The 121896-nt window shown below is 40.5% G+C and overlaps 16 protein-coding genes across 20 annotated transcripts in view; 6 read left to right on the forward strand and 10 right to left on the reverse strand.

Moving 5' to 3' along the window:
• The window catches only part of LOC102711577 (UPF0481 protein At3g47200-like), a 5059-nt gene extending 3659 nt beyond the window's left edge, over positions 1-1400 (forward strand). Inside the window, exon 3 of the mRNA XM_040528863.1 lies at positions 1277-1400. The gene's annotated coding sequence lies outside the window, so the exon portion shown is untranslated. The remainder of the gene's footprint in view (positions 1-1276) is intronic.
• Positions 1-5770, reverse strand: part of LOC102709216 (heparan-alpha-glucosaminide N-acetyltransferase-like) — a 5837-nt gene extending 67 nt beyond the window's left edge. Inside the window, exons 1-13 of one of the 2 annotated variants that reach the window (XM_040528861.1) lie at positions 5451-5770; positions 3650-3787; positions 3142-3223; positions 2906-2982; positions 2686-2801; positions 2459-2573; positions 2218-2334; positions 1554-1645; positions 1338-1404; positions 1132-1210; positions 970-1046; positions 606-749; positions 1-448 (exon numbers count right to left, since the gene is read on the reverse strand). The exon at positions 1-448 is cut by the window's left edge and continues 67 nt beyond it. In XM_040528861.1, coding sequence (XP_040384795.1) covers positions 422-448; positions 606-749; positions 970-1046; positions 1132-1210; positions 1338-1404; positions 1554-1645; positions 2218-2334; positions 2459-2573; positions 2686-2801; positions 2906-2982; positions 3142-3223; positions 3650-3787; positions 5451-5744 — 1425 coding nt within the window. In that variant the 5' untranslated portion in view covers positions 5745-5770 and the 3' untranslated portion in view covers positions 1-421. Of the gene's footprint in view, positions 449-605; positions 750-954; positions 1047-1131; positions 1211-1337; positions 1405-1553; positions 1646-2217; positions 2335-2458; positions 2574-2685; positions 2802-2905; positions 2983-3141; positions 3224-3649; positions 3788-5450 lie in introns of both variants that reach the window. The other variant, XM_040528860.1, reaches the window with a different exon arrangement.
• Positions 5771-10777: 5007 nt separating this feature from the next.
• On the reverse strand, positions 10778-23771 carry LOC102711844 (transportin MOS14). Of its 2 annotated transcripts, XM_015842200.2 has the most exons (21): positions 23034-23769; positions 22851-22934; positions 22688-22747; positions 21883-22011; positions 21480-21541; positions 21286-21342; positions 20549-20669; positions 20228-20359; positions 19181-19261; positions 18310-18423; positions 17767-17846; positions 17551-17686; positions 16771-16920; positions 15551-15636; positions 14375-14562; positions 14203-14295; positions 13629-13816; positions 13410-13521; positions 12656-12813; positions 12202-12318; positions 10778-11750 (listed from the first exon to the last, which is right to left on the reverse strand). In XM_015842200.2, the coding sequence occupies exons 1-21, from the start codon at positions 23685-23687 to the stop codon at positions 11520-11522; spliced, it is 3033 nt and encodes a 1010-aa protein (XP_015697686.2). In that variant the 5' UTR covers positions 23688-23769; the 3' UTR covers positions 10778-11519. The 2 variants fall into 2 exon arrangements, with proteins under 2 accessions (XP_015697686.2, XP_040384749.1); XM_040528815.1 differs by lacking the exons at positions 10778-11750; positions 12656-12813 and having other exon boundaries at positions 12251-12318; positions 23034-23771.
• A 7260-nt stretch (positions 23772-31031) lies between these two features.
• On the forward strand, positions 31032-34384 carry LOC102712124 (uncharacterized protein At3g49140). The gene is made up of 11 exons (XM_015842681.2): positions 31032-31409; positions 31507-31663; positions 31754-31856; positions 32369-32436; positions 32543-32698; positions 32809-32940; positions 33039-33156; positions 33270-33364; positions 33530-33682; positions 33772-33867; positions 34045-34384. The coding sequence occupies exons 1-11, from the start codon at positions 31189-31191 to the stop codon at positions 34144-34146; spliced, it is 1401 nt and encodes a 466-aa protein (XP_015698167.2). The 5' UTR covers positions 31032-31188; the 3' UTR covers positions 34147-34384.
• A 288-nt stretch (positions 34385-34672) lies between these two features.
• Positions 34673-36563, reverse strand: LOC102712403 (protein AUXIN RESPONSE 4). The gene is made up of 2 exons (XM_006663445.3): positions 35433-36563; positions 34673-34865 (listed from the first exon to the last, which is right to left on the reverse strand). Exons 1-2 carry the CDS (start codon positions 36561-36563, stop codon positions 34752-34754), a joined length of 1245 nt encoding a protein of 414 aa, XP_006663508.3. The 3' UTR covers positions 34673-34751.
• A 10496-nt stretch (positions 36564-47059) lies between these two features.
• On the reverse strand, positions 47060-51858 carry LOC102712675 (uncharacterized protein At1g10890). Its single transcript, XM_015842606.2, has 4 exons — positions 51536-51858; positions 49708-49929; positions 47688-47907; positions 47060-47457 (listed from the first exon to the last, which is right to left on the reverse strand). The coding sequence occupies exons 1-4, from the start codon at positions 51682-51684 to the stop codon at positions 47191-47193; spliced, it is 858 nt and encodes a 285-aa protein (XP_015698092.2). The 5' UTR covers positions 51685-51858; the 3' UTR covers positions 47060-47190.
• A 6156-nt stretch (positions 51859-58014) lies between these two features.
• LOC102708935 (protein starmaker) lies at positions 58015-63932 on the forward strand. 2 transcript variants are annotated; one of them, XM_015842650.2, is made up of 10 exons: positions 58015-58248; positions 59040-59145; positions 60241-60518; positions 61892-61997; positions 62116-62335; positions 62426-62466; positions 62546-62619; positions 62697-62821; positions 63126-63368; positions 63523-63932. In XM_015842650.2, exons 1-10 carry the CDS (start codon positions 58160-58162, stop codon positions 63543-63545), a joined length of 1305 nt encoding a protein of 434 aa, XP_015698136.1. In that variant the 5' UTR covers positions 58015-58159; the 3' UTR covers positions 63546-63932. The 2 variants fall into 2 exon arrangements, with proteins under 2 accessions (XP_015698136.1, XP_015698135.1); XM_015842649.2 differs by having other exon boundaries at positions 58018-58248; positions 62116-62466; positions 63523-63930.
• A 978-nt stretch (positions 63933-64910) lies between these two features.
• LOC102708657 (dr1-associated corepressor-like) lies at positions 64911-69152 on the forward strand. The gene is made up of 6 exons (XM_006662930.3): positions 64911-65031; positions 66170-66242; positions 66771-66864; positions 68070-68186; positions 68270-68327; positions 68396-69152. The coding sequence occupies exons 1-6, from the start codon at positions 64999-65001 to the stop codon at positions 68792-68794; spliced, it is 774 nt and encodes a 257-aa protein (XP_006662993.1). The 5' UTR covers positions 64911-64998; the 3' UTR covers positions 68795-69152.
• A 228-nt stretch (positions 69153-69380) lies between these two features.
• LOC102708382 (glutamyl-tRNA(Gln) amidotransferase subunit B, chloroplastic/mitochondrial) lies at positions 69381-74021 on the reverse strand. Its single transcript, XM_006662929.3, has 9 exons — positions 73780-74021; positions 72984-73635; positions 72358-72567; positions 71562-71702; positions 71266-71469; positions 70766-70963; positions 70459-70527; positions 69729-69845; positions 69381-69634 (listed from the first exon to the last, which is right to left on the reverse strand). The coding sequence occupies exons 2-9, from the start codon at positions 73608-73610 to the stop codon at positions 69554-69556; spliced, it is 1647 nt and encodes a 548-aa protein (XP_006662992.1). The 5' UTR covers positions 73611-73635; positions 73780-74021; the 3' UTR covers positions 69381-69553.
• Positions 74022-76070: 2049 nt separating this feature from the next.
• Positions 76071-81480, reverse strand: LOC102712947 (centromere/kinetochore protein zw10 homolog). 2 transcript variants are annotated; one of them, XR_001551508.2, is made up of 14 exons: positions 80832-81480; positions 80583-80726; positions 80123-80296; positions 79629-79787; positions 79285-79515; positions 79078-79188; positions 78812-78904; positions 77711-77806; positions 77405-77533; positions 77197-77274; positions 76736-76878; positions 76522-76663; positions 76343-76425; positions 76071-76163 (listed from the first exon to the last, which is right to left on the reverse strand). XR_001551508.2 is itself a non-coding variant. In XM_015842669.2 (14 exons), the coding sequence occupies exons 1-14, from the start codon at positions 81366-81368 to the stop codon at positions 76080-76082; spliced, it is 2220 nt and encodes a 739-aa protein (XP_015698155.1). In that variant the 5' UTR covers positions 81369-81480; the 3' UTR covers positions 76071-76079. The 2 variants fall into 2 exon arrangements, 1 of the variants encoding a protein (XP_015698155.1); XM_015842669.2 differs by having other exon boundaries at positions 76736-76894.
• Positions 81481-84230: 2750 nt separating this feature from the next.
• On the reverse strand, positions 84231-91023 carry LOC102713224 (ultraviolet-B receptor UVR8). Its single transcript, XM_015842201.2, has 15 exons — positions 90640-91023; positions 90451-90527; positions 89903-89981; positions 88879-88938; positions 88141-88242; positions 87968-88061; positions 87229-87271; positions 87109-87154; positions 86985-87025; positions 86786-86888; positions 85676-85730; positions 85483-85549; positions 85352-85388; positions 84821-84900; positions 84231-84450 (listed from the first exon to the last, which is right to left on the reverse strand). The coding sequence occupies exons 1-15, from the start codon at positions 90893-90895 to the stop codon at positions 84325-84327; spliced, it is 1266 nt and encodes a 421-aa protein (XP_015697687.2). The 5' UTR covers positions 90896-91023; the 3' UTR covers positions 84231-84324.
• Positions 91024-93751: 2728 nt separating this feature from the next.
• Positions 93752-98801, forward strand: LOC102708101 (ABC transporter E family member 2). The gene is made up of 12 exons (XM_006662928.3): positions 93752-93983; positions 94336-94421; positions 94514-94611; positions 94724-94841; positions 94986-95075; positions 95588-95892; positions 95980-96175; positions 96254-96436; positions 96609-96878; positions 97767-98012; positions 98194-98328; positions 98429-98801. The coding sequence occupies exons 1-11, from the start codon at positions 93881-93883 to the stop codon at positions 98311-98313; spliced, it is 1815 nt and encodes a 604-aa protein (XP_006662991.1). The 5' UTR covers positions 93752-93880; the 3' UTR covers positions 98314-98328; positions 98429-98801.
• Positions 98802-100289: 1488 nt separating this feature from the next.
• On the forward strand, positions 100290-104214 carry LOC102713501 (transmembrane protein 87B). The gene is made up of 5 exons (XM_015842202.2): positions 100290-100641; positions 101283-102219; positions 102577-102672; positions 103222-103358; positions 103762-104214. The coding sequence occupies exons 1-5, from the start codon at positions 100433-100435 to the stop codon at positions 103928-103930; spliced, it is 1548 nt and encodes a 515-aa protein (XP_015697688.2). The 5' UTR covers positions 100290-100432; the 3' UTR covers positions 103931-104214.
• Positions 104215-107347: 3133 nt separating this feature from the next.
• Positions 107348-109553, reverse strand: LOC107305272 (armadillo repeat-containing protein 7). The gene is made up of 7 exons (XM_015842403.2): positions 109124-109553; positions 108979-109015; positions 108675-108748; positions 108497-108590; positions 108296-108378; positions 107948-108141; positions 107348-107818 (listed from the first exon to the last, which is right to left on the reverse strand). Exons 1-6 carry the CDS (start codon positions 109193-109195, stop codon positions 107971-107973), a joined length of 531 nt encoding a protein of 176 aa, XP_015697889.1. The 5' UTR covers positions 109196-109553; the 3' UTR covers positions 107348-107818; positions 107948-107970.
• Positions 109554-110067: 514 nt separating this feature from the next.
• LOC102707816 (patatin-like phospholipase domain-containing protein 4) lies at positions 110068-113627 on the reverse strand. The gene is made up of 7 exons (XM_006662927.3): positions 112881-113627; positions 112318-112461; positions 111878-111950; positions 111643-111748; positions 111452-111548; positions 110613-110708; positions 110068-110528 (listed from the first exon to the last, which is right to left on the reverse strand). Exons 1-7 carry the CDS (start codon positions 113397-113399, stop codon positions 110382-110384), a joined length of 1182 nt encoding a protein of 393 aa, XP_006662990.3. The 5' UTR covers positions 113400-113627; the 3' UTR covers positions 110068-110381.
• A 5898-nt stretch (positions 113628-119525) lies between these two features.
• Positions 119526-121478, reverse strand: LOC102713778 (probable glycosyltransferase 6). Its single transcript, XM_006663450.3, has one exon. It carries the CDS (start codon positions 121288-121290, stop codon positions 119833-119835), a length of 1458 nt encoding a protein of 485 aa, XP_006663513.2. The 5' UTR covers positions 121291-121478; the 3' UTR covers positions 119526-119832.
• Between the last annotated feature and the right edge of the window lie 418 nt (positions 121479-121896).

Raw genomic sequence — 121896 nt, forward strand, 5'->3', positions numbered from 1 at the left:
AATATGTCACTGACACAGGGCATTGAGGAGTGGAATATATTCAGCCAAGTTAGACTAAAATAATATGCTTTAATATTATTTTCTGCCTTAACTAAAGACACTTCTGAAGCATTAATCAAGAAACCAAGTAACACTAGTCATCTAAAATTCAGCTCAAGAGTTTTTTTCCCCTCCAATTAATCTGAAGGGACTGAATCAGATCTCCCTAGTTCATTACAATTCATTCTAGTAGTATCTGCATCATCTAGCTGAATTTATTAATCATTCGATTGATGATTTATTGGGCATTGCCTTGCTTATGCCAGTCCCTTGACCAGTTTTTTTCCGGAAATAAATCAGTACTTAAATACTTCAATTGATAATCTTGCGTGCTTGCAGATCTCCTGTCATGAGCTTTAGCAAGATATAATTCATTCATCAGCTAGCCTCCTATTCCAATGAGTTTCAACTGTTCAGAAATTAACACAGCACAAATTATGAACAGTCAATATTTCTGAGATTAAATCCCCACAAACTAAAAATCGTTCATCCTCGAAAGTAATTAATAATAAAGCGATTTAATCAACATAATTAGTAATTAAACAGTTGGTTTGCTGATCACTTACAAGGTTATTTCTGGGCTCCTTCCAGTAGAAGCCCTGAACAAGTACTGGCACAATGTTGCAAGCTACAAGAACAAAGATCATCAGAGCATGCTTGCCCATCCACTCCATGGGAAAAGCCAGCCTCTTGTACCCTTTCACATCCACCTTACCAAACAATTTAATGTTAATTAGCACTCATTCTTACCAAAGTGAAATAAATTAGGATGGCACATCATCTGGAATTTTCACTGAAGAAACAGAGCTCTAAATTCTGTTTCAAGCATAGGATTTTCTATTAGCTATTCTTTATTATATTTTAGCAAATATCTGTTCAAGAACTTATTCCAAAAAAAAAGTAATTGTTACTAACCAGCAGGTAGATTACCACAAAGAATAAACCAGCAGTGCCTGTGGTGACACAGGTGTAGCTCAGGCTGTACAATGATTTGTTCATGTGCAGACCTGCACAGATATATAAATGTTGATTAGTACAAACACTTCTTCATTTGATCACATATATAGCCTTGATTAAAGATTAATTAATTACCGAAAAGATGAAGAGAGACGCCAAGAGTGAGCAAGCATAACGATGGGATCGACCATCTCACTATCCTCTCCTCGTGCTTCTGTATGTATATCGATCGAAGTTCAGATCATGATTAAGTCCATAATTAATTGTTGTTGCCCAAAAGTGCAGTAAAAGTTTACCCCGATGGCTCAAAAATGGAGGAAATTGCAGTCAGAAATGATTACCTTGAAGTGGATAATTACATGCCCGATCTGGAGACCAATTAAGCATGTTACTATCGCCATCAACGAGCTGCACGTTTTATGTATCAGTTTGTAAACAGATCAAAATAATTATTTACGATGCACATATGAAGTGCTTTAATTTTTTATGGTCAAACATTAGTTAGAGAAGGATAATAAAGTGTAGAGAAAATCTAAACATTAGTTATGTTTCTTCACCTGAGAACGCCTTCAGGGTCAAATGGAGCTTCACACCATGAGGGAGCGTCAGGTGGAAGAGGTCCATTGCGTGGAGAGTCCATGCTGCATTGCTGCAAGTGTGAAAAAAAAAGATAGCCTGAAATTGTACTCCCGTTATCTACTATACTCTTATATACTATCTCCGTTTTATAATATAAAATGTTTGACATTTTGATTACGATATTTGATCATTCATTTTATACAAAAATTTAGTACAATTATAAAAAATAACAAGTTATGCTTAAAGTTCTTTTGATAATAAAGTAAGTCACAAGTAAAATAAATGATATTTCCATAATTTTAAATAAAACAAATGGTCAAACATTGAAGCGAAAAGATCAACCATCTTATATTATAAAACGGAGAGAGTATATAAGAAGACAACAGTGTTGAGAGTGAATATACAATTCATTAATTAGGTTGTATATTCTTTTACCAACTACTTCTTCGTGTAATCATCGTCAGTTTCCTCAATGGACAAATAACTTTTAAAACAAAACATCTCAAGAAAATGAAGAAAAATCGTGGAATGTACTTGTTGTGATCTTCAAACAATATACATGATTGTCTTTAGGTATTTTTGTTGAACCTTTGAGTGATTCTGCTTCTGGCTTATACCTATTATACATATCAACATTTATACCTTTGTTTTCAGATAAACCGGACGCGTATAGAGATGTTGGATTCCAAGAACAGACCGATCAATCATGCCAACAGCATTGCAACCTGGCCCTGTATCTCCTCTCACTCCACATTTCACCTACAACCAAACAAAAGCAATATTTTTCAAAAAATGCAAACCAGAGTCCATTTCTCCATTTCTTTTTCAAATAACAACAAACAGAAGCAACCAAAAACATGATAATTTTGAAACAAAATCTTACTTGAAGAAAACGCTTCACAGTTGAGCCAGGAGATGTGACCTCATACCCCCAATCTGGCACGTACAAACCATACAAAATCACCAGGTACATGACCACCAGAACCAAACCCACAAGCCTTTTGACAAGATGTGATGCAATGCCAATGAGAGTTGTTGCTCAAGATTAAGATCAGTTAACTAACTACAGATGATAAATTAATTAGCAAGTTGTGTGTAAAGTGTGCTCACATCTGACGATGGTATCTTCTGATTAACATATAGTCACAGCCAATGTCACCACCACCACTACTAACCCTTAGCCCGATTTCGCAAAGCGCCACCACTAAGTAGGCTATTGCAATCCTCTGCGTCAAGTGGTATAAAAATTAACATCTATAAATCTATCGTATCATATATATTTCTCTAAATTAAGGATAAATGGGAAGCATGTGGAGCTTTGTGATTGTACCTGTAGTACGCCCATTAACCTTATTTTGTGGATATCGACACCATAGTTAAGATCATGAAGAGGGTGGAAGAAGCCACCTAACATGATTATTCAAGAAATTTAGTAAGTTTTTGTGCTTTGTGTTGTGGATCATTTGTACATATATGAAGGTGCTGTATTCAAATTAAGCTGGGTGAACCAAATCCTAACAAATACCTGGAACAATATACTCTTCCAAACACCCCATAAGAATTTACCTTGCAAAATAAGGCCCACAATGAAGAGTTTCAGAGCACGAAGCACAGCCTTTTTGGTTGCCATCACTTTGTTTGGCACTTTCTGTACAAACAATGAATTAGGTATAAAGTTAGTTCACATTTAGTTTGCATGAGGCGCATTACTATGTTTGTTGCTAAACGCTTGACTATAGCCTCCCAGGGCTATTGTCTCGTACTCTCTAAATTTTTTTATTTGACGTTATTGACTTTTGGATCTACGTTTAATCATTTATCTTATTTAAAAAATTTATATAATTATTAAGTATTTTATTATGATTTGATTTATTACAAAAGACACTTTAAGCGTGACTTATAATTTACGAATTTGCCACAAAAAAAATTGAATAAGATGAACGGTTAATTAGACATATATCTAAAAGTCAACGGCGTCAAATATAAACAATTAGATGGAGTAGTTTTTTGCCCTGCTATATTAATATGAAACATCACACAATTTAGTTTTGCTCATTTCAAAAGCTACTTTTACCTTATAGGCAAAGGCTAAAGAAACTCCGACGATGAAGAGGAAGAAAGGGAATACAAAATCTGCCAATGTCACACCATCCCATGGAGAGTGGCTGATCGCTGGGACAATGCCACCAACATCATCCACAAGGATCATCAGCTGCAGTATTGGAATTTAGTGAGCATGGTCTATACTAACATAGCAATAACTCTAAGTTAATTTACAGTCCTTCGGATGAACCAATAGATATAAGAAACTATCATAAACTTATTTTTGTTTGGAGAGATCAGAAAACAGCAAAAATTATACGTGAAGAGATCAGAAAGCTAGCTAGCACCTCTAATTAGTACTCCTATGACTGAAAATATAACTACTTATAGAATAATATCAAGTCAAATATTTTAAATTTTGACTATTAATAACAAAAAATCAGACATATAAGAATGATACTATGAGATTTATCAATAAACAAACTACCATAATAAACAACCTGTTTATTTTATAAATATTATTGGTCAATGTATCATCTCGAAGACCGTGTTAAGATCTAAATACAGTTATATTTTGGAACGGAATGAGTATCTCCCAAGATCTTAAAAGGTAGTATATATTATATGTCCTAACTCTAATATATATATATATATATATATATATATATATATATATATTATAAAACAGTGGAAGTATTAATATATAGTTATATCTACGACCTACCTAGTACTCATAATTTGAACAAAAAACATACTACCGTAGAATTTCATAGACGGACATGCGGAGAAAAAAGCCATCGCTAATGGTAGGAAAATTCAAGTATCCTATGAGTGTACAATTCCGTAAGTGTACGTGCGTCAGTGAATGTTATTTTGGTTTCTCATGTGTAGCCCGCTGACGTCGCCGTCGGTCAACGGCTATATATTTGTTCGCTGACGTGATCGTCGCCGTGAATTTACCGACAAGGACGACGCGGCCCAAAGGAAAAAAAAAAAGGCAGCTGCGTCGCATGCATATGTGTGGCGCGAATCGATCCGACGAGAGGGAGCCCGTCCATCCTGGCCGTCCATTTCGGCTGGAGCTCGCGAAGCCACATCACCACCGTTGCTGAAAATCCTTGTGGCTAAAGAGAAGCAATTGGGTTGATTTTTCTGACATTTTTGCACTTCGAAACGGCTAAATGACATGTTTTTTAAATATTTTTTTATAGAAGTTCATTATCACATTTCTAGATTATATTTTAAATTTTATTAGATTCAGACCCATCTTTTATACCATTAAATATCTACCAACAAATTAGAAAATATTTCATCTTCATTTTTAAAAGATCATAATATCTATTGTTTTATCCTCTTGGTGACTATTCGTCGTGTGATGGAGAAGCAACGACAACGCCTCGTGGATGACATATGCTCTCTCTCCCCATCACAAGATACATGGATACGGAATAGCATATATATTCTCTACTTATACGATCGAGTGATTAATTAGCTGCTCAATGATGTCACTGTGCTAATTTTTTTTAGTAAAAAGTTGCAACAATTATAAAAAATAATTTCCATGAATAAATCCAGAGATGTGATATGTCTATATATATATATTTTTGGGAACATGTGGAATAGATGATAATGGTTCCCGGCATCTGAAGTATTAGTAGTTTTGTTTATAATTATTAATTCGGTGTGCATGCCTTAATTTACTTGATTTTCCTTTTACACGGTTTATTTAATTACTTTCACGTGGAATAATAAACGTGAAAGGTGATGCTAGAAGAAGAATGGTATACGATCCATGATATATGTTCAGTGGAGATGATTGGAATTAAGCTCACCGCGACGGTGATTCCCCTGAAGACGTCGAGCGACACGAGGCGCCGCCGCGTCGTCGTCGTCGGCGAAGGCGGCGGTGCGGCGGCGGCGGCGCTCGCCGCATCGCTGCCGTGGGTGCCTCCTGCCTCGACGTCGACGGCAGGATGGTGGTGGCTGGCGCAGCCGTCGCCGTCGCCTCCTCCCTCCTCCTTGGTGTCTGGACGACGACGCCGTCGACGCTGCTCTTCGCCGACGTCGTCGCCGCCATGGGCGACGACGCTGTCGGCGCTGCTCTTCGCCGGCGCCGCCATCTCCATCGACGAACAGTACTAGCTTGCCGCCGATTTGGCGATGAGCAGCGGCTGCTAATTCCAGCGGCATATTTATATACGGATCGACAACGAGGAGACACGATCGAGAGAGTGAGAGCTGCTAGCTATAGGCAGGGTTCAAAATTTCGGTTTCGCCCATTTTACGGGAGACACCGACAAATTTTAGAAATTATGAAGAATTTCAGTCTGAAATTATTTAAAGTTTGAATAAATAAATTTTGAACAATTTTGACTTTTTTTGCTAAATTCACAAAAAAATTAAAAATTCGGAAATTTTCGGTCGAAATAGTTTTCTCTTGAACCTGGCTATATTGGCGTTGCAGCTCATCAATTGCAGTGTTGCAACACATATACAATTATTTTGTGCGTCTGCGTCACCTCACAAGCACGTTTTACAGTCAATTCTGCTAATTAATTTATTAGTTAATTTGTTGTTCAGAACGCAGAGATGCCTCTAAGACTTGCCTAATTCAGAAGTGGATTAGATTAATTAATTTAGTGTTGTCTCAGTGAGAAAATATGCATTCCATTGGATTTGTTCGCATTTAACGAAGTGCCATCGAGTTAATTTGGATATCTTATTTATGTTATCCTTTTTCGAAAATATTTGTTTATATATGAGACCTCAAATTATTCTACCTGAGTAGTGAGTAGGAAGTGCTCCTCGTCCTGGTGAGCCAATTGACATAGGGTGGTTTTGCCATTTTACATTAGCAGCATATCACAAAAATATATAACACTAATAAATAGAGAGAAGTAATTGAAATAGACTTGACTTGGGGTGTTTTCAGAAGAGAGGTTAGAGTAGGAAGTATGGAAAGAGTGGAGCCAAACACGCCCTTAGAAGCCTTACAACACCTCCGTCCTAGAATGTAACCATTTTTAATTTGTTTGGTATCAATTAAAGTTGATAATAAAAGACTATAGCGTCACTTAATAAATAAGAAATGGCTATGGGTGAGAATATATGTGGGAATAAAATAAGAAGAATTTTAGAAAAAAAAAAGTATTTGACACTCTGATAGAGAATATTATGAGAGATTAAACCAACCTGGTAAAGAGTGGCAAAATGTTAAAAGCACTAAAATTTTAAATAAGAAGTGATTGATTGAACAAGTAGTACTGTGAATAGTGCTAGAAATATTTATACTTTATTATAAGATTTAAATCCAAGAAATACTTATATTTTAAAACGACGGAGGTAAGATTGATTTGTATTAATAGAGTTGGATGCCATGGCAGCTCAGCTCGGTTCATTATAGCTTATTAGGTTAATGAGCTAGCTCGGTTTGGCTCGTTAACTAAATGAGCTAGTAGCCCAGCTCATCTCGGCTTATTAGCCAGTTGAGCTAGCTCGTTAGGCTCACGAGCATCGCATTTAAATGGATCTTTTCCGCTGCAAATCTACAATGACCATAAAAATATAAACACAATCTAAATTCAAATCAAATATAAAAATATAATCTAAATTTATTTTCATGTCTCCATAATTTCATGATCAAAATCGCATATATTTTAAGTATCAAAGTATAAATGAGCTAAAACAGTGGCTTGGCTCGATAAGAAATTAAAACGAGTCAGCTGGCAACGAGTATTTTTGTCCAGACCTTGGCATCAATATCTTTTAGGCGTGAGCGTGACTAGTGTCTAGATCAATATCGATGTAGACCCTGTTTGTTTCCCTGTTTGATTTTAATTGTGGAAAGTTAGGGGTTACATTAAACCTTGTGCTAGTTTGGTCCCATTTCCTATGAGCATATGCCCACATAAGCACATGTTTGAAATTAATTGTGGGCAGAAATTAAACCTAATTTTGCTTTAAAAACGCCTTAGCCCTATCCATTCCATTTGATGAGCTCTAGTCTTAGAAATTTGAGTGTCTGAAATGATTACAGAAACTTTTTTACAATTTAAAGGAGGAAAATCGTATATTTTTATGGTTCAGGCTAATATAAATGGTAGTTCAGCTCGTTGAGACTCATAAATTAATTAGCCGTGTACTAACAACAAAGGTACAATGGGTATCAAACATGAAAAAACTAAAGAAAAAAACATATTTTTTGGAAGATGAGTACTCTAGATCCTTCCTCACGTACAGTTAATGGGTTTGGGCGTCATGCACACCTCTTGTACGAGTAATGGGTTTGAAAGTCATGCATAGAACGCTAACAGCATAATTCGCACCTCCAGGCAAGAAACTTTAGTCCTTGAAAGATGTCGAGAAGTCTTAAAGATTTTCTAGTTAAATTTATACTAAAATATCGGTCCCTCTCATTAGCTTCTCAGTGACTTTGAAAACCGCCGCACGTACATAATGTTCCACATATCAAGAGCTACGTACATAATTCATCTATTTCTCATCAAAATTGCCTTCTTAAGAATAATAGGCTTAGTCCATTCATCAGTCTTGACTAGCCCGGGATATCTCATTACTATTGATTTGTAATGGCCATAGTATTGGTTTTGGAACCGACACCAATACTTTGGCACTGGTGATGCCAATAATGCTGTGTTTGAAATGGATTTTCACCTTGAACTAGCTCAAACGAGATACTTAATTGTTTAACTTTATATTTAAAACTGGTATAGATAAACCCAACCCAAATTTGAAGAGTTCACCACCAAAAGGTCTTAGTAGTGTCGATTCTAGCATGAACATATATGTAGGTATGTGAAATATCAATGTCGATTATTGTTGGATATAGCCACAAATGCGCTGATGTGGATATTGTTGCCAAATATTGCCATGAACCAACACTGATAAAAAACGACACTGCATTATTGTCGGCACAAATATTTATCATCAATGTCGGCTTTCGTCCATCTTGAATGTGTGTGACCATCACATCAAGATGTTATAATTACTTTAGACCATTCTCAATTTTGGCATAACTAGATGCATCTAACCTATAACTATTAAAAAGAAAGAACAAGAGTAACATGACAACAAATATCACGTTACAACGACCTACAACCACAAGCAATTTTTATCCTTGCAAACTGCAACTACAAGCAGTCTTTATCCTCATACTCCTCTGAAACAACACTAAATTAGACTGGGAAAAGCTTAAGGAAAAAAAATAACACCTCTCCAAAAAGAAAAGATACATGTACACGCCAGTAAAGACCAGACTATATGTTTCCGTCTTGAGATTTGCTTCAGTCCAACAAAAAGTATCTCGAGGTACTGGTACCTCGCGGTATCAAATCGTTTTTTATCGTTGTTGGATCTAATAGTTTATATCCTACTCAGTTAGATTCAAATGGTAGAAAATAATTTGATACCCTTGAGGTATTTTTTGTTGAACCGGAGCAAATCTCTTCCGTCTTAAGGAGAAATTTTTCGAAGATAATACCTTCAAAAATGAAACTTCATTGCCAGGTATGATCAACTAGGACATACGTAGGATTTAAGCACCACATTCAACGTGTTATGAGTTAAATACCATGCATGAATTACATTATTGTATACTTACGCCCCATCATTTTGCCAGCTGCTTATAATTATAAACAAGAATTTAAAACTTAAAACTTAATTTTGGAGTACATTTTAGGAATTTTTTCAACGTAGTTTATTTCACAGAATTTACTATTAGATCGGTAACAACACGTATAAAAGGTTTTACCTGTAATTTTTTAATTGTTAATAAGTTGTATAAACAAAATGACGAGGCTCTTAATGTCTTAGCATGTGCACATACTTACTCCTATATTCATTGCACCAACAATTAATTTCATATAAGCTTGTTCCCCATCTACTTGTAATTCGTACTCCCTCCATCCCAAAATAAGGCAAACTTTTGATCAACTGTGTTCAGCGTTTGACCATCCGTCTTATTTAAAAAATTTAAGAAGTTAAAAAAAATAATCACACATAAAGTACTATTCATGATTTATCATCTAATAAAAACAAAAATATTAATCATAATTATTTTGAATAAGACGAAGCATCAAACATCGTAGCTAAAAAGTGAAAGATTAATTTATTTTGGGACGGTGGGAGTAGTTAACAACTCCCTGCTTGCGGTCGGCAACCCATGGCGACCATCAACAATGCTGCAACGCATGCATAATGCTGGTGACGAAAGCTACTTAGCATATCGCCACTAAAACCCTACATCACACCACCACATGATCTAACTGCACACATCTGCACAAATCAACAACTTAATTCCTGCCCTCGTACCATGTGTACTATACTATGTACTTTTCAAATCGACAGAAAAAAAAAACCCAAAGAAGAAAAAGCTCAACTCTTAATCACCTCTAATTAGCTGGTAACTCAATAAACTAGGCCGAATTGTTAGGTACACATGAGCATCCTGCAGCTTATCTCCCACCGTCACCATCATTTTTCATAGCAAATTGCGAGGACAGGATGAGATATATTTAACTATCGAACCACCGTATGCCTACACAGAAAGTGGGCATGGGGGGGAAATCAATCGGTGGGGTTTTTTTATCTCTCGTGCTTGGACGCTTGGCGCGTGCAATCTGCACCTTGCTCGGTTTGAGGTAAACGACATGCAGATGTGCTAATAACGAGTTGGTTTAATTGCAATGGAGGGTTGCAAGTGATTTGGCGGTGATGGTGATAAGGACACGTACAAAGATATTTATTAGCTAACTCTCTTAATCGCCACATAACAAATTTGATAAGATGAAGAAAAGAGATCGAAGGAGAGAAAAGTTATTGTCATGCATGACAAACAACTGGTTTAAAATTAACTCTTAGCATTTATTAAAAAAAAGTTTGTTGCATCAGAAGGATGGATGAAAAGGACAGTAACATAACAAAAAATATTTTAATACTATTATATTATAAGATGTTTTAATACTACTTACATTCATCCATAAATCAATTAATATGCTGACACATGTCATAATGGAAACAGAGACCATAACATTAGCGTATTGCCATGTTTAATTCTTGATGAAAAGCGTAGGAACAGCCTACCATTTTCTTTCCCTAAGAAACGAATTATATAAGAGAAGGGAAGACAATGTGGGCGAAAAAGAGCTCGTTCAACATGAACATGCCGAATATCTCAGCCGAATCCCCACATAAATATCTGAAATGAAACTTTTCAATCCCCATCTAGTTTTAAAGGGAAGACCGGTATGAGCTAACAATTATATTTACATTTCTCAAAAATTTCCCCCCTCATAATTTGACTTGACATGATGGTTGCTTCGATCGAATGCCCACCAATATTACTCATGTAATGAACACAAAATTTGAGACAATGCATATGAATGTTTTGTACAGCGCTAAAAGAAATCACCTCTGACCTCTTCGTTCCCAGCTTCCAAAAAAATAGAGGATGTTGGAGTATGCCCTGCTAAACCATGCATTTCCAAGAGATTAGCAAGCATGCTCCAACTTGAGGAACGGTCATTGGCCTCAAGGAACCTGTGATCCACTCGATCTCAGAGCAGCCTCTAGTCAGCAGAATGACCATTACACCAGTGCCTTGTCCCTTTCGGTGCATTACTATGCATTATGCAAATCAAAATCAGACTCCCAACCAGGTCTTTGCGCAAAAGGCACCATGAAACCACCTAATCCGGCTAGAGGATGAGCGATGGGATATATGGAGATCAAACCATGGGATCAACATTATGTGACATACCGGACGACAGTTCCACGCAGTCACACTTTGGATCGTCATGTAAGCCCTCCAGGGATCAGAGACAACTTCGAAGTCAAAACTACTGACAGAGGCAGTTCCATCGGGGTATGGCAGTTCCATCAACATGTTATGAAGGACATGGCATGGGAACATTCCGATGACTTTCGGCGAAGTCTCTGACTATACGCTTAAGGGTTCTTCCGCCTTTCCCTTGCATGTAAGCATGGCTGCTTCTGACATTATCGCCACTCCTACTGTGAAGATAGTCTGAGGCTGCATCCTGAAGTACACTGAGCCATAAAGGAATTATCATCTCAGCTTCCCCTTGCCTTAGGTACTCTGAGGGCATAGATTTCACCTGAACAAGATTGGAAACATGTTAGCCCATATCAAGCAGAAACACCTCGACGCTAAGCTTCCAGCATATAAATACATTAGTCACTTATCAAGTGCATATAACACACAAAAACACCAGAGGTAGCTGAAAGTCAACAAATAGCTACTTGTGACTAGTCTGACATGACAAGTTGACAACTATTACTGGCTAGCATGTAAATGTGAACGGATGATTTCTAGTGACTAAAAATTAAGATGTCAAATGAAGAGATATCATTTGTGATTTTCAAATGATACATTTCTAGACCATTACAAATCCACTCATTCATGAGAACACAAATCATGCATAAGGAAAGGAACACAATACGTCAATCTTGATGCTTCTACATTTGAGGAACAAAGAATAATACACATGGAATAGGCATTCTTGCCACTATTGAAGCAAAAGGGTTGTTACTCTGGGAATTCAGTACCGCTGATTGCAGCCATCCACAAATGGAATCCCAAGAAAGAATGCCCTTCCATGTTGTTCTCTCACAGAGGCTGCACAATGCTGCCATTTGCTGCAATATTGTTGCAGATTTATGCACCTGTTTAGAAAGAAAGGAATAAATATCTTGCATAGTCTCAATGGGCATGTGATTTGCCCTCTGAATCGATCTTATTTTTATAAAGAGAATATCCCATGTAGAAAAAAAAACAAATCATAAATATGATTAGTGGTACTAAACTGGAAAACTCTGGATAAGCCACACAAGTAAATATGAACACATAATATTGTCAGCATTATGGTCAGGGTGCAAACATAAGCCAGAAATGAAAAGGTACAGACAAAGATAGGCTTTGAGGCACCAACTGCTGACGAGATATTTCTTATTAGATGTGAGAAGCAGTGGGAGGTTAGTGTACTCTTAAAATTGTACCCACCCTTGATAAGGCTGATACACCAAGTAGAGCATAAAGTACATTTGACATAAGACCTTCGCCACAGCGTGCCAAAATTTGAACTAGCACTACACCAGGTGATAAATCAGAGAGACACTCTCGAGATTCTAGCGCAGCAGCGAGACTAACATCAAGAAAACCTGGAAGTGTCATGGAAATGATTAGATGAGAGCACAAAGTACAACACAATATTAAGCGCAATAGCTGGAGCTGAATGCTGAACCATGATACGGTAACAGATTGCAAGGGTTTATAAACTACAAATAGATCTTTTAACTACAAAGAGATTATAAGTGTGCAAAAAAGAATAGCACTTTTTACCACCAGCTCGCATAACAGTGATATACTAGTTTGAACAGACAGAATAATGTAATAAACCTTTCTTATCCAGAAAGCAGCTGAAAAGGCATCCATGACTCTTTGCAGGCAAAAAACACTACCATGACATGATTGCTTATTAGTAGATAACATCCAAGCACTTCTTTTTTTTTTTGCATAAAGCTTCATCTTCTCAGGGGAGTAAATCTCTTAGAATGAAAAAACAACAGCCCAATAGGACAGTTTTTTTTTTGCTGAAATCAAAGATCAGTAGTTCATTATGCATCCCTTGTTTTTTCCACCAAATGCTACTGGTAAATTTACTACATACCTTGCCAAAAACAAATGTTCCGAGTAATAAAGGTATTTAATTGATATAGAGAAAATATACTACATAAAGGTGGACAAATAGTCTCACATGACATATATGACATGGCAGCAAGTGCTGCTCCTCGGTGCATTGCTGTCGAGCATATAGCAGCCTTCTGAAATGACAATTCAAGCAGGGAGCCAGATACGACAATAGCTTCCTGATTATTCATGCAATCAACACAGAAAATTACTGTCAGACTATCCATATCATGCAACAGCAATGAACTAAAACAACTTTAACATATAAGATATGATAAATAAGAACCTTTGGACAGCAACGAATAAATGTAGATGTGAAGTTAGCATAGGCTTCAACAAGATCAGGTTCTTGATCACATGTGTAAGAAGAATTCAACGAAGATATTGAAGCCGCAGAGCTAAATGTTTCAAAAGTTCTGACACATAAAGCACCATATTCTTCCTTGTGACCAAATTCTTCAATCACACTGGCAGCTGAAAATGACAATGATGTCATGGCAGCACGGAGTCCACAGATATATTGGATAATATACCAGAGTAGTAAATTAGTACTTTAAAGTTCAAACCTATCTTGTGGAATTGCTTTCTAAACGTAATGCTACAAAATACTTCAAAAATGATATTCTAAGATCATGGAATGGTGACTAAAAAAATATAGCAACTACATAGCTAAAAAAGGTAAATAGTAGCTTTTGATTTTTACCTAATGCTCTAACCAACCACATCCTACATAGGTGGTAAACTGTAAGTTAAATCTTATGTGTAAATAAACCACTGCTACCATGTTGGTAAAAGGACTAGCAAGTTATTCATTATAGAGTTGAATAGCAGAAAGCAAAATGCATGTGCACATGCGTTACCTGTTCTTAAGAAGCAGTCATGCCTTTGAAACAGCAAGAAATTCGTTGATAAGCATTCCAGAACTTTAGGTAACAAAATTTGGAAGTGTTCTCCTGTAAAATGCAAATGCTTGATCAGAACAACGATCTACATGCTATTAGTCTTGAAATTTGCATTCAGATATCAACTTACCACAAGAATGTATTGCTAAGGAAAGCGAACGACATGCAGCTGCAGATAAACTAACATTCTCCATATGAGATGATCGGGAAAGTCTTTCAAGGAGTGGCCAGAATATACCAAGAAGAACCAAAACTGTGTCATCATCAATTAGACCAGATGTAATTGATGTTGCCAACTGGCCAAATAAAGCACCCATCCTGGAAAAGAAAACTCCATTTTCATTTGCTTATGTTGTAGATCAGAATATGTTTCTAATTTTCTTCCAAAGCATGTGAAATTCTCCAAAGAAAAAATAACACTATCCTAAACAGGGTTAAAAAAGACAAGTGGTTCCTACTTTTTTAAATAAGTAGTATAAAGCAAGCACGACAATAATATCCTCACAAAATTCTTTAATCTGCTCAAATCAATATATTATTTTCTACAGTTTCCTGTCAATGGTCTAAGTGGGAGAGTGTAACAAGTGCCCGCCTTTCCAAGATCTAAAATCAAGCAGAAATGAAAAGAAACACTAACTCCCTAAATTAATGGCACAGTCATCTGTTTATCAAAGATCAGCACATCAAACAACCAATCAGAGATGATCGTCCACTTTCATTCTTCTGTTAATCTCTAAAAAAGTTGATTACTTGATTTCATGTACAGTCAATTTTTCTTCCTAGCAGTTGAGTCTAGTTAGCCTTTATTCATCTCTATTGGCTAGAATGTAGTTAGCATGGCAATGCTGTTGCGCTTTCATTAATCACTAGATAATCCAAAAATAAATAAGATTGGATACTTGTACGTTAATTGAATATATTTTACTGACATGCTCTTTTGATGATCGCTGAAAGCAATCAAAACAATACTCACTTTCTATGTACTCCAAGTTGTAGTTAAGTTGCACTATCATTTATTGTCCACGTATCAACATGTGGATTCTGCACAGTTTAACACTTTGAATAGTCTGTACTATGTCAATGCAACGCAAAATTGCACCAATATTAATCAAATTTTATTTTACTTAAAGTCAAAAGATTAATAATCTACAAATGCTAGTTCTTGTACCATCATTAATAAGATCATGCTTGAATTAGTCCAGCAAACTGCTAACAGTGTCACCACAGAGTGTGGCCGCTACAAAAAATATTGCTTGCAGAATGGGGCCACAAAAATGTAAGAATACAAGAAATAAACACTAAGTACCTGTAAAGACCATGAACTGCAAGGTTCAATGCTTCTGTGTAAGCAGCTGGATTTTGTTGCAGAGATTGATCTCTGTCTATGTCAATCTGTAAAGGATGTGGAAAAAAAAAGACAATATTTTAGTTTTAGATGATTTCATGGTCCAAAAGTTCAGGAATGAGAAGGATTTGTTAGAGTTCAATGCAGAGTTCTGTAGGAGCAATAAACTAAAAATACTGAACCAGTTTTCAATGGCAATATATATGTTTCAGAAACAGCAGGAGAACAAGCATAGGAGTACACAACTAAAAAGAAAATTCACAATTGTTGCACAGAACAGGAGAAGGGAACTGAGTTTAGTGCAAGCTGTGTTTCTCAATTTTCTCTTTAGAATTACACATCCATGTATATTGAACAGTAGTGGATAGAAGGCCTCATAGAAAATAAGAGCTGAAATATTTGTGCTGCATAACTGGTAGGATATTTTGAGAATGTTTAAGATGAAACTTCTGTTTGCCATACAAGTCCTCAACATCCCATGATCCCATGATGTATTCATGTCTCAACTCTCAACTAAGTAGACATGTCGACAAATTAAAATGCAACAAAGCAATCTTACAAGCATTTAAGTGGACATTAAAGCATCTCAGAACATAAATGAGATAGTTATGAAGTAGTTCAAATGCAACCATAATGTCTTATTGTCTTGTACTGGAGTCAATAATAGGAAAAAAAATCCTAAAAATAATTTGTTCGCATGCATGTTGGATGCTGGAACATGTGTGACAGTAAAATACACACAAACAAAGTAATCATTATGTGCACTGTACCAAAAACACCTGTCCTCATATAGTGCACACATGATTGTGTTTAAGTGTTTTTGCACAAAGCTATGCAGGTTCATATGTTCAAACATGTGCATCTATGAATGTTTTGAGAAGCTTTTCAAGCGTACAAACCACAAATAGGTTCATGTGATACATCAGTGCCACTAGTGTATTACTCAATACAAACGAGAATAGCATTGCAGAAAGCAACAGATATCTGGAAGAGCCATTGAACTTTTGCCAACACAGTTGACAGTTAAAGGTTTGTCCAAGGACTTGTAATGAACGCAGTTAATACTTAATACAAAGGTTTATAATGATTCGTTAGATAATATCATGGTGACAAAGATAATAATCAAAAATAACAAAATATCAGGAAACATTTCAAGGCTGAACTCGGGAGAGAGTGCATACAAGCTTCTCGACTGCTGAGTAGCTGGAACAAAGTAACCTTGCCAGTGAATTTTTCCTTAACTCTTTGTCAAGAACCGAACATAGAGCATGTGTAATTGCACCAATGATCTCCTCCTCGTCCTCTATTCGCAGGTTCCCGGCATCCATACCCTATGAGACAACACTTTTTTAATGCTACATTGCATATAGTTGCTTGCCAATAAGAACCAATATTTAAGCTAAATGTAAAGGTAGAGATTGATGTGGTAGGTTATATTCATATAATTTAAATCATGTAATGCCAGCATGAAGCTGTCAGCACATATGATTATCAGCCAAAGAAATGATCAATACAAATCTTTTGCCATATACAGAGCATACAACGAAAAACAACTCTGTAGATAGAAAACCTTTCTACTATTTCTCCAGTCATATTTCCATTGCATCAAGAATGTATGCCCGAAAACCAAACTATCCTGAGTGAGATTCTTCCAGCAGCCTTCGGTCAATAGTTGATAGGACAGTGAATACATTTTTCCCTTGAAGGGCATGAATAAGGCATTCAATATATCAGAAGTAGCACTTTTCAACTTAATTCAGACTAAAAGCAAACATGCCATTCAAGTCGATTCAAAATCATTTTCAGCATTCTTTCCAAAACCTGGAGTGTTACATCTGGAACATACTCAAAATTACATTGGATTAATTTATCATTTTTTAGAGAAGTCATGGTACTAGCATCGACCTCAAACCAAAAATATCAGGAAAATAAAGTTACTAAAGTAGAAAATCGTAAGTTACCTTGCTGATCCAGAAAAGAATTTCGAGATTCTGCGGCTCATTCATCAACGAAGAACCATCCTCACAAAGTTTACGCAAAGCTAATGAGCAAGCATTTGATGATACGGATTTTGAAATCCCTGAAGCACAGAATAGGCTGACCGTAAAGGTAAAATATATTAAGTATGCTAAATAAATACAATGTTTCAATTCAATACATATTTAGAAAACACTTACAGTAATGGTTTGATATTACTTTGAGAAGATGCCAACAACTTTGAGTAAGAACCAATGACATCACCAAACGATTTGTAAACCTAGAATGATTAGGATAACCACAATAAAAGTTTAGCTTCACAGGTTGTAAAACGAAAAATATTTATCTCTACTACTTAATAGATTGTACGTGGTGGTGGTGGTGGTGGTGAGATATGTATATGTTCTACAACTTATTACCCTCACACCTCCCAAAAAAATGGCAATGACACATGTGACCCAGTGAATAAAAGCTCTCAGAAGTAGATGATGCAGAAGGTACGAGAATTATTTGTATCTTTATAGCATATTGCACATCACGTCATTTCTTTTGGCTTTATCACATGAGTAACAATAAACTATTCCATGAGAAAGAACGACAATAGCTATTTCAACATTTATGTCCTTTTGCGTGTTTCTTTGTCTAAATAATACTCTTTGTATTCTGCCAATATTTTTGTGTGGGCACTTGCCTAGTTTACTCATAGAACAGCAATTATAGGAAGCATATTGAGAGGACTTTACCAAGGATAGGCATCCATTCAGTTCACTATGTGCTCTGCTGGACAGAATGTTCACAAAATGCATTATGATTGAAAAATCAAAGTGGCTTCCATCTTGTAAAATTGTGTCAGCAACCTGTAAGTCAGTAATTTGTGAGGGGTAGATCAACATATTGCTTCCATGCATATGCTTATGTGCAACCATACAAAGACAAAAGCGTGTATGCGTTCAACTAACAAAGAAACAGAAAAAAAGAAAGAAATTACCTGCAAAGCAAAAAAGATGAAACACAGGGAAGTGTAAAATAACAATTTGCCCTAGGTGGAATGTATACGCATAATACCCATGTTTTATCACCAAGATTAGTCAAAAGCTAACTGTCCAAGAGAATTGTGATAGTAAAATAGGCCATTTCCATTTAATGCAATTGTACTACCTATACATTGCATCAAGTAGCAGAAAAATTTTGTGGTCAAAGCCAGCATCGTGAACTAGGGCTTTTTGAGCCTCTGAGGGAGCTCTAGCACAAGCCTATTAAGCCCATCAATAAGATTATGCTTGCCATTATGCACGCTTAACTTTCATTTTGCACCGGGTTGTGGTTGAACTATGGTCTGACAACTTACTGAAGAATAATAAACACCTTCAAACAGGTGATAACATTTTGGGCTCCTGGGTGATATTAAGTGACAAATTTTTTCAGATCTCAACCTTGATAAATATAGTGAAAGAACTGAAGAAGGTACTGGTGTGCAAACATATTAAGATCAAAATAATGGAGACAACAATGAAACTGCATCTTCATCGTATTATTGTAGTAAGCTACTGAATACTTTACTCGATACTCTTAAAAAATTATCAGCAAGTCTACCAGCGGATATAAAGCACTTACCATGCTAAGAGCATACATTCGAACTTCTACCTCTTTCCAAGGAATTGATTGGCTAGTCAAACCCCATACACCAGAAAAAAGCTGAATACAGAAAATATAGCTCAAAGTTAATCAACATGATGATCACATTAGGGAGCATAAGAAAATAACCTAAAATACGTCCGGTTCCAAAATGTAAGCATTTCAGGGATTTGAATCTTGTACCGAAATATGAGGGTCATCTTTTCGCTTTTTGAAGGAAAAGTCAAACGGTGTATTTGCAAACGGAAAATAATTTGCAACTAAAATTTTTATATATATGTTCATAGCGATCTAAAAGTCAAGGCTGAAAAATAAACTATGATGAAAAAACCTCAGAATCAACTTCAAATTTAAGGTTGAAAATTCAAGTTTTGTCTTATAAGCATAAGCAAAAGACAAAAGATGCGGGTCTTATTCTAAGTTTCTGACACTATTCATAGTACTACTAGTCTCATCAATCACTTCACATTCAAAATTCTTCCTATTTTATCCCCACCTACCCTCCCACTCCTAACCATTCCTCATTTATTGAGGGGCATCATAATTTTTTCTCTCAACCTTAATCTCTGATAAACAGCCTAGAAATACTTACATTTTGGGACAAAGATAGTAATTGTCACAAAAGGCTTAAAATTATCCCACATATCAGAGACATTAGAAGTAATACATAGAAGTTTAGTATATTAATTTCATGATCATTAGCTAGGACAGTATAAGTAATTAAGTATAATGGAAACCATAAGGGTATTTGTTTGTTGCAGAAAATACCGAGAAGGGAGAACCATACAGTGTGTTTCTGTTTTTTTCTATTTCAATAAACATAAATATATATGCAACAGTATCACAGTAACAGTATGTATTTAGAAATATGGTGTACAACATATCCACATTGGAGTATCAGACTATTGTGTACCTAGGTCAAAAATACAGTTACTGGATGTCTAAGGATACCACCACTTCAGCAATTATACTTCTTTTCTCCCTGGATATGGAAGATGAGAAACCTTTTGGCGAAAAAGCACATACCTTATTGATATATGCAGGAGCACCTAAAAGCAAACAAATATCAACAAGAAGCTCCTCCAAGTTCAGTCTGAACTGTGCTAGTCCATCAGGTATGCATAATTCCCCATCAGTGCCATGTTCATCGGTGTCAATCTATGGTTTATCAGGGAAAACAGGGAATTAAAAATGATGGATTTACAATTTTTTGTTTAAATTGGTAGGGGAAATGGAAAATATCTGAAACAAAATAAATTGTGAGCAAATGCTCAATTTTGTAAGGTAGGAGTTTCAGTTGATTGTTAGAAAATAAGTAAATGAGTTCACAGGAAAAAGAAACAAAACCTGAGCACGGAAAAGAAGTGCATCAAGCAGTGAAGAAAACACGGGGGAAAATAACTCTTGCGCAGCATTCCTTTTGTCTGTTTCTGCATCACTCTCAAGAATAAAATGTGATAAACTGCACCTGCAAAGTTTCAATGCATAGGTATAAATATTTAATTGACTACAGCACGAAGTTAAAATAGTGGGATATTGACTCAACTTTGTAACTAGAAAATGAAATATTGAAATGAAAAACTGCACACTTGTATTATCTAATAGTTGCATAATTGTTGATCCTTATATTCCAAAATATATATACAAGACCTGTGGTGTTTAACTCTCAATGAAATTACATCAAGGGGACAATGACAAGGAGAAAAACAGTCAGACATGGCTAGAAGGACCATGCGTGTATCTCAGGTTACAGTTATCTCATTTTTTTTTATGAATTGGGTTTTGAGGTATGATAGTCAGAAGTCCATTGAGAGACTTTGTTAGAAGATTCCAGTTGAACCTAAAAAACCATGAGGTCCTCCTAGACTTTCTAAACCCCCACAAGGCCACAAGCTTATAGAAGACATTATCAACACACACAACCATCCTTAATTTCCACGAAGACAAGATGCAGAAACACATGGCAGCACAAACAGAAAGAGAAGAAGGGAATAATATGTTTCCAAAGAACTAATACTTGTCAAAAAATCGGAAGAGCTTCTGATGTATTAATATAAAAGAAAACAAAAGAAAGACATTATTACCAAAATTGCAAGGTTGAATCCGCGATCTCCCAATCCTCACTAGAAAAGGCTACACATCTGTATTGAGGACAAAATCTTTCAAGATCAGAAAAGGTAGTAAAGTAATTGAACTTCAGAATAGCCCATTTGAAGCATTGAAACATGCAACTTAAAACTAAAAGAAAAGTACCACATAAACAATTCAATAGATTGACCTCAAAAGTGCATCGGCAAGAGCAAGTGCTTGAACACTCCCTTCTGCAACCAAAGCAGGTGCCTAAGAAAGTTGAACAGTTATCAGTTTATATTCGGCAGGCTCATACTTATGAGAAATAATGCATTCTGATTATGCACAAAGGTGTGTACCATTTCACAACGGATTTTTTTTCTCAGGCTCGTAGCCCTTATTAGAATGCTGATTTTAGGAAGTATATGACAGCTTTTTTGGATATTCCACTAGTGTTTCACCACTTTCACTATAGCAGAGGTCTAATACTCACTCCAACTTAATAGCAACACAACGAATGGAGGGTTACTTTTTGAGTAATAGAAATGCAACATAGGTAGACTACATATCATGACACTGCAGCGCAACCGCACGGTTAAGACAAAACTTACTGCCTGACCAACTTCACATATCAAACAAACAAGACCAGCAATAATCTTCTCGCTTCTGTTCGAAAGAGCTGGCAGAAGAAGAGCTTCTCTAATGTACGGCATTTTAATTAGAAATGCCTGAGGTAGATCCTACAACCAGAAAGTGCCACACATCGAGATTAGTAGGATTGTATTCGGTTAATCAACAAAGTCAAAGGGGAACAACAGTCATTCAGGAACTTTACGTTTCACAATAACATGCATGTTTCAACAAGATTACATACAAACTACTTAGCACCAGCAATCTGCTTGATTAACAGACAACAAAGACAAGAAAATTCAAAACCATAACCCTATGTTACTTCAAATCATGCAAGTTGAGATTCTCAGCTCACTAACTACGTAGAATCAGCATAAAACGTTAGGACAAAATACATGTGGAAAAATATAACCAATTATCAGTACCAAAAATCATAGTTTGCCCTCCAAAATAAAATACCAGATTCTGTCCAAAAAAACAAATAAATGAGGAGCAGGACCAGCATTGCGACTGTTCTAGTCATAATATTCACATCGTTTAGATATTTGGTGCCAAATATACTACATGAACTAGCAGACGCATTGAACAGTGAACACCATGCTGAAATGAACTCTGCATTAGTTTAATCAAATATAAAGCAAAATATCTTGACACAAACAGAAGAGAGCTAAGTGGCTGACAAGTCAAAACTGTCCAACTCAATCACGAAGACGTGCAACCCCCAGACAGAAAGTAACTGTCTCAATTGGTTGCAGAAATTGGAACTTTCAGAAGGACAGAACTTACTTGGTACTGACTGACAAGCTCGGTCATAACCTCTACGGCCACATCAAACGAGAAGGACACCTTCACAACAAAATAACATGTGAGGACGTGAATGCACAACCTGTCCTACAAAGTACACCTTTATGAGCTTATAAAGAACCGAGTGTTACTGCATTGTTTCCACCTGCAGCGAGTTGAACGCGAAGGTGAGAAGCGGGTGAGCAGCGAGCGCAGCCGCCGGCATCTCCGAGAAGCATCCCACGCGGACCTGCAATGTTTGTCTTGCCTCTCTTAGCCATTGATCGAGCAGAGAGACGAACGCGAGTGAGCCGTGAGGACCGAGCAAGCGACGGAGGCGCTTACGTACCCAGCTCAGTAGGCACCGGAGGATCCTGCGGTTGCGGTCGTGGTCGTTGGCGGTGGTGGCCGCGGTCTCGGACTGGGCGAGGAGGAAGTCGATCACGGCGGGCGCGTGCGCCATCAGCTCGCGCGTGAACCGACACCGCGCCGCGGCGTCCACCCCGGTGTCCCCGCTCTGGTCCTGCACCACCTCCTCGGGGAGCACGGTGAGCAGCTCCATCACGGCCGGGTCCGGGAGGAGCCGCATCCGCGCGAAGAGGCCGTCCACCCCGCCCTCGGCTCGGAGCGCCAGCGCCGCGAGCGCCAGGGATATCTGCGTGAGCAGCCGCGGCGGGCCGAGGCAGAACCGCCCCGTGGCGAGGAGGAGCGCGTCGAGGAGCTGCGGCAGCGGCGGCGGCGGGCCGGCACCGACGACGGGGCACTGGATCTTCCTCCGCAGCATCTGCGCGGCGAAGAAGAGCAGGTCGGCGGGCGGGTCCGGCGACGCCGACGACGACGCCAGCAGCGAGGTCGCCACCCCCCACGCCTGCGGCGACCGCTGCAGCCCCAGGAGCCACTGGTTGGCCGCGAGGCGCGCCGACGGGTCGTGCGCCCCGTAGTTGAGCGCGTGCACCGCCGCGGCCAGCCGCGCCCGCAGCTCCGACGCCTCCGCGTCGTCCATATCGCGGCGGCGGCTGCGGCGAGGTGCGGTGGTGTGGAGCGCGAGGATTCGGTCGAGGGGACGGAGGGGATTGGGCCGAGTGGCAGCGCACGGAGTTGGGTGGGGGTGGGGGATGCGATTTTTTTTTTTATTTATGTTTCGATCGTTTTTTACTCCTTCTGGGGAGGGGGGGTCATTTTCGGGGGTGGGGGGCTGCTCGATTACGACGAGTAGGCGATAATGCATTAGTGCGGAGGAACAAGTTGTCTAGTTCATTTGAATTCCCTCGCAGCTACTTCGATTTTTGTCCCTAAAATACAATAATAAATATAACAGTTAATATTGGTGCAAACTAAGGCTCGGTTTAGGTGACTAATCTATTAATTCATCCATTTTAGTCTCCTTTAGTCTCTAAAACCTAAACAGAAAGGATTAAAATTATATTAGTTTATTAGTCTTTGGAGAGATATTTATTAGGACTAAAACTTCCAGTCACACATACCCCCTTCCTAAAATTTCTATATATGATATACTTTTAGTCTCCTTTAGTCACTCTAACCAAACAGTAAATATTAAAGATCTTAGTCCAGCGACTAATTTTTAGTACTAGGACTAAAGAACTAAACACCACCTAAGTCCTTCCGGGGTTTGGAACCACGAAGTTGGGTGACGTTGTGTGTACATGGCTGGCTTGACTCGGTCTTCATCCTACATGGCAGTGATGTGGCACTGAAAATAAAATATAAAAAATTAAAAAATTGTGCATCCTAATTGTGATACCCTCCACCAAATCAAATTCCCAATATCCGACGAATTTACGTGGAGAGAGAAGAGAGGGGATGATGTGGAGGAAATGGGGCTCACTATCTCACTATTTTTTAAATTTTATTATTTGGCTTTCATACCGGCTCATATATTTGTTTTATTTTTTAATTATTTAATTTTTCATCATGTACCACGTCAAGATGAGTACTAAGTCAAACTAGCCACATAGGCATCACGTTAGTGGTAACTACAGTTCAAGCCGCCTTATGACTTATTTTGCACTATTTTTTTTTATGGTTGAGTATCCTGTTGTATCTGATTTTCCGTTTGAAGGACAAAAATCGGATTCATTGATAAAATAAGAGACCTCAGATAAACTTATATTTATAATGTGGACTAGTTCATGGCGCAGAAAATCCACCAAAATCATAGCCCATAAATGCAGCGGCCCATCAAAGACAATGCACATAAAAGCTATGAACCACAAGGAAACAGCCCACGGACCGAACTTACATTACAACCCATCATTGACATGCACACTCAAGAGACGGCTCGTTCGAAATTGACAGCCCAACAAACTCACATGATAACCGACCAAAATAAAGCCCACGAAATACAGGCCTACGTATGAAGCACATAAAGGACGGCCGACCAAGAACTCAGCCCACGAAAAAGCTAGACCGAAAAGAAGAGGCCCAACGAGTTCATAGCACAAAAAAAAAACTACCAAAATGATGGCCCATATATGCAGCGGCCCATCACCATCAAAGTTGTCGCCTATTAAAGAAAAAGCCCACGGCCATCTTTGTCCAATTTTATCATTGGGTCGTATTAATCTACCAAAAAAGTTGGACCAATTTTATTTCTAGGCTGAATTCCCCCGGGAAATGAGATGAGCCAAATTATTTGATGGGTCAAATACAATGAAGGAAAAGTGGTGGGCCAAATTATCTGATGGGTCGAATTCAAGTGAGGAAAGAGGTGGGCTAAAATTAGGCCAATTTCATTTCTGGTTAGAATTCCCTCTTGAAAATGAGATGGGCCAAATTATTTGTTCGGTCAAATTCAATCAGGGAAAAAGGGTGGGCCAAATTAACTGATGGGTCGAATTCAAAGCGATGAAAGAGGCGGGCTAAATTGGCCAAATTATCTGATGGGTCGAATTCAAGTGAGGAAAGAAGTGGGCTAAAATTGGGCCAATTTTATTTCTGGGCAGAATTTTCCCTCGGAAAAGAGATGGGCCAAATTATCTGATGGATTGAATTCAATAGAGGAAAAGTGGTGGGCCATGATTGGGCCAATTTCATTTCTAGGCCAAATTTCCCTTGGAAATTCTACTGTTGGGCCGTATTTATCCACAGAAAAAATGGGGCAATTTCATTTTTGGGCAGACTCCCCCCTTCTGAAATGAGATGGTCAAATTCAATAAAAGAAATGTGGTGGGCCAGAATTGGGCCAAATTATCTGATGGATCAAATTCAATCAAGGAAAAGAGGTGGGCCAAATTGATTTATAGTCTTAATTCCTCAACCAAAAATAGGTGGGCCAATTTATTTTGTAAGTGGAATAAGTCCACATTATGTCCCTCAACATGATGCCGAGTCTGTATTTCATCCCTCAAGTCAAATACCAGATATCTGTACCCCTTATGTTATGAAAACCATCTGGTATAAGTCCCAAGGCTGTATGGACCCAATTTGACCCTTGTTTTACTTACGTGGCGCATGGTGGGACCCACATCTCAGGTGTCGTTGGGTCCTTGACGTCGGCTTTGGTTTTGCTTCCGTCGTCGTCTCCTCCTCATCGTCGTCAGCTTCCGACTCAGATTTCGCTAGGGCCATACGGTGGAGAGGGTTGGGCCTGAGGTGCCACGTGGCGGCATCGGATCACCTCCATCCCTCGTGGCGCTATCGCATGGCCTCCTCATCCACGACGACCGTCGCATGAGGATGTCGTCCGTCAACGACTTGCCGTGGAACACCGGTCGCCTCGCACTCTCCCGCCAATTCCCAGTGCCCCCGTCATCAATGCCCTCTGCTCGGCAGTCAATGGTCATCGTCGGCGTGGACACCGTTGTGGAAAGGCCAGTGGAGGTGACCACCGCGACATGGAGCCGTCCAGGAAGGTTGAGCGAGGGCGTATCCGCGTGGAGACAACCGAAGACATCGCGACCAAGTAGGCGAGCGTGGCGCATACGCGGCGGCGAAGGCAATACTCACCTGCCGGCAGGAGGCGCTGGCCCGATCGCCGACGGGGCTGTCCGACGATGCTAGGAGCGCGGCGCTGGTGTATGATGTGCGCAAGCTGGTCCCCAAGTGGTGAACAGGCGGGAGTAAGAGCAGACGAGGGGCACGCGCTTGCTCACCGGCATGATCTCGCACGAGCAGCGGCGCGCCACGTCGGTGCATCTCTTCGGATCAGCGGCACCGTCGTTTTCTTCATCATCAAGGACGCTGTTCGCATCAGTGGCTTCGTCATTTTCATCAGCAGCGGTGCCCTTGCATGTAGAAGCAAGATTTATTCGAGTAGACGTGATCAGCAAAAAAAGAAACAATGCACGCCGATGACCACCTCACTACATACAGGACATAGGTACAGATGAAACACAATGGATGCATGAAGCCTTAGGCATGTTAGCTAGCTAGCTTCCTTTACCATCATATCGTCCTCTGCTCGATTGATTATTACATCTTATGCTGGATCGTTCTAGTTCATCGGTCCAGTGAACTGATGACCACCCTGTAGTCACACCAAGAACCAAAAGGTTAAATCAGAGGCAGCCATGGGCGAGTTGTACCTTGTTGCTGACTATTCAGTTATGATGATGAACAAGCAGCAAGAAGATTGTAGAGAGAGAGGAAATGTGCACACTAGTAGTAGACGGTGGGGTTTCTCGGCCCGATGATGGCAACGGCCTTCGGCACAATGGCGTCGATCGTCTTGGGTTTCCGGCGAAGCCTCCTCCGTCTTGGGGTTTCCTACCCTCTTGGGCTTGCGGCAGCCGAGGGGACGGCTAGGTGGGCGGCGGCCGGTCTTGGGACGATGGGTGGTGGGGGCGGCAACCCGTCTTGTGGCGGCGACCGAGGTGATGACCGGGTAGGCAGCGGTGGCCGGGTTTGGAAGGAGCAAGCACGGGGAGAGAGAAATGGTTGGCATGCTTCTATCTGTTCTAACTTCTAACATCGTTTAATACCTCTCCCAATGGCATTGACAAGTGGGTCCCACCATGCGCCACGTAAGCAAAACAGGGGTCAACTTAGGTCCATACAGCCTTGGGACTTATACTGGATGTTTTTTGTAACATAAGGGGTACAGATATCTGGTATTCGACTTGAGGGATGAAATACAGAATCGGCATCATGTTGAGGGACGTAATTTGGACTTATTCCTTTGTAAGTCAAAATAGTTCAAGGAGTGAGATAAGCCGATTTCGGTCGTGGGCTTGATTCGTCCATGTAATGTGGAGGACCTAATTGATGAAGGCTGAATTATTTCGCGGAAAGTAAGTGGGCTAAATTTATTTATGGGCAAAATATAGTCTGGTTTCATTCAGAAAACGAACTGGGCCAGTATCACTTTTGAATTCTTCATCCGAGATTGAGTGGGCTAAATTTATTTATGGGCGGAATTCATTCTCCGGGAAAATGTGGGATCAATTCACACCAATAGACAGAAATCACGACCACTTGTGGGCTAAATTTGTCTGATTGATTGCTTCAGATTTTAAACTTAAATTTGCAAATTGATGGGCGAGTTGGTGACCTGTAGTGTAATAAGAACATTAAATATAGTATTCTGGAATTATTTATTTACCGTAATTGATTGGCAGTTTTTGTTATGTTTTTGCTGGAATACACTTAGGGCTTGTTTGGCACAGTTCCACTCCAATATTTTTAACTCTGCTCCAAATTTTTCCTGCCAAACACGTCCAACTACAGAAACTCCGAATCCAAAAAAATCCTGGAGTTGGAGGCCAACTCCATGTTTTTCCTAAAGAGGGGAACGATTTACCCAGATTCAGGCTCTCGACGTGCGAGATAATATCTTACTTCTGCTTGGCGATTGTATTGCGCATATGAATCTCTATTGTCGTACCCCTTATATAGTGGGGAAAGAGCTACGGATATGATAGAGTCCTAATCTAGTAAGACTAAGATTTATCCCAATTCGGTTATGGTTTAGTTCCGAAGTACACGACATATAATCCGGTACATATCAGACTCCTATCCGCCACCATACTGATATATTCTCCTTCCTATTCGGTACCCTGTTGACCGTACGTATTCGTGTAGTCTCCAGATACCCCTGATATAGGTTTCCCACAAGAGGAAAGAAGTGGCGCTAAAATTGGGCCAATTTTATTTTTGGGCAGAATTCCCCCTCGACAAAGAGATGGGCCAAATTATCTGATGGATCGAATTCAATAGAGGAAAAGTGGTGGGCCATAATTGGGCCAATTTCATTTTTAGGCCAAATTTCCCTTGGAAATTTTTCTGTTGGTTCGTATTTATCAACAGGAAAATAGGCCAATTTCATTTCTTGGAAATGAGATGGGCCAAATTATTTGATGTGTTAAATTCAATCAAGGAAAAGTGGTGGCCAGAATTGGGCCAAATTATCTGATGGGTCAAATTCAATCGAGGAAAAGAGGTGGGCCAATTTCATTTATGGTAGTGGGCCAAATTGATTTATAGTCTGAATTCCTCAACCGAAAATAGGTGGGCCAATTTATTTTGTAAGTCGAAATAGCTCAAGGAGTGAGATAGGCCGATTTTGATCGTGGGCTTGATTCGTCCATGTAATGAGGACTTAATCGATGAAGTGCTGAATTATTTATTTCGCGGAAAGTAAGTGGGCTAAATATAGTCTGATTTCATTAAAAAAAAAAGTAAACTGGGCCGATATCACTTATGGGCTTAATTCTTCGTCCGAGATTAAGTGGGCTAAATTTATTTATGGGCGGACTTCATTCTCCGGGAAATGTGGGTTCAATTCATACCAACAGATGGAAATCACGACCACCTATGGGCTAAATTTTTTTTTGTCTGGATTGTTGCTTCAGATTTCAAGGTAAATATTGATTTCAAAATGTGGATTGTTGTTTAACTAACTATTGATTTCTTTCTTGTTTTTCGAGGGATAGTTCTTGTGTTTCGTACAACGTGTGAAGTACCGGACGGACTTCACTTTTTAAGTAATACATAAACACTCCCTCTATTTTATACTATAAATTATTGATGGTCTAATCTAAGTCAAACACCCAACAAGTTTATAGGAAAATATAACATTATTTCCAAAACAGAATTAATCTATTATAAAAAAATATTTTTAACGATGGATTTAATGAAGCTAATTTGATGGTATGAATATGAGTGATTCTTTTATAAACTTATAGTCCAACTTAAAGAAATTTAACTTAACATATGATAAAAATCAAAGTAACTTATAACATAAATTGAAGGGAGTGCCTCTTATTCACGTGTTTTATGAAACCACACCTGATATGTTTGAGGTTATATTAAATCTCATACGACAGTGAGATTGTTACTCATTCGTCTCAAAATATAACTGTTTCTGATATTTAATTTAAATTTATACCATGGTATCATGGTATAATCATTTCTATATTGATTACATACGATTTCATCATTCCAATAATTCTAAGTCCAATCATATGCTTAGAAAGAAAATCTAATCAATTTAAAATTTTAAAATTGACCACTGAAGTGACTAAAAAAAAATCTTTTGATATTTCCTTAGTATATGCTAAACAACCTAAAAAATGTTTATATTTTAAAACGGAGCTGTATATTGAGTTTATCCATACAATGAAGCAGACAGAACATATATGCTTGGATCCGATGACTTTAGGGAGTGAGATCTTACTCATCCAATTAAACACAATACATATATTTAAATGGCATAAACGATATAAGTAGCTAAACTAAAAAAATCTTCTTTAACGAGGTAAAATCATAAAATTTCTATCTAAAATCTTTTTTATTAAAAAACTTCAGAAAACATACCAACATAAATAAGGGTGGAAACGAGCCAAGCTGAGCCACCGGCTCGGCTCGTGAAAAAGCTTGGTCAAAAATAGGCTTGGCTCGGCTCGGCTTGATAAAGAAAATGAGCAAAAAAGACAGTTTGGTTTGGCTTGTTTCAAAACTCGAGATGGCTTGATCAGAGATGCTGGCGGCGCGAGGGCGTCAAGATCGAGCGACAATGGGGAGGAAGGCGGCGCCGCGTCGGCTGACAACTTCTCTCACCGCCCAATTGTGCTCATTGTCTCGGTCTTGGTGTGAGAACGGCGTGGCTGTTGTGCGAGCGCATAATAGGTTAGGTTTTTCTATTTCTCATGGGCCATACAATCTGTTAATAGGACAGGTCAGTTTTTCCACAGCTCAACAAGCATACCGAGCGGCTTGCGAGGCAGGTTGTCTCGTTTAGTTTTCGAGCCAAGCTCGAGCTTTCTTTCCACCCAGCGTACATCAGGAAAAAACTAAGAATAATATATACGAAAGAAAACCACAACTGCCGGCCCAGCCCGGCCCAATAAGCCGCTCTGCTCTCTCATCATCATGGCAGTATTCGCGTCAGCTTCGGTTCGGGATAGGGAGTGAGAGGCGCGGCTGGGAAACTATCTTCTCCACGAAAAACTATCTCCTCCTCCCCCTCCACTTCCCCCTCTGCTCCGCCGCTCGCCGTCGCCGACAGCCAGCCAGCCAGGCCACCCCTCCCCCTTCCATGGTACACCATGCTGCTGGCGGCGGCCACTGCCACAGCAGCGCCGGTGTCTTCGTCTTCGTCGTCGTCGTCGTCTAGTTTCTTCCTTGCAGCGACAAGACCCGCCGCCCGCTTCTCTGCCCTGTCGCGGCCGCGACCGTGTCGTCACTCCCACTCATTGTGGGGCAATGTCCGCGCTCGCCGGAGCATCCAGGGCAGCTGCAGCAGCCGCCGCCGTAGCCACCATTGCTGGTACCGCCATTGCCGCCGGTGTGCGTAGAGTTAGAGCTTGAGCGAGGGAGTTTGTTGACGGCGATGGGGCGATTGGGCTGATGCTGACGCAACGCAGGGCCGGTGGCGCGACGCCGGACAACATGGACGAGCTGCCGCCGGGGAGAGGGCGCTACCACCCGTTCGAGGAGATCGCCGACGACGACACGCTGCAGCTCGACGACGGCGAGCCCGCCCGCCTCACCGACGCCGAGTCCGCCCGAACAATCGTCGAGGTAATAAAAAAAATTTCCATCCATCTCTCCAGCTCTGCTAGATGCTTTCACCAGGAAAAATTTAACGGCGAACGCGCGAGCGAAATGCAGGTGAACAGCAAGGCGACGGTGATGATCTCGACGCTCATCGACGAAGGCGTGCACGAGAGGATCATCCTGCCGGAGTTCCCCTACCTCACCGACGAGAACGGAGGTACAGCAGCAAGTCACCAACTAGCTAGCTCAGCTTCCTTGCCCTCGTCTTTCTGCTTATGCTTATAAACTAAAATTTAAACTTTAGATCCATATAGTGATCAAATGTTTAAAATTTTTAATTTCATAAATTAAATCCGGTCACTGTCGTTGGATGATAATTTAAAGGCATGCACGCAATTCAAAAATCTCATACACGTCCTCCCATCATAGCCTCTCATACACTGCGCGCGTGTTTGACAAAAGAATAAAAAATCAAATGTTTAATCAATAGCAAAAGTGTTAAACTTTTAATCTTAAATTTAGAGTTGATTTTAAGGGTTTTTTTTACCGAAGTTTATTTTTCAGTTTTGGCTTTTAAATATACATTTTATTCACAAATTATTCTTTATTTGTAAATATCCCGAAAAAGCCAAATAATGCCTCTTCTGTGGTCGCTTGTTGGGGACACTGTTGTTTTCTTCTTCAATTCTTGAAGCTGCATGCTCTGTGTGTGTGTGGCAATCTGCTCAGATATTTACTTCGAGGTCGACAACGACGACACCCTCTTGGAGAGCATCATGGGAGACGACAAGATCGCGGTGACAATTTACGCCGTTTCATTTTCTTTTTCCGGTTTCGTTCCTGTTTCTGAATTTTGTCTTCACTGTATACTGAATTTTTGCTTTGGATGGTTCATGGTTGCAGCATGTTATCATAGGGCTGGACAACACCCAGGTCTTCGCTGACTTGGATCTGGCAGCGGCGTCTGCGACCGAGTTTGCTCAAGAAGGTGACGATGACGACGACGACGACGACGACTCGGATGATGAGGAGAGTGACTTTGATGATGACTTTGATGGGGTGAGGGAGATCCTTTTCTCAAGCAATTCCAGGGTTCTTGATTAGATTTGTCAATGGCAATTGGTGATTGCATTTGCCCTGACGCTGCTGCATCTCTGGAAACGTTGCAGGAAGGAGTGTTTGCGGTTGATGATGACGATGGTGATGATGATGATGATGAAGATGAAGATCTGCCTAGATGGACAAATCTTGAAACCTTGAACTCCTGCCATCCATTGTACTTTGCAAGGATGATTGTGGAGGTATGTATCTGACTGAAATTTTAGTATCTGTCAATTTAGCAGCCATGATTTGGTGAAGTATCATAGGATTCATCATTGTTCTTTACCTGTATGCGCAGACCGCAACCAAGTCGAATATAGATTGGTTGGACAGGCCACCAGCAAGCCTTGTTGTTGAGGGTCAACTGAGGCCAGCATTTGCTGAAGAGAGCACCATGGTTTCCAGGCATTTATCAAGTAGGAGTAGCAGTTGCTATAAACCCAGAAATGAACCATATATTCGTCAGACACCTGAATCCCCTTTATTGCCGAAACATAGAGATTCTTACAGGTTTCTGAAATTCATGTAGATGGTGAACCACAAAAGGATAATAAGGAGAGTGGTGCTACATTTTTCAAGGTTGAGGTTCTTAGCATTGAGCTGATCACTGCTTATGGAACTGAGGTACAATTCTTTCATTTTGATATGTCTTCCTACTTCTCACCAGTCTATAAGCGATCATCAAGGTAGTATGAAATAGTTTTTGTATAAATCTTGGCCATTATTGAATGTTGTGTTTTTCAATGTTTTATTGAATGTTGTGTTTTTCGATGTTTGAATTCCTTGTAGCCAAAGGTAAAGATAGGAGAATACCGGAAAGCTAGGCCAGATATCATTGCGCACTCTGCACCGAACATAATATCACGCTTGAGAGCCGGTGGAGACAAGATAACCCAGGCTCTGAAATCACTCTGCTGGAGGTGCAAGGCCATTCAAATAGAGGTACAGATTTCTTCAGATTGTTGAACATTATGGACAAGTACAATGCCTGATACTGTTGGATCATCACTGTATTTGTGATCTTTCCACAGGAAGCAGCTGTCATTGGAGTAGATTGCCTTGGGTTTGACTTGAGAGTGTGCTCAGGAACACAGGTGCAGACATTGAGATTTGCATTCCCTGCAAAGGTCAGTATCCACTTTCAATATGAACAAATTACATGATACCAGTACCCTTTTTGCAAGGAGGAAAAACCAGCATTTAAACTTTGACTAATAAAATTGTCTGTATTCTGAGCAGAACCACTTCTACAGATTTTATCTGAATTTTCATTCTTTTGTGATTCTGAATGTTCTGCACTGCAGGCCACATCAGAGTTTGGTGCAGAAAAGCAAATGCACGAACTTCTGTTTCCTAGGATACAGCAAGAGGGACAATCACCACAAACTAGACAAAAAGAGTCTTGATTTGATTTGATAATTTATTCAATTTCATTCAGTAGGAATTAATCTAGCTAAATAAATATATGCCCTTCTCATTTATCCATGGGTCGAATTTTAGATTCCAGTTTTGTGGCACTGTAGGTTGATTTTATTTATCAATCTACCAAACTGTTTCAAAATTCTTTAGAATACCTGTTAAGGAAAGCACAGTACAAGCCTCCAAATATCAGGATGGTGATTGATACAAATAAGCCGTGCCAGCAGTTCAGTACAAATTTAACAATTCAGAGAACAGCAAAGCAATGCAACTTTAGATGGTTTGTGTAAACCAAATCGTACATAAAATCTTCTGGAGCAAGACCAAAACAATCTCAAGTTACACTAGTCAAGTAGTCAGCATCACCTGAAACCGAAGGCTCTATGGGTTCATTTGTTCAGCAATTCCTGAAGGAGTGGTACATGAAGGGGAAAATAAACCCGAAAGGATGTAAGCGCAAACAGGTACATATTTCCTTCTAACAACAGGAGCTATGAAGAGCAGGGTCAGGCAAAACATATGCCCAAAAGGCATTTCAGTAGCCAGAACCTTAATGCTGAACCATAGCCATGAATCTTGTACAGCTAGTTGATCACTCTTGAGCTGTTGCTTCTTCGGAAGATTGGTCAATATACTGTGACCGCATTGGAGGTAATGATGTCACAAACTCTGCTATCAGCTTCGAGAGTTCATCATACGCATCCTCCTGAAATTCCAAAATAATGAGAATGATATTATCACTATAATCTCATTATCTCAACTTGCAATTTAGTTACACAAGAACTTCACATACACCATCGTCTGAACATACATGGAGATCTAAAATAGTGCTAATGATGACTTCCTATGTACAAGTACATAAAGACCTGGCTTTAGTTAATAAGGATCCCTTCTAGCTGGGAATCAAAATATGGGAATAATAAGAACTGCCAATTAAGTGAGAAGGATGATTGAGAGAACTCGTGTTTGGAATGAGAGACAGTGAGTGTTAAGTACTGGCTCCATTCTAGAAATGATTTGCATCTTTAGCAATCGACATCTGAAACTTATGGCACTAATTCTTAAGAAAACATGATTTATCATGGCAAGCTGTATCAGGCCGGTGACGTTGGTATGATTAAGCCACTAGTTCACTTAAAGTAGAGCTTGAAGGTCAACCTGCCCAAATCTCTCTACATTTCGGTACCTCTACATCAACTAAGCTATATATTCAGCACAATGCTAAACCCTCTCCACATTTTGGAATGATCAGAAAAAAAATCACCAAACTGACCTGAGGCCATCGACCACCCGAATGATAGACGAATTTGGCATCCGGCAATGCCGCAACCACCATCTTCCCCTCATCGATCCACCTATCAGTCCAAGAACCCGACCACAGCACCATCATCGGCAATTTCCTCACTGCCTCTGAAGATCCCCTCCACTCCTTCAGATCAAAGCTCTGATTCAGAGCCTTCCACGACTCAAACACCGCATCTCTCTTCCCGTCGATTCGCATCGCCGCCCGGTGCGCCTCGGCCTCTTCTGCGCCCATCTCCCGAGCGCAGCACAGCCGCAACAGTCCCTTGAACAATGCCGGCACCCGAACCACCAGGCTGCCCAGCACCGGGACGCCGAGAACCGCCGCGGGGAATGCCGGCAGAACGGCCGTGGTGTCGATCAGGGTGACGCTCTGCACCGCACCCGGGTGAGCCGACACGAAGGCGGCCCCGGCGACGAGGGCGGAGTCGTGGAGCACGAGGTGCACCGGCGCGGCGGCGAGTCCGAGCGCGTCCACGGCGCGGGCGACGGACGCGGCCGCCTCGGCGGGCGCGTAGAGGGCGTGGGACGGGTCGGGGGCCGCAGGCTCCTGGAACGGCACCTCGCCGGTCTGGACGAGGTGCTCGAAGGCGTGGAAGACGCCGCGGTTCATGATCTCACGGAAAGGGTTCGCGCGGGGAGGGGCCGCGGGCGCCGGCGACATGCCCTGCCCGGGGAGGTCGACGGCGGCGGCGAGGAGGCCGCGGGAGGAGAGCGACGGTAGGAGCCGGCGGAAGGAGAAAGATCCGGCAGCGAGGCCGGGTAGGATAAGAACGGCGGGGTGTCCCGCGGCGGCGGCGGGGCGCGAGGTGACGGCGAAGAGGTCGGGCCCGGGATGGAGCTTAAGCACGCTGCCCTCCGAGGTGTGGGAGCGGAGGAGCGGCGGGAGCGGCGGTGGGGAGGAAGGGAGGAGGTGCGGGAGGAGGAGCGCGAGGAGGGAGACGGCGGCGGTGAGGTAGAACCAGAAGGGGAGCGCGGAGGCGAGGGAGGGCGCGGGTCGGGGCGGCGGCGGTGGTGGCCGGGATGGGGGTGGGCTTGGGGGCGGCTCTTGGTCGGGCGCCGCCGCGCCGGCGGAGGCGGCGGGCGCGGGCTGCGGCGGCATCGGTGGCTGGCTCGGAGTGGGGGAGGGCAGTGAGGAGAAAGAAAGAAAAAAAGGGTGGTCGGTTGCTTTGGAAAAGCGGAGCCGTTTCCCCCTCCCGAGTGAGCGAGTGATGAGTGGGTGTGGCGCTTGGCCCCACTCCCGATCGAGTTGGTGTGGGCCCACATGCAGCGAAAAGGTGCGTCCTGCGGGAAAACTGTCAATAAAGTATTTTTCTTAATTTTAACTTTTGAAAAGAACATCCTACATCCGTTTATAGTCTGTTTAAATTTATTCATTAATGAATGTATATAATTTATATATATGTCTAGATTTATTATCATCCATATAAATCTACTCAATGCTAAAAAAACTTACATTCTGTTTCTATGTGTCTCGATTTATTATCATCTATATAAATCTAAATCTAGACGAAAGACTAATTATGATAAAACTATGTCGTTAGATGTAGCTAATACATCTCGGCTTGGGTTGGTGTACAAAAATAGCCGAACCGAAATATCAGAAACCGAAATGATCGAGACTAAAATTTTCGGTTAGAAAATCGGTTAGCATTTTTGTTGACTGAAATTAATTTGGTCATCTTAACCAAACTAACCGAAATTAGGAAAGAAAGTCATATAGCTATAGTAATCTTAGTAATATGAGCAGAAGTTGAAAGTAAGAGCAAATATATCAACTGCTACCTTGGTAAATTATTATACTATGGCTGCGTTCGTTTCTCTCCTCTTTCTAAAATTCTCTCGTTTTTTACGCGCACGTTTCTTGAACGGCTAAATGATGCATTTTTATGATTCTATAAGAAAGTTGCTTTAAAATATCATATTAATCTATTTTATATTTTTATAATTAATAATTAATTAATCATGTATTAATCTATTACTATGTTTTTCGCGTCAGCTAACTTTCCGTAAGCTGAACGCGGCCTATATATTGTTTGTTGTTAGTATGTGATATTTGATTTATAAAAACATGTCATATATAGGGCTGGATAACGAGCCAGCTCGGCTCGGTCCAGCTCGTTAAGATAACGAGCTGGCTTCGCTCCGCTCGTTATCGCAACGAGCTAAAAACCCAGCTCGGCTTGGCTCGTTATAAAGCTCGAGCTGGCTCGTTAGACTCGTGAGCCATGTATAAAAAGTTAACCTAAATAATTTTTCAATATGTTATACAAACAAATTTTTATTTCAAACATGTAAATCATATGAAATTGTATTTAAAAATTAAAGTTTGAACCAACAAATCACATGGTGAACCTATGAAGTATTGAACACATGCAATCCAGGGTGAAATCAATGAACGCCGATGAATCTTGTGTCTTTGGTCTAGCTTGTTAGGCTCGCAAGCAGCTCACGAGTCAGCTCGAGCTGGCTCGTTATCTCTAACGAGCTAAAATGCTAGCTCTGCTCGTTAGAAAAATGAAACGAGCCGGGTCGAGCCGAGCCGAGTTTGTCACGAGTCGAGCGAGCTAACGAGCCATGAGCTTTCTGTCCACCCCTAGTCATATAAGAGGGAAAATGCCACCAAAATATTGTTGTAATTTGCCTGATTTTATTATCTAGTCAAATTGTCACATATTTCGGTCATGACTGATCGACCAAAGAATCGTTCAGCCTTAAATTTTTCTTAACATAATTTGGTCATTAGTTATAGTTATAGATAACTGAATTCTCTTAAAAAAACAAAATACCAAACCGAATTAACCGAATAGGCCAAAAGCCTACCACTATCTCCGCTACTTAAAAATCACATGGGTCCATCCTTTTGTCATCTCTTCTTAATACACACGACAACATATGACCTACCTATTGCTGCTTCCACGTTGTGTATAATGTTGGTACAGGGACGTCCCCTTTACCCATTCGTCCAAACTATTCGACTCTCAGGCATGTTGTGATAATTCGACTCCTAGACATGTTGTGATAATTCAACTCCTGGGCATGTTGTGATAATTCGACTCCCAGGTATGTTGCAAGTGAAGATGCTTCGCTTCTCGGACGGAGGCAGGACTCGCATGTGCATGCAAGCTTGAGAGGGTCCCTGAGCCGAGTTAGCAGAACTCCAAGGGAGGAGGAGTCGAAAAAGGATGTGGGAGGCTTACCACGCAAGCCATAACAAAGCTTGTCGGGGAAGACTTTTGGGTATATTCTCTCTAGATACCGTGAGATCAGTACTCAAGTGCACTCAAGCAACAGGCTGGCAGGGTGGTCCCCCAAGCCTGTGGATTTTACGACCATACCCTCAGGCCCTATGTGTAACTAACCGCGGGCAATCTGGTAATTATACATAGGGATCCGGGACTATAAAAGCCCTCACCCCCATCCTGTAGAAAGGGAGATTAATTAAGACAAATAGTACCCGAGGCACTCGGTTATATTCTACACTTAAGTTCTTTTCATATGTGCAAATAGTGTTCAACCTAATTACATATACATTCGTGTTCGTGACGTAAAGTCACAACATATAACTACAATACAATCCAACCTCCAATCTTTATGGATGTGCATGTCTTGGGCGTATCTATCCTCCTAGTTTATCGGAGACATAACTTTAGGGGTTTGGTCTGTTATAATGTATAAGTTATGTCATTAGTAAGTATTAAAAATACAGTATCGTACGATATTTTTCTCTTATCCCCGTATAAATCTCGATATAAACTAAACATATTCTCTTCTTTACACATAGATCTTGATGCTATCTTGTAGTCTAGATAGTTAAAATATGATTATATTACAGTCATCTTTATACTATAGTTATACAATAAATAGTGAAATATAATTTAAATATTTCATATATTTGTTAAATAATATACTTTTTATATTTTTATTTTAAATTGGTGTTTGCATGTTTTTCAAACTTCTAAATGAATAGTATGTTTCGTACAACAATTTTCTATACAAAATTCGTTTATACCCTATCTATTTCAACTATGTCTGTCAGTCCAGATACAACATTATGTGTTTCATCTTATAACATCATACTTAACTCTTCTCTCCTCGTTCTCTCCCACTGACCCTTTCCTCTTTTCTCTCTCGAGAGAGTTTCTTATTCTATTGAGTTCATACTCTCTTGTTGTACTGTATCTTCTCCATCTTTAGGCCCGAGCAATTACGCGCACAAGTTTTTTGGATGAGCAAGCTTCTAAAACTGTGTTCATCACAAGTAATTGCGCAGATACACGAGCGATAAGTTTTTATATAAAGTGTTTACATAGAAAGTTAGTATATAAGAATATGTGTCCACCCCAACACAACAACTAATCAATCTATCTGTAGGGTAGGCTCCGGTTTAATCAATTCAAACTATAGTCCATATACATAGTATTATTTTGTTTTTATTTTTCTTATTTTGAACTCTCGTAGTATTTTTATTATCTTTATAGTTCGAAAATAGATGATCATTTTAGTAAAAATATCTTTAAAAAACTATTATTTTAGAACTTAGAATTTTTTTAACAACATGAAAATTGTTTTGCTTTTCATTAAAGCTAAAAGTCTTGGAAATATCAAGGATATCGGTTTTACAGATAAGCCTACAGTACCAAAATAACAACAAAAAATCAGACACAACAACTAAACAAGTTGTATTAGACTAGAAAGACACTAGCGGCAAAGAATCAAAGCTATGACAGAAAGCAACAAGGCAAGAAAACGTCATACATCCTCAAAAAACTAATACAGGATAAAATCAGACTATTACAGATCTTGCATTGTGAAAAGCTTTTGCCACAACTTGTAGACTTTGAAACCAACTATCCAGAATAAATGTTTCCTCACTTTTCAACAGTACTCTACACTGCAGAAGACAACAAAACATACGATGTATAATGTGAATAGGAGACTTGAGAAGAATATCTCTAAAAATCATATCATACATCACTTACCATAATTGACAACAATTAGCAGCTAGAATAAAAAAGCAAACTCTTAAAAAATTAGAATGGTAAGACCAAAAAATACAATCAACAAAGTTAGCAAAATAAGTTGGAACTCTATTCCATTTTAAAGCATCTTTATACAAGCTCCAGTTAAATATCGCAACAGGGCAAGAGAAAAAGATGTGGATTGCATCTTCACACTCTCCACATAATTAAGAGCTCTTTGAACCATCCCAACCTATTTTTTTCAACTGACTAGCTGATTGAATTTTGTTTTTACATACTAGACAAAAAAAATGTTTGAGTTTGAGAGGTATGGGCGACCTCCATATAAGTTGCAACTATTTATCTTCAATTCCTCCAAAAGTCAGCATTATGTCCATAGGCCGCGTTCGGTGCCCCCTCTCAGTTAATTTATCTCTCTCGTTTTTCGCGCGCACGCTTCCCAAACTGCTCAACGGTTTATTTTTTGCAAAACAATTCTGTAGGAAAGTTGTTTTAAAAAATCATATTAATCTATTTTATATTTTTAAATAATTAATGATTAATTAATCATGTACTAATCTATTACTACGTTTTTCGCGCCGGGGTAAGTGTCACGCCCGGAGTTTATCCTAAGCCTAAATTCGTAAATAATAATTGGCTTAATTAACTCAGAAAAAAATCCTCTAAAAATAATTAATTAATTTAATCAAAGTTCGTAAATCGATTAACTGGATTTAAACTCAAATTGCAGAGTATAAAATTTGCCCAAAAAGTTAATCCAAAATTCAGCAAAAGTGGGGTTTTCCTTTTTTTTCATCCTTTTTCCCTTCCTTCTCAAATTGGGCCGAAGTCCAATTTTCCTCCCCTCTCTCTTTTTCTTCTTTTTCTTTTTTTTCTTTTTCATCTCCTCCTCCTCGGGCCGGCCCAGCCGAGCCGGCCCAGCTAGCCGAGTCGGCCGCACCTCCTCCCCGCGCGCGCACGCCACCCCTCTCCCTGGGCCGCGCCTCGGCCCAGCTCCGCCCGCGCTCGCGCGCCAAGTCCGCTCCGCCTCCCTCCCGGCCAAACCGAGCTCACGTCGCCGCGTGGCTGAGACGGACTCCACTGGCCACTCGCAACCGCCGCCGACGAATCCGCCGCCGGGGCTGACTCGGTCCCCAACTACCTCCCCGCCCTAACCGCGCCACCTCCCCCTATAAATCTCGCGCCGCGCCATGCCGCCGCCACCCTTTTCCCCCATCCGTGCGCCACCGCTTCCTCGCCGTCGTCGACCGATCTCGCTGCCGAACGCCCATCGTCGCCGTCCAGCCGCCTCCGTCTCGACCTCGCCAACTCCCCGCCGGCCTTTGCCGCCGCAGGTGGGCACCCCAGCACCCTCGCCGCCCTTTCATCCTCTTCGTCGCCGTGCCCAAGCTCCGTCGTCACCGCCATCCAATCTAGTCGTCCGTGCCTCGTCTGCCTCGCCGTCGGCCGTCATCACCCATTCCCGCCCGTAGCCAACCTCGCCGCTGCTTCACCGCCGCCGGTGAGCACCTCTCCTTCCCTCTTTTCCCTCCCGGTTGCCGCCGCCGTCCGTGTGCCGTCGCAGCGTGCGTGCGCCGCCGGTTGCCGCCGCCACACCGGCCGAGCGCCACCTTCCTCCCCACGCGGTCGCCGTGCCGTCGCCGCCGGCACCCGTCGCTACCTCCCGCCGTCGCGCCGTCGCCGCCGCACCATGCACCGTCGTCATGCGCCGCCACTGTCGCCGGTCGCCAGTCGACGCCGCCGGCCGAGCAGCTCCCTCCCGCTCCCCTGCTCTCTCTCTCTCTTACCGACGGGCCCCACCCGTTGGCCTTCCACCCCTCTTCCCCTCTCTCTGTCACGCGGGCCCCGCGCGTCAGCTGGTCGCCGCCCTCCCTTCCTCCCTCTCCTCCCCAGGCCCGTGTGTCGGCCTCTCACTCTCCCCTCCTCCCACCGACAGGTGGCCCCCACTTGTCGGCGCCACCTCACCCCTCCTTTGACGTCAGCACCAACTTAATTGCGCAATAATTGATTTAGGACTTTTCTGTTTAGCTAAAAACCCAGAAAACTTCTAAATATCATAACTAATTCATCTAGTCTCCGTTTAGGTTCATTCAAATTTCATTAAATTCATAAAATTGTTAAGAATCCACTAAAAATACTTTCTTTTACTGTTTCAATAGAGTTTGTGCCTGTTTTATTTATTTTTGTGCTTTGTCGCTTAGAATCGGACCCCGCTGAAGCGCCGGTTTATTTCGAGATCGTCGCCGAAGTTCCCTAGGGACCAGACCAAGGCAAGTGGCACTCATCTTTGATCATATTGAACCTATTATTGCAAATTCCCCGCTTTACTTATTCAAATATGCATTGTTTTAATTAAAGTATTTACTATATATTTATTTTTTGGGTAATCCTTATTATTATGCCGTTGTTTATCTAACTTTATTCATGCTGGACCAGGGGTAACATGATTAGAGTTAGGCCTAGGTTAATGTTTAGCCATGCTTAGAACAAGTAACTCATGGGATCACACTTAATCTTTACTAGTTCCGAATAGCTGTTAGTTGTAATTCATTACCTGGTTCGGTTAATGTCAACTAAAATATTGATAATGGTGGGCTGTGGGTGCATGTTTTTGAGAGCCGCACCCATGGCAATTAAGGACCGGTTCACGGGAAACCCTGGAAGTAATTCAGTGCTAACCACATGCCGAATGGGGTAAGGTGGGATTTGAAGCATGACTTCGAACTATTTGACATACCAAGGCAAGGGTAAGCGTGATGGAGTATGGACGGGCAATCGTGGTGTAACGAAAGCCTCTGCTGTTTTCGGATCTACCAAGGCACAAGAGGGGACTATCCGACTTGGTGTAAAGGAGGGGGTGAAACCTGAAGTGCGGTGCGATTAAATAGGGAGAGTTCTGTGACGTGTCCTATCACGGTCTCCTTTACGGTATACCATGGTGGTATGTCGACGCACGTTCAAGTGCTGTGGAGTCGTGTCTCATGGGTACAGTAGTACACCTCTGATTAGAGTATAATCTATTCGAATAGCCGTGCCCACGGTTACGGGCGGACTCCCAGCTTTACTGTGATTAGTCGAACATTTAATGACCTGGGTAAACTGGCTTTCACTTGGGACTACTGCAACGTGGTGTGACGTTGAGTAGTGGTTGGGCCTGTCGCAACATGGTGTAACGTTGGACAGTGTTGTGGTATTTTATGACTGTTATTTACTTATTCTTTAATTTATGTAATTACCTTTATTCAATTTAATCCATGTTATTTATTTAACTGCTGCTTTATTGCAACTAACCCTAGCCTGTCCTTGATGATCCCTATGCATCATTTACTGCTCTCTTTTCCGTGCTGCTTGTTGAGTACGGTGGTTTGTACTCAGCCTTACTCAATTTCCTCCTCCAGAGTTAGAAGTTGAGTCCGATGGAGATGACTCGCAGGAGTAAGCTGGTCTGCCGCCGAAGCGCTGCCTATGGACTGGAGCCGTATCCGCTGGAGCTAGTTTACCTATCTTTCTGCTGCATTTTCGTTAGAATAAGTGTTACTTTCAGTTGTTTCTAAATACGATGGTTATGTAATCAACATTGTCTTTTTTTTACCCTGCCGGTCTTGGACAGAGATTTTAATACACAATTAAGTTCAAAAATTCATGTGAGGAATTTTTGGGCGTGACAGTAAGTTAACTTACCGGCGCTCAAACGAACACCGCCATAGAATTAGTAGAAAAAATTCATTTATTCCCTATTTTCTAAACTAACTCGTCAGCTCCATCACCTCTAATTCTTTTAAAGAGAGGGGCAACAATATCACAAAGCTCTATCCAATTTTGCAACACTATTGGACAAAATGATCTCCTAAATGTTAAACAATCAATACCTTTCTCTCTCACCTCTTAAACTAAGGGGTTGTTTAGATGGGGCTAAACTTTTTAGCCCCATATCACATCGGATGTTTGGACACTAATTTGAAGTATTAAATATAGACTAATAAAAAAACTAATTTCATAAATGAGCGCTAATCCGCGAGAAGAATTTTTTAAGCCTAATTAATCCATAATTAGAACATGTTTACTGTAGCATCACATAGTCCAATCATGGATTAATTAGGCTCATTAGATTTGTCTCGTGAATTAGCCCAAGATTATGGATGGGTTTAATTAATAGTCTATGTTTACTATTTATAATAAGTGTCTAAACATTCGATGGGACTTTAGCCCCTTGTTCTAAACACCCCCTAAAATATCTTGTTGTTGGCAGATCTCAAAAAGATAGGGAAAAGAAATTTTTAAATGAACATCTCCAATCCAAACATCTTTCCAGAACCAAATATGGTTAACAATAGACAAATTCCAACAGGAACCTCTACTAACCCACTCTTCAATTTTTTGTATCCCTTGCCAAAAAAAGGACCGGGAGGTTGGGCAGCTCTAACAGAAACCTGAATTTCTCATATATTTATTTCTCAGGACTATCATACATTTAGCTAGAAGAGATATATTCATAGCTCTAGAATCCGTAAAACCTAAACCTCCAAACTCTTTAGGGAAAGCAATGTTTGCCCATCTAACCATATGGTTTTTTTTTTATCTGCAACAACTTCCTAGTAAAATCTACTTTTAACGGAGTCAATAATAGCATGAATGGATTTTGGTATCTTTTTTTATCTACAACATCTTCCCAGAAATACAGACCCATTGCATAAGAGGGAATAGCATATAGACAAGAATTAATGAGAATAGATCTCCCACTATAATAGAAATATTTAATTTCTTCTTAATTTTCTGAGTGTTAAAAGAAAAGTCAGCCACTTTTAATTTGAAACGACTCATCGGCAGTCCTACTTTTAATTTGAAAGGACTCATCGGCAGTCCTAGATATTTAAGAGGAAAAACTCCCACAGGGCAATTTAACGTATTTGTAACTCTCTCCTCATCCTCACTAGATAAACCCACAGAAAATACCTCACTTTTATGATAGTTGATTTTCATACCAGACATCTCTTCATATAGCAGTACAAAAGAAACTGTCGTAATAATCTCTGAATCTATACATGGAATAAAAATAATGATATCATTCGCATATTTAAGATGTGTGAGCTCGCCAGGGAAAAGATGAGAACTAAACCAGACATAACCTTGTTATGTTTTGCTAATTCAAACATTCTATTTAAAGCATCACCTACTAAATTAAAGAGTAGAGGGAAAAGAGGGTCACCCTGTCGAAGCCCCATTGAAGTTTTAAAGAACTCACCTCTAGAGCTATTGATGTTGACACAGATTCTCCCACCTGTAATACAAGATTTTATCCATTTAGTCCAGATAGGATGGAAATTTTTCCTATGAAGAACTTCAAATAAAAACTCCCAACTAACTCTATCATATGCTTTTTCAAAATGATAATCCCAGGGAGGTTGTTAGTATGCGTATCATGTGACACCTCATGTAAAATAAGACCTCCTTCTAAAATAAATCTAGCAGGGATAAAAGCAGTTTGGGTAGCAGAGATAATAGAACTTAGAAATAACCAGAGTAAATATGAAGATACACGATTGTTGCAGGTATTAGGAGTAGTGTTAACACATAAATATGGAGGTCAATTTACATGAGTACTAATTTATCTAAAATTGATCAAACTAAACACTTCTAAAGAGAGAGAGAGAGAGAGCATAGAACTGTTGGTTATGTCTATTCTCGCTGCTTTAGTTGCACCATTTTCTTTTTATTGAAACCCATTTGAATGTGAAAATAACTCATTCAGCAGATTACGAGGTTTTGAACGACAGATCATCGACTTATATACTACTTAAATGAGACGATAAATTGCCATACCGATTAATTACAACTTGCCGGCTGCCACAGGCATGTGTAACAACAGATATAAATCTTATCTTTTTGCTTATCTTTTTGCTTATAAACTAAAATTTAAATTTTTAACCTAAAATTTAGAGTTGATTTTGGGGGTTTCACTGAAGTTTATTTTTCAGTTTTAACTTTTAGATTGCTAAGAAAATACATATAAAAGTTTTATTCATAATTTATTTTTTTGTTTTACAAATATATCATCAAACAATCATTCAATACTCCCAGCAATCCTGCATTCTAACAATGCGGCTAGAATTTAATTTTTATATCATAATATAAACATTCATTCACTAATGTAATGGTTTCAGAGCCAATAAGGTATTTGCAAAATAGAATATAACCAATTCAAAATTTAAAAATTGATGACTTAAGTGACTAAAATAGAATATTTCGACACAATCTATTTGTGAATAATCTAGATACTGTGTGACAACATACTAACTTTTTTATCAAATGAATTAAACAAGCGACCTCTACATATATAGATGTACAGCCGACAAATGAAAATGATCGGAAACAATACTATTATTTAATTATTTTTTATGAATCAGTCAAAATTTTCCATATTTATGAATTTAAATACCAAGGTGTAACCTCGATACCACGTTGATAGTTTTTTAAAACTAAATTTCAAAAAGGGAAATGATCAGAAAATATATTGTCATTATGTTTGTTTTCGGAAACGGTACTGTACGGTTAGGAAATTTTCAAACCGTTCATGTCCCTTTAGCCAAGCAGCAAACATAATAAGCAACACCAAAGATTTGAGAACTTCCTTCTTACCACAATGAAATCTGTTTGCACGATTTACCAGCAAGAGATGTTTCAGACAGAGATAGGCTGATACAAAATACACATCGACTAAGACACTAAATTTCTCCAGGCAAACCGATTCTACTTCATTCCAAGCGCAAACGACAGCTTTGGGCGCGATTTGTTCTTGCCCAGCAGCTTCATCTGGTTCTGCTTCTGCTGCTCTTCCTCCATCTGCTTCCGCTTCATGGCTTCCTCCCTCTCTTTCTGGAGCCTCTCTAGCTCCTGGTACCGTTCTAGCTCTTTCTGCTGCTGCTTCATTGCTTCCTTCATCTGAGCTTCCTCAGCTTTCTTCCGCTCTTCCTCGAGCTTTTTCTCTAGTTCTTCTCGCTCTTTCCTTTCGCGTTCCTGTGTCAACAAGAAAAGAATAGGCAGACATTCAATTTACAGCTTTCTGCAGCAGTATTGTGAAAACAACCGAACAATTGAGTAACAGGAAAAGGTACTATGGTATCCTCCTCCATCCACGATCCAGTATTGATCTCGGCAAAAATTCCATATGGCCTTTTAGTTTCATCAATGGAGTAATAATGTTCTAACGCAAAAGAGCAGAAGATGAGCACGGACAGGACATTTACCGCTTTGTGCTTAGCTTCAACCAGGGCTGCTTCCTTTTCTTTCTCAATTTGGACTAATACCTCCTCATGTATCCTCTTTCGCCCTACCTCAATCCGTCTTTGTATTTCCTGTTTGATTTCCTCAGAATTCAAACTCTCCTCAACTTGTTTCCTAATAGCTTGCTCAACTCTTTTTGCAGTTTCCTCCTCTAATAGTCTTAGCTCAACTTCTTTTTGACGCCTGCAATTGATATAAGTTAATGAAGTCTACTTTGGGAAACAAAGAATACCCTATGCCTGGAACCTTCTTCAAATCTTAATGGCCAACAAAAGCAGCCAAAAGAAAACCGTAGATTTACACTTAACTCTATCTATGATCAACTCTGCCTTCATCGGCATAGTTCTGAATACAAGCTAATGCATTTCAGGCATACCTCTAGTACGATTCCAGATCCAAAAAATGAACTATCAAAACTGGTCAAGAGTAGATAAAGGATCACCAATTGCATCATCAAATATAACAAGCGGAACTACAGCAGTAGCTTCCTTCAGAAAAGCCTGTAGAGAAGAATGTCAAGTAACTTGTGGCAAGTTTAGAACTAATCATGTAAACACTTCAGTATTCCAACTATATCATATTTTCACACGCTGAAAATCTAGTCAACAAACTTTAGAGCAATTATGCAGTAATGTCATTACAACTTGTTAATGGAATTATAAACGATATTAAACACATTTTTATGACAGGTTAGATCACATGCCACATGTGATGACTTAATTCAAATGAAGAGGATTTACAGCCAAACATTGGGCCATATAGAGAGCATGAACCAAAGTGAACTTTAAAAACCAACCTAATGAATTAAACAAAAGGATTCAGATTTGCCAACCAACAGAGTGATCAATAGTGAAAAATACTACTGTTTTCACATAAAACAAAAAATGAACCAAAGGTGAGCGCCTAAGCACACAAAGTCATCAATAGAACTGGTAAGAGTTACCATCCTTTGTTCCTTTTTGTTTTCTATGCAATCCTTCGCTGCTTAATTCCTTGACCCAAAGAAATTCCAGAAAGAACAAGAAACAGCATACTTCATAATAATAGAGAATTAGGACTCTCCAGAATCAGTGACTCGGTTCATTGATCTATATGTTGAATGGCAGCCTTTAGCAAACAATCATAGTAGCAGCAAAAAGCAATATAATGTCATAACAGCTGGCAAATGAGGATAACTGCCTTGTTTGGAAGCCAACAATTATATGTCATAATAGCTTAAACGATTTGATGGGAAAGAATGAAGAACATTGTATGCCATCCACACAGAATTAACACAGAAAATCCTCTTAGTGCCGTTGCACTTTGCCCATCATAGTGACTTCTTCAGAGAATCAGAGCTAGAATTCTACACCTTAAGACAACAATTATATGCAACAAAAACAAGAGGGCATAACACCTTGGGAGTTCATGCAGTTGTTTCATTAAAGAAAAGTTGCCAAAATTAAATAATCAAGAATGTCATGTTAAAAATATCATTATCCTTCATAAAATAACTAAAATTTCTTAGGCTGTGTTCGGTAAGGAGGGAGATGAGGGTAAGTTATCTAGCGCGGAGAACGTAGTAATAGATTAGTACATGATTAATTAATTATTAATTATTGAAAAAATATAAATAGATTAATATGATTTTTTAAAACAACTTTCCTATAGAAAATTTTCACAAAAAATACACCGTTTAGCAGTTTGGGAAGCATGCACACAAAAAAAGAGGGAAATCTGGGCAAGCAGTCTTGTTGCCGAACGCGGCCTTAGTGTGTGCAGAAAAAATATATTTAGAGCACAGATAATCAAAAGAGCTGACCTCAAGATATATTCTGGTAGAACAGCAGTAGAGGAATATAATTGACAGGACTTTAAAAATGTTGATTAATGAATACACACTGTCAGCGTAAAATGAGGTATGGGAAAACAAATAAATACTAAACAGTTTGGTTGGCAGATGGTATAATGTAGATTCTGCATAGCAAAGCAGATACTCCCCACCTTTTCTTTTCTTCTTCTAGCCTTTGCTTATCAACGGGATTCTTATTCTCTGCTGGCCCACGCCCAACATGAGGACTTTGAGATTTGGTAACTGGAGAGCTAGTGACACTCCGACTCCTCTTTCTTCTGTAGTGTCTTTGGGATGGAGACCGACTTTTGTATCTCCTGGGAGATGGAGAACGACTAATGCGACGTCTTGGGGAAGATGAAGGGCTCTTCCTTCTACAATACAAAGATTACTGATGTGAGGACAAAATAGGTGTACAGTAACTTGAAAAGTGCATCACTGCAAGTTACAGGAGCCCTAAACATTGAGCGAAAGCAGTTACCTCAAACATTGTTAGAATAACCTTTGGAGCATTCCACATGTACACAGCATAGAGTAAAAATCTTTGTAGGTTCCATGCTTTTTATCGAAGGAATAATTGTTAGTCCATACTCCATACAGACAAGCAATGCAGAATAAGGAGGTACTATGTCTATATGGTAAGGATTATCTGTTCATCGACTATGTATACTCCTCACACATGTTATCTCTGACTCTTGGTCCAGATACAAAATGGTTATATAAAATTTAAGTGGTCTCTACATAAGAATGAGAACATAAACAATACCACCAGGGCCTAGTTTGACTAAGGGAATTTGAATTACATCATTGGGGTTTAATTATATTGAAGATTAAAAATGTCAGGTATTGGAAAATAAAACTCATTTTGCCTGGATGAAAGAAGCAACTTAGCAGGAGCATCTTCAGATATAAACCCAGCCTGCCATGTCCTACATTTCTAAAGTCCACACCATGTTAGCTTCTGTAGCTCAAATATCCTAAATACTTTCCACAGCACGGTGTGGCATGGTATTCCTATGCTGTTATCTCAATAACTTGTGAGCTTCATCTCTGATGGCTTGATCATCCATATCACTGGAGATGCCTATGAATTGTGATTAGGGAAAAAGAGTGGGGCAGTGAGATGAATCAATAGATTCTCAAGACACCACTCTATTGGCAAAAGAAAGAGCTCAGTAAATCCTTTACTTAATCTCCCTTTTTTTGTGGAATACCACTGGTATCTGGTGGCAGATGCAACTAGCCACATCGACTTAGTGATACTACTGCTGACTGGTAGCAAATTTAAGCAATTTTCAAATAATCGCTGCCAAACATGGCGCAGTAATAGGAGTCAGTGAAGAGTGAACTATGTAGGGCATGCACAGGTGCACCCAGGGCGTGCATCACTGCTTTGACGTCCTGACTTTGATCAATCCTATTGGATGGCTAAGGTCTACTACGAATGAGACTATGACGTACTTAAAAAATTGGATGGAAGTTCTGAATAGATTGAATTCATCGGAAATCTAATCCAGAGTTTTCTAAACAGTGACTAACTGACTACACATCATACAAAGTACCCAATCGGCTCCTATATCCCATATCAACTTTCACGACTATGTTACAAAGGAAATTAACCAAATTTCTCCATTATACATTTATACTAACTGATGCTTTGGCAATGTACAAGTGCTGAGTTTATTGCATGAAGCGTGCTAGTAGCAGAACAAGCTAACAATTTCTAATAATCAGGTAAACCAGACATCCATAGATCCAACAACCACGAGGAGGAGAATCAAAGCTCCAATTTCATTGATCAAGTTTGTATTACAGTACACCGTATGTAACATTTACCCAACAAAATAAAGAATAATCATCAAATTAGCATCGCTTTTTCTCGGTCCTTCCTACAAAGGAAGGATGGATACGAAGGGGAGGGGGAAAAAAAGAGGAAACGCCGCGCCAGATTCGCGGTGGCGTGTGGCAGGGGGTGATCACCTATAGGAGGAGCGATACGGGGACCTGCTGCTGCGGCTGGGGCTGCGGTCCCTGCGGGGCCTACGCCCGCGGTGGTACCGCGGAGACGGCGAGCGCCGGCGCCGGCGCGGCGGCGGCGGGGAGCGCGACCGCGACAGGTCGCGCGGCATCCGACCGGAAGGAAGGCTACGCCTACAGCCCCGCCCCTCCCGCGACGCCCTCTACGGAACCCCCAGATCCCGCGGATCTGACCGAGGACACCGGAGGATCGGCGGCGGATTGGACGCCGACGAGAGGTTTCGGGGCGGGAGGGAGGAGGCGGCAATGGCGACGGAGGCCGGGAGAAAAAGGTGGGAGGGAGAGGTCGCGAAGGGGATGAGGAAAACCTAGGCCGTGGGGCCCACCAGCAGCGGGGACGACTGGTTGTGACTTGTGATGCAGAAGCAACTGCAGGCCGGATTTGCCGTCGGATTGGTAATCGACGATTCAGAATATCGAAGGCGAACTATATCCTCCATTCCTCCAAGGATGATGGGTGTCAGCCAGGCTGCAAGGGGGCGGGTCGGCCCTAAAAGGGACGAGATCCACTGCAGTAGTGATGGGAATTTGGTATATCTTGTTACCGTTGGATCAAAATGGATGGATGATATTTAGTGCTATAGTACTTGATACAGTAATAAACAGTGTTTCAAAGTTTTGATACTGTTCATGGCATTAAATTAGGGTGTGTTTGGTTGGCTGGACTTGCCTGGATGAGAGATGGCCGCCCAGTTTTTTGTTATGTTTGGTTTACGGGCGAAGCTGGATAGGGTAGCCCAGAAGAGAAATATTCCATGAAGATGTTGGATGGGTGTATCCGGCCAAATTGGCTGGATGAGCTCATCCACCTTCACTAACGGTGTTTATTAGTGATTGTTTAGTGATATTAGTGTGTTTTGTTATTAATTAGTCATTAACAAGTTTAAATTAGTGTTAATTAGTGATGATAGATATATTTTATTGTTAATTTGTACTAATTAGGATAATATTTATGCTGATTAATTAATATTATTATTTATTAGTAATTAAATATGGTCATCCCATCTATCCTCGTCCATCCAACCAAACAAAACATTGGATCGTCTCATCCATCCAACCAAACATAAATACGGATTACCATATCCCTAAAAATATGGTGGTCATATTCTATCCCAACTTAACCACCAACCAAACGCACCCTTACTGTACCACTCACATGAACAGTGTCACTCTGCAGTAATGCAGAGGAACCAGACCCGCCCTAAAATGTGGCACCAAAAGGTTCTCGTGCCGGCTGGCCCATTAACTTTTAGGACAGAGTGAGGTCGAATTCGTTTACACTAAGGTAGTAAGGTGCATCCGTTTACACTTAGGGTTCGTGCTCAGCGAACAGTGGCGGCAGTGGCCAGTTCGGGAAGGTTGCATTTACTTTTGGATCAATCTGATACCCATATATTTGTGATGCTCAATTGATTTTTGTGGATGATATCCTGGAAGGCTGCAATTTTGGTGTTGTTGATTTGCATTGCACAACAGAAATTTATGTAACTTATTTAGTGTCATGCTTGCTTGTGGAAGGTTACATAAGTAGTGATGTGATGCTTCATATATGAAAGTGTGCGTTTTTAACGTATTTACTTGAAATGCATTTTTTATATAAAATCAATGAGCTACAATTTCAATTAAATGATAAAATGATCGATGCATATGTTTTTTAACTTATTTAGTTGGATAAAAATATTGCTGCATTTGACGGTGGCATGTTTCCCTTGCCTATAAACTAAATGGGCCACCCGGGCTTGTTTCCATGGACTATAAACTAAATGGCCCAGCTACATACCAAAAGGATCGGATTCAGTCCCACTCAACAAGGGAAGGGTCATGATTCTAAAGCAAATAGGGCCTGAGGGTATAGGTGCCAGGTTGGCCTGTCCCGCCCTGCCCCGTTTGCAGGGTGAGATGGGTGTAGAACGTAGGATATCTCCAACAAAATGATAAAACAACTTTGTAAGCTAAAATCTAGCAATTATATTAAAACAATTGTGAGCATGTAGCAACCCTGAACCAACTATGCATCCGATTTGGCATCGGATTAGGAATCGGTGATTCATATCGTTGAACGTGAATTGTATCCCTCAAATGATTCTTTATACCATATCCTAACAATTATTTTAAAAAAGTGACCTCCAAAATACTACTCATATGACTTAATATGCCATTTGAATAACTAAAATTGCCCCCTTAATGATCAAATCTGGTACTTTTTCCTTCCACAAAGTTAGATGGCTATCTGTATATCCTATAAGAATGAGCTCCCACTTTCTGGAGAAATATAAAGTGGGTATGGAGAGTTTGTTGAGATATTAGAGTTTCTAGAATTTCAGTAGTGGTAAAAGTCATTAGAATTTAAATAGTGATAATGAAGAGTTTGTTGGAGTATACATCTAAATGCGCGTATCAATTTAGAGATGGAATCTTTTTCACACAAATAACTAGATTGAGATTTGAATAAACAAAATTTAGCCATGTTCTTATAGAGCCAGCAAAATGGGATTTGTCATAGAAAAACATAACAAATGTGTATGCTCATAAAGTACAGATAGTTACTTACACACACTTATATCACTACGAGGAGCACCTTCAAAGACAAGGGGACTGTTTGGGGAGCGTTTTGCACCTGCGGCTTCTAACAGAAATTAGAAACTCTCACAAACAACACTCAGCTTCTGAGAGTTTAGAGTTGTAGAATTTAAAAAAATAAATTAGAAGTCAGAAGGTGGGAAATTCAGCTTTTCCAAATCCCAAAAGGCTGACTTCTCACCAACTACTTCTCAGAATCTTAAGTTCCACCAAACAAACCTTAGACCGATCAAAATTTGAGATTGTGAAATCATCACGTGCACCTAGCTATCAATAAGTACATCATCTATTACTCAAAGAATAATTAGTTAGAAAATCAACCTCGTGATGGATAAGTTCGACCACAAAGAAGCTAACTAGTTGAGCTAAGCTACTCTTGCGGTTTACTCCCTCCATCCCAAAACAAATCAATTTTTCAGTCTTAGATACAATGTTTGCCTCTTCGTCTTATTTAAAAAAATATAATTAACTTTTTTATTTTTATTAAATGATAAAACATGAATAATATTTTATGTGTGACTATTTTTTAAAAAAAATCGAAAAATTTTCAAATAAGATGGATCGTCAAACACTCAACACGAAAATCAAAAGATTGTCTTTTTCTAGGACAGAAGGAGTAGGGGATTTTCAAAGGCTATTTGGAGAAAGTAAACTGTTTTGTATGATTTTTTTAAAAAAAATGTGTTGGAAAAATCTTCGAGTTCTTAAGTCAATTTTTGGCCTAGAAAAAAATCGCACATGACTTTCAATGCATTACTCCCTTCAGTTTGATAATTCATAATGTTTTGAACAATGACACTATTTTTAAAATATATATTTGACTATGATTATCTACAAACATATATTTAAATAAATATGTACTTTTATTATAATATTTTTAAGACTCATTTATATGTAATGTTCTAGTGTTTTTAAACTAAATATTTTAAAAGCCATTAATAATTAAAGTTTGAAAATTTTGGCTGCAGTGTTATCCAAAACGACAAAATTTATCGAATTAAAGAGAGTATAGCTTAAAAGAACAAATACTCCCTCCGTCCCAAATATGTTTATTTTTTAGTCTTTTATATAATAATGTTTGACTCTTCATCTTATATAAAAAAATATGATTAATAATTTTATTACGATAAAATATTATTAGTACTTTATACATGAGTAATTTTTTAAATTTTTTATTTTTAAAATAAAACAGATAGTTAAATATTGGACAGATAAACTAACGAAAAAGTAATTTTGGGATGAACGAGTATGACTAAAAGCATGAAAGCAGGAGGCCTCGTAGGGCGTAGGGATATGTAACGCAGAGAGTGCTGCTATGCGTACGATCAAGTTGTATGACTTTCTTACGACTAAAAGCATGTAACCATCGATCAATCAAAGAGTTGCAGCCGTTGATCAATTTAGTCGTACGCAAGTCGTACAACTTGGTCCTATGCATAGTAATTTCTAGTGCTAGATGTGCCACTCCCGGAGAAGCATTACACGTGACTTTTTATCTTGCCCATGACATGGTCTTGACCGCAAGGCCGCTCGACCGACAATAGTGCCATGAGGTCACCATACCTCAATTCATCATAGGTATGACACATGGCACACCACATAAAAATGTGTCTTAACAATTTGTTGATCAATTTTGTGATAATATTTGACAATAGTTTTAATAAAACCAGTACTACATGAAAATAAGAGTGACGTAACACAGTTGTAACATTCGGCCGAAATAATAACCGATGGACAACAAAGATTTAGCGTGATTAAAAGGTGTCGCTCCTATTTGTTTGGCTACGCACCAAATTAGGTGTTTATTAGCTGATTGAAAGTTGTTTATAAAAATAGAGTCAAATATAGTTTTTTAATCAATATATATCGATACACAGAATTCAGGGTTCATACAAAAGTTTGAAGATCATTGTTTGTGTTTTCATGGAAAAAGAACGGTATATTTGCAAAAAGAATTTGTGAATAATTTTTTTTATATGTATTCTTAACTATCTAAAAGCCAATGCTTAATGTCGACGACTTGGATCGGCAATAAAACTATGTGGTAGTTATCAAGCTTGGGACTCAATGGTTAGGATAAAGAAGAAGACGATTTACCCAGATTTAGCATCTCGATATACGAGATAATACCCTACTCCTGCTTGGCGATTGTATTTGATTGTGTCCAGATCAACTAGAGAATAGCTGATCTGAATATGTCGTGTGTCTCGCTATCCCCCATGAGAGATGCCTCTGTCCCCCTTATATAGTGGGGATAGCACTTATAGATAGAGTCATAATCTGATGATGCTAAGATCTATCCTAATCCCGGTACATGCAACATGCAATTCGACAGTTACCAAACTCCGGTTGATACCATACAAATATAATTGCTTTACTATTCGGTAAACACTCTGCTATACGTACATGCATAGTCTATAGATACCCCTGGTAGAGGTATTCCACACTGAAAAACAAACTTCGTTGATAAAACCAAAAATCAACTTCAAATTTAATGTTAAATATTTAAATTTTAGCTCATACGAATCAACGTAAACAAAAAAAAGATGGGACAATTAAGTCATATATGATTTCTTAATTAATATAGTAATATTTTGTATTATCATCATATACTTTTGTAGTCTGTAACAAAATTCTCTTAAATACGAACTAAGAGTTGATCCTAAGTAGGTGCTATGCGTGGTAATAACTTTTCTTTTTTCCTCCTCGCTCCTCCGTACCATCATATTTGCTTGCATGTTGATCCTCCATATTATTATATATATTTGCTCATGTGTCGATAGAGATATTCGGATAATTAATGTTTTAACGTCTCCTAAGGCCAGTCTTAATACTCAGTTTTACTACACAGTTTTCACAACTATCTCGATGAAATGATGCATGAAACAGATACTTACAGTGTAACGTTTCATTGTACCATTTTTAAAGCTAAATAAAATATTTAATTACTGCTGACAGTTTGATGGTATGAAACGGCTCAAGCCCCTCAACGTAAGTTTTACTACGCTATCGAGGATTTGGTAATAGTGCACAAACAATTTATGGCCATGAAACAAATTCCTTCTATCTTCTAATAGTTTCATACAAATATTCTCTTTCATATTGACATATCATCTAATTAATGTGCATGATATCTCCACGAAACTTCTACTGAGATAGTCTATAGCCTAAGTGGCTGTTTGGATCTAGAGACTTTTTTTTAGTCCCTTGTCACATCGGGTATTTGTACGTTAATTAGGGGTATTAAATATAGACTGATAATAAAACTAAATGCATAAATAAAGACTATTTCATTAGACAATTTTTTAAAGCTTAATTAAGTCACGATTAGCAAATGTTTACTGTAGCATCACATTCGCTAATATGGACTAATTAGACTCAATAGATTCGTCTCACGAAATAGTCCAGAGTATAGGATGGATTTTATTAATAGTCTATATTTAATACTTCTAATTAGTATCTAAATATAGACTTAAAAAAGTGGAAAGGAAATAAGCATCCCAAACCCGTTCAAACCCAGCCGAACTCAAGTCTACTCTCTCCTTAAAAAAATCAATTCTTCAGTTTTCGTGTTCAACGTTTAACCATTCGTTTTATTTAAAAATTTTTCAGAAAATTAGAAAAAAATTAGTCACACATAAAGTACTATTTATAATTTATCATCTAATAAAAACAAAACTACCAATCACAAAAAAGTTTAAATGAGACGAAAGTCAAAAAATTATAAGTATACTTTGGACGGAAGGAGTACGGTCAACCCGCTCCGGCCCGACCAATCATTAACCAGAGCCGCGTGTAGTTTTCGTCTGGGTAGCCTGGTTGCCGAGACAGGAAACTACTACTACGGCAGTAGCTCAGCACTTTTTCGTTGCGGAAAGCAAATCTCGAGGCGCGGCGCGGCGCGGCGCAGCACAGCACAGCACAGGGAGGGAGCGCGAGCGACGGAACAGCACAGCACAACCCGGTAGCCGCCGCCGCCGCCGCCGCATGGAGGCGGACGCCGCCGGCGAGGGCAGGGAGGCGGAGATCGAGAGGGCCTTCCGCGCCCGCCTCCCCGACTTCAGGAAGCAGGCCGAGTGAGCGCTTACTCCCTCCCTCCCTCTCTCGGGCTGGTCGGGTTTTGGGTTGGGTTCTACGCGGACGCTTCTAGGGTTTCCCGTGTGGTTTGGCCGCCTCGCCGCGGGAGGTTCCGGCGGGGCCTAGGGTTTGAGGTGTCTGGTTTGGTTGCTTGCGGCTGTCCGCTTTTGGGGGTTTCGAACCGGGAGGGTTTATGGCTGGATGGGTTCAATTTCCGATTTCCGGAAAAAATTCTGCTGCTGCAGTGGTCGGTAGGGGTAGGGTTTGTGAGTAGAAGCAAGGGTTGCTGTCGATTCCATGGCCTCCATCCATTGCGGCCTTGCAGTAGCCCCTAGGGTTTAGCGGGGGAACGAAACAAACAATTCTGGAGTTGGTGTGTACTGCTTATTTCAGCAGTATTTGCTGACAATGTACGGTTGGTTATCTCGCACTGCGGGATTCCGAAGAACCATGTGCAAGAGCAGTCTTGTACTACTGTTCAACTATTTAAGGATAATAATGGCTGGGCAGCAGCTTTCTTGTGTTTCTCACTCTCTCTAGCTATCTGACCATTATGAAAAGGGGTAAAAAGGCTGAGTGGGTGATATTAGAATAAGTGGTGGTAAATATATATGGATTTTTGCAGATCAAGCTTGATTGCTGCCTCCCTGTTTTTCTGCGGTCAGGAGAGGCTGACACTTTCTTCTCGTTATCAAAAATTTCAACCTGTTCTGCTCACTAGATCTCTTATTTATTACTGTAGTCAACAACCAGGAACATGATGGCTTATATATTTTTTTCTTCCTTTCAGCTCCTTGACCCTCGAAGGTGTAAGGAGAGCACTGGAGAAGGACATGGGCTTGGAGAAACATTCTCTTGATGCCCATAAAAAGTTAATAAAGCAATGTGTAGACAAGGTACGGTGGACATTAATGTGGAAACTGAGTAAACATAACATATTTTGCCAATACTAATATAAATAAACACTTGCTGCACAAATACGTAGTTGCAGAAACAAATTCTCCTACTTGAGTGCATTAATTTGTACTAGTGAATTTGTGACTAGCACTGTTTCAGTTTTCAATTTTCATATATATTAGCTTGGGAGTGGACATGGCAGCATACATTAGGATGATGCGTTTGTGCTGAGTGGAAGATCCTATTGTCACCAGCTGAACAGTTACTATATGACACACTATTGCAGAAACAGATATTGAGGATGTTAACCATTTCATCTGATTACTACTGGTTCTCTTGTTACGGCAGTACATACCTAGACGAGACAGTTGACTTTTTTTTGAAGATCATGTTGTAATTAGGAGCCTGCATGCATATCTCAAGATTTGGTAGTTTATCATGATTGTTTGCATATCTTTAGGATTTCTTGTTTAGAGATAGTTTCTTAGTGGTCAAGCTATCCTCCATTTATTAAGGAGGATATGGTATTGCGATGTATTTTATGTTCGGGCATGGGAGTAACAGAGAAGGTAATCTGAAACCATACATGCATCTAGCCTTCTTTATGACTCCAATGATAGCTGTTCTCGGCTTCTTGTAAATCAAGTATTTTCCTAATCAGTATTTCTGAGGTTGAAATATATTAAGCTCACTTATGTTGAGACAATCTTTTTCTTTTAGGAATATACATTCAAATCATCATTAGTAAGCAGGAGATGCATGGGTCTTTATAGAACTTAGACAGAGACTATAGTGAATGATGAATCTGTCTCTATATTTGTTACAAATATGTTATGAAAACCATATTTCAAGTGTTCAAGCTTTTGTTTCGTGTTTACAGTCAAACTGTTGTTGCGGGTTGAACCTTTCTTCACCCAGTTTATGTAATTGGGAAATAGGATTCTTTATTTAGACTTCTGAAGTTCAGAAAACTTGTTCCGTTATATTTATACCTTCCCAGTTGAAACATGTTAGCTCGTATTTTGGATTTTTCAAACTTTATTGAACCCTGGTCTCAGTAATACTCAATTTTTCCTTTGGTGCTCACAAAACAGGTCTTTTCTGGTTCTGATGATGACAATGGAGACAATAATGCACCGGTGAAGGCTGAAGCTAAAGATGATCATTCTTCTAAAGAAGAATCAGAAGATGCCCAGCCTACACCTGACTTAAACAAAATTTCCTCCAATTCTGATGAACTAGTGGCAAAATCCAGTGAGACAGAAAGAGATCAGGAGGGAGACAAAGATCATGGTTCTGGCAGTGATATTAGTGAAGCTATGATAAAAAATGCTATTGTCAAAAGGGCTTCATATTTTAGAGAGAACTCAGAGTATGTGCCCTCAATTTGCCATTCTTAAATTATGCTTATCATTGAAACTTAACAATTAATTAAGCAATCCAAATTATCATCTCAGATTTTATTGATCGGCGAATCCTCATACATGTAGTCTGTAAAGAGTCTTCCTCTTGAATGTAATCATGCCTTTTTTTTCTAGAATTATCTAAGTCTACTAGATGACAGAGGCAGATACCTCAAAACAGTACATTGTACCTTTCTGACACTGAAACAAAAATGGTTAAAATTTCATCTTGGAGGTTGGGACAGTAATATATGTCAACCAAAAGAAACAAGGTCAACCTTTTGTAACCTGAGTGAGTATTATAATAACAGAAATCATTTAGGCCGTGTTCGTCTTGTGAGGGTAAGTTAACTTATCCCTGGCACGGAAAACGTAGTAATAGATTAGTACATAATTAATTAATTATTAATTATTAAAAAATATAAAATAAATTAATATGATTTTTTAAAACAACTTTTCTATAGAAATTTTTTGCAAAAAATACACTGTTTAGCAGTTCGGGAAGCGTGCGCGCGGAAAACGAGGAGGTAAGTTATCTAACCTGGGCAAACGAACGGGGCTTTAGTTCCACATCTTGTGGTGAGAAGGGATCAAAGCAGAGATAAACTGTGATCTGAGCAGTGAGCAGAGAGATTTCATTGCATGGTAGATTATGGCATGTTCACCTATGCAACACCGAGTGACAAATTTGTGGGGGGCATATGCGTTTTATGCTTTTATGCTGGTAAAATAAATTAGGCCATGAAGCCATTCTTATATGGACCATCTAAAAATGAATGGGGACTTGTCTGCGGTGATCCGAATATTCATTTGGAACATATCAATTAAAGCTGTTAAGTCTTACAAAGCATACTTGCCTCTATGCTCTCAAAACATATAGTTTCTTGTTAAGAGTGGTGAAGAGCCAATATTATATAGGACAGGATCATACACCAAGCAGTTATTTAGAGTCATGGAGCAATTGGGGTAAACGGAAATCTAGGATTTGATTATACTGTATGCTTTTATCTTGAGATGAATTATTAGGTGCTGATGATTAATATATGGCACGTATCAAAGAGTCTACCATACAGAATCTGACTGTTTTGCTTTAATATTTGGAGATTTGGCAAGATATTTTTTAAGGATATACCATCATATTTTCCCCTAAGGATGTGGTTACTTGCTAAGTATGTCCAATCATGTTAATTTTGTATTTTACTTGATTCTGGTTTGAATTTTGTATGTAGTCTGGATTATACAGATGCTGCTACCGAAATCTTGTGTGTTGTCGGATTTACTTGCTCACAGTGCATTTGACCATTCAGCTTTAGCATGTATTCACAAAATGAAAACAATGCAGAACTCTTACTTTACTAGGAGTTCGTCGAACTTTAGAAGAAGACCTCAAGCTTCAGAAGAAAGCTTTGGATGCTTACAAGTCTTTTATTACTACAGAATTAGACAATGTAAGTATAAAGTTTAAAAGTTAGCATTAAGAGGATGGGCTTGTTTAGATCAGATGCATGTTGATTCTTGGATTAAGAAATTGAACTCGCTGCCTTTCATTAATTTGTTGTGTGACAGATTCTGCAAGAACCTGCAAACGGGACAAAGAAAAATAGTAAAACTGAATCTCGTAAGGATTCTGGCAAGAAGACAATCAAAAACTCTAAAAGAGCTCGTCAAGACTCTGATACTTCTGAAATAAATGATAGCCATTGTGAGAGGGGAGATAGCGATGAGGATACAAGGCCGAAAAAGACAAAGGCTGAAAAGGGCAAAGCTGTAAAGAGGCAGAAAAAAGGTACAGTCGATAAACAACTGTCAAGTCCAAAGTCTAAAAAAATTGCCAAAAAAGATTCAAATAAAACTAAAGAGCAGGGGGGGTCAACAGAAGAAGATAGTTCGCATTCTTCAGCTGAAGAAGACAACAAGGTAGTTAGTGCAAGTTCTGGAGCATGTGATTACTTTTAAATGTAATGTTAGTTAACTTGCTTTATATCTTGATATTCAGAAAAAACAACTAGTTCCAGCTTATGGGAAACGAGTGGAACGGCTGAAGTCAATTATAAAATCATGTGGAATGAGGTACTTCTGCGTGCTTATATGAAGATTTAAGGATTTTTCAAATGATAAATTTACTGATATATCCTTATTTTAACTAGTATTGCACCTTCTGTGTACCGGAGAGTAAAGATGGCTCCTGAAAACAAGCGTGAAGCCTGTTTGATCAAGGAGTTGGAGGATATACTTGAAAAAGAAGGGCTGTCGACAAATCCCTCTGAAAAAGGTTCCTTCATTGTTGAATTGCTTATAATAACTTGTGCAGGAAATCGTGTGTTTAATTGTTTTTTTCTGCTTTTGTGGGTTTTAGTTATTACAGAAGGTGTGTGTTTCCAATAATAAGATATTACTGTTGATTGTGATGGAATGGCATGACCTGATCAGCGATCACCTATCTGCCATTTTTGTAGCTGGTTCAATGTTCATTACTTCATTTATGTCTGGTGTATAAAGCTGTGTATAAATGGCTTAAAACATGCTTATGCGCTATATAATAACTTGACACACATAGCTATGCTTTCTTTGCACAGAAATTAAAGCCGTAAAGAAAAGAAAGGAAAGAGCAAAGGAACTCGAGGGCATAGACATGAGCAATATTATCACAAGTTCTCGTCGGAGAAGTACATCGAGTTTCATACCCCTCCCAACACCTAAAATAGTAGCTGATAGTGATGATGATGACGAAGAAGATGATGACGATGATGAGGAGGCAAATGTGGAGGGTGGAGATGGTGACAATGATGATGGAGAAGCTGGCAATGGATCTGCGGATGGTAAAATGCATGACATTTCAATTTCACTGTCATCAGTTGTCATATATATTATCATTTGTTAATGCATCCAGTGGTATATTACAGTGTTATTTCGCACTCCTAGCAATTCCCACATTTACCTCTTCTCTGAATTAAACTGCTATGCTTTCTGCAGATGCTGAACATGACAGCGATTGATTTTGCTGGCCTCTTAAGGCGGGATTGCGAAACAAGTAATTCTGACCATGCATGTGCATCTCATGTTGGCTTTACCAGGTTGACTGTTTGCGTGGATGGAGGCAGTTGTTCAAAAGTTTAACTTATGGGTTTACTTATATGCTTAAGCATGTTTGCCGGAACATATTATTTAGCTCTAACATTGGTTAAACATTAGCGCAGATGATTCTTGTATCTCCCATCAGCTTATGTATAATATCAGATTTGTTATCTGAATTTTCGATTGTGTATTCCCGTAGTTTGAAGCGACGTTGTATTGCTGGACAGTTATTTGATTAGTTCATCACTTATAGTGTATAATTATTTTGTGAGTATTACATAAATTATTTTAGACGAGGGATGTCAAGTTCTTTTTTACATCCCTACGTGACATTCCATTCTTTTTAAGTTTAACATGCATATATTCTTACTCTATCCATGTTCCATGTTATAAGATGTTTTTTGGTCATACTTAGATTTATCCCTAGATCAATATATATGTTTTATATGTTTTTGCAATATCTTATAATATGAAACAAAGTTAATATTTGACATTTAAAAAGTTGGCGATGTCTAAAGTTACAAAAATTTGATCGTAACCATTTCTCTTCTTTATTGATCATCAAACGTTTATACTCAATTTTTAAGTACCGGTCACTAGACACAATTCGTAAACAATATTTGTCCACTCGTACACACACACACACACTTAAAAGTATTCCAATATAAAGTGTGTTGGATCGTAAATATAATCATAAAACTTTATACATCATAATCTAACCACTTAAAGTCTATTGATGGTTAAAGTTAAAAATTATGTTGGCTAATCGTGACAGTTATTTGAAATAGGATTCATTGGCTATTAAGGCTAGTCTCAATGCTTAATTTCACTATATAGTTTGCAAAACAGCTAACTCGATGAAACGATACATAAGCAACGTTTCATGGTACTATTTCTAAAGCTAAATAAAATATTTAATTACTACTGAAAGTCTGATTGCGTGTTTGATTGCATGAGCCCCTCAATGCAAGTTTCACCGTGTTACTGAGGACTTGGTAACAGTGCTCAAAAGTTTCATGGCCATAAGACTAGTTTCATACAAATATTCTGATGTGCCACCTAATTAATCCATTGAGACTGAATACGTTCTCATGATTTGTTTTCCCAGGCCTGAATGGGCCGCCGAACAGGTCCCACTTCCGGCCCACCCGGCCCGCCATGTGCTGACGCGAGAAGAAGTCGCACTAGTGCAGTAGCACAAGACACGAACGCATCGTGCTCGTGCTCGTGGTCGCGCACGCAAGACGCAACGAGAGAAGAAAAAAGACAAAAGCAGAAATCGAAGCGTCCAAAAAAAATTCGAGGAAAAAAAAAAGTCGACTGCGATAGCGTCGAGCCGAGGCGGAGGCGAGGAGGAGGAGGAAGACGAAGAAGATGAGGAAGAAGCTGGGCACCCGGTTCCCCGCGGTACGCAGCTGCAGGCGCCCTCTCCTCCTCCTCCCCCTCTGTGTCTCTGTCTCTGTCTCTCTGATCTGGGGGTGCAGCTGCGGCGCCCCGTGATCCGATCTGGTGGTGGGTGGTGGGTGCGGGTGTCGCCGCCGCCGCCGCCGCCGTGCGGATCTCGGCTCCTGCCCGGCGGATCTCGCCGTTGACCGGGGTTGGGTTGGGGTGTTCTCCGTGTTTCCGCTTCGTCCCCGTGGCGGCGCCGGGACCGGAGCTGTTTTTTTTTTTTTTTTTACCTTCACTTGTTTGAGTTTATTCTGGTCGTGGTGGATGGAGAGATGCGAGGTGGAGTATGGGGTTCTACTGGGTTTGGTTTGATTTGGTTTTGGTGGAGGGAAAGATTATTCGAATTCGAGGCGCGCTGACGAGCACAATTAGTTCTGGTAGGTGCAAGGCTCGCGTTAAAGGAGCAGCAGCCTGCGTAGCTAGTCTGCTAGTGTGTGATGCACTCGGTCGTCCAGGATGCGCGTCAAGCGGGCTGGATTTCTGATCCTGTGCTGCTGCTACCGTGCGCAGTTGTTCACCGGATGTCCTGAACATCCGAGCTTGTATTACACTATTTCTGGTGATAAGAATTAGGAAATGAAATTATGGTCTGCTTGGTAGTTTCCCAAGTTCTTAAGCAGTGCAATTCGACCTGTGTGGCATATATCGTGAGCTTTATTGTTGCTGGGATCCTCGTTGTACTGTTCTATTTGTCATGAGATGCAGCAGCCAGAGTTTCTAATTACATAGGCTTGTATCCTTTGGGGGGAGAGTACAGTGTATGAATGTTAGCTGAATACTCCCATCGTTCTGTCTTGCTTTGCTTTTTTTTAATACCTTTTCATGTGACACAGCACTGGACTGTATGCCTGTATTTTTGGTGGCCATACAGACTACTGGAAGTTTTGTTCTTTATGTTGCTTGTACTGATTAGAGAAAGTTAGGTTTTCCTTCAAATTTATTCTTAGCATCACCTTGTGTGGCTTTTTCATGATATAGGATGCGCATCCCCTTGTGTTCCCTATATATTGATATATTAATCGCATGCTGGAGGATTGTATATTTTAAATATAGCCTAGTTTTGAACAGTAGAATCATTTTGTTGTCGTTGTGGCAGGCACGGATCAAAAAGATCATGCAAGCTGATGAGGACGTTGGCAAAATTGCACTAGCTGTGCCTGTTTTAGTATGTAAGTTTGGCAGCAACCTGTGCTATACTTCTTTTTGGGTATTGCTGTTGTGTTATTGCTCTATTCTCCTAGGGGTTCTACTCTTTGTCAAATTTTTTGCTTACATTCAGTAAGCTGAATTAGCGACAAGTTCTCTCTTTGTCAAATATTTAGACGTTGCCCTTTGCTCACTAGAATGTACTACCTCGTTTCATATTGTAAGACTTTCTATATTTGCCTAAATTCATCAATTGATGAATGTATATAATTTATATATATGTCTAGATTCATTAGCATCTGTATGAATCTAGGCAAGTTTAGAAAGTCTTATATTGTGAAATGGAGGGAGTATTCATTTTGCATCTCATTTCTGTTGCACTTATTGATACAAATACTTTCTTGTATGATAAATATGTGTTGTGGATATTTTTTTTTCTTATGATGTATCTTTTTGGGGTAAAATTTCTTTTTGCATTGTTACAGCTCTAGTTACTGCCGTGATAAAGCATATAACCTGAATACCTGACATTCTTGTTTCTTTACATGCAGCAAGGGCCCTTGAATTGTTTTTGCAAGATTTAATTGACCGAACTTATGAAATTACACTGCAAAGTGGTGCAAAGACATTGAATTCCTTCCACCTGTGAGTTCTATACCAGTGCCTTCTTAAAATTATCATTATGATTTTGTGCCTTTATGGAGTGATGTACTGTCTGTCATTTTTTTTGTGACCTATGAAAAGCTTGTCGCATTTAATAGAAGTATAGCAGCGTATTTGATGAATTATTATTCTGGAACGAAGGATGATTTTCTCTATTGTAATTTGCACCCGTCAAATTTGGTTATCTTGAATGATAATGTACTCAGTTATGCTGAATTTATGGTTTATATTGTCTTTAAAGCAATATACTTTGAATCGAGTGTTAAAATACGAAAGAAAATGTCAGTTTTGACTCTTCTGTTTAACCAATTTGAAATTGGTATATATGCTTTTCACAGCAAGTTGATAACATTTTGGTATCTTTACCTGAGCTGTAGGAGAATTTTTTTTTCCCAAAGCTCTAGGAGATTTGGATGTCATGTCTTCCAAATTGAAACTATAACTAAGATGATCCTGCTTATGGGTCTAAACAAGCACGTCAAACTTATTTACCATGTGTTCGGCTTTAAATTGAGCTTTTATTTAGGTTTATACAGATGATTGGTTAGGCTTTTCGTCTTAGATCATCTCCAAGAGAGGTATCAAATTGGCTTTTCATATCTCCATTTGGCCATCCTGTCCAAAGATTCTCTCCATATTCCTGCACAGTCCAATAGACTCTCCATATCCCAACGACTAGTTCCCTCTTCATAATTCATCATATTCCAACACACTCCAACAGGTTCTCCATATTCAACTCTCCATATTACAACGGCTAGTTTCCAACATCTATTTTGCAACCATATATATATGATGTTTTTCTACCTCTCTACCGCAGCATTCTTGCTCTTCATCCTTGTTTGCTCACCCACTTCCACACCACTAATGAATCGCCGCAGCTTGGCCATGCAAATTGCGTTGGAGTCTTCGTTGTTGGACGATGACAATGAACTCATTGTTGCAACAACACTCCTATTACACCAACAATACCAAGCCATGAATGCTATACATGCCATGGAAGTCCTAGTATTCCATGAGTATGGCTATATGAGTGTCCTCTGCTCTTTACGTGGTGTCCAATTTTGAGCTTTGTTAGCTACAGAAGTGAAGAAGACTTTTGTGTTCTCTGTAAACTGTTTGCACAATTTACTTTTTGTTTGCTGCTTCAGCTTCGTATTTTAAGTGATTAATTGCCATATATAATTCAGAAAGCAATGTGTGAGAAGGTACAGTTCTTTTGACTTCCTAACTGAGGTTGTCAACAAGGTACCAGACCTCGGTGGCGCTGACTCTTGTGGAGATGATAGAGCATTACCCAGAAGAAGGTAAATTCATGTAATGTAAACGACTACATGGTTTACTGTAGCAACTAACTGCGCCTTATTAATGCTTAGAATTCATTTTTCAGAAAAGCCTTGCCAAATGGAAGCGACCCAGAGAATGAGGAATCTCGATCAAGCAAAATGGTATTCCACATTGCATAATGCACAGGTTTTTACGCCGGCTAGTTGGTAACAGAATAATTGCTTTGCAGGCTGTAAGAAGTGCAAATATCAGTCCCAGGGGACGTGGGAGAGGTCGAGGTAGAGGTCGAGGACGACCACCCACAAAGAGAAAGGAAGTTGGTTATGTACAATTTGAGGATGAGAGCAGCATGTTTGCTGAACAAGGTGAACCCTTGCCAGGGGAGGAGACTGTCCCAGAGACCATCCATGGCAACGATAGCATACCTCAAAGCGCACAGCCGCCAGCGGAAGCCCCATCAGCTGCAGCTATACCAGCTGCAGATTCGAAGGTGGAAGAAACGAAAAATGACCACCAGCCAGATTGGCCTATGCCAGACGCCATCGGAAACATTGGCGTTGGACCATCTGGTTTTGGACATCTTACTGTGCAAGTTGACGAGGATGAGGACTATGACAATGAGGATTAGCCAGGGTCATCTTTTGATTGTATGCACTAACAGGGCAGTTCTCCTGGTGTTGTAAAATGTAAATATAGTTCCATGTAGCTGCAGCTAGCTGTGATGTGCTGCTGATGTAATGCAGTATGTAGCTGTCCCGTGTAACTTGTCTGTTTTCCAATAATTGCTTGCTAGTTGCCCTCGCATTGTTGACATGATTGATTACTGAAGTGCTGTCAGAATTAACCCGGTATTGAAGCAGTGATATTTTGTTATAATGTAACATTGTACCCGACACTAATTTTCTGCTACCATATTGTGGTGTAATCAGAAACTAGGAAATGTTGTAATGTTCTCTTTTCAATTGAAGTCATCCGAATATTGGATGGTAAATGTAGAGTATCCAGTGTTCTGTGAGAACAAACCAGTGGTGAATTTGAAATGTTAATAAGTGTAGCTTTATGTGTGGCTGCAGCCTGACATTTACCAAGTAAAGCTGTCGTCATTCAAGTAAATTAGACTCACACTTGGTTCATCATGCTGACGAATATGAGCATATTTTCAGACCATACATAAGCATGTTTGTTGTCGAGCTTATACGTGTAAATTAGGCTGCTTTTACTAAATTCTCTTTGGGAAAAGAAGAAAAATAACCTACTCACAAAGTAACATTTACAGCTACCAAGCTAATATAATTCATCGTTGACAAATATGGACCCCAAATTCCAGGGTTTAGTTCGATTGTCCACTCATGGACTGTATTGAGTCTCCCTGTATCGATAAACCCCCTCAACTACTGGCCTTTAATTTCTCCCCAAGGATTTTGTTCAACAAAACAGGGTTGGCTTTACCCTTTGATGCTTTCATCACCTGGAAACAATTGAAATAATTTGATTAGCTCCCTTAAACCTTTGAGGCAAGACAAGTGCAACCATGGGGAACACAAAAATCAAAATTGACAAACCTGGCCAGCAAAAAATCCTTGCAACTTAGTTTTACCGGACCGATACTGCTCAAGTTGCTTTGGGTTGTCAGCTAATACCTGATCCACCATTGCCTCGATTGCTGCAGGATCTACTATCTGCCATTTCCAGTAAAACAAATTTCTACTTCAAAACAACCCAACCAGAAACCAAGACAATAAAAATTGTATCAACTTAAATTAGATTATGGGGCAACTATGCTAGAAATGTCTCATAACAGTACAAGAATTGGCAAAGTGAAGAAAAGAACTTGATGAAATCAGTATGGCAGAGCAATATTCTTAGTCTGCATCCAATGTCATCAACAGGAATATGCATTATTTGTTTCCCTATTACCTCTGATCCAAAATCTAAGCTGTTTTAGCCTTGTGCAGAGCAATTAAGAAGATAGTTAAATGACTGTGATTCCCTTCATCATACTTGCATTGAAAAAGATGTCATTTACCCATGGGAAGTATCCTTCATACAGCAAGGTGAAAGGAAGGAAAAAGGACAACTACCTCTAAGTTCCATCATGACATATTTAGAGAAGAGTTCTGGAGGTTAAATCAACCTAAATTTTGCATGAGACGGATCTAGCACATGATTATATCTTCTGCACGCTTCACAGGAGAGGGGGAGAGAGATACTACAACAGTGGATGCTGATTTGGGTTGGTAACACTTGGTAATCACTATTGTTTTGGAAATTAAGCAAGGTGACTACAATTACCTGAACTAAATCTTTCTCCTCTATCACAGACTTGACGGTTCCACCTTTGGCAATGAGTTCAATCAGAATCTGCAAGGATAGATTTACAGAGACGATATTAGTCAAAACTGACTAACAGTGGTTAATCAAGAAAACAAGATATGACTAGGAAAAGCATGTGGCATACTAGATATAGTACTAAAATTTACTTTTGTGCAAACGGCCAGATCAAAATAACATGAAGAATCTGTCAAACCTCAAAGTTCTAGCGTCATATTCAGTACAGAAGCAACAGTGAGAAGGAATAGAGTAAGTTAGGAAAATCTACCTCCTTGCCAATCTTCCCGCTGATAGTTCCGTTCTTTATAGACGCGATCAGTTCAGAAAGCTCCAGAGGTGTCAATTTAATCTCATCAATGGTAAGTTTTTCATTTTTCAAATAAGCAGCAATGTCACCCATGATCCAGTTGGCAGCCAGCTTTGCATCAGCGCCATGCCCAAGAGTAGAGTCGAAGAATCGAGCAACCTGGGAGGAACATACACAGAACATGTCATCAAAGCTAGTGTGAACAATAGCAGAAATTGAGTTGCGTAAGAAAACATGATACAAGAGGGACTTTTCCATGCACAGCAAACAGAAGGTTAGGTGGTCATGCAATCCAATGGCATAAATGAAACTCTCTTAAGCCTGATGAAATAAAACATTTCAATAAATAACCAGTTCAAGATCAGTTCCTCTTGGCTTAAAATAAAGAGACTTCTAATGAACTCCCATAAATGTCCACATCCATGGTAAAGGGAAAGGAAAACAATACTGAAGATGATTACATTATCGTCATTAGCAAGGAAAAGAACATCTTGCATGCTGAGTCCCATATTCTCGTAGCGCCTACGTTTTGCTTCTGGAAGCTCTGGCATTGACTTTTGAATTTCATCAATGTAGTCACTATTAAGAACAATTTCTGGAAGATCAGGCTCAGGAAAATATCTGTAATCAGCAAGTCCCTCCTTTTTTCGCATTGTAAAAGTTTTCTGAGGATGCAAATAAATAATAAGAGAAGAGTTTAGAAATAGTTGCAAAAGGACCAGGGTATAAACACAAGTTAAGAAGGTGAGGCAGTGACCTGAGAGGATTCATCCCACAGGCGGGTTTCTTGTACAATTTGATCAGCCTGGCCTTCTTTGTGAAGAAGAATCTGCCGGGAGATCTCATAATCTATTGCCCTATTTATTGCAGAAAATGAGTTCATATTCTTTATTTCAACCTGGCAGGATTGAAAGAACCATGTCATGCCATAGAAATAGGGGATACCATACACTTGCATATCTGCCCCTTCAAATAATAAGAGAAATAATGTGTAAAGAACTGTTTGCTCCTTGAAAACGGTTTCCAGTTTCATTGTAGTTGGTCAATGCCAATGGTCCTAATAGTATAATCTTTCTGTGGCTTTTCCTTTAAGACATGCTAGTTCAAAAGCAAAAGAACAATGCATAATTTTCACAAGAAGAATTAACAAGCATACACAAAGTATGTCAGTCCAACCCTTCATACATAGAAGCAAATCTTTGAAGTGCAAATGGGTAAACTGTATTGAGTATGCCCCCAGCATAATAAGCACATGTTGTCACTTTTGTACAAAATAATTCACCATACTGCTCAACATAAAGAGGAACCATTATTTGAAACAGAAATATTGTCATGTCTAATCTACTTCCTCCATCCCAAAATAACTTCATCTATCTAGTTCAAAATTGAACTACAAAGATGAAGTTATTTTTGGAATGGAGGGAGTAGTTCTTAATACGTGAACTCTCTATATAAGTTTGTACATTGGTGGATCATAAAATCGATAGCAAACATGTGGACATAAAACTTAGCATAGTGGTCAGCTAGGGAAGTTCTAAAGCTCTCATTATTACCTTCGTACCAAATTTTGATTGTTCAATTGGCCGAACAGAAACATTCACATCACAGCGAAGGGAACCTTCCTGCATGTTACCGTTACTCACGCCCAGATACCTAACCAGCCTCTGTATCTCAGCACCATACTCGGCAGCCTCTATCCCTGTTCTCATATCTGGCTCTGAGACAATTTCAAGCAAAGGAACACCAGCCCTATTTAAGTCAACCTAGCCAATCAGAACAGAAAACACTCATCAATGAGTTTACATTATTTTTCGAGGTCAAATATGCTTCATTTTCTTGAATTTTCTGTGAAGATAGGCAGAAGAGTTTACAATTTTCAAAATGTTCATTCTTGTCTCACCTTTCTAAGAATTTTAAATCCCTTGTGTCAGTAGATATTTTGACTCCATATGTCAGAGGTTTGAGACAATTCTTTTCCTGAGGTACTTTACTTCCCTGATTGTCCATCTTTTATTTATGGATGAAGTGTTTTATAAAATCTACTATTAAACTGTTGTAAATGCCAAAATTGCTTCCATGGTTCAGATTCATGTTATGCGGCGTATCAGAAGAGTACGACAACTTAATAAGAGTACAGATTCCGTGGAAATCATTGGAAGAAAGGGATAGCAAGGAAAACCTGAGAGTAACTCCCGGATTCAGAGTGAAGCAGCTTGCCAGCATCTTCTTCCATATGCACCCTTGTGATCCCAAATCTCCTATGCCCACCGCCAAACTCCATAGGAAGATCCAAATCAAGGTAACCCTCCTTGGCAATGGGAATGTCAAACTGCGAAATCTGGTAGCCCTTGGGCAGGTCCGGGTAGAAGTACTGCTTCCGATCAAACTTGGACGTCATCGCGATCTCGCAGTTGAGAGCGAGGCCAAGCTTCACTGCGCATTCGACAACCTTCGCATTCAGCACGGGCAGCGTCCCGGGGTGCCCCATGCAGGTAGGGCACACGGTGCTGTTCGGCTGCGACCCGTAGCTGTAGAGGCAGGAGCAGAACGCCTTCGTGACCGTTGAGAGCTGGACATGGGTCTCGATCCCGATGACCGCCTCGAAGCCCTGCGTCTTCTGCTCCGCCGCCTCCTTGGTCGCCAGCTGAATCGACTTGGGCGCCGGTGGTTTGGGCTCGGTAGCCTGCGCGCTCTCTGCCCTCGTCGCGAAGCGGGACAACGGGGTCTGCAAGGTGGTGAAGAACAATCCAGCGTTCCTCCTAGCTACCATTGGTGTTCGGATCCCTCGGAGAAGCGTGAGCGCCATGGTGACCAATGCAGAGGGGACCTGCCTGAACCCCCAAATTTGATTGGAAACAAAATGCAATTAGTACCGTTACCGATCATATGCAATCAATCGAGGGACGGATGGATGGAGCTAAGCTACGGCACACCGGCTATGAACATGAAGCAGAGAGAGAGAGAAGAATGGATACCTTCAGTTCGATAGGAGTGGAGGCCGGTGGAATGAGGCAGGCCGCCGCCGCCGCCCACTGGCTCGAGACCTGCTCGCCGGCAGTGCGCGCGAGGAGGAGGCACAGGGGAGAGGAAGGCCGCAGTGGGGGGAGGAAGTGCTGATGGGCGGCGCGCCGGCCGCGCGAGTGGGGGAGAAGGGGGCGGTGGCCGTGGCTCCGCCGGAAACAGTGACGATGGCGTTCGGATGGGAAGAGGATATGAGAGTGTAGGGTCAAGGGTTTATGGACCAAATCTCTCTCTCTTTCTTTTGTTTTGTTTGAATCAACGTAATTACAAATTTATTGAATTGGAAAATTATCATTCCAGTATCGGCCGTGACACACTAAACTTACAACCTTCGTTCCGAACTAAGATAATTTTTCGTTTTTGAAAAAATTTATAATTAATATTTTTGTTCTTACTATATGATAAAACATGAGTAATACTTTATGCGGGACTTTTTTTAAGTGTTTATAAAAAATTTTAAATAAGACGAATGGTCAAACGTTGGACACGGAAAAACGAAAAATAATCTTATTTCGGGACGGAGGTAGCGCGAAACTAGAATAGTACTATTGTCAACATGTTTTACATGTGGGTCGATAAGCTTTGCTGCTCTCGTGAAAGAGGAGCTCCACGACAGCGGCACACGCAGTCAAAAGGGAAAGGGAAGAGGAAAGGAGATAGGGGTGGTCGGCCCGCGAACCCGTTTATAGGTCAATTAAGTGGGTAACCCGGTGGACAACCCGCTTAATTGGCCTATAAGCGGGTTGACGAACCGACCCAATTAGAGCATCTCCAAGAGATTGCCAAAATTTAGTTTCTAAAATTACTGTATTGGGAGTTATTCTATAAAAATTTTCTCCATATATCTCCTTCAAGTCCAAGAGTATTCCTATATTTAAATTCCTAAAATTAGTTAGTTTATCTATGGGTGGAGCTGGTAGATGGTTAAGCTGTTTTATATGTTCCGTGCGCGTGCGAGATCAGCCAGGACGACGAAAGATCGGGAATGACGTCTTTTCTTTGGTGAATAGAATCGACCATGACGGCGTCTTGGCTAGCGTATCTTCTTTCTCTTGCTGTGAACGACGCCCTGGATGTATCTGGTAGCCTAGACGGAGGCAGCGCCTTCGGTTGAGGTGATGCGATGTCTAGATGGAGGGACGGAGGAACTCGCGGGCGTGGCCGTCGACGGAGGCGACGAAGGACGTGCGCGAGCAGAGGCAAAAAAAAAAAGAAATAGCGCGCGGACAAGATGAAAAAGGTGCGTGCGTAGAGACGGAAAAAGTGTATGATGCCAGTAATTGGGAATACCAACTCCAGATCTAACACATTTTTAGATTAATATTAGGAGCAAGTTAAAATTAGAAGTAGTTATTAGGCACTTTTGGAGGTTGATTTTTGACTAATTTTATAAAAATATGTTTTAGGGACAAATATTGGGGACTGATGGAGATGCTCTTGCGCCCCCTCCGCCTCCATGGTGTCGGCATCTCCATCAATATGGATAATGGGAATCTCATTCTCGTTGGTTGTTAGGCGGAGCTCAGGGTGTTAAATATATTTTAAATTATTGATCCAAATCAATCAAATTTTATTTTCTGAAATCAAAATAAGTCTCATAAAAGCGAATGGAGAGTAGATGTAATAGAAAATATTTTAATTTTCACTATATTTATCTATGAATCAATATAAATATACGTAGAAAAATATGTTTAGTATCCTGATGAATATATGAATATAAAAGGCCAAAACATCTCAGAACCTAAAACGGTTATAAACAGAGGTAATATCACAGTTAGCCTCTAAACTACACCACAAAACATGTTTTTCTAAGATGTTTTTTGCAGGTAACCTCTCTATCCATATCTAACAATTTTCGTCGGTAGAACGAATTAGGCATCGGCCGTTGTGAGATTTTTCAACTCCTGAAATTTTGAGATGATGAGCTCTTGAATAAATGCAATTTCTTATAGCCAACAGTGTTTTGATTGGAACATTGATTTCAAAGATAGAAACGAGTACAATTTCTTCTTTGCAGTGGCATGGTTGTATTTTTTTAACACGTTTATTGTAGACAAACTCTTAGTTATATTTCATAATTCTATGGTAACGTTGTGCTGCCAGAATATACAGATGTTTCTGTATATTAAACACCATAGTCCATACTGTTCATGAAATTAAATGCTAAGTTCCAACATAAACAGATCTATACAAACAAAGGGCAATGACAAGAGGCCTAATAAATCAGTAAAGTACAAATTGTTGATTCTGCATCCTAAGATGGTGTTTTAGAAATCCACAGTAGGCACTCCTTCCTAAGAGGAGAGTCCGCAAATATTGCTTTGACAAAATTTTGCACCTGTACAAAGTAAGCAGATTTGTTAAAATTAACACTGAATATATTCCAGTTTTAGAGAACTGAAGCATCAAAATCAACAAGAATGTATAAAGGAAAACATAACAGTAATACACCAAGTACTATCAAAGCATCATAACTCGTGACTACACTAAAGGTAGCCCAAAAAACTACTTGCTCACCTCAGACGATTTGAAACCACAATTAGCTAGCTCCCCACTTTCCCAAGCGGCCGTGATGGATTTTAATGACATATCAAGCAGCTCTGAGTAAAATTGCATTTCTCTTTAGCATTTTATCGAGGGAAAATAAAACATCCATTAAACATAATACAAAAAAATCATACTGAGGTGAAATAGACCTGCAAGCTTCCGGAACTTCTTTAAAGGCCATATGGTCTCGTCCAACTCGATCCAAGTTTGATGGTCCAAGAACTCATTCTCAACCAGGGACAGAAATAATGAGGAGAGATTTTCAAGAGCCAAATGGATAAGACCTTGCAGCTGTAAGCATATTACATATTAATAAACATCGAGAATGATGAGCTCAAACCTTCCAAGGATAATGTGTCTCACCTGTAATGTCTCCTCTGCAGCCATGTCATCTATTAGAAGCATATCTTTTGTAATTCTAGAAAAGACAGATCCAAGGATGTAACACATACTTCTCTTGTAAATTGATCTCGGCAGTATCGATTCCCACATAATGTGTAATTTTTCTAAAATGAACACAACCTGAATGGAAGTCAATATATACCATAATGCATCACTGTGCAAAAGTCTGACCTATAACTTGTAAATTTGATGAAGAATCAAAGACAATTTAGTTGACAAGTTGAAATTGATCGCAATTGAAGATTTTGCACTAAAATAAAGAAGATAACTGTGATTTCATTGCTAGACATGGATAATACGTTAAAGAGTCATTTCTGTTCTACTGTTGATCACTCCAAAAGTACAGTAACTGGTGTAGGTTATGCACTACTATTTATTTCTACAAGGTCCAAGTAACTGACATCCTTTGCAATGAAACATACCTGCTCAATGCTGAATTTTGCTGATTCATAATGCTGAGGTTGGTGTGTGTTCTGAAAACCATCAGCACCATCTATAGCCTGAATGCAATTTAACAAATTAGAACCTTGAATATATGTTCTAATACCATTTATGACATTTACATTTTTTTCCCCAGACTTCAGCTTTCAACACTTGCCTACTTTCAAAAACAATAGGATAAGAAAATACCTCGATTAAGTTTGCAGTAACAAGCTGGATTTGCCTTGTAAGTACACCATCTGCCATCTGGGAGAAGATTGGGGCTAAATCCACAAAAACAACTAGTTTTTGTAGGTCACCAGGAAAGTCTGCACGGTACTGGAATAAAGCATCAAGAAAGGTCAGTATAGATGTATTTAAATTTAAAAGAAAAAAAAAGTTCCGTTCAAAAGGAAAAGGAAAATAGTACAGTTATGTTGCACTTGCGCAAGAGGAGAAACAGAAAGGAACAAAAATTAATATATCAAGGAGCAGCAAAGGATAGGATTCACAAACCTCAAATGCAAGACCAAGAATTTCTTGGGACAAATGATAGAAGTCATTGTGAATAATGGCAGCTACTTGATTGATACTATCAAGTTGCTTCTCTAGCTTCAGAAGACAAAAAAAAAGAAGTGAGTACCAAAGTTCAATTAGTTTGGTATTATGGCAGAATAATATCACCTGTGACAAAGCATTAGTGTCATCAGGAGTGTACCAAATAGTGAATACCACCACCTGGAGCAGCGGCATGACAGATAAATCTGCTGGCTCCTCATATTTTTCTTAGGTTTATCTTCGATCAATTTGTTTGATTCTCAAGTTGGAGTTTGTTAGGTCGTATTGTGAGGTCTGACACTATTATCTCATCTAACTTTTCTACTGCCCCACCCCTGTTGTCAGTTAGGGTTCCCATCTTAGGCCTTGCCAAATGAAGAATAGTATGGTATGATCTAATAAAGGGAGGTTATGTCATAATACAAAGCAGCAAGCTAGCAACTAAATTGTTGAAACAGTTTTACTGTGTTGCCCTAAAAAACAGTTTTAAGTGTTTGATGACCTAAAATATGATAAATCATTGGGGTATCAACCATACCATGCTGGGAGGAGCATATACAAGTTATCATCTTGTCAGTAGCACCAAACAGGAGCACATTGGCTACATGAAACACTTGCTTAAACTAGACATGCCATTAAGACTACAGGTGCCTCACTTAGCTAAAACTAAAAATTGTTTCCTCTGCATTTTCATCTCTCGGGGTGTAGAAGTAAACAGTGCATGCTAAGGGAAATCATAGAGCCATACATATCAAATTATATCTTATTCCACCAAACTTTCCTTTCTGTAAAAGCTGATAATGATATAAAACATAGACCCTTGCTAACAGATATTCTTATATCAGCAACACACAAGGGGGGAAAATACTGCACGTATACCTGAAGGCAACACCATAGTTGCAAAGTGCAAACAAGAACAAAAACATAGTTACCAATTATCACTGCAAATATAATAATTGTCTGTGGATTATCCTAAATGGTAGGTAAAAGCCAATACATATGGTTGAACAGCAGATGTTATCATCACTGGAGGTTTGGTTGATTTGCATATGAACAAACCTGAACTGGCACAATAGCCTTGTACAAGAGTAAGGCATCCCTAGCAGCATAGCATAACTCCTTTGCAACTCTTGCAGATGACAAACAAGCATCCTGCACTGGATATTGAACAGCAAAAATGGATGTATATCAAATCCAGACTTATTTTTATTAGAGCCAACAGCATAAAAGGTGGTTGTGATAAGGAACAATAGATCCATGTCAAACTAGTACAATACTCTAGAGAATCTGGATAAATAACAGAAAGAATGTGGGTTCAGGCATACCTTCAAGGCTCCATGAACCAGTTTCATTAGTTGAAGCGCTGATTTAGATATAAAGCACTTTTCTGGCAGGAAAAGTAGATCAACAATGGAATCTTCTCGATTATGTGATGCCTGAAATAACAAGCCCCTTTAATATGTTTTCTAAGATGAATTTCAAACTATACTGCCAGTGCCATGAAAAGGGGGGAATTGACCAAAGCAACTCACAAGAGGACTATCATAATCATACTGTACAAGAAGGTCTCTTGCTTTTACCAAGATCTCATTCCTCTTCCTTACAGCAAAATGAACTTCAACGTCATCAACAAATTGGGTCAACTTGCCATCCCTTTTGTCATGTGAAATAAACATCATATTCCTAAGAGCATTCTCAAAGTCAGTTGTACTTCTCACAACTTCTTGGAACTCAATTAGCTTGGATGCTTCATGAGGAACAGCCTGAACACAATTGAATGATCACTCCGATTAGTTGCCATGCGCATGTCCAGAAACAGAAACTAAAAAGAAAAAAATCTTAAGTGTAATTTGAGAAAAATAAGGTAAATGCATACCTTGGAGATAAAATGTTTGATAACCAGGCCAGAAATTCTTGACCAGGTTAACTTTGAAAAGGAATGCATCCATGTGATATTTTCTCCGCAAATGCTCTCATGAACAAACTTGATTATATCGATTATTCTTGAGTAAAGAGCTGAACCATCTTTGTAGCCCTTGAATGATAGTAACCAATTAAATGATTTCCCAAGACAATAAGAATGAAAACAATAATCAACTTTCATTAGTACTCAATGCATTTCCAAGATATCACAGTCATGGCTCAAAGGCTCGTGATTCCACATGCGAAATTGTCTAGTTTTCCCTACTTAATAAAGTAGGGAGCATAAAAAAAAGATTGAAAGTTTTTTTTCTTTATAACAAACTGTATCTTCAATTTATTGTTGAATATCCGGCATACATGTTGAGTTGATGCGTTGAAAATAATATGCACATGACTAACAAAGACCAATTAGCTCTGGTGAATCAAGAAACACTACAAGCTGCTTACCTGTAGTTCCTCTGTTGGGACTATGCACAAGATTGATATAGGGAATTCAGGACCATTTTTATCAAGTACTTCCACAGAAACTGCCACAGATATGCTGCTGATAGCTGGAACAAGGACATGCTTGATCATCAAGTCTGCTAGTTTTGCCATTCCATAGTCTACAGCATCAATTATCTGTATATATGATACAAGTCATCGATAAAGATGCTAGAGCCATGGAGCTTCCCAATATATCAAAAATGCCAAACTGGATACTGTTCAGTACTTTCACAATTGTAAAGCTTAATGTTACCATTTGATGTTCAAAATCTCCATCACAAACTAAAACTCACATAGTATAAAAATATGTACTTATGTGCTCATTATTCTAAAGCAAATGATTGCTGCTGAACACCAAGATAAGTTTTATGGTCCAAGTTTGGAGCTGTCGCACCAAACTGATTTTCTCAGTAAACCTCACCTCCAAGGCCTGCAGAGCCACACGAAGCTCCACACCAGGTGTTCCACTGGACTTGCCTATGGGCGCAGCCCTCACCACCACCTTCCCTCCCTCCGGTGCAAACTCCACACATTCCTCCACATTCTTCGCAAGCATCACTTGCAGCTGCATTACCACCAGAAATCGTCATCACCACAGTTAGCCACAAGTGCACAAATACAAGTCCTAATTGAAAAAAACTGAGGACCTCGAGACCAGAACCCATATCACCTCGTCGACTAGCTGCTCCCATTCGCTTCGGAGAAGACCAAACACGACTGGTTCATCCCCACTAGATCCAGATCCCTCAGGATCCACCAGGAGAGGCTTGAGCTCGGCAGCAGCGGCAGCGGCAGCTAGGGGGTCAGCTGAGGCGCGAGCGGCACGAAGGCGAGCCGCGAGGTCAGCTACGGAGGAAGCGGCGGCGAGGTGCTCCTGCCGCTCGCGGAGCTCGCGGCAGGCGGCGAGGAGGCGATCGGAGAGTTCCCTGAGGTCGGAGAGGTTCGGGGACGAGGAGAGCGGGGAGAGCGCCGACGCGAGGGATGACTCGAGGGAGGACGACGAGGCCGACGAGTCGGCCGCGCGGAGGAGCGCGGAAGCGAGCGGCGCGCGGTGGGAGGAGGCGAAGGAGAGCGCGGAGGCGTGGAGACGGTCGGAGCGGATGCGGAGGCGGTCGATGAGGAGGCGGAGGTCCGGGGCCGAGAGCGGGGTGGAGGGGTCGGCGTCAGCGGTTGTGGAGAGGAGGAGCTCGCGCACGTCGTCGGCCATCGCCGCCGGCGACGTGCGGTGGCGGCTTGTGGTGGGGACGCCGCTGCGGGATCCGCACAGGGTCGAGCTGAGACTTTTCGGGGACTGTTTCGTAATAATAGCAGCAAGAAAGTTGCTTCCTCCCTTCGATAATTCTTGTTATCATTTTGGATATGACTATATTATAAACATTTATTCACAAGCACGAAAAAGTATATGTCCAGATTAATTTTAAAAAGTAATTTAATAGAATTATATGTTTGTTGACATATATATATATATATATATATAGAAAATAGTGGTCAATGATCGTGCATCACAATAAATATTATATGACCAGAAGTAGCAGGGGCTAAAAAGAAACAATAATACTGGTGCTCTCACCTATATAGACTATATTTTTTTGACATTATTCATCGGCTTACATTCAATTTTTTAAGCTTCTAAATGGTATATTTTTGCTAAAAGTTTTTATAAAAAAGTTGAGTATCTCATATTTATGAGTAGATTTTAACTTTGTAGTAGTTAATTATATTGTTTATACTATAACATAGCTATAACAAAAATCAGATAATTTTTCGTGTTTTATCTTTATCTAGTAGAAGAACCAATCATAATCCGATATAAATCAATTTTCAGTCTAGATTCATCTCCTAGCTTCTTCATTAATCCATTGTTCTTCTAATTACTTACAACCCCATAGCCTTCTAGATTAGTGGGACTACGGAAACACATGCCATCTCATTAAAGATATGAATATCTTTAACTATATAATTATCCAGCGAAACATGACAATCATATAGTATAAAGAGGATCTAGAGAAGGAAACATTATATATATCCATCCTCCATATGACAAGTGAGGACATCTTGACAAAAAAAATGATATGTACTTCATATGCTATAGAAAGACGATGTGATAGGGGAATCAATGAAATACTAGATGTCAAATGAATTTAGACCATAAATTACTTATAGGAGGGTTTATGTATGAAGCAGAGTTGCAAGAGGATAGTAGAAAGAGTAGTGGCATGTATGGGTATTTGGATTTTCCCCCGTAACGTAAGATTCTATTTGGGTGTATGAATGTGGCCTATGAGTGAGCATGAATTTAGCACAAGGTAATAAACAGCGTCTATACTAGTTGCTATAGCAATAGTGGATCTCTACCGCTAGTGCTACAAGCTAGCGAGCCAAAGATAGCACATTGGAACTTATCATATGCTATAGCACATAGCAACTATTATAGCAGTCCGTTGTCAACTTTATTGCATCCTATTGTGCTTATATGATATTAATAGGAGAATTTAGCACCATGTGTCTTATTTATATCTTATTAATGTCTTTTATTCTATAATTTTTATACAACGAAATACATGAGTATTTGAGTATGTAGTCTAAACTTCAAAAATTTAAAAATTAAGTGAAACTTGATATAGTATTGATATATAGTCTAAAATTTAAGCCAGGTGGGGTTTGAGAGAAGGGGGAGTGATAGCTCAAAGATCGAAAGCTTAAAGCCAAAGCAATAGAATGAGTGAAATGAAATGATAACCCTACAAAGGGCTAGGTTGTGTGTTTAAATAGGGATCATCAAATCTGCTTGTAGCGCGATTCAATTCTACCTCAGATTTCTGATCCAATGACCGGATATTTTCTGTGCATATCTCAGGTCCCCAGATAGAGAATTTCCAATGGTCAAGTTCAAATCTTAGGTGGATCAGATATCATGATGTCACCAATAGAAATTTTGTTTTGATAACTAAATCCAAACACAAACTTGAGTTAATCGAAAAAATAGACATTCCAATACATTAGATGTTCCAAACTGTTAGGTCAAGTAGCTTCTATACTTTCTCGTGCACTAGGAATCTATCTTACAGTTACTTCATTGTCATATAATCATAGCAAGTAGGGTTGGTAACATGGTGGGTCGAGGCTGGGTTGGTCGAGAATGGCCTCGCCCTGTCCTCGACTTCCTTCCTCGGCCCTGGCCCTAAAGCCAAAACGCCTCCGTTCTAGACCTTGGTAGGCTCCCGACTCCAACTGGGGCCCTGCACATAAACGGCGAGGGCACGGAGGCAGCGACGCCGAGTAGCCGAGACGCGCGAACTGGCAGAGGTGAAGGTGGCCGGGTAGGGTTGAGGACGGCCACAATGTCGAGGGTGACAATTATGGTGGTTGATTGGCACGACCAACGAGCGAGGTCCGCGAGCGCGGAGTCGAGGGCGGAGGCCGGCGAGTGCGATGAGGGCAATGGGCGGCGGCTAGCAACGTGCAACAGGAAGTGGATGAAGAGATAGGGTTTAGAGTTAGTATATACCTTAAGTATGTTGGACCTATTGGTTTTTTTCCAATATGCTATTTTTTGACGAGGGGATTATATAGGCTTCGGGTTCACGCGAGAACCCTACGGGTAAACTAATTCCCAATCCCCACCCCGACAATTACCCGGGCCCTGACCCCGCTTCCCGGGGAGGAGGGGGGATATCTCCCCCAGCTCCTGCTCTAGCTCCACCGAGTCCCTGGCCCCGCAGGGAGAACTGCCAACCCTAAGAGCAAGTCGTCATCAGATTTCTACTCGCCTTTGCTTTCATCACAAACATTTTCAGACCCGTCATTTCATTTCTATTTATGTTTATAAGCCAAAATTTAATTTTTCAACCTTAAATTAAGAGTGGATTTGGAAGGTTTTTTAATTATAGTTTATTTTTTAGACTTGTCTTTTAAATCGCTAAGAACATGTGTATAAAAGCTTTATTTCTAAATTATTTTTTATTTTATGAATATATCGTCAAACAATCACCCCCTTTCAAATCAATCATTGACCGGTTTAATTTATTTTTACATACTCAAATTAATGAGCAAAGGTTTATTATATCTTCTCTCTCTCTCTCTCCTGTTCTATGTGTGCACCTATAATTTCAAATAAAAACACGCCTGGCTGGTGATAGGGCTTCTGCCGTGACGCAGAAAAGTCAGTTCTCACAGTATTCAAAAATTGCACCAGTATGATTGAAACCACACGATACATGGACGGCCCTTGCATTCTTGCCAAATTCCACCATCATAGGTTCAAAGTAGTCGACATCATTTCCATGTCCCTAAAAAGCAGGCACCGGTTAGAACAAGAAGCTGAAATAAGCTATTTTAGCACAAATGGAATGAAGTGGGAATGGGCATATTTTCAATTTTTCAAATGAAAGCAGACAAATGGTTTGCACACAGCCAGGGGCGGATGCCGCGGATCCAGCCCAGTGAAGCAGGGGGCTGATTGTCTTCTTCCTCCTTCAACCCTCTACTCTTCTTTTTTTTTTCCTTCTGTTTATTCCCTACCTCCCTATTATCTTCCATAGGGATACGACAGATAGGGGGGCTTGAGGCCAGCACCCACGCTGGATCCACCCCTGCGCACAGCATCAACACGGAATGCTAAATAGTTGTAGATTCACAGTGTGGTAGCAAGTTTCTTACTAGTTGTCCACCAGAAGAATGGCCCTCTTCGAAAAAAGTACCGTTAGCACCTCCCCAGCCCCAAGTGTAAATATCTCCACCTGAGTGTATTGAGATGCTCTGAATATCAGTAGCATGTACTACTTGCAACTAAATAGAATTTGAGGAAGCAACGTAACTACACTAGTCACTAGCTATTATCTAATATATGAACAGTGCAGTGACAAGTATTAAGCCATAATGATGGAAAACAGTGTTGTCAAGATACTCCTATATACGGGGAGATTGTTTGTGTTTTCATGGAAAAAGGCCAAACGACATATTTGCAAATAAAATTTTTATACATGTATTCTTAGCGATCTAAAAGTCAAAGCTAAAAAATAAACTTCGGTGAAAGAACCCTAAAATCAACTCCAAATTTAAGGTTGAAAATTTAAATTTTGGTTTATAAGCATAATCATAAGTGAAAAGATAGGGGTGATAAACTTCAGACAATGCTGTGCTACTAGTTCAATCAAACATACTAATGAAAAGACATTACGAGTATGATACCTGAAATTACAGCTGTGTGCTTCCAACCACATGCTACCTACATAGAAAGATGGTGAGTGTCCACCAGAAATTGATATTAGAATTGATGCAATATATAAAAAAGTTTGAGCAGATGACTTAGATGAACTAACCTTAGATACAGGAAGCTTAAATAACGAACTTTTCAAAACCTCTGGAGAGCGAACCATGTCTGTACCACTGGTAAGGAATTTCATGTTAGTAAATATCCTCAGTTTTGATAAACATTGGTACAACTGTACAAGTAATAACAAAACTTGAAGTAGGAAATTTCTCAAGTAAGTAACAGATGGGGAAAAAGAGTACCCAAGACCAAGGCAGCCATTTTCGTTTGAGCCCCAAGAGTACAGATCTCCACTGTCTGCAGTACATCACAATACTTTTTAGAAGCATACAGCAATAGAAACAAAAAAAATGTAATTGATAAATTCTACCGTTAAATTTTTTTCATGAAATTTCATGATTTAAATATATGGTACATAGAAATTTAGCTGGGCATAAATCAATTAAGTCGACTGATCTGAACCTCTTTAGTTAGTGGTCTGAGATAACAAAGGGATTGTTTTCATAGACAAATTGGATACACAATAAAGGGATTACTGGTCTGCACCAGGTATGATACAGAGCAGCATTTTAACTAGAAATCCAAATCACTAAGGATCTACCTATAAAATTTTCAATATATCTCTACCCCCTAATCTGCCCTTTTAACTTGGGAGAACAATGCTTATTCTACAAGAAATATATGTAAATGTTTATGGCGAGCGCTTTGATCTAAATACATTCTCAAAATCTACCAAGTTACTTTTTTTAGCCAGGCTGGCCGAAGATGGCCAGACCAAATTTCATTAAGAGTGGAAGTGGAGTGGATTTACAGGGGGATGTTACGGGTTAGGGTTCATAGGGGGTAAACACTCCCACAAGGATAGCCGGGTGGCGACGGCTGCTAGGGATGAGAGGGGGACTTAGGTTGGGGAAGACTAACTCTGATTCATTGCTTGATTAGAATGACAATACAATCCGTCCTTATATAGATGGTGAGACTTAATCCCTAGGTAACTAACTTAATCTAATCTAAATTTATCTCTTAATCCTATCCTATCACCTAACCAGCTGCTACAGTACCGCGTGTACTATTCACTCGCCAGGGGGTTGGGTCCATGGGCCTCGATCCCTCGGCCCCTACCTATGACAGGGGAACACGGTTGAGACTAAATCAACAGTATGCTGTTGATGCCGGCCTTGGCCGAACTATCTCAGTTTTTTACACTGTACAAGAACCTACAACACGGCTCTAAACACCATCCCATGCCTTGCCGCTTGAAAAGTCCAGCCTTTGCATCTACCAAGTTACTGTAAACTAAAGAACTCAGTGCACCTTTGTACTCATAAATGCATAGCACAAAAAAATTATACCTGTCACAGCACAAGTATGATAACCTCCACAGGCAACTTCTTCAGAAAATGGTACCTCTTCAACAACAGTTGGTCTAAGTTCATCACCCGATCTCCCAAATCCCTGCAATCTGATGTTAAATACAAGGAAACAAGGGAACTTGAAAATTATAAATTTCAACAAGGACAATGAAAAAAATAATGCCGTGTGCTGTACCACCTTCTCAGTCTTCTGCCCAAATATGAACAATGTACCTTTTTCTGCAATGTTGTTGTGTAAGAGAAGTGTAAGACCGGGAAATCATGATTTGCACAATTTGAAATATGATTCTCCGTATTCTTACCATCGATGCAAGCTGAGTGCAACACTCCTGCAGCTATCCTTTTAATCTGGGCAATGCACAAATATAAAATATGAGAATGGAACCACTACTATCAGGGGCCAACATTGAATCTAAAAGTACCTTGGTACCATCAAGATTTTTTATCAACCTTGGAGTATATTCACTGCACAATTAATGGTACAATCATCATTTGTCATCCTCCGCACAAAAAATATACATAAGTATTGCACTATGAAAAAACATTCAGAACCACCAAACTTAGTTTTACAGTGAAGATTCTGACAGAATGTCAAGTGAGACGAAAAGTATGCCAGGCTCACATCCAGCACATGTATCACTTTCTTAGAGACAACCTTATTTGCTAGAGATAAGATTAGATTAATCTCTACGGGTTATCTCAATAGGACAAGCAAAGAAATTAATATCTATTTTCTTATCCCTTTCTCTGTTCCTCCGACCTGTGCATCTCCTACTACTAGCACATTGTTTCCTGCCATGGCAACTCCCAAGCTTCAAGAATTAGATCCTCAGACACCTATTGTGGCATCACCCACAACTACCGCATTAGATCCAATTCATTCAAACCAATATCTGCCAGTGAAAACTTGTACATGTCACCTACAAACTACACCATCTAGGGATGAGGGCTTAGGATATCTGGTTATGTTAAGTTCATGACATGTGAATTTGTTGCAAACTTAGAGTAGAGAATTTTGTATCTCTTATGTTATGTTTAAGACTTTTTTATGTTTGCATCTTCAAATGGCAACAGAATGTAGAGTACTACTGTATACCAACCTCATGCATAGCAAAAGTTATGAGTGGATTAAAAAGTTCTGAGATAGTTATATGCTCATACCTTGTCGTCATAGAGAATCCCAGTATGTTAGTTTTATGTCCATGCCCAAGTCTGCCAGCACCAGCAGCTCCCCAGCTCAATACTTCACCCTCCTCTTTAGAGGAAAAATTCGGAATCTTAGAAACTGTGATATTCAAAAGAGGTTGCTGTAATACAACTACTTATGAACTCACCTGTAGTAGCAATTGAATGCTCTGACCCCAAAGCAACCATTTTCACTCTAGCATCAGCCAAGCAATCCACCTTTTTTGGGGTAGAAACTACTTTTCCTGCCCCTAAACCAAGTAAAAAGAGGTTATTTTACTACAGAATTAAAAGTTGATGTCAAATGTGCAGCTTAAGTGCCAATAACTTGAGCGATTGGGTGATAGACTTACACTACCATTTTCAGAAATTAAAATCTTAGTAATATGATATCCTATTCATAGATGTATACTGATGCAAGGACATATAAGACAAATAGAGCTTAAGTGCCCAAGTCAATCTACATGCTATATGCCTATATGAAACTATCGTTTAGTTCCTAGCATAAAACATAGATGTGCTCAATTTTCTCTTGGAAAAAATGATTGCACACCATCATGTAAATCAAGAATTGCTTATAATGCAATTGTTTTAAACTGCTCTTGTTGTGTGTGTGGATGCATTGGTGCTCGACAGGAGGGCGAGGCCTGTAGCCTCTCCTTATTTTCACTTCTTTCTTGATTGATTCTAATTACTGCAGTGCATCTCCTTATATAGAGCTGACTCCTAACAACCCTATCTAACAAGTCTTAACAAACTAACTGAATGCAGGAGAGTAGCTGACCGCCCATAAAAAGTACATCCCATTGTAATATATCGCATGAAGTGGAAGTACAAGCACAGCCATGGGTGCATTAGGAATTAAAGTAAGGGTATCACATTATTACTTTTGCCAAGACCAAGCTGGCCACTTGAATTTCTGCCCCAAACGAAGAGCTTGCCATCCGCTGTTGGAAACAACCAAACACAAAACTTAGTGTAAATTGGTTTCCACAATTATTCCCATGCACAGATGTGCAGCATATATTAATTTGGAAAATATAAAATAAAAGACAGCAATGATAAGCCAGTTAGCAGTTTATCTCACTAAAATGTTACAAATATAAAATCATGAGGGAGCAATTTATATTGTTGTGCACTGCATAAAATGAATACTCAACGACCTTAAACATGTTACAGTACAATCTACAAGGATAAAAACGAGCAGCAAGAGATTTCAGCTAAGGTATGGATGCACAGCTTAGGTCTGTGTAGAGTGCACAGTTACAGACAAATTTTTTTTCCAAAAATTAAGTCTTCAGTGTGTAATTGCATTCTTCATTAAATTTAGTCCGTATATCCACTATCCGATATAATAGTAGGAACCCTTGCAATAATTTCTAATGAGAGTATTACAGCACCATGCACAATTTATGGAGATCTCTATGTGATGGTTGATAACATTATGGATGGGAGTGGGGAAATTAATTGCTACACATTGACCCAACCTAGTTCAACTGAAAGTAGACATTTCTTCACTAAGAAAGGTGCATTTAGCTCAATCATGGGTTAATGGGCACCCATATGTGAACTCCATCCAATCCTATATAGCATGCGCATAGCCTATGAGCTATTGGGATCTAGTAGTAAAGACACAGTAAGCATCGTGTGAAGTTCAAAAATGATTGCTTTGTCCTTATTCTCAGATGTTTATGGTCACCTTCATTTACATGATTCTATAGTACAGACAGTGCAAGGGCATTTCAGGTAGTTCTTCCAAGAAACAAAATGGCAATGCTTGAAACCGTCTAGTAATGTGTTACAACTTACATTAACATAACACGTAGCTGCCCTCCTTTGAGTGTGATATTATCATTATATATATTCACTTCTCCTGATAAAAAAAACTCATATCTTACACTTTTTGCTCACCAGTTACTGCACAAGAATGATGGTTGCCAGCTGAAACTTCCACAACTTTCTCATCAAAGCCAGAAACTTCAACAGGCTCCTGCATGCAAAAGAAACAAACAAACTTATCATGAACATAACTGACACTGGGAACAGCGACTAAAAAGAGGAAAAACAATCAGATCTGTAGATTTCATAGTGTATAAAGGGAAAAACTTTAAGTTCATAACGAACTGGAGAAATAAAAAAAGCAACACAGTCTGTAGCCTAAATAAATTTCATTTATATCAACAAAGGTTGTAAAAATCGACAATTGGAAAAGGCGTGACTGCTTTATTTATTAAGCTCCAGGTATCAAGGTCTGATAATAAAAAGTGCACAAAGCAGCATACAAATAGCTGCTCACTTTCATGTAATTATGTTAGCTAACTCATACAGTCTCTCTGTTTTTCCCCCATTGCAAACTCTGATATATACAACCAACTTCGCTTGCTGTGCGAAAGTAGGTTGACCCACAATGTGGATGAGAAACACATGGAGGAGAGGGCATAATGCAGAAGAAGCAGTACCAGCGAATGAGTCATGGAGGAGCCTATCCCAAGCTGCCCGAAGTCGTTGAGCCCCGCGGCGAACACACGCCCGCTCTCTGCGCAAAACAGCAGCCCAAAATCACACACCACATTACCCTCAACACGACTCTCTCTCTCTAGAGAGAGAGAGTAAGCGATTTCGAGTTCTCAACGAAGGGGAAAGCGCACCGGTGAGGAAGAGGGTGTGGGCGCCGCCGCAGGCGAGGGAAGCGGGAGGGTCGCCGGGGCGGTCGAGGAAGAAGGGGCAGGCCGTGGGGCTCCACCGCGACTCCAGCGCCCCCATCCCCAGCCGCCCGTAGTCCCCGTTCCCCCACAGCGCCGCCACCCGCCCCGCCGCAGCATCCGACGACGACGACGACGACAACCACCTCGCCGCGCCCCGCTGCAACCGCCACGGCCACGGCCACCGCCTCGCCCGCCACATCGCGCCCCGCCACGGCCGCGTGTTCGAGTCGCGCTCTCGCTCTCGCTCGCGGCGTCGGGTGAGTCCACGTCGGCGACGAGAGCGCCTCTACCTGCGTTCGCGCGGCGGAGCGGAAGGGGGAAGGGAGGAAGGAGCCCAGGTGGTTGGGTGGATCTGGGCTATTGGGCTTTGTTGGCCGTGGCGTGCGAGAGAAGAACGTGGGCAAGAGATGATTTCTACGGAGTACCAGGTCTCGGCGTTCGGTCTTCGGTTCGGTCTCGGTCTTCGGTCTTCTGAGAAAATCTGGTCTTCTGTGACTCGAGCCTGATCGGTCTTGAAAAAAACATAAGACTGTCGGTCTCGGTCCTGACCGAAGTGCCCGAAATTTCGGTTACCCAGAGGCTGGCAAGAGGAGGCGGGCGGAAGGAGGTGGCGGAATTTGGTCTGATCGGGTATTTCGGTTACCCGAGACCTATACCCAAAGACTGATCGAATTTTTCGGTCTTTCACCTTCTCCACCCGAGACCGGGATCAAATTTTTCGGTCTCGGTCTTTTCGGTCTCTTCTCTCGGTCTTAGTCTTTTTTTGCCCAGGCTACGGAGTACGTTGCAAGAGGAAATGGGATGCACATTTATGGACTTTTTCAACGAAAAGGCTAATTCGCGCGCGCTCGCGCAAAAAGTGTTTTTTCTTAATTTTGTATGTGTAAAATATTTTTTCTAGTTTATATGTATAAATTTATATGTATAAAGATTTTATATATTAAGTTTATATCTATTAATTTTTTATATGTAATTTTTATATGTATATATGTGTATATATAAAAAGTTTATGTGTATAAAGTTTACATGTATAAAGTTTACGTTTATAAAATTACATGTGTAAAGTTTTATGTGTATAAATACATGTCTCTGTGTGCGTGCGCGTGTGTGTCTATATATATATATAGGAATCCTCTATCCTACTACCAGGTGTATCTATTTCTTACGTCTAAGGTGCAGAAACATATCTATACATATTTCTTCTATCTTACGACAGAAAATACAAACTCTATACATGTAGTTATATCATTCACCTGAGATTTAATAGTGTCCATACTTTCTGTTGGGTGTGAGCAGAAACAGTTATGAAAATGTTTTTCATCATGGACGTGCAGGGAGTAGCTACACCTGGTAATATGCGATCGTTGGGGGGTTAGCGACCGCGCACACATTAGACCCCCTTTTCAACATTTGGCAAAACCAAATTTAAGTATATTGTGGGCATTGCCAAGTTTTGGGAGAGTAAAGTTATTGCAGATATGTTTGATTTGCTGCCCGCATATAATCTACCAAAAATTGGCAGTATTTGGCGATCTTTAGATTACACACAAAGATACCAGCGTGTGGGTGGGTTATTTTAGATAATGCAATTCATTTATTTCTAAATTTAAAAAAGCTACAGTCAATTATTGCAAAGATGTCAGGATAAATAACCATAAATTAGGAATTAACAACTTGATTAAAACAAGAAAACTATGTTGAGTATGCTGTCCTTGTATTCCTCACGCTTAAAAAAACATTTATCCAAAATTAGTGGTCGATCGCATTTCACTCCTATTACCACTAGCGACTTGTGTCGAACTAAATAGAAGATGATACTGGAGAATAACTAAGTTGTATATCAGTTATCTATCCAGATCTTGTCACTACTATTATCACTTAATCTAATCCATAGGACATTGCTACAATTTTCTTCAATATGACAACTTCAATAAGGTCGTAGCATTTAAAATATGACATTGCTAAGTTTCATCCATATATAAGAGGTTTTGGGGCATCGTCTTCAAGAAGATATATGACGGCTACATGTGTCACTAACGTCCCTCCTAAAATGACAACGACGTCTCCACGACCATCATTGTCGATATCAACAATGTACAAGAACAAAAATGAGCTCTACCACCGTCACATCTGGCCACCACTGTAGGTGCTCCCTCATCCCCATCATCACCATTGCTAGTAAATGGTAGTGTAAAAAAGAAGAGCAAAAGAATAATGCATCTACCGTCACAGTGATGGTAGGCGGCGGATGCCTCTCAGTTCACCGTCCAAGTTTTAGTGAGACATCACTGTCGCACCAATGCTCACAAAATCCACCTTTACGCTTGCCTCACCGCGCCCAAAACCGGTTGAAGGCCATCCAACTATCATAGCGTGAGAGTGTTCGTTTACCGCGATGATGGTAGGCTATAATGATGCTAGATCGCCATTGCTCGTACCATCTCAGACGATACTATTATCCATGTGTCGCCATCTTGCAGTGTGAAGGTCTGGGCATCGTACCCACAATCTCTCCATCACTTCCGCATGCCATTTTGCAGTCATCCCCGCACCTCATCGATGTCACTACCATCACATGAAACTAGTTCTCCGCTACTTCCTTTCTTGAGAACCACCTGATTGGTGCTTCCTTCAGTGGTAGCGAGGAGGAAATCCACCTTATTTGTTAGGTAACCAGTTAAATACATAGAGAGTTAGCTACGAGTCCATAAATACGACTGTATTGAGAGATAGCTAAAATGTTATTTGCGTTTTCCACAAAAATTTATTAAGTTAATATAATGTTGCCTTAAATTTCGTAGGCGGCAGTGCGGCACCAATATTTGGCTGCAAACCGAATACACCCACATGTTTATAATTTTTTAAAATTGGTATGGATCGAAATGACATCCAACTATCCAAAGAAAGAACTGGACTCGAACCTGGTTTGGTCGAACCAGGAGTAGGCTAACTGGTTCGAACGAGAACCACCACGGCAGTACGGCACCACCGACCCGAGCCTAGGGTTTGGCTGGCCTCCCCTCCGCCGCGCCGCACGTGTCCGCCACACTCCAAACCCAAAGGGATACCCCTCCTCCTCCTTTCCTCGCCGCCGCAGCCTCCGCACCCAGCTCTATCGCCGCCGCCGCCACGCTTCCCTTCCCCTCTCCAGAAGCTTCTCGCCGGAGGCGGAGGAGGAGGAGAGATGGCGGAGCGGCTGACCCGTATCGCGATAGTCAGCGAGGACAAATGCAAACCGAAGAAGTGCCGGCAGGAGTGCAAGAAGAGCTGCCCCGTCGTCAAGACCGGTAATCCCCGCCCCCTTCCCATCCCTCCCGTCCCTTCCGTCGCGCGCGGCTCCGGCGTCGCCGCCGATGCCGTCGAAGAATCGAGGGGGTGCGTAGATCGAGGCTCGCCGTTTTCACGCTGGGTCGTTTTGGGCCGCGTGGGCGCTGGGCAGATCCGGCGAGATGGGGTGGTAACTGTAGCTTTTGCAGCTTTGGGATCGTGCTGCGTTTAGATACTTAAGATCAGAATTCTTCGAACGCGCTGCAGTTGGTTTGGTTGTCTGCGGCGGTATCATGTAAAAAGTGGCATCAAGTTTCCTGCTTTGAGATTGATTTCTGTGATATGGTGATTTATTACTGGTTGATTGCTCAGGGAAGCTTTGCATCGAAGTAACTCCGGCGTCGAAGCTCGCGTTCATTTCTGAAGAGCTGTGTATTGGTTGTGGTATTTGCGTTAAGGTATGTTTGCAACTTTGATACGCATATGAAACTAGGGTATGCTTTTTTTGGGTAATGTATGCTTCTCACTTTCGATATGATCTTTGTTGCAGAAATGCCCGTTTGATGCCATTGAGATTATCAACCTTCCTAAAGATTTGGAAAAAGATACTACTCATCGCTATGGTCCAAATACCTTCAAATTGCACAGGTATTTGGGTTGGATTTGAGATGTGTTTGTATGAACTTTTGTTTCTGTTCATGTATTTAAATAATTTAGATGAAACCGTCTCTTTGGAGAGTTACTGATTTAGCGCTTGCAGGTTGCCTGTTCCAAGGCCTGGTCAAGTTTTAGGCCTTGTTGGGACAAATGGAATTGGAAAGTCGACAGCACTCAAAGTGTTAGCTGGCAAGCTCAAACCCAATTTGGGACGATTTAAAGTATACATTGTTCCTCTTCCCTATTTTGTTTGTCACTGCCAGTTAAATACTTAAATTATGTGTTCTCATAGAAAGTTGGCTTCCTTCCTTTCCTTTTACATGAACATAAGTAATGGGAATTAACCTTTGCAATATCTGTTGCAGAATCCACCGGACTGGCAGGAAATTCTGACGTACTTCCGTGGCTCTGAGCTTCAGAACTACTTTACACGCATATTGGAGGATAACCTTAAGGTGTGTATTAACTGTATTGTGACTTATTTCATTTTGTTTGTACTTCTTAGGATTAGCATGTACCATGCAACATTAATAAATATCTTAATTTGCCGTTTTTGACCACTATGTGCGGGCTCTGAGCCTCCGAGTACTAAATACATTAGTCTTGGCATTTGTTTTAGTCTTATTATGGTTCTATAGCATCACACTTTTTTTTGTAAACTTTTGTATGCATGCAAACTGTAACTGCACATGGAATCAACAACATACTAGCAATATTATTTTTCACTTTGCTGTAATCCACATTAAATTATGCATGCAAATGCTATCTGAATCTCAGCTATTGCTTTAATTTTTAGTTACTAACATGTGAAAACCTGTTCATGAAAAAGGCTGAAAAAGCAGATGTTTTGACATTGGAATTGAATGTTGGTGTCTTTGATGTTTTTACTATTGAAGAATGTTGGTGCCTCTGATATTTTTAGTATTGATTGCTTCATACTTCTAATACCTTGCATGCTCTTTCCTAGGCAATCATCAAGCCTCAGTACGTGGACCACATTCCAAAAGCTGTCCAGGGAAATGTTGGACAAGTACTTGACCAGAAAGATGAGAGAGGCGTGAAAGCTGAGCTTTGCGTTGACCTTGAATTGAACCAAGTTATTGATAGAAATGTGGGAGATCTGTCTGGTGGTGAGCTCCAGAGATTTGCAATAGCAGTTGTTGCTGTGCAGAATGCGGAGATTTTCATGTTTGATGAGCCATCAAGTTACCTTGATGTTAAGCAGAGGCTTAAAGCCGCACAAGTCATTAGGTCTTTGCTTAGACCCAACAGGTAAGATATTCTTTATTTTATTATGATTATGCTTATAATTGGAACTTTGACGAATTTGATATCAAGTTCTATCTTATCTCTTTTCAGCTATGTTATTGTTGTGGAGCATGATTTGAGTGTCTTGGATTACTTGTCCGACTTTATTTGCTGCTTGTATGGGAAGCCAGGTGCTTATGGTGTAGTTACTTTGCCATTTTCGGTCCGAGAAGGTATCAATATTTTCTTGGCCGGATTTGTTCCAACAGAAAATCTACGGTTTAGAGATGAATCTCTTACTTTTAAGGTAACCTGTGCCCTTTATATATTAAGATCTTTGGTTTTGTGATGAAACATTGTTTTTATGTATGCTTTGTCCCTTCAGATTGCTGAGACTCAGGAAAGTGCCGAGGAGATTGAGACATACCAACGATATAAATACCCTACCATGAGCAAAACACAGGGTAATTTCAAGCTCACTGTTGTTGAGGGTGAGTTCACTGATTCACAGATTGTCGTGATGCTTGGTGAGAATGGGACCGGGAAAACTACATTCATCAGAATGCTGGTACAGCACCTTTCCTCCTCAATTGCCCTCTTGCATCTTTTTAGTACTGGAATTTATTGCAAGAGTCCTGCAAATAGTACTGAATTAGTAAATTACATCAACCTCATTAATGCTATTCAAAATCAAACGACTAATCTGCATTAATGTTTCTCACTTTGTTATGAATGGACAGGCTGGGCTGTTGAAGCCAGACACCGTGGAAGGAACAGAGATTGAAATTCCTGAATTTAATGTGTCCTACAAGCCTCAGAAAATTAGCCCGAAATTCCAGCATTCTGTGAGGCACTTGCTTCATCAGAAAATACGGGATTCATATACTCATCCTCAGTTTGTGTCTGATGTCATGAAGCCACTACAAATAGAGCAACTCATGGACCAGGAAGTTATTAATTTATCAGGTGGAGAGCTACAAAGGGTGGCAATATGTCTTTGCCTTGGAAAGGTAAATTAGTTTTTAAAATTAGTATGGAGTGCTACTTGAGTACTTGGTTCAACCTGTCTAGGTGTATTTCTTCTGATGAATATAACAAAAAAAATTATGCCTTGTAAAAGTTTTAAGATTTCACATCCTAAACTATCTAATTATTTATTATTTCTCACATAGTATATGCTCATTTGCCTTTTCTGACCAAATCTTCTAGGTCTGCATTTATTTTCCTGTACGGTTGTTTTAAATATTTTTGCATCAGCAACAGTACATAGACCATAATTTCATATGATATTTCTTCCTGTTTGTCTGGGATTTTTAGAATACTTTTAACCGTGGATTCATGCACATAGCCTTCCTAGAACTGTCATCGATGGATTTCAATGAATTCCCGTAGTCCTTCTCACAAATGCCATTGTGGAATCTGCTTTAGTTGGTTCACAACACATTTAGTCCAATTGTCCTTCGATGTGGATCTAGTGTGGCTCAATCTATTTTGTTTTCTAGATACTTTGTAGTTGGATATTTGAACTGCTGTGTGTAATACTGAAGCATAGAGTGACTCAAGAAATTATTATTGTATCCTGTGGGCCTACCCTAGTTGGGTAGATTGGGGGAGAAGATCTGAAGTTTGCGGGGATGACAACAACAGTGAATACACAATGGTCTAGATTTTGTATACCTGTAGTGCTATGATCTCAGATGTGCTGTGCTGTTCTCATAAAATAACAAATCAAAGAATATGGATTCTGCTATTTATGCTGGTATGCACGTTTGAAGCCTCTGAATATGAGTCCAATTGACGATCGATGTTAACATATCTATAATACTTTCATGAGGCTAAGCATGCTGTATCGACATGACTGTCAGCTTGGTGATACTTACAACGTGGTATGTGTCCAGCCTGCAGATATCTATTTGATTGATGAACCAAGTGCCTATCTTGATTCGGAGCAGCGTATTGTTGCATCGAAGGTTATCAAAAGATTCATCCTTCATGCAAAGAAAACCGCATTTATTGTTGAGCATGATTTCATCATGGCTACATACTTAGCTGACAAGGTTATTGTTTATGAGGGGCGACCTTCTATTGACTGTACTGCCAATGCACCACAGTCTTTGGTATCTGGGATGAACAAGTTCTTATCGGTAAGTGCTGAATATTAAATATTGAGAGATATTTACAAGTTAGTAGTGATACCAGCTAGTATATTGTCTCTTGGTGCAATTTAGCATTTCATTTATGCTTTCATGCGCTAATACTTTGTATTGTTCTTTTTGTGAATGAAAACTTCTCTAATATGTTCTTTTGTTTCTTGTGTCGATTTAGCATCTCGACATTACTTTTAGAAGAGATCCAACGAACTATAGGCCACGAATAAACAAACTGGACTCTACAAAAGACAGGGAACAGAAGTCTGCAGGATCATATTACTACCTTGATGACTAATGTGAAGGCGTACAGGTTGCTGCTATTTTTTCTTGTTATACTGGAATAGTTTCATATTATTTTTTAGTTTTGCCACACGTTATTAAGTAATTGTACCACTTTTCTTGTTGTGTAGAATCATCTTGTGGAGCTTCCCGCCCATAATTTTCCCAGGCTGTCGATGTCTTATTTCGTATTTATTCAGAAATGTACCTGGAAGCTACCACAGCATGAAGCATGCTAAATAATTGGCTGAGGGAGTCAAGTGTATCATCATCAGTTACAAGGCCTAGCATGTGATGCTGACACTAGTTTTGATTTTTGCTGGTTTGATATAATATGGTGATGGGAAAGAGATGTTACTGTTAAACTGAGCAGCTTTGTCAGGATCGGAAGATTGTGAATTTTTGTGTATTTTGCATTATTGTATCGTGGATTTACCAACTGGCACCCTTAAATCCTTTGGTTTTATAGGGCATATAAAGTTTTTTGTGCTGCTACTCATGTTACCAATGTTATCAAGTTGCTACTATTCATTTTCTCAACAAATAACCTTAGGCTGTCTGTAGTGTATTTGATTGAGATTTTTTCAAACAAAAAATCATAGACAACAAAACCCAAAGTCTTGTTCCTTCCTTTGGATAAGCTGAAGGTTTATTTGCTTGTCTCATTATTACCTGGAAAGTTTGGTTGGCGTCGATGAGGTCAGCTCAGGTAGGGGGGCCAATCATGTCTGATTATATATACGTGGGTAAAAATCATATTTTGATCGGGTATGTTATTTATTTTTGTACATGTGGGTATGCTATTGAAATTAAAACCCGTGCTTGATGGTTAAATGAGCATGGTTATGGGTAGCCACTACTCATGTTTGGTTTGTCCGTTTAACTGCTAATTCTAATCGGTGATTTATTGATCCATACATGTTTTAAACATATAGTTAAATTAAACTGTACTTTATATCGTACAGTAGGATATGACATTTGAAGTTAAATTAATGTTAAGATTGCTAAAAAGATACTGTAGTTGATAGCTAATTCATAAGTAAATTATTCATTATATAAATTTGCTATTGTTTATGTTACTTATATATAGTGATAAGGTAAACCGTAAATGGGTACACCGGTGGGTACGTGGCACCCGCGGGTAATGAGCATGTACAATATTTCATACTTGCTATGGGTAATGGGTATTCCTACGAGTATAAAATGATCTTACGGGTATGGACATGTATTATCCGTGTCTATTATGCTCGATTAACATCCCTTAGGTCGAAGTTGGACGAAGACTTAGAGATAACCAATGGTAATGGTGATGGTTCATGTTGAATAAAACACCGTGTGCCATTGGATTATTATGGAAACTCTAATCATTAAAACGATATTAAAACGATATGCCATACGAATCAACGTAAAAATAATTTAGTATTAAACCTATATTATTTACGTTTTAAAAGCTATCATTAAAAATAGACTACGATAAAATCAACATAAACCAAATTTAAAAATCAAATTCAGAAGTTTGTATTTCGGCTACTATCGACGAGATAATACCAAGATTTTTCTTTATTTCTTTACTCGAGACGGGTCACTGGTGCACCCGAAAATGACTATACTAGACCGTGCAAAATTTATCAAAAATATTAAGTTAACTTTTAAACTAAGTTATGTCTACCCAGTTACCATACCAGTTAATAACCAGTGGTTAGAGAACTCTAAACTACTATACTCAATTTTTAGTTTTTTTACACGTGTATTTTGTGGCCACTGGATTAGACCAAAAGAGTACCCTCGGTGCCTCCTTTTGGGCACTCTGCTTCAGACCTCTTCAGCAGCACGGAGATTTCTCATATTTACCACCGGCTGTGTCTCGTCTCGTTCCCCCTCCTCCCCACTTTTTCCCTCTTCTGTTGCCGCGTCACCACCACCACCACCACCACCTCCTCCACCGACTGCCACGTGGGCCCCACCCCCTCCGACCTCCCTCCTCTCTCTCTCTCGCGGCCGGCGAACCGCACCCCGCACTGCTGCTGGTACAGTACAGCAGCTGCTACAAACCCGTGTGGTGTGACCGATCCACCCACCCACCGCGAGATCTCCCCCCCCCCCTCCTCCTCCTCCTCCGCCTCCTCATCGCCGCCATGGATCTCCTCGGCGCGCTCGCCGTCGTGGCTGTGGCGGTGGCGGTGCTGGTGCTGGTTGGCGGCGGCGGCGGCGTGGAGGCGTCGATCCACACCTACGACGGGGAGCCGTTCCGGGAGGTGGGGAACGCGTTCCTCCTCTCCGGCGGGAGCGAGGGCGTCGTCACCGACGGGGCCGACCTCGCCGCCCCGGCCTCCTCCTTCATCAAGTAAGCAAGCCCCCTCCCGCCACGAGACTGTGCTGTGCTGTGCTGTGTTTGCGCGGGGCTGCTCGGCTTTGAATCGCGCGGGGGAGATGAGGCGTCGCGTCGGCGGCGCCGTGGGATGGAGGGGAATGGAGCCAGGCTGGAGACCGCTGGAGACCAGCCGCGCTCGCAGTTTCGCTGCTTGCTTGATTAGCGTTGAGAGTTTGTGGTTTAGGGCCAAATGGTTTGCTCATGATTTGTGGATTTCTAATTGTGTCGCTGACGAAGTCGATTCTGCTTGCTTAGATGCCTAACGTTGAAATTATGAAAGATGCACGCTGCAATTGCAACCCACATTGGACTCACTGTAGTGCTTTCTAGTTTTAGTCCAGCTTCTTGTGCTGCTAGCGGGGGCCTCACCACCACCAGGAATTAGGATAACTACATAGCTCCTGCTGTGAGTGTAAATTAGAGATCATGTTGATAAACTTGCCTGCAGTCTCAGAAAATCATTTGGTTGATGCCATCTTTGTGCTTACTCTCGGGTTTTATTGCATCCATCGGGTTTTATTTTTTGTAGGAATATGTTTGGGCTTTATCTTTTCTGTGATCTGTATGTGTTGGTTTGCTTATTTTCACTCATAACAAGGAATACATCTTTTCAGGTTCATGAATGTTACTTTCTGGAGAACTCAAGAATCGGCTGAATCACATGCAAAAATGGCACACAGTACAGGCCTGGTACAAGCAATTTTATTTGAAGCAGCTGACAGGGATAACATTGGGGGTTCTGCCTATGGTGGACAGAGGTCCATATGTTGTACCCCTGATCTTGCTAAGCTAGAGGGCTGCAAACAAGGGGAAGTAATCAGGAGACCATCCTCTGATGATCCTGATTGGCCTTTTGTGCTGGAGACACATTTCAGCGGTAATCACATTTCAGTGAAGTTGGATAATGAGGAAGTTCGCATTACTAAGACAGGCATGTACAATTTGTTCTTCATTTCCTGTGATCCAAAACTGAGAGGCCTTAAAATGAGTGGGAAGACAGTCTGGAGGAATCCTGGTGGCTACCTGCCAGGACGGATGGCACCTCTGATGAATTTTTATGTATTTATGTCGCTGGCTTATCTATTGGTCATGGTCATTTGGTCAAGTCAATATATAAGATTTTGGAGGGATATCATGCCAATCCAGAATTGGATCACACTAGTCATTGCGCTTGGCTTGTTTGAGATGACACTATGGTACTTTGAGTACTTAAACTTCAACAGTAGTGGTGTACGGCCGATTGGAATTACAACTTGGGTGGTAACTGTTGGAGCCATCAGAAAAACAATTTCTCGTCTATTGATCCTTTCTATCTCAATGGGATATGGTGTTGTCCGCCCAACTCTGGGAGGCTTGACCTCGAAGGTGTTGCTCCTTGGGCTGACATATTTCCTGGCTTCTGAATTGCTGGATTATGCAGAAAATGTCGGAACAATTAATGACATTTCTGGCAAAGCAAGGCTTTTCCTAGTCCTTCCTGATGCCTTTTTGGATGCTTTCCTCATACTTTGGATTTTCACTTCTCTCTCCCGCACTCTTGAGAAGCTACAGGTGAACTAGCTTTCATTTAATTTATAAATTCTATTCCTTTTCTAATAGTTGGTATCATTGTATCTATGTTTCTGATGTTTTGGTGGTGGATGACATAAGTTCTATCCAGCAATCCTTTTTTACCTTTTAGAGGCATAGCTAGCTGTAATCTGGTGGAGTTATTAGTGTACAACAAAGCCATTACAATGATGTTAAGCTCAAAACCATAAACAAGTTATGCGTTCTTACTTGTCAGTGCCCACAAAGAGGACAAGTGCTTGAACTGTGTTTATAATTTTATTGCCAAGTCTGTTGAACTATACTAGAAATAGAGTTATGCATTATCCCTCAATCATCGTTGCTTTTATTGCTCATCAGGCTAGGAGGAGCTCAGTAAAGTTGGATATATACAGAAAGTTTACAAATGCATTGGCGGTATCTGTAATAGCTTCGGTTGCCTGGATTGGTTATGAGGTATGAAAGTTTGAGTTCGTGCATCCATATTCAACCTTAACAGAAAATGTCATGTCTTCTGAAAGCAAACATTATAATAAAAATTTATGTTCTATTTTTGGGGGTGCCTTCAGCAGAAAGTATTATTTATACTTCATTGCTTCACTATCCTCATGTTGTAGTCCTGATGGAGCACCTATGGAAAATTTTGATGATCCATTTTCTCCATGGCATTTAGGTTCTAAGGCTGATCATAAACTTGTGTAATTTCTAGACAAAATAGATCGCTCTGAATGTTTATACACTGCATATAGATTAAGTTATGCATGGGCTAATAGATTATGTGATTATATATTGAAACTATGATCCTATATTATCAACACTATTTCTTGTCAACCAAAAAATAAAATAAAATCATGAAGGCGTACATCATCAAATTGTGCAATCTTGTTCACGCTGACATGAGAGCAGGCTTAATTCATCTGCAGACTTATTTAGGGAACCTTCTGTTTTATAACCTTATAGTTAGGTCCGTCAAACTACCTTCTTTATGCTGGCTTCATTTTGCAGGTCTATTTCAAAGCAACAGATCCCTTTAGTGAGAGGTGGCAGAGCGCATGGATCATAACTGCATTCTGGGACGTCCTTGCTTTTGTTTTGCTGCTTGTGATTTGTTATCTGTGGGCACCATCCCAAAGCTCACAAAGGTTAAATTCTTTGCCTCTTTAATGGTCTGAAATGTCTGCTACTCCATCTGTCCCAAAATAAGTTTATTTTTCAGTTTTTGGATACAATCTTTGCTTTTTCAGTTTTTGCGATTAATATTTTTATTTTATTAGATGATAAAACATGAATAATACTTTACGCCTAACTAATTTTTTTAAAATTTTTGTATAAAATTTTCAAATATGATGGATGGTTTAACACTGGACACAGAAATCAAAAAATGAAGTTTTTTATGGGACGTAGGTAGTACTTGTTACTGGCTTATTATACACAAGAGTGCCGATAATTTGCCTGCCATCGCTAGAAAGTAGCAAATTATTTTTGTAGGGCATAAGGTGGTTATTAGTGAATTGCTCTGAAATTAATATATGGAACCATGCCCAGATACGCCTATTCAGGCGAAGCTGCTGACGACGACGATGAGGAAGCTCAATCTCTGACGAAGGGGACTGATGGTGATGTAGGGATGGTAAAGATTGACAAAGACAGAAGTGGTGGTGTCAGTAGCGCTTTCAGCTTGGAAGATGAGGCTGAGGAGGACAAAAGAGAGTAGTATTCAATTGTTCGATATGGCCAGATACCAGGAAACAAGAGACCTGTTGGAGCAGGAATGCTCCAAAGTTAGTTTTCTTCCTTTTTTGTGGTGACTCGATCTCTTTTTGTGCCCTCATTTAGACAGGTCATGTAGAAGCGCGCCAGTTTATCAATTCCTGCGAGGATAACGTGTTCTTTTCAATGTGGAGTTCACATAGGCCAGGATGGTGCACATTATTTAAATGACTACACATTCACAACAGTGTACATATCTGTTTTATTTACCGGCTGTGCATTTTATGATGTATTATGGCATCATGTGTGAAACTGGTGATCCTTGCCCAGTATTTGACAGATATGTTTGCCAATTTACTGGAAGTCGCCGCTGAAAAATAGCAAAAGTAAAGTGCCCTGTCTTTCACTTCTGTTTATACTTACCGGTACTCATGCACGTGCACGTTTCACAATATTTATCCTTAAACATTCTAGGTCTATAAACCTACTATATAAAATGTATATCATATGAAATAAATATATACATACGTCACTAATGCAGTATCAAACAAGGGTTAATGTGTTCCATGCTACTACAAATATGACTATTCAGGAAAATGTCATTACAATTCATATATTTGGATAGGTGTTACCACTATTTTTCCAAATTATATCCATGCCACTGTCATGACTTTTTCCATCCATCTGCCTTCTTAGTTCCATTTTCTTCCGTCTCCTCCAAATTAGATCTATGTTGGCCACTGTGTGTGACAGCGAGCGGCGGGGAGGGCGGCGATGACAAGGTGGGGCGAGGCGGGAGGTCGGCGGCAGGGCAGGCGGAGGCTGGCGGCGAGCATGCGAGATGAGCGAAGGCCGCTGGCGTGGTGGACTGCGTGTGCGGAGGCCGACGGCTGGCGGGGCGGAGGCCGACAGCAGGCGTGCAGGGTGGGACGGAGGCTGGTGACGACGACGTACTCCCGGATGGCCGGATGACGGCTTCGGCGGTGGCCGGAAGGCGACTTCGGTGGCGGCCGAAAGTAGGGGAGATGACAGAGTGGATGGAAAAAGTCACGGCAGTGGCATGGATCCAATTTGAGAAAATTGTGGTAGTACCGATCCAAATACGCGAATTGTAATGACATTTTTCTGAATAGCTATATTTACAGTGGCAAGTGGCATGAAACGAATTAACCCATGAAACAATTATGATTTGTTCGTACCAAGGTATCAAACAAACTCTGCCCATTTGCGGTTGTAACTGTCTCGTTAGCTCTTCTGCATCAACCAATTTTTTTTATTTTGTTGTTGTACCACCAAGAAAAAATCAATTGATCTATGTGAGAAGAAATAGATGTTTATAACTTTTCATCTGTAAGTACTAATCAAGTTGTTGAAAACTTACCATTAGCATGGATTAAAAAATATCAGTTTTTTTTCATATTTTCATAAATAATGTTCCTTAATTAATACCAAAATATGGCAGATTGTATCATATTACATTGGCATCTTATGAGAAAACTAACATCGTCACCGTCACCATCATCGTCTATTATAGTTGTTTGACATCACATTATGAGCCGTTAAAAGAGGTAAGCCATTGGATGCACTTTAGCATTGTAGTTTATTCTATTACCAACCTCACCAATAGTCTTTTTGTTGCACGGGAAGATTTAATACACCCTAAGATTGTTATGGCACATGTTGAACTCGGATTCTCATACGTAGGAGAATCATGTACAGAAGAAGCAAGAGCAACCATCATAAATGTAGGGAGTTACCAGCAACATCTATAAGTTTACAAAGACTTGTGTATTCGTGTGCATTATTCTTACACAAACAGTAGCCAGTACTACCATATCTCATTTGTCCATCTGCAGGTATGAGGGCAAGGCCAACAATAGAAATGCTTATCCTAGAAACAGAAACGTCGTATAATGTTAAACTTGTATTGCTCATCTAACCTAGGAATATAAACATGGTTGATTGCTTGAATCAGCTAAAGAGAATTCTTATTGGATGTGACTACACAGATACATGCTGAGACCGACTCTAGATTGTTTTAGTGGCATTTAATCAAACACCCACTAGGCAAAATAGAGTATGTTTAAACAATAGAAAAATTTCGGCTGTTGATCGTTTGAGTCACAATCAAATTTCACGAACAAGAGAAATAAATTGGAAATTTGGAATGGTAGCAAAGATTGAACCCACTCAATGATATATGATTCCAATTATTGGCGATGAAACTGTGCTACCAACCGAGACGATGTGCTGGAACTGGATCACGACATGACTGCATGATCCAAATTAGTTTGCTGCACTACAACTAATCACGAGTAAAATGGTCTAACAACATCACACTACAACTAAAAAACTCAACTTCATGAATAAAACAACCTGCAACGTAAGTTGGAGTGTTGGACTAATGACTGAGCATTAACTTAAACACCTTCGTGGTAAAAAAATAAAGCGGTCCTATCAAATAAGAACTTGCTGTTAATTGTTTAAGACAAAATCAAATAGTAAAGTGGAAGGGGAAGAGATCCAACCAAAACAAAGAAATTTTTGGTGTCGGCGCTGGTCGGGAGAGTGGGCGTGGGCACGGCAGCGACCGGTAGCGGTGGCGGCGGCTTGCGCTGGGGCGCCAGAGGTGGGCGCCGACCGGTCGGAGGTTGGGGGCACTCGGTGATCGGTGGGGGGCAGGCGGCGGTACTGGGGCCGGGCGAGAGAGCAAGCACGGGCGTGGTGGCGGTTTGTTGGCATTTGGGAGAGTGTCACGATTTTGGTGGAGGAATCAGGGGCGATTTTGGTGGAGTCAAGGGCGATTTTGGAGAGTCAGGGACGATTTTGGTGTAGTCAGAGCGATTTTGGTGGAGTAGTCAGGGGGTGTGTCCCATGTAGATTACAAGAGAGTTATTTTAGATCGTTAGATGTAAAATGGATCAAGTAAATTTTGTGTACATTTGTTGGTGTGGCCATAAAAAATTACAACTCATCCTTTTTATATTAGTATAGATAAGTCAAAATTTGAATTTTAACCTTAAATTTAGGGTAAATTTTGAGATTTTTTGTCTTAGTTTATTTTTCAGCATTGACTCTTTTTTTAGAACGTTAAGAACACGTATGTAAAAATTTATTAATAAAGTATACCTTTTGGTCAAACAATCAAATAAAATGCAAAACTCCAATAACTATTTCACTGGCACTAAGCATCCGATCTACTTCCATGCTTTTGGTTCCAAGACCTGGCATCAAAGCATTTAAGACATGTTGATCTTTCTAACGTTAAGATGGATGTTCGGCGAAAAAAGTTAAATGACATATCTATAAATACAAAATAATTTACGAATAAATAATTTATTTACGTAATCTTAGCGATTTAAAAGACAAGACTGAAAAATAAACTTCAGTAAAAAATCAACTTTAAATTTAAATTTTGGCTTATAAGTATAAGAATAAGTGAAAAAATGGGGATAAATCAACAGATTTTTGTGAAGAATTTTTCTTCAATAGCTAGATGCCTTGATCTGTGTACACAAGATAGATAAAATAATACTCCCTACTAGTAGTAAAAACACCGTTGTCTTCACAAACACCAGGAATATCTCTAGCTGCGGCCGTCAAACCTTGCAAAGGCAGATGGCAAAGATCATGCTGGCGCGACTGGGAACTGCACAAACAGGCATGAAAGAAGTACAAGGCCAAGGAGAGAAGATGACAGTCACTGGTCAACCTCTAATTGTAAGTTGCAACTTCTGTGGCACCAAGTAACTTTCTCGTCAAGAACAAAGAGTTGAAGGAATTCGCAGCAGACTCTAGATTCTCAGGGTGAGACCGCCTCTGATATTTCATCCCTCTCTAGAATGGTTTGTTCTGTCCTGTGTTGCGAGTTGTGGCATGTTTCTGTAACTCCCTGTTTATACAAATGAAATCAGGTCTCCCACTAGTTACTTAGGTTCAAAATGAGAAACTGTAAGCAGTTTGAACTTTGAGGCTTTGAGCAACAAATCTCATGCTAGCAAATGGCATCTAGAGGCCCTACCTTCTATAATTCTGAACCAAAGGTCATGAGTTGACATGCTTGTCCAGGAAAGCGTTTGCCAGATTGCTAAAGCTGGCATTAACATCTCCAGCTGCAGCATACTCTCTTACTGCCCTAAGTACCTCTGGTTTCAGAATATCTTTCTTTGTCGAAGGGTTGCACAGATAATACAAAGCCCCAAGTGCATAGTTCACCTGTTATATTGTTGAAATGGAATTATTCGTAAAAAAAACTAGAGAGAAGTGAGGAATGAATAAGAAAACTACTCTTTCAAAAGAACAAAACTTCATTTCAGTAATTGGATAGCATTCGAGTTGTAATGTTGTTATAAGCTTCAGAAATACTAACGGTATTCTTCACTGGGCTTGATAAGCATTGTATAACCAACGGAATTCCACCACATTGTGTAATGACCGAGCAATTTGCTGGATCTGTCATATGCAAACAAAACATTAGGATTTGAACAAAAGCAATTTTGTTGGAAACAAGATTAAAAGAGTGGGTACATCAAAAGGGGAAATAGGGATTTCATGGTATTGAATTGCTCACCGGCGCAAGAATTACAGATTCCACCAATGCCAAATTCGATAAGCCGTTCGTTTGGCTCTGTAATGCAGTCCAAGAACAATTCAAGAATGTTCAGCTGAGAAAGCAAAACAGGTAGACAAATTACTGAGTATGAGTGCTTCTCAACTGTTCATAAGGAACAAGTGGGTTAAACAGCAACCTGGCGCATAAAGGCATAGTTGTAAGGGTCATAGGCGAAGTTTGCCAAGTTTGCAACAATCCTCTCCTTGGACTCTGAAATAACACAGCATTGATGAACAATGTCTAATGAGCATTGATTCAATCCCATGCAATCCGCGGCGTCCATGAACTGATGAACTTGCTCTACTAGCTACCATAATTCGAATTATTATTTTTCTTCCTAATTGAACCACTGTGCTGATTTTCATAAATATCTGAGGCATCCTGACAACGAGTGTCCATCTCATGAATGGTGATAAATTTAATACTAGGATGTAGCCGACCTTCATCCGTGGACTCCTGGAACTGGGTCACGAGATCCTGACGAGGCGGAGTAACATCTAATCAGAGCGAGCATTTGCAGGGAGAAATTGATCGATTCTTCCATAATTTTAAAAATAAAAAGCTCACGCGAGCAAGGAAACCAACCTGAAGGTGCTGGTCTCTCGGGGTTCCGTGGCGGCCGGTCCGCTCGACCTGGCGCTGCGCGTTCGTGAACATCGATCCCCCCTACGGCCCGACGAGAGATAGGTGGGGGGTGGGGGGGGGGAGGGTGATTCCCAATCTGCTCACCGCGCCGCCGTGGTTCTGGTTGGGGACGAGGACGCGGCGGCGGCAACAGGCGGTGGCCTCCACAAGCTCGGAGCTCCCCAACAACAACCACCACCACTGAGCAGCTGCACTTGGCGCCGCCGGCGGTACGCGCGCGCAACAGCAGCGAGGGGCTCGCCGGAGGCCGCCGCCGTGCCGAGGAGTTCGCCGTTGGGAACACGACGAGGCCGCGATGGCAATAAACGAGCATTGGCAAGGACTATTCTGAAAATATACCCTGCCTTCTCTCCGCTACTCGATCCGGACCGTGCAATACGAATCTAATGGTTTCCGATGGAAACATATGTGTCGGGATTTTTTTTTTGGCAAAAACACTCCTTTTTTGGTCCGTAATAATTTGAATTTCGAACAAATTCACCAAAATCTGAAAATTTCGACCAAATAGGTCATATTGCAGGGGTTCCCATAATTTCAGAAATTTTTGAAACCAAGTTGTACCATGCTAGGGATTTAGTTTTTTTTGATACTCTAAGATTGAGGTTCGATTATTTGATATCGTGACCTACTGTCATTGACTCAGATAGTTTCACATGAACAATTAGCCAACGAACGAAGTCTCAAATCATCAAATTTATCACCCTTTGACTGCGCATACCCCAAACATGGACTGCTAATAAAATGGAGCGATCCGTTTGTTTTCGGATTTAGTAATGGGCTACTTGCTAACCTACATTCCACTGTAAACATCCAATCCTAAGTTCCTCTTTTCACTGCTTCTCCAAGTTAATCATAAACGAATGCTCAATATTAGTATCAGCACATCTTGTAACAAAATTTTACTGATTACTGACAAAATCTGCTCTTCCTTACAATGCAGGATCAAATGATACCTATGGCAAAGGCACCAGTAAGACAGTACCCGCTTGCATGGTTGTAGTTACACTTTACAAACCACTGAAGTATTGAACTGGTAGCCTAGAGCAAACAAAATCTGGGGTAGAACAAAATACAGTTGATGCAGTTATGTACTTATGTTACAGATTTCCATGGGCACAGCAAGGTCAAACTGATGGAGATGTTAGCTTTCGAGAGAACCAAATAAGGTTCAAGAAGTCAGGGTCTTGTTGATGTCGTTTCAATCTGTGACGGGGAGTGGTTGTTCATTCTTAACAATCAACTCAACTGGCCTCTGGTCAGCCCATACAGCCGCGTCCTGATATCCAAGCTCATATAATTTGTCGAGAACTTCATCTTCAGCAGGTTCCAGGGCCCAGTTAAACAGCTGTAATTGATTTGAGAATCGAGAGTAAGTAACATAGTAAATAATAGTGAGTTGCAAAACTTGTACATTTTGAAGGTGAGCAACCTGTCGAGGGTTAGCTCTGTTCTCTGGATTGCAGTCTGGACTAATACCAATCCCTTCCAATCCTAGTCGGCTGGCTGGGAATGCACAAATTCGAACCTACAAATTGTAGGAATAGTGTCAGTAATCAGCATTCCAGAACAGGCAGCACCGCATTACCATGTTGTATGCATCAAAAATATGTATACAAAGTAGTTTGTAGTGCACCCTGATGATTCTGCCATTATAAAACGTGAATTGTTGAAAAAACAGCTCAAACATGGTAGAATACTTTGAAAACAGACATGCCCTCAACTCATAAGTGTATTTTGTATGAAGGTAGGCCAACTTGCACACAGCCATACAGAAGGAGAAGCATTTGACTTCAGGATTGCACTTTCAAATTTTCTTGCGGAACTTATGAAATTGCCTGGACTAAAAAAACAAAAAAAAGAAAAGAAAAGAAAAGAAAAGATAGACCATGTTCTAGCTAAAGATAGTTATGTTCAGTGTCAAGTATAAACAAAAGAAAAGAATGTATAAATTTGAGAAGTAAATCCCATTTATACAGATCTTATCGTTTAGTACATGAACACATCACAATGCTATCAAATATCATAGATAAATCACATCTAATGTATCCCTATATTGGAATTTTCAAACTCATTCGTATAACTCCATGGACACATAGCATTACGAATTTCAATTGTATTAATGGAGAGTGAGTGAAATGTTTTATGCTAAGGAGCACAAGATCTCACAGCAGCGAAAACTACTAAGTTCACACATGTGCAGCACATAAGAGACCTCAAATATGTAGTGATCAGAATAATTTTGCAGGAACAAAAAAAGTTATGTCATACTGTTTCAGAAGCAGATGTGGGTGGCATAAACAATGTAAGGCCCCCATCAATGCAGAGCCTGTTACGAAAGAACGTTGCAGGCCTGGGAGCTAAGTATCTGAAAAGAAGACACCAATAGTTCTTGAAGTTATTACAGATGAATTGATAAAAGATGCATACACTATTAGGGAAGAGAATAACATGAATCTTACCCAGGAATAAAGGAGGATGTAATAACCGCACTAATTACATCTTCTTTTGAGTCGAATTGGTCAACCAGCAAGCCCCTAGGCCTCCAGGACAACCGAGTAATAGCAACTGATCAGAAGAAATTAAGTGTTCTTAAATGACCAAACCCAGTTACTTGTCAGAAATTAATGTAGCAGAATATAAACATAGCAAAAATAGATAGCAAGATAGGCAATGGTTGAACAGTATGAAGCTTACCACGAATCCTTCCATTGCACCTAATGTGCAGATCATCTGGAAGAAACCTGTCCAGAACGTCCTTGAGTACAGCCTGCACAAGTGCACAAGATTACAAGGTTCAGAACCTTTCAAAATTCAGTAATCCAGCACATGAACTACTTAGTACTTGATTGACATATGTATATGATATTCAGCATATTTTTCAAAGGATACATCACGTTACTCACCACAATTTTCTGCAAATATTTTTCTAGAAGAGGAAAAAGATGAACATAATCTTGAATTATTACAGTATAAACAAACATATTGCAAATTCCAAACATAGTTGGCAAATTGATCATAAAGAACTCAATGATCTATCACACATATAGTTGGGTATAATTTACACAGTAAGGAAACTCACAAGTTGCCCACAAGTATAATTAAAAGTAGACAATAAATGGAAGCAGAAAAGTTACCCCAAGACGGAAGGCAGTCCCTTTGCTCCGGCAGTTATCAGCTAGATCCTTGGTCACTTGCAGAGCATCTTGCATTGTGTTCCCAGATGCAATCACTGCACAGATTATGGCACCAGCTGATGAACCAGCTAACGGAGTTCTCTCCTAATGTAATTCCAAGATAAAGAAACAATAAGAAAGCTTACTCAAAACAATAATCACACATAAGTCCTAAACTCACATCGATATAGGAATTCAAAACTCATAATTTCCATGCACAACAATAATCGTCAGTGTTACCACCTAGAAAGTAGCATAAAAATTGAGAGTTCTAGCGATTCATGCGACCAACAAGTTACTCCAATTACTTAACTAAGGACACCAGTGGAAATTCGATTGTTGTTACTCTTTTTTCCTGAATAATTATTGTTGTTACTCTTTTTTTCCTGAATAATTATTGTTGTTACTCCTTGTTAGCCACAATTTCATCTAGAGAGTTAGTATAATTGCTTTAGCTCTATCAAGCATGAATTCGCATGGAAGAGATTGAGATAAGAGTCATAGAGAGATGGGGAGGCGCGCACCGTGAGGTAGCCCCTGTCGATGAGGCACTGCGCGACGCCGAGGTGGTAGGGGAAGAGCAGCCCGGCGGCGGAGAAGCTGAACCCGGGGCTGGTCAGCTCCCGCCGCCGCCGCTCCGCCTCCACGTCCTCGGGCCGCTGCTCCCACACCACCCCGTCCCTCGCCTCCACCTCCTCCACCGCCGCCGCCCCGCCCCTTCCCGCGCGCACCAGCAGCGCCGCCAGGCCCAGGAACAGCTCCCCCGTCCTCACCGCGAGCGACCTCCTCTCGGCCTCCTCCGGGGGCGCCGCCGGCGGCTCCGTCTCCGGGTCCCGGCCCGCGGCGGCCCGGGCGAGCGTGAGGCGACGGAACCACCGCGGCCGCGCGGGCACGGAGGCGGAGGCGGAGGCGGGAGGGCGGGGCTTGGGCGGGAGACCGGAGGCGGAGGAGGAGGAGGAGGAGAAGGCGGCGAGGAGGGAGGAGGAGGCCATGAGGGCTCGCCGGCGGCCGCCGCCGACGACACGTGTGCTCGCGCGAAGCATCTGACGTCACACGTCGTTAATTAATTCAGTTAGATGCGTGGGAATCCGGGAAGAAAAAAAGTTAAAATAAAATCGATGTGATTTTCCTTTCTTTAAAAGAATTTGTATGTACATGTATATACGGTGGATTTATTTTCGGGTGGCAAACGAAACGAGTGGCTGCGGAAACTGTGAGCCATCAGACGTAGCTAAACGGAAAATCTATGGAACGGTGTTCCGTTCGGACGGGACAGTTAATAAAGTTTTTTTTCTTTTTGTGTTTTTCTTTTGTTTACTCTTAGTTAATGACGACCTGTCATGTACTGTTTTTATTTTAAAGTGTTGAAATCAAGACACAAGAGACAAGATGAAAGAGACTCTTGCTAATCACGAGTAGCTGCTGGTTACTGCAGAGTGTACTACGCTATGGGGGGCGTGGCGGTGTGTCTTGGCCGAACACAATGACCGCCGGAGGAGTAGCGGTAGGAGGCGGTGGAGTCGTCGTTGACGGCAGCGGTTGATATCATCAATTATCATCTGGTATCATCTGATACTTATTGGTACTAAGTGATATCAACAACTATCAGTACAATATCATCTAGTGTAAAAATTATAACATGTGTATACATGTTAAAATTAGACGATACATTTTGATATGATGTGATACCATAAAGTAATTACTGATACCAAATTTCATACGGAATGATACCTGATGGTATCATCTGGTATCCTATGATACCTTGCGATACTAAGTGGTATCAACACTTGTTCCATATACCAACATATGATACCACTTAGAACCATATAGTACCGCTTGTTACCACCTGGTACCATGTGATACATGCATCTTTTTGAGCTTCCCTTGTCATGTGACGCTATGATACCAAATGATACCAACTGGTATCACACCAGTGGTATCATCTGGTACCAGCTACACGCTGGTAACGTGAGGCGCATCTGAGCGCGAAGGCGATGAAGGCATGCGACATGCTGCGGTGAGAGTGCGACGTCGGCGGGGGCAGACATACGACGGCAGAGGCGGGCAGACGACGGTGGAGGCGGCAACACGTGGCGATGGCAGAGGCGGGTGGGTGCGAGCGATGACGGAAGCAGGCGACACGTGGCGATGGCGGACATGCGGGCAGGCAAGCGACATGCGGCGTGCCAGATTTTAATCATTAAATATCCCGTATTGTAGCGGGATTCCGTAGGCTAGTCATTCTCGTAGCTAAAAGGGCCGGACCTTAATGTGTCAGCCTGACATGAACAAACAGTGATGGGTCTAGCATGGCTCGGGCAGGCGAAAAGTCTAATTAGCGCACGGTCGCGCGGAGACGGTACTTATTTTATACTTCTTTATATGTATAAAGTTTACACAAATAAAAAACAATGACAATCAATGAAGATGAACAAAACTAAAAGTAACTCATTTACTATAGTTCTATCTGAAATACAAAAATAGGGACAGTCCCTCGTCCCAACACCATCTCATCTTATCTTGTATCACATCATCTTAAAAACCAAAAACACTATTATAGTTCAGTATATACAATTTGGAGTAGTTAATGTGAATTTGGAACCTACTAAGAATCTACCATTTTTTTAATAAATTGGTCCTTTTGAAGTAAGCTTAGCGCCAAGGATGTTGGCGTTGATGTCAGTCGGCTCAATGCCAACCTTTTTGGCGTTGAGGTAGTGCTCATAAACTCGTAGTCGAGCCACACAACCTTGTATTCTTACCTTTTACTCATCTCGGCTAGGATTTTAGCTACCGTGTCGCCTTCTCTCCTCTACTCCTAAAATATAAATCTCCCTCAAATCGAAAGGTTATTTCATGGGCATTCTTTGTAGATTGATGTGTAAGGTAAATCTCCTCTAAAAACCTTAATTTCCCCAATGTTTCCCACATTTTTGTTGAGCATGTAGGTATAACGTATCTTAGAACCTACTGGACAAATCTGTATCGATGCATTACCTATGGATAAACCTAAGTTTGGATATGTGAACCTATGAATGTGGATGGATGTATCAAAGTTCATGTGTATGGATTGATGTCTATGCATGTGGAGGATGGTTATGGATTAAGGTGTGCTGATGATTTTGGGATGTGACTCACGTGGATGATTTTGGATTATGGTGTGTGGATGATTTTGGGGGTATTTCCGATGCATGTGGATGATTTTGAATTATGCTATATTTTGGTTGTGCATGTATGTGGTTGATTGTTTGGTATTTTGATAGGTCAAGGCTAGGTATGGAGTAGCCAACTCCCTTCTTGGAGGCCAAACATCAGTGCCATATACCATGCACCGAGCTATAGGACTTTAGCACCAAATATGTTGGCGCTGACACCCTAGCGCCCAACACGGGAGCAAAGCTGGATGGGTTGATACCGAACAACTTTTTGCAACGACTTTTTTCGTCTCAATGCTTGCGGGCCGTCCAATATAGGAGCAGTGTTCCGCAGCCCAGTTGCGAGTGACTAAGTCTCAGAGCTCAGCGGCATCATGCTTGGCATTGAGCTTAGGTGCTCTGCACCAAAGAGAATGACCTGAGGTCCCGCCACATCGGCAGGGGATCGACTCGGACGACACGTTGGCATGATATCAACGCTAAAGTGGTTGGTGCAACACTGAGCTAACGACTTATTTTTTATTAAAGTTTTTTTTATCTAGTTTTAAAATAAGTTTTTGAAAGAACCAACTTATAAAAAAGGATGAGTGTATGGGTCTAGAACAGAGAAGCACAACAACTGTTTCATTATCCATTCATGCAATGGCTGTTTGTAGGCCCTCTTGGTGGACTTTGTGTAATTAATTCATCATTTGGCCAACTGGACGGCCCCATATGGGAGAGCCAATCCCCATTGGGATCCCTGCCGAATTTCAATGCGATCAAGATTAGGACTCATTTGACATCGTTTCTCCCAAGTAAACCAACCTACCATTCCGCCTAGGACGTCAACTTGATCAACAGCTGTCAGTGTTGATTTGCATTTGATTAGACCCTCCATCTCGTTAACTAATACAAGTGCACTAATGCTGCGACTTTTCTAGACTATTATTTATCTTTTAAGCACACGTTTTCCAGACTACTAAATGTATATATTTACAATATATATATATAAATTAATTAATTAATCATCTTACTCTAAAGTAGAATTTTAACTTTGCAGCAATTTTTATACTATAAAATAGATATCAAATAATCTTTCATATCTCATCTTCATCTAGAATAAGAAACCTAATGTCTCTCGTCTTTCGTCGGCGAGAATTCTGCTCCCCTAACGCCAGAATTGTCATTGTCAGCACTTGGCAACACAGTTTTGAGGCGTTTTCTGTAACATAAAAACATAAAAATGAAACATCCCAATCATTTTGACAACAGCTTATAAGCATGATCCAAATTTTGAAAATTAATTTTAAAGTTGATATGCAGAGTTGTTTTATGTAGTTTATTTTAGAACATTTGCTTTTATACACTAATATATATAACCCATGAATTCTTGAATTTTTTGATAGTTCATTGTGTATAATTTGGAGTAGTTAATATGAATTTAGTTCCCTAATTTTTTTGCTTCTGCTTATACTTATAGGCTAAAATTTAAATTTTTAACTTTAAATTTAGAGTTGATTTTGAGGTTTTCACATAAGTTTATTTTCCAATATTAGCTTTTAGATCAATAAGATCATGTGTATAAAAATTTTATTCTTATATTCCTTTTCATTTATAAATATACCGTTCAGTATTTTAGATCCAATAAACCCATGGACCATGACATAGAATGACAACAATGGCTAGAGTGGCGGCTGTGGCGCAATATTGACCATCTTATCTACACTGTACGCCGCACACTGTATTGCTTCTTACATTGGTTGTTTGTAGGCCTTCTTGTTGGACCTGTGTAAATTAACTCACCACTTGGCCAACCTCACAAGGCTACGTTTTGGGAGAGCCAATCCCTATTGGGATCCCTGCTGAATTTCTAAGCGATCAAGATTAGGCCTCATTTCTCATCGTTTCTCCAAAGCAAACGATCCTACCGTTCTTTCGCACTGTTCTCTGGTTGGACAAACCATTTGACATGAAAAACATAGAAATAAATTAATATATGATTATTAATTATTAGCTATAAAACTTTTAAAAAATTAGATTAATATGATTTTTAATATCAACTTATCTATATAAAATTTTATTAAAAAATTTCTTATTTAGCAGTTCAAAAATCATACAGGTAAAAAACAAAGTAATCTGGTTTAGTTAGCCGGGAATTAACGCGGCCAGAGTCTAGGACGTCAACTTGATCAACAGCTATTAATGTTGATTTGCTTTGATTGAACAATCCATCTCGTTAAGCAAGAAATAAGATCATCCGTAGCAGTGTAGACTGGCATACAGATTCTACGTGTTATTAAGCTTACGTACCAGTGAGCATATCTGTGTAAAAGGTTAGAATCGTTTGAACCTAAAGCCATTTCCTGTTTGGATAAGATTTCAGTGATTCCTCCTAGAATCAAGCACGAGAACCCTACAGACAAGTAGTCAGTTATTAGCTTCAATTCATCTATAGTTAATTTAATAGTCAATTTATATAATAATTATCTATAAAACATAACTACTATATCCTACCTGTCATACACACATTGTGTATTGGAGTCTGTGCTATAGCTAGATATAAATCTGTAGTCCAGTGCTCTTCTATCTATTCTCTTATTTTCTTAAAATATGTTTACAGTGCACTGGTGTCTCCCATCTTTTGTCGGCGAGCAAATTGCGGCTGGACGATGGTTCTGTTCCCCTAACTCCAGAATTGTCAGTGTCAGCATTTGGGAACATGCTGTTGAGGCCTTTTCACTAACATAAAAAATATCATCTATATTAATCTAAATAATACTAAAAAATCTTAAATTATAAATTAGGTATAGTACTAATTATTATAAACTTAAAATTTTAATTTATTCGATTTCTTTAAACCAGCTTATGTATACAAAGTTTTCATACGAAACAAACCACTTAACACTTTGAAGTAGCTCAGCGCAAAACTCAAATTAGAACAGGCCCTTAATCTCATTTCTTTTCAGAATGAATTTCACAATACCATATATCTTAGAGTCCAAGTCACATAAAACCACACTGATTTTGACACTGTAATGTAAAAGTGGGTATTATGATTCAAAAATTTCACAAAACCGCACTATTAATGAATTTAATTTAGTACTAGCAAAATAGAGTTATTAATATTAGGTGGCAGCAACTTGTCTATAATATGTTCAAATAACTTATAAATCTAATGCACTTTTTTTTGTCTCATGTCAAATTGAATGTTTGGATGTTAATTAAAAATATTAAATATCAACTGATAACAAAACTAATTGTATAAATAAAGGCTAATTCATTAGACATATTTTTTAAGCCTAATTAATCTACGATTAACAATTGTTTACTATAGCATCATATTCACTAATCATGGACTAATAGGCTCAATAGATTCGTCTCACGAAATAATCCAGAGAGTATGAGGTGAGTTTTATTAATAATCTATATTTAATACTTTTAATTAATATCCAAACAACGTGACATAGAAAAAAAAAGTCGGAGGAAGAAAATAAACACCCCCTTACTTTTCTCTTCACCACCTTTGTCAGTACGGAATCTTTCTCTGTTCCAAACCTTAAACAGACTGTTACTCCATTTTTTAACTTTTGTTAGATGCTTACTCCAGCCATAACTTTGAAATTTATTTTATTCTTAATTTTGAAATTGATTTTGAAATTTTTTTACTAAAGTTTATTTCCAACCTTAACTTTCAGAAAGCTATATATATATATATATAATTTATTTCACAAATTATTTTATTTTTTACAAATATATCGTTTAGTTTTTTACATGAAAAAACTAAACGACCATCTCCGGTTATAAGGTTATTTAAACGCATTGCAATATTAATCTAAGATCAGATCTGCCTTTCAATTGATCCAAAACTTTTGTCGGCAGAGCAGTTTGTGGCTTGATCCATGAGCAACGGTTTTGTAATACTTCCTCTCGATGTTGAAGATCCGAACTGTCGGTGCTCATTAACACTAACTGTTTTCTAATCAAACATGTATCCAAATTGAAAATCAAGAGCGTCGGCATTTTGGCATCGGCAATGCAACAGTCACATCTCTTTCACCATCTTAACAAGCAAAATGAAGATTCTATTCCATCTCAAATCCAACTATATTATGAAGATCACATATATTCTACTTTAGAAAAGAAGTAAATGACGGTACAAGAAAGATGAAAAACAGGAGAGATTTGAGGTGAAAATGCAAATTTGGATAGATTTATCTGTCCCTACTATTATCGATGATTTTCATATATTTTTTTACTGTAATGAGAGAAAAAGAAAACGAACTAGGCGCGCGTCCAGGCCAAGGCCGGCGGCGCCGGCGCCGGCGCCGCTGCAGCCGAGTCACTGGGCGGCGGGGTAGTCGAACGGCAGCGGGCGCACTTCGTCGGAGAGCGGGTCCTTGTGGCGGAATCCGTACGCGCGGAGCACCTGGTCGTCGGCGAAGTTGAGCGCGCGGTTCATCCCGTCGGCGCAGCTCTTCTTCGAGTAGATCTTGTTCGGCTTGCCGCCGCACGGCTGGCACCCGGTGAAGTGCGTCATGAACGGCCGCCGCCACCCGGTCTGCCCGCCGCCGGCCGGGCCCGGTATGGCGCTCCTCATCGCCGCGTTCCTCGCCTCCGCGTACCGCAGGTGCTCCCGCTCCGCGTGCCGCCGCCGGAGCGCCTTGGCGGCCGCGCCGGGCCTCCGCTCGGCGGACTCGTACCTCGCCGCGATGCCGTCGAGCCGGTCGACGATCTCCACCCAGTACCCCTGGAAGTAGTACCCCAGCTCGAGGATGGTCTTGCTCCCCCACTTCTCCTCGTGCTCGGAGAGGAGGTAGACGAGCGCCGACTGGTCGTCGGACTCGTGGTCGGACTTCCCCTGGAGCGTGTCGTGGAGCACGTTCCCCCACTTGGCGTACTCCGGCGAGGCCGGGCCCATGCGCGCCCACGCGTCCATGAAGTCGAGCGACCACTGGCAGTTTCGGATGAGGAAGACGCCGGCGTTGAGCCCGACCCACGACCGCTCGCCGTACACCTCCTTGTTCCAGCCGTAGACGACGAGGTTGTGGTCCTTGTACCTGTCGAGCGGGAGGGAGAAGTCCATGTCGGTGAAGATGGCGTCGGCGTCGACCCACCAGACCCACTCGGCGTCCGGGTGGGCGAGCATGGCAGCGCGCACAGCGGGGATCTTGGCCCAGTAGGCGAGCATCCGGGGCTGGAGCAGCGCGTTGTTGTAGAAGAGCTCGATGCCGTGGAGGCGGCAGTAGTCGACCTTGTTCTTGAGGAACCGGAGCAGCAGGTGGTCGCCGCCGTCGCCGCGGCAGGGCGGCGCCTGCGAGCCGGACACCATCACCACCCGCTCCCTCCCGGCCGCCGTCGCGTTGAGCCCGCGCGGGTACCGCAGCCGCATCCACTCCTCCCGCCTCGCGTCCCACCGCGCGATCCCCCTCCCGCCCCCGACCCCCACGGCGTACGACACCCTCGAGTCGTCGTAGAACGTCCTCCCGGCCGCGTCCGGCCCGCCGTTCGCCCCCACGTCGTCGGCGCCGAGCCCGAGCGCTGCGGAGGCGACCGAGACCGGGGATCGGAACGCGACGAGGTTGGTCACGGGCAGGGGCGACAGGAACGACGCCGTGGCGAGTAGCACGAGGATGGCCCCCACCGCGCCCGCCGCGAAGACGAGCGCGTCGTGCACCCGCGCCGCCATCACCATGTGGCCGTGCGCCCTCCCCGCGCCCCCTCCCCCGCCGCCGCCCTTGGCTGACGCCGCCGCCGCCGCCGCCGAGACGCCGAACGGCGCGGTCTCCGACGCCGCCATCCTCCTCCTCCTCCTCCCCGCCGCAAGTCTTGCTCTGCCCCCGTGAGCGGCGCGCGGACGCGGGTGTTTTAAAGCGGAAAAGACCAAGGGAGTCGCACTGCTCGCTTGTGTTTTGTGTAGTGATCTCTCGCCGAGTCGGCGGGCGCGGCCGCGGGGGTGCGAGGCAGAGCGAGCAGCGAAAGCGGAGGCGGTTGTGCCGCGTGGGGAGAGAGGCGCGCGGGTCGCGGGGTTCTTTTTGGGCGTTTTCGCTGGGTTTTTTGGGCGTTTTCCCGGTGATTGCGTCCGACCGAGGGCGTGGCTCGCCTCGCGGTCATACTAACCCGAACTGGCTTGGCTGAACCAGATAACCTCCGTGAGCGATTTTGTCGACTCCATTTTACTTGAAATGCCGTCTTTATATTTGAACAGTAGAAAACGGTGAACCAAAATGGTTTTTTAACCAGAGAGCCTTTAGCAATTTTACATTTGAACCGATTTTTTATTTTGAACACTATAAAATTCTGATTTATTATGTTACTGCACTGTATGACTATTTTTTATGTTATAACTTATCATTACTTTTTATGTTCTAGCTTATATATATATATAATATTGGTTTATTTATAT

The sequence above is a fragment of the Oryza brachyantha genome, chromosome 11, assembly GCF_000231095.2.
Source record: "Oryza brachyantha chromosome 11, ObraRS2, whole genome shotgun sequence".
NCBI lineage: Eukaryota > Viridiplantae > Streptophyta > Magnoliopsida > Poales > Poaceae > Oryza > Oryza brachyantha.

Coding starts and splice junctions, on each gene's coding strand:
- LOC102713224 (XM_015842201.2), bottom strand. CDS start 90,895: ATGTGGCGGGCGAGGCGGTGGCCGTGGCCGTGGCGGTTGCAGCGGGGC. Junction 85,550..85,675: donor AATGGCTGCCTTGGTCTTGG/GTACTCTTTTTC, acceptor ATTCCTTACCAG/TGGTACAGACATGGTTCGCT. Junction 84,901..85,351: donor GCACACAGCTGTAATTTCAG/GTATCATACTCG, acceptor CAATACACTCAG/GTGGAGATATTTACACTTGG.
- LOC102708935 (XM_015842649.2), top strand. CDS start 58,160: ATGGAGGCGGACGCCGCCGGCGAGGGCAGGGAGGCGGAGATCGAGAGG. Junction 62,467..62,545: donor CAGCTGAAGAAGACAACAAG/GTAGTTAGTGCA, acceptor CTTGATATTCAG/AAAAAACAACTAGTTCCAGC. Junction 63,369..63,522: donor TGGCAATGGATCTGCGGATG/GTAAAATGCATG, acceptor TGCTTTCTGCAG/ATGCTGAACATGACAGCGAT.
- LOC102712124 (XM_015842681.2), top strand. CDS start 31,189: ATGCTGCTGGCGGCGGCCACTGCCACAGCAGCGCCGGTGTCTTCGTCT. Junction 31,410..31,506: donor CGCCGTAGCCACCATTGCTG/GTACCGCCATTG, acceptor GACGCAACGCAG/GGCCGGTGGCGCGACGCCGG. Junction 32,941..33,038: donor TTGCAAGGATGATTGTGGAG/GTATGTATCTGA, acceptor CTGTATGCGCAG/ACCGCAACCAAGTCGAATAT.
- LOC102708101 (XM_006662928.3), top strand. CDS start 93,881: ATGGCGGAGCGGCTGACCCGTATCGCGATAGTCAGCGAGGACAAATGC. Junction 96,176..96,253: donor ATGAATCTCTTACTTTTAAG/GTAACCTGTGCC, acceptor TTGTCCCTTCAG/ATTGCTGAGACTCAGGAAAG. Junction 96,879..97,766: donor TATGTCTTTGCCTTGGAAAG/GTAAATTAGTTT, acceptor GTATGTGTCCAG/CCTGCAGATATCTATTTGAT.
- LOC107305272 (XM_015842403.2), bottom strand. CDS start 109,195: ATGTTCACGAACGCGCAGCGCCAGGTCGAGCGGACCGGCCGCCACGGA. Junction 108,749..108,978: donor CCAGGAGTCCACGGATGAAG/GTCGGCTACATC, acceptor GTGTTATTTCAG/AGTCCAAGGAGAGGATTGTT. Junction 108,142..108,295: donor CAAGCCCAGTGAAGAATACC/GTTAGTATTTCT, acceptor ACAATATAACAG/GTGAACTATGCACTTGGGGC.
- LOC102712403 (XM_006663445.3), bottom strand. CDS start 36,563: ATGCCGCCGCAGCCCGCGCCCGCCGCCTCCGCCGGCGCGGCGGCGCCC. Junction 34,866..35,432: donor CGGGTGGTCGATGGCCTCAG/GTCAGTTTGGTG, acceptor TTGGAATTTCAG/GAGGATGCGTATGATGAACT.
- LOC102708657 (XM_006662930.3), top strand. CDS start 64,999: ATGAGGAAGAAGCTGGGCACCCGGTTCCCCGCG. Junction 65,032..66,169: donor TGGGCACCCGGTTCCCCGCG/GTACGCAGCTGC, acceptor TCGTTGTGGCAG/GCACGGATCAAAAAGATCAT. Junction 66,243..66,770: donor AGCTGTGCCTGTTTTAGTAT/GTAAGTTTGGCA, acceptor CTTTACATGCAG/CAAGGGCCCTTGAATTGTTT.
- LOC102707816 (XM_006662927.3), bottom strand. CDS start 113,399: ATGCTTCGCGCGAGCACACGTGTCGTCGGCGGCGGCCGCCGGCGAGCC. Junction 112,462..112,880: donor TCGACAGGGGCTACCTCACG/GTGCGCGCCTCC, acceptor GAATTACATTAG/GAGAGAACTCCGTTAGCTGG. Junction 111,951..112,317: donor GGACTGCCTTCCGTCTTGGG/GTAACTTTTCTG, acceptor GCACTTGTGCAG/GCTGTACTCAAGGACGTTCT.
- LOC102712675 (XM_015842606.2), bottom strand. CDS start 51,684: ATGCCGCGCGACCTGTCGCGGTCGCGCTCCCCGCCGCCGCCGCGCCGG. Junction 49,930..51,535: donor CCGTATCGCTCCTCCTATAG/GTGATCACCCCC, acceptor TTTGTATTGTAG/AAGGAAGAGCCCTTCATCTT. Junction 47,458..47,687: donor TTGAAGCTAAGCACAAAGCG/GTAAATGTCCTG, acceptor TTGTTGACACAG/GAACGCGAAAGGAAAGAGCG.
- LOC102708382 (XM_006662929.3), bottom strand. CDS start 73,610: ATGGCGCTCACGCTTCTCCGAGGGATCCGAACACCAATGGTAGCTAGG. Junction 72,568..72,983: donor AATCCGGGAGTTACTCTCAG/GTTTTCCTTGCT, acceptor CTGATTGGCTAG/GTTGACTTAAATAGGGCTGG. Junction 71,470..71,561: donor TGTGGGATGAATCCTCTCAG/GTCACTGCCTCA, acceptor TTGCATCCTCAG/AAAACTTTTACAATGCGAAA.
- LOC102713501 (XM_015842202.2), top strand. CDS start 100,433: ATGGATCTCCTCGGCGCGCTCGCCGTCGTGGCTGTGGCGGTGGCGGTG. Junction 100,642..101,282: donor CCGGCCTCCTCCTTCATCAA/GTAAGCAAGCCC, acceptor ACATCTTTTCAG/GTTCATGAATGTTACTTTCT. Junction 103,359..103,761: donor CCATCCCAAAGCTCACAAAG/GTTAAATTCTTT, acceptor AACCATGCCCAG/ATACGCCTATTCAGGCGAAG.
- LOC102713778 (XM_006663450.3), bottom strand. CDS start 121,290: ATGGCGGCGTCGGAGACCGCGCCGTTCGGCGTCTCGGCGGCGGCGGCG.
- LOC102711844 (XM_015842200.2), bottom strand. CDS start 23,687: ATGGACGACGCGGAGGCGTCGGAGCTGCGGGCGCGGCTGGCCGCGGCG. Junction 17,687..17,766: donor AGTAATATCAAACCATTACT/GTAAGTGTTTTC, acceptor CTTTACGGTCAG/CCTATTCTGTGCTTCAGGGA. Junction 12,319..12,655: donor GTGTATCAGCCTTATCAAGG/GTGGGTACAATT, acceptor CTTTCTAAACAG/GTGCATAAATCTGCAACAAT.
- LOC102712947 (XM_015842669.2), bottom strand. CDS start 81,368: ATGGCCGACGACGTGCGCGAGCTCCTCCTCTCCACAACCGCTGACGCC. Junction 79,516..79,628: donor TCAAACATTTTATCTCCAAG/GTATGCATTTAC, acceptor AATTGTGTTCAG/GCTGTTCCTCATGAAGCATC. Junction 77,534..77,710: donor TTCTTGGTCTTGCATTTGAG/GTTTGTGAATCC, acceptor GCTTTATTCCAG/TACCGTGCAGACTTTCCTGG.